Source organism: Gymnogyps californianus, chromosome 6 (genome assembly GCF_018139145.2).
Source record: "Gymnogyps californianus isolate 813 chromosome 6, ASM1813914v2, whole genome shotgun sequence".
NCBI classification, from domain to species: Eukaryota; Metazoa; Chordata; class Aves; order Accipitriformes; family Cathartidae; genus Gymnogyps; species Gymnogyps californianus.
In genome coordinates, this window is record NC_059476.1 from 31,054,251 (window position 1) to 31,176,146 (window position 121,896).

Here is a 121,896-nt window from a genome sequence, read left to right on the forward strand (position 1 = left end):
TCTGGCTCCAGTGTTGATCCTGCTTTGAGCAGGAGTTGCCCTGGATGACCTCCAAGGTTCCTTCAAACCTGACTGAAGCATCTATGATTCATACCAATTTCACGACAGAAGTCACAGCAGATCTAAGGTTAAGCATGCAATCATTATTTGGTCAACAGACAAACTCTTATTGATAGTTTTATACGGATAGCATCTATCCTAGTTTTAATTATTCTCTATTCTAAAATTTCAGGTTGTATTGCTCTGGAGAAAACAGTAGCTTAGAAGTACAGAGTGTTTTATTGGAAGACCAAGATCACTGAAGACTGCTCCTCAACTGATTCTGGCCAACAGGTTATTTTCAAGTGACTTTATTTTCCAAACATATTCCTGGGTAGAATCAAACTGCAGGAGTCCATTTGTCTGGCCACAGATCCGTTAGGGAGAGACAAGCTGGACAATAGAGCTGAATGAAAATCAGGAAAACACAACTTCTGCCTGGCTGTTTCAGAAGTCTTTCCTAATAAATTAGCCCACTACAACTACAAGGAAAAAAAGCAACTGTTGCTGTAATTATTTCTCTGATATCTCACTGTATTATCATTAAAATCTCAGAGTAAACAAAGAACTACAGCATATACGAAGCAGCGAGTCAGTAACAGAGGTAGGTTAGGGAGGAACTCTGGCATACAACATTTATTAGCGCTGCCAAATAATGAGTTCATGTTGAAATTAGCAAGAGCACTAAAATTCATTTGTCCTAGTATTTTAATGGGAAATCAGAATGTTGGCAGGAGAAACAGCAAGAAGTTTTCCCACTAACTGTGGAAGTAGATCACCACTGGCACTGCAAAAAAGCCTGCCAGCATTTGGCATGTTGACGATGAACAAAGCACTGCCAACTGCCCTTTCCTTAACCAAGAAAGAATTGAAAATACTATTTTTTCTATTTTACCAGTGCATTAGAAGAAAACTGCTAGAAAATTGTTCTCAATATATGCAGATATTTCATAAGAGAATCCTAACAAAAATAGAAAAAAAAATCTTTATTTTTGATAGCTTTCTTTTAGCTACATCTAAAACACACTGCATTTTTTTAGATTGTCCCTTTAGGTGAAAGTAAAACATCAAGGTACCCTGACTTCATCATAGTCAACTGGAAAATTATCCTCATCTCTTCTTCTATACCACTGGCTGTGTTTTCTTCAGGAGGATCTATTTTGATTTTTAATGCTATTTATCTTGATGAGGGAATGTGTAATTATCTTCCTACTTCTTTCATTTGGAAGAAAATAAATAAGGCAAGACAGTTCTCCATCAGTTAAAACTTCGGGGGTATCAGAGATTTGTAGCTCTCACCAGGAGTAGGGTTTGCTAATGAAGCTTTTGAAGCCACAGTGGCAGTGTCTGATTGTAATTGCTGAAAGGTGACTCTTGAAGAGGTTTATTTGCACTAATCAACACCATGTTGTGCCTCAAAGCTAGAGTTCCCTTAGATGCACTGTCCCTACCGAGTTATTCTGCAATAACCAAACAGGCTTTTCTGTTTACTTCTGTTCTGGCACTATATCTGTTTTTTAATGGGATCATTTGAAGCTGCTCTCCAAACCTGTTGTACAGTTAAAACTTCCTAATTTCTTTCTAACACTTTCCTCTTGCAGCTCCCAACCCCTTCTCCTCTGGTGCCTGAGCCAAAGGGACCTTCAGCAAAAGTGTTAATGTAAAATATCCAAGGGCTCAGGGGTGGGCTGTAAATATCGAATCTATTACATGCAGAGTAACAATCATTTCTTATTTTCCTGATGGTGGCCATTTGGAAACATTACATTCACAGTGCTGGACACAGCTGGACAATATTAAAGAGTGATTCTTGTTCACAGCTGAAACAGCTCTACGCTTCCCTGAATTTTTGTTGCCTGTATTTTACTGTACAATTGTTCTCCAGTAAAGTAGAAAATAGTCTGAGCGTCTCAGTTACCAAGGTGAGCTTACTGTTCATGCTTCAGGTGGACTGTCGATCCATTAGCGGCCACCATATCACTGAATAGATTTTCAGAAGAATAACGTTGGTGTTATAGGAAAAATGCAACAGCCCACCCCAAACTTACCCCCAGCATGTTGTTTTGTGGTTGTTTTATCAGCTTGGAAAAAATTGTTCTAACTTTGCTCTAAATTCCTTTCAGACTAGATTGCTGTGCAGTTCAGGCTGTCACATTACACAGGTCCTCCTATTTCACGAAGTCTTCACCCATCAATGCTGAGCTCATTGAATCGTATTAATGCTTATTAACACGAGGCAGTTGTGGTGCTCAGGACACAGCACCATAACGGTGTCCAGCTCTCTAGTCTTCTCTGCAGGCCAGTTACCAATGGATGCCTGGATGGTGCTTGTTTCACTAACGTGAAAGTAGTATTGCTACAGCTCCATTTTAAGGCATTTTGAGATGCATGAAATGCTAGTCTGATTAATCATAATATCGCCTTCAATGCACAGTACACTACATGAAGAACATCATCATTAAGTGAAAGGCAGAACCCACAGTGAGATGAGTTTTGGATTGTAATGATGCTAGGTTTGGCTTTTTAGCACTATTGCTGTGGCAGCCTAAGGCAATTACAGATGTTGCCTTAATGAACAGACCTTTCCTGCATAGACCCATTCCCCTGGATGTGCACAGTGCCTGTGGAAGGCTGTCACTGAAGCCAATTAAAGAAAAAAATTGAAAACTCCGTAAAGGTGTTTGGAAAGTGAGAAATAAATCCTACCTGTCATTTCTTACTCAATCCAGCTGGCAAATCATGATCCTCACTCGTTACCACCCTTGCACGTTACAGCAAGGGAAGGATCTAGCTGTGAAGAGCAAGGATTGCATGTCACTTTGGGGACTGTGATTAGCCCAAGTCTTAAGTAAATGAGCTTGAGGCTGACAGTTCACTCAATACTCTAAAGCCACTAAGCATAGCTGGCACACACTGTCACCACGGGCGCTCTGCGTGCGATAGAGGCTTAGCGGGAGTGAGCCGGGAGGCTGAATTACGATTCCTCTTGCAGACAGGGTGAACCTTTTGGGCCGAGGCTGAGATCATCGGCTAGACACTGCTGAGGAGCCGAGCGGCAGTGAGGCCATCAGACCAGAACAGAGATACAAAGCAAGACTTCAGTAAACAAAGAGGCTTTTGCAAGGAATTAACGCATTCTCAAGTGTGGGACAAAACACACATGGGTTTCATCCACCAGGTCTGGGTTTGTGGCACTTGTGTGTTTTACCTCGGTAAGGAAAAGGCGCTGCCTGTGTCTGCTGGACACGGACTGAGCAGGGGACCCGCACGGGTCCCTCAGCTCCTCCTGGCTCATTGTTTCCCTCGGCCCACTTCAGAGAATTTCCCCCACCTGGGGATGTTTCAAATACTCATTTTTGGAAATGCTTTAAAATACAAACTACTAAATACAACATTAGGATACTTTGGCTGCTAGTTGCTGCTTGCGTTATGTCTCAGCCCTAGAAAAATATTAAGGCGGCAGAAAATACCTGGCGTTATTTGTTGTTTCAAGATGCTGGTCGTTGTGATCCATACATTCCTGTGTGCACCATTCAATAAAACATTGGCTGAGTATTGCTAGAGATCAGAATCCGAAGATGGATTTAACTCCCTTAAGTCATAGCTCTGTCAGGTCATTGCCACATGAATTTGCAGAACAGCAAAGCCTTCCCCTGCTCATTTAAGTATATAAATGCATTATTTTGGTCATAGATTAAACATTTTTCATGGATACAATTTTACAGGGATCTGTCAGGAGCTTTTACTGGACTGTAGCAGAAACCAATCTCAAAGTAATTTATTAACATTTTGAGGCTATCTGAAGGTCACACGTAATCAAGATTTGAGGCAAAAAGAGGGGGATGCTTGTTTAAAGCAAACAGGAATTTGATTAGCCTTGAAACCCTTCAAACTACTGGGGCCAAAAGCTTTCCTAGCAGGCAAAGGAGGTTCCTGCTGTCAGTCAGGGTAACAAAACCCTTCCAAAACTGACAAGCAGAAGGTGCAGATTCATCTGAGTGTTTCCAGCTCTCATGCCAATGCCTCACAAACAATTTTAAGACTTCAAAAACTTTAAAAAAAAAAAAAAAGTCAGTCAAAGATTTAGAACCCCAGATGCTGAAATCAGATGACTTTAGGAGGTACTTAGCTGTCATTAAAAACGTCTAGTCCTCATGATTGCCTGCAATCAAATGGTCAAGTTTCAGATAGGGGAAAAAAGCTCCAGATCTGTTGCATTTTAAATTTAATCTGCTGGGCTTGGCTGCTAGTTTTTGTGTGTGTGGAGTTGGCGGAATGAGGGAGGGGTGGACTCAATCAATCAGTAGGTCTTTTTTTTTCATCATGAATGCTCAGGGAATTGTCATCACCAACAGTAAAGTCTAAATGCCACTTAGCTGAGATTTACAACGTGGAAGAATTAGAAGCCTCCTTTTCTCAAAGTTACGGTATGTTCAATCCTTGCCCAGAAGACACTGATTTTTTTTTTTTTTTACCTTTCTCCTCAAAATGCAAAAGTTTTGATTTTCCACAGAATGTAAAAATCAAACATCCCTTCATTCCTGACCCACATTTGCCGCAGGTCAAGTAATTATGAATGAAAATGCCACTTTGTTTATATGAGTTCTGTTTATGACAGAGATTAAGTTATGAAATTTGTACTTCTGGCATCTTATTAATACTGCTGTGCTGTAAAATTCCTCAGGCAACAGGCGAAATAATGACTTAAATCTGCAACAAGATAATTACCTTACAATGCAGGCATTCTGAAGATAGAGTTAGCTCTGGATTTGAAAATACAATTTTTTAGGACCTTATCCTTTATATAAAAGGGTGCGAAACACTTACAATTACCTTAATTTATTTCCATGACATTTTGGTTTAGATCCAATCAATTCCTAGTACATTAAGGAAAATCTTGTCATTATTCAATAACGGGATTTAGCTATTCAAAGCAATTTTCTTAACCTTTAATTTTGAAAAGGTAAGTCTTCAAATCTTAGCAAAATTAACTTCGTGCCGTGGTGAAACACTTTGATCTATACAATATCTTTATTGCATCTGGTGTGCCAAGACGCTTTGATGAATGAAAGAAATTAGCAAATTCAGCACTTCCCTTCAACTTCCAGCTGAAAGCCCAGCATACACGTGTAGAGGAGCGATGTCCTCGCTGATATAAGGCCGTGGAAGAAGGTTCTTCTGAAGCGTCTCTAAAGCAGATAACATAAACTATGTCTAAATCTTAAGTGGACACTCTTCAAATATAATAGATTTGATTTCGCTTCCTCCGCTTTCAAATGGAAGTAAACAAAGATGCTTTCTGCTTAGTGATAATCCACACTAATGTCATAGTTCAAGATCATGAACTTTCCCAAGTGTCCCTTTGTAGGTAACACCTGATGTGGAAATAGCACAACAGATAAATTCAAGAAATTGATTTCCTTTACGAGTGGAGCAGGTCAAACTCCTGCAACAGGAAAAGATCTTCATAGTGTGTTTCATCCTTCTCAGTCCTGCAAAGCCAATGCACGCCAGAGGGGACACCCTGCCTTCTCTACACGTGGATACAGTTTCTCACTTGCCCGGTTATTGAAGATGACAAAAGGGGACAGCGGCTACTCAGGACCTTTAACGTGGGAACATTGTTACTGATGAAGATGCACAAGCCCATGGAAATACTTCACTGAAAACCCCCTTTGTGGTGTTCCAGCTACAGAAAGCAAACCAACTTGACCTAACGAGGCAGCCTGGAGAAAGTTTTCCATTAATTTCTTATTCCCAATTCCAAAGTTGCAACATCCTGGCCATGTAAGGTGCTTATGCTTCTCATTTCCCCACTGAGCTCCCAAATGAACGCGACTTACCCGGACACGGTCAGAGCTCACATTGCCGTTTTCAGAAAAACATCACCTTTTTTTTTTTCTTCCTGTAAGCAAAGCAAGGCTACTATCAGCATCCAGTCAGGACAGTCTTTCCAAAAGAAAAACATTAATCAAACAGGCACCTAAGGAAACCTGTACAGGTATTTCTTCTTGGACACCAACATGTGGGAGATGGCAACCCAGCAAATGGGAACACAGAAACAAAACCCAATTGCCTCCCTAAAGTGTTTTCTGCCCTCTTTGCAAAGACCTGCAAACTTGGAAAGTAAAGGCTAATCGGAAAAAAACCTCCCCTATAACTGGTCTTGATAATGGCTGCTGAGAGAATCTAAGCATTATATTTGGAGAGCATGACTATAGCAGGTTCCTGCTAATCTGAAAATAATAATCTGAAAATGTTGAAGTTTACCCCTGGTTCTGTCTTTGTTTTCCTGGTTTGTTTTGTTTTTAACAGGTAGTATTAGCAATTTCTGAGAATAAAGGTAACTGTTCCCCAACAATCAAAATAATTTTCTATCTATCTCCATAAAGAGAGTGTAAAAGAAAGGTGAAAACACTGTCTTTGAGCAAGAAGATTGCAGCTTTCCCCTTTTGCCTCTTAACACACTCCTCCACCCTGAAAAGGAGATGTCAGATGCTCAATAGCCATGACAGCACATCCAGCCAGGATTTACAGAAGTTTAATTTCTCACACACTCCAGACGTTGTTCCTAATTTAAATTGCAGTTTACACAAAAGCTAGCAAACATTGTACTTCCAGGCAAAAACACCCGTAATGCCTTTAACTTTTAGCTAAGGTCAGACATATTAAAAAAAGTGACAACATAAGGATACATTAAAACAAACAGTTTGTAATTTGTCATAACAGCCTTCCTACAAAAATAGGCTTTGGAATTGAAGTTCAACATTTGTGTAGGGACAGTGATTAAATGCTAATACGTGTATGTATGTCTTGCATGCAAACTGGTACCATCTCGTGTGGCACTACATTCTGTTTCTGGGTAACTTTAAAAATGGACTTTAAAAACAAACCTGCTCCGCTGGTTTTGTGCTCCCTTCCTATTTAGCAAATGCAGTTTTTATCTGTGCAGAATCTCACTTTGATAACATTAATTGCAAAAGGAAGCAGCTATAGTAGGTATAAGAATTCCAAGCAGCTGTAGAAGGCATCTCTTCAAAGAGCAAAAAAAAGCTGTCACTGACCTGGGCCTTCCAAGCGAATATAACTGAGAACAGGGTAGACAATTTGTCTGTGGGAAGTTCCGTACAGGGTAGGTAGGTAGTTACCTGCGTGTTACGTGAATTCTCCAAGAGGAGATTTACACAAACCAACATTTACCAGTCAGGCAGAAAGAGGAGTTGGGGCTTTTCAGTAATCTTTACCTATCAGGCATGCTTTTACCATTTTACACCCAATGAAGAAATCCCCTCGTCGTGTTCCATTGCTCTGAAAACTTGAACATCAAAGTGGTCCTCCTAGATACTCAAAAAGGAAAAAAAAATGGGCAACAACTCTCCCATTTTTAATATTACCTGTTCAATTTACTGTTAAAAAACCCCAAACCAAACCAAAACACAAAAACTTGTCTTGTTGTTAGGCAGATAAGCTATGGAAAGGATTTTCAGTGCAATCCATTTTCCATTTGATCTAGAGAAGAGCTGACTGTAGAGGCTGAGGTGTGTGAGCTGCGGATACCAGCCAGCCAGCCAGCACAGTCAGGTTGTACAGATAGTGCAGTCTCCTTCTACTGTGCACAGGTTCCACTGCCCTCTGCATGGTAAATTTACAGCTGATCAACTACGTATTAATGATCCGCACTCCCTGTAGTTTGTGACAGCTTCTTTAAGCTTCTGCAATGTATGTATCAACTAGCCAGCAAGCATAGCACAGCGTATGCATAGCCGCAAACATCATAACAGTGTACCGCAGTATTACCAAGAGGACCTGGAACACACCAGCGCTTCCTTTAACTTGCGTACCAAGTGCCACTTACCAGAACCCTGTAATGTAACCCCGGCTGACAGCTCAGTTAAGCACAAATTGATGGTATTGCTGTAATGGAGTTATCAGTGACAGATACCTCCTATGCAGCTTCCAGGTCACACTTGCTTAAGCAATGATAAATGAGCATGAAACACTGTTAGCACAAAACAAGATCATAAATACTCAATTCTTAGTCAAAACCCCCCAACTTCAGACAGCTGTAGCATCTTGCAGTTTCCATGATTTTATGGATGTTCTCACTCTTGTCAAAAATGTACCACAAAATAGTGAAAGGAGACTTTTTGCAGATTTAAAAAAAAGAAAGGAAAAAACCCCCAGTCATCCATGCAGAGCAAATATTGCATCACCCTGCACTGGCTAATACACAAATACATCGGTGAACCTTACAGAGTTTGTAACAGCTTTTGGTATGCCAAGGTCTGACATCCATCTGTCTGTCCTTCTGTCATGGAAAGCTGCTTAGGCTGAGAGGATGCAGACTGTTTGGAATGTAAACGTCAAAAGTTGTGAAATTCAGTTGTCTCGGACTCCTCTGTGCAAGTACTGACATAGGCGGGAAGCCAATGGTTTGCAATGGACAAAAATGGGAAAAGTCCATGGGGGAGCGGCCCTTGCAATTGTGCTTTATCCCTAAAGAGTTATCTCCACAGGCTCCAGTTGCTTCTAAGAATTAATAAAGCATAATCCTGAGGGTGTTTGCCGATTACAGTTAGACCAGTGACAGCTTGGGGCAGGAGAGACTGGCAGCTGCTTCCCCACTGCAGCAGCAGAGAGTGTGAGCACCTTCTCCTGCTTCCCCATCACCTGGCATTTACAAGGTATGACATGAAGGGCATCAACCCTTCTCTACCCAGTCATCACGCTACCAGAAGTCTGCCATCTCCAGATTATCCAACACACAGCCAAACGCCTCCTATAGAGAACGGTATCATTTTGGCCATTTACATGAGAAGAATTAAATCTAAACCCAGGAACGACAAACCATGCTTGAGGATGAACTGAGACGTAGCATGTGGCAGCCAGCACGCTGGCAGCCAGAGCGAGCGTTGCACAGGGCACCCCTGCTCAGCCACGACCAAGCTGCTCATCCCTGCTTCGGCAGACATGCCTGCTGGTCGACGTCTTTGTTACTGTCGCTGCTGTACTACAGACTAAATCCTTTAGTATTAACACTGCAAACTTTAATAAGCTCAGCTACATCTAAAACCTTAGAAGCAATCAGAAATTATATTTCATCGTAATTTTCTGTAATGCTAAAAAAATGAGTTCCTTACTGGCTTAAAACAGGATTTTTGAAAAACAGTCCTAAATCTTTTCATTTAGGAGGATGTCAGTCCCACTTTTACAAACCATGCAAACATTTATGCAACATGTTCATTACTTATATCTTTTTAGGGTTTTATTCGCTTTTATTTAGTTATATTTCCTTCGTGAAGTTCAAAGAATAATCACTTACTTGCTTACCAAAAGCAAATTGGAAATTAACATCCAAATGTCTGCATATGGCCTTACACATGCATGAAATCTCACACTCATGCTAACACCCTTCCAAATTACAGTAGTTACTTCCTTTTTACATCGCTATGCAGGCAAGAGCAACCGCTACAGTATTGTACAGTAAGAATAAATTACTTAGCTGTATTTCATGTGTCAAAATACTTGAATTATTAAATTTACTGCTAGAACTATCTGTAGTATTGTGCCACGTGCACTGAAATGTGCTGGAATTTCTCTGTCCTGGAAAGTATATTACGAGACAAAGCACACAATATTGCTTCAGTCAGAATTTTTTAATCATATTCCTACAAAATCATGTAAACATTAGCATACAGATCCAGAAAAATCAATATAATATAATGGTGCATAAACTGCAAGTTTAGAAGAATGTCAGGAACACTTCAACAGTTTATAAATTAATATATACAGTAATGGGTACTCATCATTAGATAAGAACACCTCAAAACTGAGGAATTTAGGTGCAGGAGCTGTAAAACAACAGAAGTGCTCCGACACCAAACTTGACTATGAGGCAACATCGCAATCTACATGACTGCCTGTTGTTGTTTCATATTAAGCATTCAATTTAGCTGCTAAAAAGTATAAAACAAAAGTTTTGGTAGGAAGTTTATTTTTATTTGAAATCATATAGCAAACATCCCTAAAGTAATAAAAAAACCCAAAAAATGGAATACTCCATAAACAGTTTTCTGGAAGAGTGAAACAGAAGCTTACTAGGCTGCACAAAGAGATCACCGGCATCTCCATTCCACGCTACTTCAAACAGAGCACCAAAGGCATCTCTAGCTAAAGAAAACATTCCAGGTAGTTTATAAATGGAGAGTGGTGGGTGGAGGAAAAACAAAGAAAGATGCAGAGCACGTATTGGGCTGATGCAAAATTCCTGCTTCCACATGCAGCATTCTGGGCAGTTTAGCTCTTTATTGAATATAGAAAGTCATGGGAATGTTAACACCGTTGTCAATTTACTAACTCTAGGCTATTTTGCTCAAAAAACGCCCCCAAAACAACCAAGAAAAATATAGTCTTCAGCCTGTTTGCGATCAAAGTCATATTCAAAGTGTTCTTACAACATTGCCCTTTATGAGATCAGGGACACACAGCAGAATGCAGGATATATCACTCTTATGCAGATTATACATTAAACAGAAAAGGAGTTGCTATTTTCCTTTTCTCCTGTCCATACAACCATATTTCGGGGGGGGGGGGGGGGGGGGGGGGGGAATGTACGGTAAACATATCCTAAAGAATGACCTCAAATAAAAGGCATTCTTCCCCGTGTTAGAAAATTCTCAGACATCAGTGAAAATACAGACTGCATAAAATGACTAGGATTATCCCAGAAACACTTGACACTGCAAAAACTGGATACCCTATAATATGATCTTCAGAGAATCTTTCTGAAGTTAAATATATTTTTCTGTTTCTAGAGTTGAAGTAGAATTTTATGCCATCTCATTTTGGTACTTTTTTCATACCCCACCAATCACTTCCCCTTACAATGAAAATTAATATTGCACTAATAAAGATGTATTTATTTACAATAAAGGGGAGATCATATATAGCCACCTAAAGCTTTTTGCTATATTTTCTTCCAGTTGTTTAGGAACAAATTCTGTTCACCTTTTCTATAGGAAATCCTGAGTAGTAAGGTGAAGAAGGTTTGGCAGATAGCACCAATTTTCCATCACTTGTCTTAATTAACAGGGTACATTTATCATCGACAATGCATCTAGAAGCACTATCATAGTTGAACCTAAATGCCCAAGTTAAGAGCTTCTCGTAAAACACTGTTATTCCTATTGCCAGAATCTGAGCCAACACTGAAACACCAGGAGCAGGAGAAAAGATTTCCGCTAACTCTGAGAACACAAGTTGCAAACACAGAAAAAGGCCTGAAATTCTAGCCCAAATCTTTTCCTTATAATGGATGGGGGTTGAGAAAGCTACAGCTGGCGGGAAGAACAGGAAGAAAGCCTTAAACTGCTGTATCTGTCACCTTCCAAGCAACACGCTTCCAAGCTGCCCGCTTAGCTGTAATGCGAAGGTGCAGCACTCTGAAGGTGTTTATAAATGACCCGAACTCTTTGGTAGTGCTTCCACCAGAGCAGCTCAAGCAGCGAGTGCTTTATTGTAAGCCAGACTGCCAACAGCTTCCAGCATTTAATTACCTTGTTATGTTTCAGGCTTGGAGAGGTTTTATCTGACATTAGCCAAAAGGATTTGTTGATACTAGAGCCTTAGCTCACTACATTTCCTGCTGCGGTTTTTACTTGTATTGCTAAACTGGCAATAGCAACCATGACAGACCAGAAAAATCTAACACAGGAGAGGCTAAATTTAGCAATTTGGGCTTAAACTTAAACTGTAATAGACAAACGTTTCATTGGATCGGCCCTGTACATAGACCTGGAAAAGTTTTATCACAGATGTATCTGCAGTTTTGTGTAAACTATTAATGCACTACAGCAACACTAATTTGGTATTGACAGAGAGTGTAATAGCACAGTTTTTACACATCTTTTGCCCTCTCTTCATTGTTATTGTTCCCATGCCTAAAAAGACACAGGCGCAAACTCCTAACAAGACCTCATGTTCTTATCTGTAGCCTGCAGACTTTCCTCCCACTGATATGTGATTTCCATTTCCTCACTCACGTTATCCCATGGGGATCTGATACTTACATATATGCATGCTGCGATAAAGGAGAACTGATACGACAACATAAACACAACTAGCAGACCTTAATTCAAATGATATCGCCAGCAACAGTGAACCTTGGAGAAACTTCAAATATACTAGCATGTCTAAGACCTTGTTCAATGTTGTAACAGATAGCACCAACAAAATGGTAGTGAAGAGTTTCATGTGAAAATGTTTCCCTCTGCTTCTAACTTTGGTCACATTTCTCATTTTCCCACCCTCCCATACTTCGTTTTTTCTCTATTTCTTCATGTTAACTTTTGTGCCTGATTCGATAAAGACAATGCAGTTGTAAAATGCATTATAGCTCCTCCAGAATCTTTCAATTTTTAACCATTTATTAAAAAAAAAATACAGATTTAAACCAGGACATTTTAAGTTAAATGAATGAAAAAGTTGATAAGAACAATGAAGGTACCGTGGCAGTCTTAAGGAGGTAATCAAATTATGACAATTTTCAGCAAGAACGATCATTATGACGCTTCTCTCTCAAATCATCCCAGGAGTTACATGGCTGCCTGTACTCCAGCACTAAGCTTACATGAGAAATCTAGATAAGATCTCTGAAAAATAAAGGCAAAGGAGTACAGAGAAATCTTCTGAAGTCTTTCAGCAATCTCTTGACTGAAATACAAATGTGTTCCAAAATATCCTGCTTAACAAGGTATAATGCAAACCAGATTTACCAAAGAAATCTTTTCTGTACACACATGAACAAGGTTTTCACGTATGAAACCATCAAACAAAAAATCTCATCTCTCAAAGGTGTTTTTTTTTTTGTTTGGGTGTTATACATAACTACCAATGCAGTCAATATATATTAAGCCAATTCATACATTATACCCAGCAACTCACACAATATACCAGTGGGAGGAGATGAACAATATTCTGATCAAATACATTTATTTTAATCCTCAAAGCACAACCCTTTTTCTTCATCATCATCATCAGTAGAATCTGCATAGGACTCAATGGTGTTGTATATGAAAGAGTACAGCTTGACATCTGGTCCTGAAGTAGAACAGCTTCTGCATTCTTCATTGTAATATCTCAGTAACAGCCTATAGATGTCCCCTTAAAAATAAAGAAAAAAAAAGTAAGATCATGCCATATGAAGAATGTATGATTGCAAATGAAGACTAGAAATGCACACTCACACTGAGATAGTGGCTAGGAACGTCTCTTTAAATGAGCAGCGAAAGAGGAGGTAGACAACTGTATAAGGGGAACGTGACTGTTTCCAAGTTCGCTCAAAACATAGGGTGAGCTCCCTCAACTTTCTGCTGAGCTGTCTGCACAAGCTATCCGAACGTCAGGCTTGCATAAGTATTACTTACAAACGTATTGCCAATTACCTAGCTTTGTGTTTCTGTCCAGAACCACTACAAGACAAATCTATATCAAGAATGCATAAGCAGATTTTCTCTTTTTAAAGCATTTTGAGTTATATTAAAAACTTCTGCAAACTTTCTGTCTACCACATACATCTGTGTTTTCCAAATTCTGGAGCGTAACTCCCAAGTGAATTAGAAAAGGATTCTAGAAGTCTTCTAACAGATTAACACTGTGCAGCCGACCCTGAATCAGAAAAGTTCCCCACTCTGGAAACAGGTACAAATAAACCGAGACCCATTTGCTTGTGTTCAGGACTTGACGACAATAATTCTTATTGGACAATTTCCACTTACAGAGACGGTTAAGTCTCTTTGCTGCATGAAAACATTTCTTTATGCTTACCAATAGTTTGGCCCTTCTCACAGAGAAAAGTGTGCATGCTGTAAATATCCCGCATCAGCTCCACATCTCCAAAGGTAAAATAAACAACATCACGTCCAGCCTCAGCAGCTGCCAATATCTGTATTAAGGCTGAAACAACAAAAAAGATTACACACATGAATACAGGATAAAACAATTTGCTGAAGGGAAAAACACAGCTTAAGTTTACAGAAAATAATCATACCACCCATCTCCAGGTGAACGCTGCAAAGCAATTTGAACAATGGGTAGATGAGTACTACTTCCACTTTTAAAACAAAGCAAAGAATACTGGGCACTGCAGCTCAGAGTGCTGAAGTATTCTGCTGGAGTCACTAGTGACAACCACCCTTACTTTTCAGATAAACAATGTGCTTAAAAATCAAAGGGGTTTTTTTGGTCTGTGTCCACCCCCAAGCAGCATGCAGCCATTAATTATCCAATAAATGTGCGCAACAGCATAAGACAACAGAGCACCATTTTACATCCTGGTTTAAGCTGCTTGCATTCAGTCACAAATAGCGGGGTAAAAAGCATCCATTAGCACATCAATTTCCATTCTCTGCCACCCTTCAGAAGGAATGGAGCCAACCCTTTCACTAGGTAAGCTACACAAGGCAGGAGCTGACCCAACTTTTAGCTCCCAAGAGGAGAACTATGGTTCTGCAGCCTCTTACTGCGCAATTTAAGGTGTCCATCTTACCTATAATAGAATTATGCAGCATGGAATATGATGGCTCGTTCTGACCTATAAAAAGTGAGTGGCAATGCCAGGAATGCAATTCAGGTTATTTAGCTTCCAGCTTTATGTCAAACTCACTGGCCCAAGCTGCATCCCAAGTTCTGTCAATGGCTAACATCACAGAATAGACAGACTTTGTTCTTCTATATGGAAAAGAAAGAAGAATGCTTCCTATCTTGGAAACAGATTTTTTTGAAGATTCGTCTTGAGAAATCATCTGGGGTATTGACCAATGGTCCAGCTGAGCCAAGCTAATGACCCACTGCAACAGGAGAAAGTGGCTCTGGTCCAGCTACGTTCTCTCCCTTCTCACCCACCTCCTGACTTTTCTGCAGCTCTCAGGTGCTCATTAGACATCTCACTGAGCCAATTCCATTCACCAACTAGGCAGAACAGTTATACAACAAAAGAATAGAAGCTAATTGTTTTCTGCTAGATTAGCAGTTGAATTGGCTGAGTGAAGGGTTTGCTAAGAGCCAGAGCTGATGCAAGGGAGGGCGCCAGACCATACAGCCGAAAACAGGGAAGGGGAGAAGAAAAACCAGGACCCTTTTAGTTAGCACCAAACTATCACGAGAGCGCAGCTTTTTCACCAACCAGTACTGCGAGGCTGGAGTGTCACAGACGTATGCAATCAATCACACATTCATTTCAGGCAATGTTACAACAGCCCAAATAATGGACCCCAGCAACTACTTAATCTATTGCAGCTTGTCTTATTTCAGAGCCTATGGGTGCAGTTCTGATATTAATTCTTTCCTTTTCTACCCAGTAAGTAGAGTTAATTAAAACGTGATTAATATTGTCTTTGTAAAGATTAATTTTAAATAAAATAGCGTACGTACTGCATTACCACCTGCTAGTGGAAACTAAATAGAAAGCTGTTTATAGCTCAGCTCAAGAATCTTTCACATTTTTAAAGAGACCTAATAAAATACTGCATTCTTTAATCAAAAAAACCTCTTGTAAACCCATAGCTAAAATTATAAATTACATGATTCACATGTGAAATTAATCTCAATCTGGGAATGATATTTTAATTAAACTACTGAACCAGCTGTGGATTTGGTAAAGCTTCAGTAGTTCAGCTTTTAAAGGGTCTAATTAACTAGCTTGCATAGGGGAACAGAACCTAATGAATCTTATTATTCATTCCAAACAAACAATGCAGTTTCACTTTACAGAAGATATTAAAAATATCCTACTGTTTATTTTGAATTGTTATAAGTCTTATGAAATGAGGGTCAAAATTTCTGTCAAGAATCAGGCTTCACAATCTTCTGGGCATTAATGATATACAATACCATGTGAAATTTCCATGCTGATACAGAAAGGAGCATCACAGGAAGAGCAATAGAGCCTGTGGTACAGGGGTCTGGAGAAATTTGGGCTCTCTTACCCCCTGCACCCAGCTGATGCGATCCCATTTAACTCTTCTGGACTTGCACCTGAAGGAATGGCTGCGCTGACATATCTTCTTCTACCACCCAGCGAGATGCATATCACCCAGGTAGAAGCACAATACAAATCCCTCTGGGGACCCAACTATCCCCACAGGCCCTACGTGTTCAGTCCCTTTTATCCAGAGGAAAGGATGTCATCACCAGGGACTCCCCTACTGTGGTACCGTTGCGGCAGCGCAGTCAAAGTCCAGAGATCGGTGCGAGGGAAGTGGCACCAGAGACACAGCAGGGGCAAGCAGAGCGAACTCCGCTACTGCAGGCGCAGCAATGCCACTCTGGGTGAAACACCCAATGCTCCTTGTGTCGTTACCTATCGTGTAAGTTCAGAACTGCAGTACTATCACGGTAGCACCTCGGTATCACACGCATTTGCATGAGGCAAGATGCATGCTTTTCTCTCCTTCCACTAATCCTACAAGGGTCTTTTTAAAGCTGATGGCAGTCTTCCTATTGAACTTTATTTTCTCAGATAAATAAGAACACCAATTCAGCTAAAGAGTACTTTCTCACAATCATTAGATGTTAAATTTACGTATTTATGAGATGCCTCATCAGATCATCTCCTTTACATTTTCAATAAAACAACACTTTTCCAATCTTTAGACAGTTGCACAGAGCCCCTGCAGCTAGTAATTGTTAAATTATCCTCTGCTTTGAAAAGCAAGACAAGATCTTCCAACTTCTCCCAATTATATAAACATACTTTTTTCAGTATTGAAAGTCTTAAGTTTATACTAAAATTTTGTGGAAATATCCCTAATTTAGCTGGAATCTGGCTTGTTTACGTACTAGGTCTTTAATTTATAAAGCCAGATGATTTTTTTCCTCCCTTAAGAAGACTTCAGTTTTTGCATCATACATTTTATACACAATCATGTTCCTTTAATTCATGACTAAAAAAAACCATGATAAAATATCATAATGCATTATGGCGCTTAACCAGTTACATCCAATTACATCGAATACTTTGGTGGTTCTGAAGTCTCTGTTACAGATCCAGATACTACTTCTGAAAGGACAAGGGTGTATATTTAAGAACATTAAATGAAAAAGCAAGATTTTAAACTATTTTGTCATTGCAATACACTGTCAAGCCTGTGTAGTCAACAAAAGCTACTTATTTGGGTTCAGTGAAACTGTGATACTGTTTCTCAGAGTTTTTGTGTACTGTGATCTCAGAGTTTTCTAAAACATATTCTGAAATGAAGAATTTATGACTCCCTATGAAGTGCAAAAGATTATTCTCCAGTGTAAGAAATTTGCTTCTAATGAAGTGAAACCATTGAGAGAATTTGCAGTTCAGAATAACCCTATACAGCATTTTAGAACAAAAGGGAGAAACACCTTTAGCACTTATGACTGTGCAGGGAGTATCTGTGAACTAGAAAAGACTTCATTTGGTTATCACACATCAAATGCAACTCTACTCTGACAAAAACACACATGACAAACTACTGTACTCTTTTCGTAGCTGACAGTTTAAAAAAAAAAAAGAAGCCATCTTGTTTCTAGTCAGCATCAGCTCAGAGAAAAACGTCACATACTAAACAACTAGCTCCATATCCCATAGCACATCTCTGTCATTTAATTCTCTTTATTAAGTATTGATTTTTCAGAGTCAACTAAGAAATTAAGCTGAGTTTACAAAAAGAGTAACTTAAGTGCAAGTTAAACCAATGTCTGTCTTTGTAAGGTCTGCCAAAAGAACAGGAGAAGACTTGAGAGTACACACATACGTTTAGATGAATTTTTCGTAACAGCAGCAGTGCTGTAATTTGCTGTTAAGTGTTAATTCTCACAGACTTTGGAAAAAAAAAGGTTGATCCAAAACCAGAGGAAAAGTTACATAAATGAAAGCTCAAACTAAAATATTAAGTTAAAATAAAACCGAGAGAATGTTCAAGTCTTTACATGCTCTTGTTCTGCCCGGAGTTCATAGCCAAGTTATGAAGAACTACATCTCATGGCTTTGTCTACATCAAAGACTTTTCTTATGGGCTACCTCACCAAATGGACTCAGCTCCGTCGGTCTTTGTCAGTATGCTTCAGTTTTGAGCTCTGACCGATGGGGAGAGGAAGTAAAGCATTGCAGTGAGCAATCTCTATTCTAAAAGTCACATCCAGTGTTGAACAAATAATGGCTTAGATCAGATGAGCCATATTTTTATCAGAAAGCCATAAATTAAAAAAATACACATGGGATATTACAGTTCAGATCCAAGAGGAGGCCTTACGCAAATCAAAGCATTTATTAAACCTTCCTAACATAATCATAATCAAGTATGATCAGATCCTGCAGTAAATACTACTTCTGATATTGATGATCTGCACTTGGCAGCCCATTTTATCTAATGGAAATCAAAAAACAACTGTCAGGAAATCAATGAGCATTGAGAAAAAAATAGATGCTCAATGAATAAAATACATTAAGAAAGAAAACTAATGAAGCTGGTAGCCTGATGATTGTTTGTCTCAATGTACCTACCTACAGCTGTTCAGAAAAGCAAATTTTAAATACTCTCCAAATGTTTGAAAACAACAAAAATGTAAATTTCTACTTAGAACTACATGAATCAGGATATCAATTTAAATGTCAGGATCCATCAGTTCTTGACTTGATGGAAAAAAGTCTTAAATGAACATAGGCATGTGATATCTGCCGCATTATAAATACTCTAATTAAAAATAAAAGAACATGAGAAAGTGAGTGATATAGCAGGCAAGTCAGGAAAGAAAGAAGCATGTCTGAGTGACTGGAAACCTCTCTGGCATACAGCAATATATTAAGGACCAAACTAAACATTAAGCATTGCCAGCAAGTTTGTGAAGCCTTGCAAATTACCAGGTACTTTAAACAGCTTTGCAGAGATATGAATTTTAGGCATAATCTAAAAAGACTGCTCCAGAAAGGTCAACCGATTTATACGACTGAGAACTGCAATGAACATGTTCTTTTGTGAACTAATATCGCGTGTCTGTGCTTTTGAAGGTTTCAGCGCTACAGGTCCTTGTAAACTCAGCATTTCACCATCACATACTTACCTCAAACTTTAAACTGAGAACAGCATATAAAAGCAGCGTGCATTTTTATTGTTTAAGGCCACATTACTCACGGCCTAAAGATCAAAGCTAATGAACCAGTTCTATGGACAGTTTAATTATTATTCCAATTCTTGGCTAAAATATATTAATTCAAACATAACCAAAAAATGTACTTGAACAAAAAAAAATAAGGCCAAGAATCAAAATCTGAGTTACTTGATTCATTTGGACATTAATGAATTGCTACAATTTACCTTTTAATCGGGAGTCCCCTCCAAAGGCACCACATCCCCAGTTTCCTGTGGCTATTGCAGAGAGATGTTGAGGTGGAACATTGGGTCGAGAGAAGCCACAGTAGGCCTGCAGTCAGACAAGAGTCAGAAGATGAAGCTGACAGGCAATCTGGTGCAATATTTTCAAACAATAAGACAGTAACAATAATCAGTATTGTCTTCTAGCAATACCAAATTCAAACTACTTCAATATACCATTAGTCTTCCTTTAAATTTAAGGTCAATCACTAAAGAATTTAAAGCAAGAAGAATTTTGCCTTATTTGGATTCAAGTTAAAAATTAGATACAGGTGCTGACTCCTAGAGATTTCATCACAGCTATAGGAAACTTTTCAGGATAGCCAGAGCAGAGAATAACAGTAGATTGTATCATGTTTGTTGCTTTTTGGCCCATTTAGCATACATGACAGCTGAACTGCTGTGTCCAGTACTACTGAAATTCCTCAAAATGGAAAATAAAATACAAAATGGCATCTTAGAATACAAGTCTAATGCAATAACTGAAGGTAGGAGGAAAAAGTGTGATATTCACTGAGAAATCTTGAGTAAAGGCAGGTGCTTCCATGTATGGAAAAAAAAAGGATAAATCTCTCCGGGAAGTTCTTCAACAGTACAAAAATTTATTGAATTGGTACAATTGTCTGGTACAGATTGAAGTACCCACGGTTTCACTCCAATCTGATCTAAGCTGCAAATTCAGACTTCTGTTAGCTATAATTTAGCAGGGTACCATGATTCAGAGTTTGCATAAGGAGCACTTACACATCATCAGGTGCATGCAGCTTCTTGAGCTCTTTCAAGTCAGAGCTATTAGTGTGCTTAATGTCCAAAGCACATTTGTACGAAACTAGTGGGCCAAGCAAGCTAGTACTCTGGCTGTATGGACAATAATTCTTCAGACTCCATCCTCCTAGTGAGGGAAATGGATTGGTGTTGCAACAGGATGCCATTTGCTTTTCAGCTTTTACTTAATGGACATGTATTTCTCAACTTGCCAGGACACGGAGAACAAAAACTGTCTCATCAGACACAATAAGAAAGTCAGCAAATACTTGGAAGGACTTCAGCAGCAATGAAGAAAAATATCTAAGTGCTCTCATACGATTCTTCATAGCAAATAAAGGATAAAACTAATCACTTTTTAAAAAAGAGACAATGCACCAACATTTTAAGTAGGATTCACCTAGGAATACAGGAATATGAAAGCTTTCTCTGCAGTTTTAAAGCAGTTGTTTCCATATGGGAAGCAGAAGAGCTGTTTCTTTTGAACTACATAAATTAATCTGGTTTTAAGTTGTACACAACTTCAAATATATGGTATCTCATATTATTTAGAAGTTGTGTGATGTTTACAATTGTTTTCATGTAAAACTGTTATATATAGTTCTCACAGTTAACACCATTTGAAACATAACTGTTCTGTATACCGTAATTCTTAGGGAAGCATTTCTTGCCAAATATGAGGCTGTAGCTTTTTTTTTTTTTAATCGGTGATTATCAAAATAGGCTTAATGACATTTGAGTGGGATTGCAAGCCCAATTATACGTCAGTTGTTCCTCAGGATTTGGAAAGTGGAACTTGCAACTGGAGAAATTACTGCTAGTGAGAGTCTTTATTAGGCAATAATCTCAAGGGTCTAGCAAGGATGAAACAGTGACATCTCTTACACATATATCTACAAATCTTAATGCTGAAATCAGATACAATGATTTTTTCTTATTCTGAACAGCAGACTTCAGACAATATTAATCTTGTTTTCTGAGTATGGGTTAAACCAGAAACAAGGGACAGCCTCAGACAGCTACCTTTTGAGAAAACTAACCGACAGTGAACATCTGGTTCTTTAAGACAAATGGATCTTATAAAGGAGAAATTATATAGGCTTATAAGAAAATATAAGTTGTAAGAAGAATCACTTTAAGCTGTTTCAATCGTTTCCTAATGTCTAACAAAATAATAGACACACAAAAGAACCTCTGGATGCTGGGCTGTGTCTGCTAATACTAATACATTCGTATTTCAAAGCCTGTGTGCATATACTGTGCTTACTGAGTCCTGATTTATTAAATCATAATAGAAAGCTTATTCCATCAACTTGTTTTCACCCACAGAAAAATCTTAAGGTTAATTATTAATTTTAAATCAAACTAAAAAAACCCACCACAGTACATTCAGAAATATTTTTTTAAGTATTACAGAACCTCCAATAAACTTAATGAAATTTTTACTGTAGTAAACAGAGAATTAACTCAGGCTTAAAATACCAATCAGTCCTCATCAAACAACATCAGCCAAACTAACAAACTGCATAAAAAGTTGTATGGATCTACCATAATTCATTTTAAAAATCCAAACCCAATCAATAATATTGAAAATTGTAGGCAGATCATAAATTCACTAGAGTAGGTAATTTGAATTTTGTACTAAGATATCACTGAAGTTTACAAAATTTATTTACTGTCTTTTTCAGGGCTAATTTCATTACCAACCATGAAGAAACAAGCTGATGAATGTTCCTTTAGTCAAGATGCTAAGGTTTTACAACTAAATTAAATTAGTCCTTCAGCACTGCACATCATTTTGGGGGGGTGCAGTGGGGGGTGGGAGCAGGAAAAGATGAGCTTTCAGGTATATTCCCTTTCCAGCTGAGAATCAGGAACACACTGCCCTATGTTCCTATGTTTGAATTTACTTAAAGTGCATCCTATATTATTCTATACCCTCCTACGCTACTGAAAGTAGGAGACTTTAACAACGGTAGTATTGTGCCATTATATTTAACACCCTAGCTAAAGTAGAGGCCTGCTGTATCTATAAATGTAGAAGCACACTAAGCAGACTTTATCGTTAGCATGTTTTGAACCCAAATATAAGCACACTAATGTAGTATAACTGTATAAGCATTCTTGTACATAACTGCCCAGTAAAAATAGCATCGCCACTGCTATAACAAGCCACAGACCTTTCACTACCTATGCCTTATACTAGCCATGCAAGGCCCTCATTCTGGCCCATTAGCCTTCTTATTAACTTACGAGAATTTGCTACGTGAACTGGAGATTGATACCAGGCATCTCTTGTTAGGAGATAAAATTTATGCATGGGATAACAGCAAAGGCCTTGAAAACATTGGCACAGGTTGAAAGCTAAGGCCTCAGAACTGTAAACAGCTCACTGATGGCAATTACTAGTCATTGAAAAAGCACAACCTCAAGAGCTGGGAAAAGACTGCTTTAGCTTCAAGAAAAGAAGCAGCAGCAAAGCAAGAAGAAAAACAAGTAACATGAAAATCTCAGCCATGCAACATGATAAAGCACCTGCCATGGCTGGGCAAAGTAACCCCATGTTCCCAAAGATTATGCAGCACATAGTCCAGGGCAGAGACCGAGGACTGGGAACCATCTAGAAACTCAAATATCTTATTTAAGGACAAGATCCCAAATTAGGGAGGGCAGAGGAGAGAAAAAAAGTGCCCACCACAGTTCCAGCTTCCCTTGTCAAAGAGCTCTTCAGCCTGGCAACTTTGATGACTAAGACTATCAAGGACCATAGCCATTGGAGCAGTGCAGTTTTGTATACACACAGCTAACGTAGGGTAGGGTAAGGTCAAGGACCTACTGCTTTGAATAAGTAGTGATAATGATTAATAATGTGTAAGAACTATTAGTAGGAACTGTGCTGTTTCTGAATGTCAGTCAAAGTTTTGTTTAAAGGACTAAAACTGGCCTGATTTATCATTCTGAACACCCCCATCACTGTAAGCTCTAACTGGCATGTATATACACATATTCAGTTGCAACAGCCCTTACAGCTATTGTGCAAATAGAGATAGGAGATTTATGAACAGCTGGATCTGATCTCAAGAAGACATCAATATATGAAAAGATAAACTCCCAGGTAATATGGCAATACCCCAAGAGCAAACAAGAAAGGTGGAAGAAAAGCAAGTGGCACCGTATTTATGAACTGTCACCATGTTAAAACATGAGGCACCCCCTTCTCCACCTTGACTGCAGGGCTGAATAGGATTCAGCAGAGCCAATCATGGGAAGAGAACTTAAAAATCATAATTTAGGAGCAGGACAGGGAAGAGTTAACAAAATGTATATCCAAATTTCATTTATATTTTTGAACGTTAAATAAAATACACCTTTGAATAGCATATCAAAGGATAACAGTCATTCTATTTGACAAGCTTCTGCTTTAACATTGGACAGCAAAACCGTGAAGTACACCTTTTATGAGAGACACAACTAAGCAAGAACTTCCTTAGCTGAAGATAATAATACAAAAATATTTGAAAAGGTACTATAAACATTAGACTGTAGGCCGTTGTAAGAAGTTACTGGCCTTGTTGAGCTCTCTTCTAATTTTCTCTGGACCAAACTGATCAAGGAAACGTCTGAAGTGAAATGCATCTATAGCAACAATTTCCGTGTAGCGTCGCTGCCATTCATCCCTAAAATTGGAGGGAGGAGAAAAGTAGATGACGTTAGTTGTTTAATATTGGCCATATAATCATGATCCAAAATGAGCAATTCCCTGCAGAGTTTCTCTGTTAGAAGCAGCTAGAAAGGTGAGCTCATAACAGACAGTGGAGCACTTTTTTTTCCTTTGTGGGTCAGGAATGAAAGCAGCATCAGAAATGAGACAGGTCTCCCTATAAATTTAGAAATACTCTGGCTAGACTTTGGGCATAGAAGTGAAACAAATCTAATTACACAGAACTATTTATTAAGTAGGTAAGAACACCGCAAGGTCAAAGAAAAGCACTTTGGCTCTCTGTCTTCCTCCAACATTTAAATGGGAGTACATTGTGTGTGTTTCTATACCAAATGAATAACTTTGTGTATACGCTATGATAACATTGTTGGAGAAATAAATTCAAGAGCTCAGAGCTTTCTACTCAGATTCTTGACATTAGATCTTATTTTGCCACACATCAGCTGCACTGTGGCACCTGAGGAACCATTTTCAAACTTCTTGTGACATTACCATCCACAGTTCAGTCAGTATCTTAAAAATTTGAATTAAATGCATATAACCGTAAAAGATGTTGGTTTAAGAACTGACATATTGGCAGGTACCATTTATTAGCATTAATATCTCATTATTAATAGGAGATAACTTTCTTAGCTTGTTGGCTCTACTGAAGAGAACAGGATCACACAGTCAAATACTCTATTCAGGCAAATGGCAGGAAATACTTAAAGCACCAAGTTTTCAAATTTATAACATTTATTTATTCCTTCACTTGGAAATATTTATGTGGAACTTTACCTTGGGGTCTTATCTTCATGGCTTCTTGCCCACCGGTAAGTTTCTGCATAGCCTGTATACTCACTGTACTGCTCAGTACCTGAAACAAATGATTTTCCATATTACATACAAAGTATGTACATACTTTTTCACTTGGCAAATCTTTCATTGGAATCACTGCTTCTCTGAATGAACATACAGCTCTCAGAAGCAATGGAAAATAGAGATTCATATCTGCACCAAGAATACGAGATCTTCTTGTAACCAGTAGAAGCTTCTTTTCCACGGATGATGTGTAGCATCCACCACAGAACATTACAAGTGCAGATCTATGTATGCTGTCCGGTATATAACAAGAAGATAGTTTTCAACTTTGCCACTCCTAAGTTCAGTAGTTTCTCAATAAGCTGCCTGTCATCTTTAAAGTTTTACTGGCTAATATCTGGTTAACAAAGACTGTAAGCCTTTGCGCCACCAGCATTTTGCTTTTCTTTCTTCTTTTTTGAGGCTACTACCTGTAAACACAATGACAAAATAGTCACTCCGCTATTGAAAACATAGCGACCCTACTTCGTCACAATTGAGCAAACATCTGGGCTGACAGTTTAGGAAACAGGAGAAGAAAAATTTAGAGATGTTCAAAAGCGTATGTGGTGAGCTATATGTTTATACATTTTATTTCTCTAACAAGTTTTATTTCTCTAACAAAATTAAAATCCATAAAGCCAAAGAAAACCCCGATAGTCAGAAACGAAGTGGATTTCCAACACGCCAGTGTTACCCAGTTTGTTGCCCTACAGTCTCTTGAAGGCAACCTTACATAAGGATAGGTAGGACTGTTAAGCTTCCTAGTCTCATTGCCCAATACACCTCTTTCCCTTGTTATCGTTTTGTTTTACATTTGTTCAGCATGATTTCTGCACTATGGTTCCTGACACAAATTCTCAGGTATCACAGCAATTAATGGCACTCAATGGACCGAAAGGCCACTGCTCTCAGCTGTGGCCGTCAGTACCAAGAAGCTACTTCTGTAAAAGCTCGAGGACCCACAAAACCATGGTCTGGAACATACTTGGCTGCTCCGTGAAAAAGCCCAGCAGGGTATCTTGGCAAGCATTAAGGGCTGCAAGAAAGGAGCTCTCCAAGACCTCCAGTAATTTTAGCTATTATGCTCTGCTATGCCAACTCCTTTTCAAAGGTTTATCCCAAGACCAAGGAGAGCATTTTAACTGAGAGTAAGGATCATAACCTTTCTAAAAGGCTGCCTTTCACCTCATTTTACCAAACTTCAGGACCTTGCTTCAAAACCTGGGGATGCACAAATGCTTCAAAGAAATATTCCTAAAGTAACGCCACAGCAAAATCACAACTTTTCCCTGTTTTGAGCTCACAACAGTTGAATTTCAAAAGTAGGGGACTGAAAAGAATACCTTGTTTAGAAAATTTCAGCTCATACAGGTACAGTTTGGCACAAGTTATAAAGAATAAGAGTAAGAGAACTGTTAAGCAACCCCTTAATTACAAACAGTGACACCAGCTATTCCTATAAATATAACAGAAAAATAGGTTTTAGAAAGATGTGTAAGCTGACAGCACAAAACATCTGATTACTAAGTCAAGAGTCATGCCTAATTATTGTACAGATTGGTGATACTCTGAGAATATAAATATTTAAATTTAATCTCAAAGTTTTTCAATCTCTAAATAAAAATAAAAATTGAACAATCAGAAACATAAAACTATTCACTTTTAACCTCATCTGACAAGGGAATGTGAATGCGTGCTTTCAGTAGTCTCAAGCATAGGAAACACAAGCTGTTAAAAACTGTTTAAAATTATGCATATACTTCAAGACATTTTCCCCATTTACCCAAGTTCATTTTAACTGAAAAGACTTATCAGTGCTTCTTTAACTCATCTGCCCTATTATCCACTCACTATTTATTCAGATTTGTCTAGATGATTAACCATACTGAGGGCACACAAATACCACTCAAGGCTATTTTGAAAAGTTGCTATGCAAAATGAGAGGGATGGTAACAGATTCCTCACGAAGAATTCACTTCCTGTTACAAAATCAAAGTCCCAAAAATTCTGATGGCAGACTATGCCTATATATTCACACATGTCCATGGCCTCATACAAAGGACAACTGTGAGCAGCTTAAATATTCAGAAGTCAGCCCTCTAATCGAATTGTAGGCTATCAACCTTCAGTAAGACTTTTCCTGACATAGGTAGAATTCAGTGTTACTGATATGCTTGGAAAAAGTGTGTGAGCAAACAGTAAGGAAAGACAGACAAGGGAATTATGTGACTTTTCTGAGAGCTCTCTTTAGGGGACAACCTAGCAAACCTTCCAACTTTGAAAAAGAAGCATTTCCTTTGGTGTCTAGCATGTGGAAAGAAAAGACTAGGTTATCAAGATATTGTAAAGGGATAGATTAAATGACAGTCAAAGTATTAAGCTGACTTTTTCAAGGTTCATTGTTTTCATTAATTTTTATTGAAGTGCAGTGTCTGATGACAAAAGCACCAGGAAACAAAAAAACAAGCAAATACACATATATATTAAAAAGAAAAAATCAATAACAGAGAAACTCAAAGAAATCACATGAACTCTAAAGTCACGTCCCAGAAACTCAAAGTTAATGAAAGTTAATGAAAGTCAATGGGTTTTCATAAGTGAAGCTCTGGAAATTTGTCAGACAAAAATGGTTATTCAACTGGCAGCACTTTGGCCAAACTGCTGTTGCTGGGAGAACAGAAGCAGTATGGGATAAATTGGTGTGCTGGTTTTGGCTGGGATAGAGTTAATTTTCTTCATAGTAGCTAGTATGGGGCTATGTTTTGGATTTGTGCTGGAAACAGTGTTGATAACACAGGGATGTTTTCGCTGTTGCTGAGCAGTGCTTACACAGAGTCAAGGCCTTTGCTGCTTCTCACCCCACCCCACCAGCGAGGAGGCTGGGGGTGCACAAGAAGCTGGGAGGGGACACAGCCGGGACAGCTGACCCCAGCTGACCAAAGGGATATTCCATACCATATGATGTCATGCTCAGCATATAAAGCTGGGAAAGAAGAAGGAAGAGGGGGGACATTCGAAGTGATGGCGTTTCTCTTCCCAAGTAACCATTACACATGGTGGAGCCCTGCTTTCCTGGAGATGGCTGCACACCTGCCTGCCCATGGGAAGCGGTGAATGAATTCCTTGGTTTGCTTTGCTTGTGTGCGTGGCTTTTGCTTTACCTATTGAACTGTCTTTATCTCAACCCACGAGTTTTCTCACTCTTACTCTTCTGACTCTCTCCCCCATCCCACTGAGGGGGAGTGAGCGAGTGGCTGCGTGGTGCTTAGTTGCTGGCTGGGGTTAAACCACAACAATTGGATATGCTAATGTTTCTGGTGAATCTTTTTTCTTACCATAAAAAAAATAAAGGGGTAAAAAAAGCCAAGCCACAAATACAGCATAATAGTACAGTTCCATCAGAACTTTAAAAACAAGCTACAAAAAATAAAAAAGCCTAAAGTCAAAAGAAAGTATATACAAGTATTATTCAAAAATATATTCTTTGTGAAACTTGTAATAGTTACAGCATCAGACAAACAGTGAAATTGCCAAGTGTTAGTGCTTATGGGACCTCTTCCATCTAGAAAGAGTTGCAATTATTACTAAAAATAAATATACCTGTGTCAGACTCCATAGTCTAGCTTTTCATTTGAATATGATCTGTATGGCATTATAAAGTTCCCAGGGATTGGGAAAAACCCCACCATACTGTCCCTCTAGTATTTCTTATGAGCTAGAAATTATACCTCTGAAGAGGCAGTACCACTAGCACCAAATAAAAAGGAGTACATGTGAAAAGCGCAAGAGTATAGTTTTGTAGTCACCAATATAAACGCACATTTACTGCCAAAAGTGAGGGGAAGGTCCTTCTCTCCCTTTCAATCAGTTCTTCTGATCCTTATCTTGCACCACCATTAGTCTTCTGGCTCTCCAGACAGTGGCACGATCAGCCTGCTAAATCCAGCTGAAAAACAATTTTTCCCCTCTGAGTAAATTTTCAGCTGAACCAATTATCTGATCTCATTTACTGCACGGGTAATGTGCTTAGAAGTCTCTGAAAATGCATCGCGAAGATGCGGTCAGGACTGGCTGTTGTTCAATCTGTAGATTTAAAGCAGTCATGGAACACAGCTTCATCTGCTCTTAACGCTGCCTGAGTATACGTGAACTCAAAGGGGGGGGGGGGGGGGGGGGGGGGGGGGGGGGGGGGAGGAGAAAAAAACCTGAATGAAAAATACTGACACTTATTCATAGCTCTACCAGAAATGCAGCTGTGGGAATCTTTGGCATTGCTGCTGGCATTTCTGAAGGTAGACGTCTGTGTTGAAGAACCTGACTGTTTGCATGACCAGTTCCATATTCATTACAGCAGTGATCTTAACCAGATACTGTGCAATCACAACAAATTTAATTTCTCTCCAATTTCTCAGACTCTTCTGCAAATTTAAGCTGCCCAGTTATACCCATTAGGCCGCTGAGTCAAGATGCATCACAAATAATGTAATTTATCAAGAGGATTGTGACACGCAGTGGAGACTTGGCTAAGAACTGAGGTGGAAGAGCTCCAGGGACGAAATGAAAATGATGGAATGGCCGTTTCCATTAGAGAAGAACACCTTATCACAAATACTAATTGCAAAACACAATAAAGTACTCAAGAAAACTAAAAGAATATTGCTGCAGTGAAAAAACATCCTCACCTTTATTTGTTCATGCCAAATCACTATTTTTTGCAGCAGAATGGATGAAGGTCTTTCAAAACATTCATTTAGCGTTTTCCCCCAATCAGTTATTACACAGACTGATAGCTGCGCTCTGTTTTTACCCTCCCCAGAAGAGCCTCACCCAGAGGACAGTACTTCAATATGTTAATCTTGTTATAGTATATCCAAAATACACAACAGAAATCAGCGGTGGCCAAGAATTTTCCGATTCATTTTTTTTTAAAAGGTAATCACAAAAGCCAATTTATCAAAAAGTTTTCACAGAAAAGGCATTAATTTTGGTAGGGTGAAAAACCAAAATAAAACACCATCTTAAAAAGATGGTACCAAGTGTAAGACTGAAAACAAAAGATGCTCTGCCCAGTACAATCAATGGCTCAGGACAGAGTAAGATTTGCAAGATCTAAGCTCAAATTTCTACTGTGCATGCATGTAAGAGAAAGAAGTGCTTGGAAGGACTTTTCCAAGAAAGGTGTTCTAATACCTGTACAAATTCCTGACTGCTGAGGCAGCTCAGGTAACTAAACCCAGCATTTTTACTATAGCAGACTGAAAAATATAAAATATACATAATCTATTACAATATTTGTCCAGAGGATCTCTCCAATCAAGTATTTTTTCTTTATAGCTGTTCTTTAGAGTAAATAAAGAAATATAGCATCATTTTATTTTTCAGTCATGAAAAATGCTCACTGTGTTCCCGTGTATAGAACTGAGACACACACAGCATGACCTGGGCCTTTCCAGTTCTTAACAGTGACATTTGGTGTTTTGATGCTAACTGTTTTGATCCAATGCATAATAAAACATTCCAAGTTCTATGACAGAGGTGGTAACAAAAGGAAAAACACTTTCAGCAAAGCACTGGACAGACAGCGCATCTCCATACACAGCCCCTCAACAACATACTGGAGAAGAATTTAGTTTTTGATGTTGTAATTATGAACCCATAACTAACTTACAAGTAACACAAACACATGTTTGTAACTGAAACGATCAAAATCTGTAAGAGACATTTCCTGACTTTCTACTCTTTTTAATGGATGCTGGATTTCCTCCTCTTCCACTTCCTCCCCTTTTTGGTAACCAGAAGGCAGTTCCTCTTCTCAGAGTTTTCAATCCCACTGATCATATCAAATATTACAAATTCCAGACAGCAACAAAAAAAGCCCCCTGCTTTAACGTAACAGAAGCATTACCTGCTAATAGATGGGATCAGCTAGTAGCTGGCAATTGTGGCTTTTATCTATATTGCTCAACAGTATTCTTTAGCTAGACCTAAAGACACTGAGTTCTCAAACATGTTTATACAGGATAAAAAAAAAGTTCTGTCTGCTTGCTGTCACTTTTTATTTTTTTGTTTCCTTCACAAAACATCTATTGGAACAGCAGCCCAATGGTCCTAAGAGGTGGGCTGAAGAAGGAAGCCTGTTGTCAAATGAGTATTGACTTTTTTTTTCTTTTTTTATCCCTACAGCATTTAAACATACTAAACTTCAACTCGAAATATATTTTCTATATATAAAACCAGAATAAGATGTGAAACATTTTCTGCAAAGACTAACCTGTGATGATAAGACATTCATTGTGATCCAAAACTTCAGTGATGAGCCTCGACACAATCAGTTCTGGGTTGATTAAAAAACGAATTTCTTCTTGTACCAGTCCTGCCCCGGTCACACCACCTCCAACAAAACGGTTTGCAAAATCAACCTAGCAAAAATATATTCAGGAGAATTATGAGATAAGCAGACAGCATAAAATCCTTTCATTTACCAAGGTAAATAAAGTCCTGTACAAATTTCAATAATTCTGTTGAAATCTGCAACTATCACTTAAAAATACAAACAGCAGGACAGAGCCCAATTAACAGCACGCCTTTCTCTTTTTTCCTTTCTACTTCTCAGAAAACTTAAAACAAGACAAGTGAGATATGACACAGCAAAATAAAGTTTTGCATCTCAAATGCTCTGAATCAAGTTTTGTGGGTTTTCTTTGAAGAGCACATATTTAAGAATAAAACACATTTCAGTAAATGTGAAAGATGAAAACAGCAAATTACAGTATTCTTTTTGCATTTTATGGACATCGAAGAATTATTAAGTTGTTCTTTAATAAGCATTCTGCCCCAGCTATCCACACTGAAGCATTTTTAGATTAGCATTGCCCCTGTACCAGTTGTTCTGTACCTAAAAGAATCTCTTATGAATTCTCCTTGAAATACACTTGAACAAGGCAAGGCATTTTGATCATTAAGGTTTCTGCTTGAAATGGAGAAGCTCTGGACTCTATTTTTTGCTGCATTAATACATATTTGGCAAATTACATTTTTATATAGACAACAGTTTTAAAAGGATTTGGTTTATTCAATAAAGTGATTACTATTTATGCAAATTAACTGCCCATATAAATTTACAATTTTAAAAAGTCACTTCATCTTTCAAATGCTATTAGCTTCTCACTGATTTTTATTTAGATAGCTGATGAGAGCACATTTACAGGAGGGGAACAAAAGTTGCTGTAGATTACAAAACTGATTCAGGAGTCAGAGTCAAGCGTAAAGCACACCGAGAGCTGGCCGCTACAACAGCAAGCGTTCCTGAACTCTATCCTGGAAATACCCACACACTTCAGTTGTTTAAGATTTGCTGAACTTGACTATGATACAAAAAAGTAACATGAAAACTACCCAAGTGTTCAGTGCGTCAGGGCCCCAAACGCACTTTAACTCTGCTGAGCAGCCTCACCTTGGGCTCCCATCCTCGCCCCCAGCACACGGCCCCCATACAAACACACACCCTTGCCCTGGACCTTGCGTGAGGCACATCATGTGTGGGCCCATGCCCAGCCCTGTCCTCTGCTGATGCCCACTTGCTGACCGGGCGTCTAGGATTGACCTTGGTGACCTGACTCATCACCTCGCCTTTGTCTGATGACCACCAGCCTGGCAGCAGAAACTGTTGTCACCATCCCGACTCTGTTTGTCCCACCCAGCGACCTTGCCGCCGAGGCTGGGGTCACTGTGGACTCCTGCGTTGTCTTGCCTTGGTCATCCTGCTCCCTCCTGGAGTGAGCTCTCTTCATCTGAGCAGAGATATTTTGTTTGATAAGACTTGAAATAGCCAGGAGGAAAAATATCACATCCAAGGCAATACTCACTTTTAGAGTGCAACAGAAACAGTACATGAAAAGGCATAATTCAACCTTTTCTCACCTCTGAGGTGATAGTATAGTTGAATAGAAAGACAGCAGAAAAATGGTTATTATTAAGCAGTTGCTGAGTTCTTAATAATTTCAATACACATTTCAGTGCTCAAGTTTCATAAAGTCACGAGACATTCTAAAGTTTGAGCAAAAAGCATCACAGGAAAAAGTCCTCCTATTCTCCCTCCTCCTCTTCCTTTGCAGCACTTGTTCCTGGCCAAAGTAGTTGTAATTTTTTTTGGTAAACAAACTCTGTAAGGCAGACCTTTTTTTTTTTTTTTTTTTTTAAAAGAAAAGCGAAAAACAAACAACTAATTTGAAAACTCAAATGTGTTCCCTTCCTATAGATATGGACAGGACATCCTCCTTATGAATTTCTTTTGCTGACTGGCTCCCAGACCAAAACAGTGGTGCTGGCAGCAGCAAGAAAGTCTCCTGAACCACTGACCTGGTCACTGTCTGGGGCACAAGAATAATTTTTTAAAAATAAACTGAAACCCTTGACAACTCATCAAGATCACAGCCTGAAACTTTTACCTTGTCAATCTTTGATCCTGGTTTGAACCAAAAGACCTGAAGCTGTCCAGGGCTTGTAATTTTCTGTCAGCTCTTTCTGTAGCAGGTATATATGCAAACCTAGATGAGCTGGGGAATATTGACAGTACTAAGACTGCCCATGGAATTAATTTTGATGTTTCTTTTACACTGCATAACATCTTGTCATTTAAGTCAATTGACGATAAACAAATAACTTCGTTAAGCTGGCAGACCATAAAAGTATGACAAAAACATGACATAAAGCCACATTTACTGTTATATGCGCTTACCTGTAGCATACCTTGTCCATTGCTTTCGATGGTGCCTTCATAGGTGACATGCAATCTAGACAGTTTTTTCTGAGATCTATCATTGAGGAAAAATATTGTATGGAAAGGATGATTACAGAATCTCCACACAAAGACAGCCATTTAAAAAGAAAACCCATCCAAACCCAAACTTCTTACACACCTTAAACATAAGGTGGTTTAAAAAAAAAAACCAAACCCTGATGGGTTAAAAAAATGCATTTGCCTTTCAGAACCAATTTGTAAAGGTTTAACATAGTCAATTGTTCAGTTTCTCCACCTCTTTCACCATAAAACCTCAAATTTGAAATTGAAGTTCTATGTTTTTCACACAAGTTTGTCCCACATTAACTTGCTAACCAGCAAGAAAGCTGCAACACTTGTGTTTTCATGCTGGTTATCACCCATACTTCATCGTATTTCCTGCCATTTCTGAAATCAAGTCATCTCTCTCTTTTCTCCCCACTCAAGCAACAGCACCAAAGATGTGCTACTGTTTTAAAAATTCACTTAAGATTTGTTGGCTTCACAGGCAAACAAACGTACTGGAAAACTCAGGGTACTCAAACTGCTTGTGGCAGTTCACCCACTTCCCTCTGTACTTCTCTCTGTAACAATCCATACCAAACATTGTTTTCTGTAGTACATCCAGGCCTGAATCAATTCCATATGAATGGGATTCAGTTGTCATTGATTTAAGAAATTTCTTACATTAACAGGATGTTTGACTTACCTTTCCCAGTCTGGAAACTCCTGGAGACACTGCCTTGTAAACGTCACCAATCCCGTAGGTTCTACAGGCAAACCAATCCCAGAGGAAAATGTATTAACTGCTGGAGCTTTAGTCCTTAGATTATTTTAAGTGGTAAGCTTTTAAAATTACAACAAACACCATTCTTGGCAGAAATACAACAGCTTAACTTTCCTCAAGAGCAGCTTTGACTCTTCCTCTGACAGCCCATGCTCAAATTGAAAACAAGTAACATGAAGACCAAAATATTCACTTCTATTCTCCCTTTGGAGTTTAATTTTTTTCCCAGATCAAGGAAAAACTATTTCTTAAGTGATTTTCACTTAAACTGTAAACACTACTAGAAAGACTCGATAGTTGAAGTTAAAATGAAATGTGCTGCCACTTAGAAAAAAAGAAATTGTGAACCTTTAGAGGTGACTACTGTTCAGTGTCAACAGGCAATGCACAGAGTACTCAACCTATGGATGGATGAAGCAGCAGCTCATACTTCCAAGAAAGTCCTACTATGTCAAAGATGCAGTGTTAGTGGATTCCAAATCAAGCCGTTTTCAGCCCTGCCAGGATGCTAGTGAAATTCACTGTATTTCAACTGAGAAAACTCCTGCCCTCAAGAGAAAAAGAGGAGCCATTGCTCATTGCAGGAAGGAGGCATTATCATCTTCTCTCCTTATTTTACTCAAAAAAGTTCAGTTTTGCAACAGAAAGAAAATATCAACCTTTTACTAGGTGATGCCATCCTAATAAAAACTTCATTTGAGACTCATTTCTTTGCTCCAGTAAGTGAAAAACATTCAAAACATTATGTAAAGCACAAACATATCCTTCCAAAAGCCTTACATAATCCTATGCTGTTCTTCAAAATTATAGGGGTTTGGGGAAAAAAGGGGTTGCTTGCTTTTAAAAAAAAAGTGCACAGCTTTCAGTAATCAAGTGATTTTCCACAAGGGAACTCTGGTATCAGTGGCCATATTTTACAAATTAAGCATTCACCTTTTGAGCACAAAGGCTTCAGCTGATATAGTCTCCACTGTGTTCTTTTACAAGGAATTCAATTATCATTTACAATAAAAAGAGTTGCAAAATTATTACAGTAATTTATAGAGCTAAGTTACTTCAGTCTTACTAATTCCTTGGACAAAAAAGAACAAGAAATGGGTTCTTTTAAAGGTACGATAGGAATTTTTAATTCAAGAAAAGAGCACTCAAGAATCTCATTAAATATTATTTAGAGTTATAACATTAAGAAATCTAATACGGTAGTTTCATAAAGCATGTTCCCAACAGATTTTATATGCACAGGGGGTCAGGGACAGCTACATAAATTTAGAATTTGGTTTGCATGAAAACATTACTCAAGTATTAAAAGAAAAAAAAAAAAAAAGCTAGTACACTATATCTCTTCTCAGTCCCACACATAGATCAAAACTTACTTTCTACCTCAGAGATTTAGTTCTATTGACATTGCTGAAAGTTTGATAGCTGAAACAGGATGTAGCTGCATTTAATTTGTGGTGAATTACAATGATGAACTGAAGATGGACTGAAACAAGTAAAGGGATTTTTATATTTAATAGCTCAAAGCTGTCTTTCTTTTGAAACAAACCCTTCTGAGAGAATATGAAGCTAATAGTGAAATATAACATGTAAAGAAAAAGTTCTTTTAAAAAAATACTGTAATAAGGATATTGCTGCAGATGTGATATATGCTACTGCAGTAAAATCTCTTTCTCTCCTCAAATACAATATATAAGCTCTGATACATTTCTCACAAAAATACATCTTTTTTTGAAAGCTTATGCAGATGGTCAAGTTCACGGTAACAACAGAAGATCTCACTACACACATTAAGGAAAATATCACACTAACTTCTAAAAGAGCTGGGGATATCTCATGTCTTGCTATCACTTGTTTTATTTGAACTGGGCAAACTTCACAACAGCTTTGCTTTGGGAGAACAGAAGGGAAAAACCTGAAATATCAACACAAGCAGGGGAAAATCCCTCAGAACTACAGATGTTACAGTCAAAGGACTAAACGTGCATAATGCAGGAAATCCGAAGCTTGATTCAGAATCTTTAAGCCTGTGATTTTAATGACTACATATGGTGCTAAGCTCCCTTTACATTCTCACTCTGATGTGGTGCAGCAAGTAGTTGAATATATTACAAACATTATACATATGTATGTTTACATATACACATTTATATATGTGAGATATAATATATCTCTATATATTTTACACATTGCCCCATATATATATTTCAGAAAAAAGAAAACAGAATAAGCTCCATGCAAAAAATTTAACTGCATGCATCATCTATATGAGAAGAAGTGACATTAATATGAATATGAGTGTACTTAGCAAGCTGGCTTTTGTTACACACTTCCATCATAATGCTGCAGAGCCATTTCTAAATTTAATGGGATTAAATTTTTCATGTATCTGCTTTGTAGCTCAAAAAAAGAATAAAGGATTACTTTTTTCTGTGACTCTCCTAAAATAGCAGAAAAGGGTCTTAAGTTTCTCAGGCTTCCTTGGTGACCGTCCTTCAAACAATCTGAAAAACAAGAAATAAAAGCAATTAATTAGATTTCAGGGATATAGTGCATAGTAATTAGGCTACTTACGAATTGTGATTTGATTTTTAAACTGCTATGCACATATTTCTATTAGCCTTGCATTTAAATACTCTACTGTGGCAAGAACTCTCTAGACAGCTCCTCTGTAACACAGGTCTTTAGGATTAACAAGTTCATTCACTTCCTAAGTTTCTGATGAAGATGCTAAGTGAATGCCTATCTCACTCATACTGATTTTGTAATATCAAAAAATATAATTTCAATATGAACATCCAGGAAAGCTACTAGTTTTATTTGCAACAGACTGGCTTGGATTAAACTAAGTGACTGAGGGGTGAAAACATGTATGTGGAGTACTCCAAGATCCAAAGGTCTTACCCTACTTTCAGCTCAGCGAGTTGCAGGACAAGAATTAATGCAACCATACTGCTTTCAAGAGTTGCACTGCATCAGCAGCGTTTCTAAAGAAAAGAACCTACCCCAACAGAAACTGCTTCATCCACTGGGCTACTAGTGGCATTCTAACATTCATTTGTAAAAACCTAAGCATTAAAAAGAAGCATCCTATTTTTAATCCATTAAGTGAATGTATTCTTTTAAGGTTAGTTGAAATACTTTTACTGCATCATCTATCTTCCAGCAACCTGAACATGCATTACCTAATTTCACTTCCAACAAAGTGACAAGGCATTGTTACTGGCAACATATAATGGAATTTATCTGGAAGGAAGAATAGTGGCGACTTCAGAAATAATATCCTTTGAGTAGCAAGTTCACTAAAATACGTCTGATACAGTGAAAGCCCCGAGGGTGTAAGATTGCCCCCCCCCCCCCCCCCCCCCCCCCCCCCCCCAACAGTCTAAGCAAAGGAATGACACAACATTATTCATTTGTTTCCATGTACTGGAATGACAATGTGCCTTTAAAACCAGAACGCTGTCAGGTGAATTTAGCTTTTAGTAGTGAAGTGAACTAGATTTTTTCAGTATTTAAAAATTTTTATGAAGTACACATGCTAGAGAGATCAATTTAATCTAAAATCTGTATTAAGTCACAGAAGCTAATTTTAAAAAGTTAAAAAGGGTTTATGAAAAATTTTTTATTCTTTGAATAATCAATCGGGACTTTAAGAATGCAAACTCCAGACTTAGTCTATTTTAAAATGGGCCAACATGCAAGTTCTATCAAGGGGCTGTGCTTGCACAACTAATAAGGGGTTCATAAAAGAAAGAGTTGATATGCACGTGTGTGTGCAGGTCTTGCCTAAAGAAAGAGCTGATGTGTGTGTGTGTGCGCACGCGTGTGTATGTGCACATCTTGCCTAAATGCATAAATTATCTCTGACCTTTTATCTGGAAATCTCATTTGGTATGAATCCTTTAAACTGGTTACTTTATCTATTATCCCAATCACGCCTTTACTAGTTTTTGCCTCTTCACATCAAATTGAAATCTTGCTTATGTTGCAAACTCTTAGGAGAGAGTTCTTCATGTCACAAAGGCGATACATGATTTGGCATAACTAGCAGACTGAGCAGGAGAAGTCCAGAACTGGAAAAACCATGCCTGATGGAAGTCAGATCAAGCTAAAAGGCAACGCAAGGCAGACGAACTTGGTTTCATCCATTGCAATTACCCACAAAAATGCAGTCACTCTGTCACGTAGGGAATTTCAACCAAATATTTTTTTAAATCCAAAGTGTTCAGCATTGGCCTGTCTTTTCTCTTGTTAAAAGCTGTGATAACTACCTCTCTTCTTTATCCTCTGGGATCAAAGCTAGAGTAATGCTGATTTGCTTCTGAAAAATCTCATTTATAGGAGATAAATATTCCCCAAACACCATCTGTAACTACAATAATAAGAGATATCTGTATTTCTGTTCTAGCCCTATATGGCTGGGTAAAAACCCCAGGGCAGCACAAAATTTGAAAAGCACTGGGTTCCGGCACAGGCATCTCTTGCTGTAGAGGGATACTCCATACAGTGGGGACAGAAGAATATTGTGGCGTTCAAAATTACCTGTATTTTGACCTAGTAGCTATATGCACCCAGTAACTACATGCATCCAATCTTTTATAGCAGCCCAAGAGCTCTCATCACCCTTCTCCTCCTCACAATATTTGCTTTTCCTTGCTATGACTTAACATAAATTGTACTTTCTCTTTGAAAATCCACTGTTAACTACAGAAAAATAAATTTTAAAAAATTACTTATTTATTAAAAACAAAAGCAGGCAACAGCAGTCCTACCCACACGTTCTAGGACTGAATCCACCACAAATGATGTTTGTCCAAAACAGAACGCACTCATAAAAGGACAGCCATTTATGGCAGGTTGAAGACACCATGTCTTAGATTAATATGCTTGTATTTACTTCATATTTTCTGTGTCTAGAATTTACCTTTATTAGCAAGCTAGCGGCAAACTGAAGATGGCTATCTGCAAACATGCTTTTTATTATATATATGTTTGCAAAATACAAAACACTAGTATATTACTTGCATATTTTCCTATAACCAGACCAAGGAACTCTTGCCTTCAGCTATTTCAAGTAAGAGTGCTTTACAACATTAGGAATTTGTTTTAAAGGCCAATTAGACCAGTGGAAAAATCCCCACAGATTTCAATGGGCTACAAATTAGCCTTAAACCCTCACAGTATCGAATTAAAGTTATTGATATTCATTCAGTTGAATTTGATTGCTTCATATGTTCTTTTAAATTTCCACAGAAACCATATCACAATGACATCAATGATCCAGAAGACTTTCACCAAACTATACTAGAGGTCCGAAGAAAAGCACAAGAGAAAACCCAACACCCCTCCCCCTAATACACGCAGGCAGCCAAGCTTTCTTAAGCACAGCACAAAGTAACCAGTCATCTTTGTGAATGCAACACTAAAAGCCAGTGATATTTACAACAGTTGAAAATGGCCCAGTCCTGCCCCATGAATTTCAGTGAGGATATAACATGGCAAAGTTATGAACGTTTTAGCCTTGATCATTTCAGAAGTAAGGTTCAATTAGGCAACATTATGACAAGTTTTATTTCTGAGGCAAATATCACTATTTTGAAGAACAAAGCTAGATGAGGGCATCCATAAGATATTAAATAAAATTCTTCCTCAAGCTCCGAGACACAGATCCTACTAAAAAAATACCACCCAAAAAATGTAAGTGGAAACCACATAAAAGAACCCAAGGCCAAAACCCATTAATTCCAATTAAAAAACTCATCCAAATGAAGTACACTGTAAATCAAATGCAAAGCACTGCAAGCCCACTTTCAGTCGAAGTAATTGAAATATTACTGGCAACTGCATCTGTAAGCCGTTTTGCTTTGTACAAGATGTTCCCACTGCCATGCAGCTAACTTCCATTTAGCAGATACAGGAGCTAAGAAAGCTTGCAGGGCTGATCACCAAACACAGCTGCAAATTTATCTCTGGCTCTCCAGCTTCTAAGCCAGGGTAGTGGCAATGTTAATCAAATAAAAGACCTCTACAGAAATACACTTAAGTATTCGAGGAACCAAGGTCAGAGATTTAAAAACATAAGAAAGTAGATGAGTGAACAATTTCATAAACACAAAGTAGATTGTTAAAGGCATTGTGGCTAAATGAAAACTCTTTCCTAGCAAATATTCAGACACTTAATTCAACTGTTCTAAAGATAAATCCTATGTATGAGAAACATTAAAAATAAGAACTGATATTGGGAAAAATGTAAAAAAAAAATCTTAAAAATTACTCATCAACTGTCAGTAAACATACAGTAAAGTTACAAGGCAATGGTTTATACTATTTCAGTAATTATTACAAAAACGTGTGCATTTGTTTTGTATTAGGGTTCTAAAATTTTAGGGTGGAAAAAAGCATTTTAAAAGTGTAATCAATATCCTGGTTTTTGCAGTCTCATTGACTGCAAACTCAAAATTGTTTTATTTTCAACCAACATTTCCACCTTAGAAAGTTGGAGCCAAAAAAACTCTCAAGAATCTGCTCGTAAGTCCTTCGAGCGCTGACACAAGTGGCAAATCTGCAAGGTACTTCAAAGGATGCATTTCCAATGATGCAACATCAACACGATTTAATAAGAGCTACACAAAAGTGACCTTGGCATGCATACAGTTTACTGGGGAAAAGTTGAACCAGCTTAAGTAAACAGTTCCAAAATACATTGTTTCCGAGTAAGGTATAATTAAAATACAGTCATTTACTTGTAAAATTTAATTTCCAAGGAGCTAGATTGATCCCTTGATGTTACTTGAAGAACTGGCTCCAGTAATTTTTACAAGCAGAAGTAACCATTACAATCATGTGGTTTAACCTCCCAGTTAAATAATTTCCTATCGGTATTTCCATCCCCAACCTGCATCTTTCCATCCCCAGGCCAGGCTTCCTTTGAATGTTTCTTTTCAAAGAGTATAATCATGTCTTTACATTGAAATCAGAACCTATCATAAGACTCAGAAAGCTGTCCACACTGTAACAATATGCAAAAATTTGCAGTATGGATCATACTTCAAAGAATACTTCCCATTCATAAATCCATGGCATTTCATGTGTGCTGTTTGTAAAAGCATGGATACAGTTTTATGCTTATGGTCCCCATAATTAACTATGTGTGCTTTTTCTTAACTACCACAGGCACTAAAAAGTACCTCTTTCTTTACTACTATAGTTTAAGACACACTTGTATTGTTTCTTGTATTTTAGTGTGATCTCACTAAAGATAACATGGCATCTAAGCAAGTGCAAGACGTTTTACTAAAACCTCATTTTTCTCCTACAAATAAAAGTGGAAGAAGGATTTACAAGGCAGTAGCATGGATAGATGAATTTCACCCAGTAAAGGGACTGAGCAGGCGGAAGGATGGAAAGCTAAGGCAGAAATGAAAATACTGAATAGACGTTACCTTCAACCTCAAGAATGGAGCTAATCACTAAACAGAGCTTTAGTCTCATGTATAGGATGACAAAACACTTGGAAAAAAGAATAAACCAAGCATCTTGCTTTTTGTATCTTGTTGCATTTCAAGCCTAAGCTTATCTGATGTATACATGTAGGGGTGGAAATACTATGCTTACGTATGTTACTGTCAAACTTGTATTACTCTCCATATGACTGAGGGCTATTTTCATTAAAAGGCTGAGCATTCTCAATTGCTAGCAACCTCAACGGGAACTACTAAAATTTCATACTGATACACGGAACCCTAAAGGAAAAACTAACATACTGTTGAATGGCACAATAAACTCATCATTTTGGATTACATCGGTTGCACTGGGGAGCACACAAGAAGCATCACTTCCATCTTTCTCCTGCAATTTTTTTTTCCCCGGAAAATAAAGAAGTGGAGTTTCACGAACAGAAGAGAAAAATAAAACTCTCCCTTTTTCGAAAACAGTATCACATTTGCAATGAAGTATTTTTTTAAGCTTTGATTTGCAATCCTAAGCACAGTTGATCAAAACACTTTGTTTCAGTAAGGGTTCTGTCACAGTATTATTTGACATTTTTATTCAATTGTGCTCAAGGTAACCTTAGTCACACACATATTAAGGACCACCTATAGATACTAGTGTATCTAATGTCTAGGAAACCTGTAAGCATTAATGTGCACAGAGAGAGAACCCCATCATGTAAGAGTTGGAATGTGTATATAATTATGTGTGCTTATCACATGACTGCACAGGATAGAGAAAACACTCTTTCACTTTCTAAATATATGAAAGCAATTCAGCCTACCATAAGGAATAACTGGAATTACATTAATTACCTGTATCCTTTGCCTGAAGTATTTTCTGAGAAAGCCGTTTCAATTGATTATGTATTGGGTGCGGTTCCTCCCCATACAGAAATATTTATCTGCCTTTTAAACCAGAGTGCTACATCACTAAAGCTTTGCTTCAATGAAAAAGATGGAAAATAGTTTCAATCAGTTACTGGTCAAGGACTTTTCATGAAGAGTATTGCTGCAACAAGCATTTCATTGCTACCATTTACACTCCCCTTATCAAGAGAAATGAATTACACAATGTTTCCTTCCTGCTTACCTACCTGTATTTTGTGAATAGCAATACCCCAGACCCACTCTGGTCTTTAAAGCACCCCAGGGGGTGCGCAAGACAATACACTAGGATACAGGAAGAAAATATTTTTGTACCATTCATAAAATAAAAATATATATTTTAAATAGTTTTTATTTAATCTTTATCTCATCCTTTTTAATTTCTTTTTTTGTGCATATTTTAGAAAGTAATATATTAGTATAGCAGCACATGTATGTAATTTCTAAGTAAATAAGCACGCATATATTGGGAGTGCATGCTCAAAAGATTTTTACTGATAGGCATGTGCGATCAAAAAAGTTTGGAGACCACTGCCCTAGACAACTTTAAATACTTAAACATCAAATAACATAAGATGAGGAAACTTTAGCAAATTTAAAATGGAAAATTCTTATATCCAATATAAAATATAAACCCTTACTAGAAAGTCCTGCAGCCATTGAAAATATTTTGTGAGAACTAAAAGTAAAGCTATTTAGAATATCAAAACTTCAGTTCATGAAATTTGGACTCTATATAAATCAGAAGTAGAATAATCCAGATGAGAAATTCCTCCCAGAGAGATTAAAGGCAGACAAATTAACCAGCTCTGACAGCACAAAAGGAAACGCCACTGTCCAGATCTTGCACTTCCCGACAGGAAAATGTAGCACAACCTTACACAAGTCAGGTACAGCAACCTCAGTTCTGCTTTTCTGGTGCCTAGTGTATGTCTCTTCCAGTTAATAACATGAATTCCATCTTTCTGTATTAAAACCGCCTTCCTTTTCTCTGTTTATACAGGATGTAATTTAGAGTTTTTGAAATTCCTTGGCATCAAGTAGGAGAAAAACAATACATTCAATAATTCAACCTCATAGGCAATTTCTTATTTACTGTCATGTGTCATAGGTATGAGCTATTGTCACCTCAAAGTTATTTAAGAACATCGTACTATTCAACACCCTTATATTTAATCAGAACTTCATCTCTAGATAAATAGTGACTTTTATGATTTGTATAAACAAAAAATTGAGCAATGTAATTTTGCTGGTAATATAGATGCAAAAACTCTCTTTCCATCTCAGACACTCACATATACGCACATCTCTATTCTCTGTGCTTTTCATTTTGTACTTTTGTTTATTGTGGCAAGTAACTTGGAGCATTATAAACTTGTTTTAAGAAAAAGTTTTGGTGATTTAGGAGTCTTAAAATACTTCAGATTGATACTTGACTTTGATGGAATGACAAGATGCTAACTCCAAGTACTCAACACCACGGAACAGCAGGGTAAAATGTTTTACCCTGAGGATCTAAAACAAAAGACATCCCATAGCATGGTACAACTACGTTCTGGACTAAATTACTATATTTAGTAAGCTAACAAAAAAATATTCAGATTGAGTACTGTTTTAATCACTACAGCAAAGTAATTATGCCAGACTCGTGAAGAATAGCGACCTTTTAAAATTGTCTATTTAAAGAGTATTTAATGATTTCCAAACACAAATGTTTATTTTAAATTTTTCAGAAAGTTATACTCTACTTAAAGCATTCCATCCAAGGCTGATTAGAACATATACCTAAGGAATGCATAACAGAATCAGTTTTCTATGATCAGTCTCTGTAAACTCAGAAAACCGAGAACCACTTTTCAGAGGAGCAATGCATCTCAGTCCAAACTAACGTCTCTCAAACTTGCTAGATAATTATTCCCCAGAGAATACTCATTATTGTTGCAAAATTGATGTTGTTTATGAAGAGACAATTGCATTACTGGTAAATTAGATTTCAATTCTCCTGCATAAATGTACTATACAGTTTGCCCATTTCCTTTCATATATCATACATTCCATAAAAGACACATATATTTTAACTAGTGGGTTTTTCCCCTCATTTCCAATCACTTGAAATTACTTTAGAGGTTTGTTTGATAGAGATTAAGAAATTCAGTCCTAGTGGAATACTGGCAGTTTCAGACCAGAGCATCCACTAATATACGTGCCAAAAGATCTACCAGGCTTATGTCATTAGACATACTACCTTCAATTATGAATTCAACCTCAATTGCTTTGATGGGAGCTATTACAGATGCATAGTTTCTCCAGTTTAACTACAGTAGTTTTTTGAAAAAGGAAAACAGAGGAGTTACTGTAACTTGATACAACAACTAAGAACAGATGTGTAGCAGGTCAAAGACACAGCAAAAGCAAAGTGGGTCCTTGACAAACTCGTCTCCTTTTCAGTCATCCAGAACACTGACTCAAGATTGCAGAAGTTTTTTTCCTTATACTTTGCTTTTACATATAATCAAACTAGGTAGTTTCCTAAATTACCAAGTTCTATACTGTTAACACACAGGTCTGATAACTTGGTCAACAAGGGGGAAGAAAAACCTCCACAGCAAAGTCTTGTATGACAGTGGACAGTATCCATTTCAGCATCTTATAAAAAAATAAATGCACCATAAGAAACTACTTCAAACTGTGCAGCCAATGTCATAATTGTAGAGATGATCTCAGAAGAGTCAATGCAATTCATGCTCTACATTCAACCAGCATGCAACTTCCATGGAAAATTTATCAGTAAGAGGAATGAAATAACAAATTTAGTTATTTCTTTCTTTTGTGATGGGATAGTTTTGCATAAAGCTGCCCAATCTATTTCCATCTTATATATTATAAAAGTGTTTTTAAAAAGAAAAATTGAACTCTAAATTTAGCTTGATATTTTGAACGGAAGCAGCATTTTATGCTATTTAGTATGATCTAACGTTTGGCCACTGAACGGATGTCATTCTATCCACTAGAATTCATAAATATTAAAGCTCTGAAAGTTAAACTACGAATTCCATTTTATTAACTATATTTGAAATGAATGATGTTATTAATGACTTAAGAATCATAATAGGCCCATCCTTGCCAAGTACGAAAGGGAAGAATTCAATTAAATTACTGAGTGTTTCATTATACACAGGTGACTTTCAGTCTGTAGCACAATGAACAATCAAAACAGACAGTCGATGTCACAACATACTATTAAACTAAGTGCTTCAGTGTCAGAAGAGGAATGCTCATTTTTTTTCTCCGCTCATCTGGCAAGACCAACAGGCAGTAGAGGAGAGGTAAAGCATAGATGACATGTTAATATTAACACATAGAATGGCCTTCCTTCCAATCAGTTGCAGTTATTAGCACATGCACCAGCATTCAAACAACTTGCCATCATCACTGCAGTAACAGTGCCAAGCACTGGCGCACCAGAAAATGCTTAACAGAGGAAGAAGAAAAAAAAACCAATCCCAAAAAGCCCCCCAAAAACCCCAGAGTACATTCTCAATATCTTGCTCTGACTGTCTGTTGTTTTGTCAAACAGATTTGTACCTTGGGGGGAGTATGGGTGGAAGTCACAGTATGCTAGTTAATATCACATAAAAACCTAAAGCAGGGAGAATACTGGGAGGGAAGGGGGAACATGACAGCATTTAAATGTAGAAACCATAATTATTTTATAGTGTATAAAAAGGTACTAATGTTTAAGTCTGCATAAAGTGAATTGATAAATGACTGCTGTGTAAAATTGAAAACACAAGAAAGAAACAGCTTATACAGTTGTGTCTCTACCTTAAGGCACAAATTTTATTTTTTCAGTCTCAGAGTTGAGGGGAGGGGTGGAAGCCTTTTGTGTGAATGTAGAAAGGGCATGCATAGTGGAATTGAGGAACACCACATTTGCCAAAGAAAAAAATCCCTCAAACGCTAGCATCCGCTCAGGAATTTTGCTTCGTTAGGGAACCATGGCAGATTATTTTTTTGCACCCAAAAACCAAAGTCATTCATTCACAGTCATGTAGCAGATGAATTATGCTGAGGAAAGAACTAAGTCTGGACAAAGCTGCAGACCATAATACTGTGGGGAGAAAGGGTTGCTGTGTGGAACAATCTGTTATGCCTATCCCTAAGCAGACAGAGCAGAGCAGCAGCCTCCAAAGCCTTTATATTAAAACATTGTTATAAAGAGGAAAAAAAAGTCACAAACATTTTAACTTCAGTCATTGCCTACTGCATTTTGAGTATATCCAGCTTCACGAAAGGCTTTTTTGTAAAAGCTGAAAACAGACACTGCAATGGACCAAATCTTGTTGTCTTTACAAGTCTGAAATGATGGCTGAAAACATGACATTTTATTCTCTGTCCTTGCTACTAAAGAACTAACTTTGCAGGGTGAGAAAATACAGAGTTGACAGGAGGGAAAAGGAAATGGGATACTATCCATCCTCCTTCTCCCCCTTCATTTTAGATTTCAACTAAGTCAGGTTACATACAGTAGCACAATAGAAAACTAAATTCTTGTAGTACTCTCTCCACCACTCTCTTCAATCTCCTTTTGCTTTTATCCTGCCAGTCCCCCTCTCACTGACACATTCCTTCTTATTTTATCCACTGCCTGTCATACCTTGTATTCTACTCCACTAATCTGCTCACTATCAAATGCAGAAATACACGAGGGGCGGGATTTTGGTCCAACAAATGGTTAAGTAAAAAAAAAAGGACTGAAAAAGGAAACCAATTATATGAAAATCACATAAATTGGCAAAGACTGAGGAAGAGCCTCTTTTAATCCTCAACAACCAGAGGACATCAGCTTCCCTTCTTTTCTGCAGTTTGGCAACAATGTTCTTGCACTTACACGAATAAAAATGGCTTTCTACCCTATGTGACTAAAAGCTGAGCATTACCTCATCCATAATGCAAGAGGAAGGCCTGAAGGTTGTCTGCTGTATTACCCCCTTTTAAATAACATTGTTGGAACTTACTATAAGTGATAGCACTAGGAAGCCAAGTCAGAAAACAAAGGAGGACTCACTGGAATAGGGCAGAAAATCCTGAATAGTTAATACTTTATACTGGTCATTCTTTAAGTCAATGGCAGGAAACTATTTACCTAATAATTTGCCAAGGCTTTTTTATTTAAAAGTAGTTCAAAATATCATGCCCCAAGTTAACCACTAGTATTACATTGTACTACTGTGACTTTACATTGCTGTGCAATGCTCATAGAAAAGAATATGAATTTACTCCAGTGATTTAACAGCATTTTATTCTGTAGTTGGTAAGAATTTAACTGCTTGATTTATAACATGCTTAAGTTACAATAAAAACTAGTACCTTAAGGTCCTTTAAAAAACCCACCAAATTCACCCAGAAGTGTGTAGCTGGTACAATCAAACAGAACTCCTTCCAGAACGTTACTATCCTTTTCACTGCTCTGAACAGAAATCTTTTTTAATGCATGGATGGTACTTTTCATTTATTTGTTCTTATGAACTAATGGTGGAAAAATACACTCAATTGTATGGCACATTAATGCCCACCCACACTTCTCTTTTGTAACCCACTGCATTGCTGGAATACATTATCAAGACAGTAACCCTGCTCCCTCTTCTGAAATACACAGGATAGAGAAACCTGTGCTAGCCCTTAAAGACAGCAAGCACCAAAACCATTAGCAGCACATCAGCATGCCTGGCAATTTATTCTGGGAAGTTCTAGTCTAATATAGCTCTTATGACACACGTACCCAAGTGTGCTAGATCACAGGTAACAGTATTTTTATATTTCATCTCAGTTTTCAAAGCATATACGCTACTTATGTTAACTGTGAGGAATAAGATTATTGACCTAGAGTTTTTCTATCCAAGCTCCAGCCTAATAAACTTAAGGTTGATCTACACAGACTTGTATGGAAGTGCCCAGAAGATGACAAACTCTCATTTCTAATCTACAAGTCCATGTGAACCATAATATTCTGCAGCAGGAAATGTCTCCATCCTCTTCCTCCATTTAAAATTGAAATAACCATATTTAAAAAATAAAAGATGTAAAGAAAACTTTCTAATCAAATCTGTCTGGAAGCTAGCATTGAGGAAAAAAGACTAAGTGCTTGTTTAGAAATCAGAGTATCTTTAATTAAATTCTTATTGTGGTCTTGAAACCTTTTTAGGCTCATTTGTAGCAACAAGGACAGGTTTATTTTAACATGCAGCTCTACAACTGCCTTAAAATGATAAGAGATTGTATGGATCCTGAAGAATCAAGTCCTATTGATCTGACTTAATGTGCAGATCACCACTGCTGACAAAGGAGACAACAGAAACATGGCTAGGGAGACACTGACCTTTAAATACATATAGAACACTTGAAGCACAACTGAAATATACCATTTGCAGATGAATGGCTTACGAGGAGGTAGGGAATTGTATCAGCCTAATTATGCCAGAGCAAGAGCCTGTCTGTGCGTGTGCATGCATGAAAAGGAGAAAATTTGGAATATTAAGCATATCTTCCTGTGCACAAGATCCTTTCTTACATAGTTGTGTAGTTTTCTTGTCCCTTAGAGGTAAATAGAAAAGACAGAAAGCAAACTACCAAAATTAGTGACAGAAACATGAAAGAAACAATAAGTTTCTCCCCTAAATGACAATAATAATATTTTCATTGAAGGGTTATCAGCTTCATTTACTCTGGAGTGCCATACCTGTTGAAGTTAATGTCTGGATAACTAGAATACTCAGACTTCATCTTCGCATTGCGACGCGGAAAAGTACAGAAGAAAGCATTGGCTAGAAAACTAGCAATCTGTTCCTGTGACATTGTGATGGAGTGATTCATCTTTTGTTTCAGTAGAGGTATTGGCTACCAACAAAAGAAGTGAGGGGGAGGGAGGGGCAGGAGAGAGGGAAGGGAAGGAGAGAGAAAAATAATTAGCTTACTCGTTTTAAAAGAAAAAGCAGGAGCACAAAATTACATTTGTTAAATTAAAGCAAGAGTAATTTAGGCCATTGGTGAACCCTTTAATCAGCAGCACCATTAAAGTCAGGAATAGTTTATTCAAGACAATTCGGAAAAAGCTTGCTTGACAAACTGCAGATTTCTAATCAATAATAAAAGCAAAGACCAAGAAAACACAACTTACCAAACAAACCCATGGGGAATGGAGAGGGCCAAAAAAATAGATGGGATGTTGTAAATCCTGGGCAATCTTAAAAACTGAAGTAAAAACCCACTTTCAATAGCTGTACAGTTAAGAACCCTTAAGGAATGCTTTCAGCTACAATAACCATGCTTTATACTTTACAAAGAAACATGGAAGTCACGCCACAGATCATCACTCTAAGACTTGCTTTGAATCTTCTTCCATCCTTCTTGAAGAAATAACACTGATGATATTTGCAGAAAGTGCATGATTATCCATTATTTTATAATCAGAATGAACAAAAAGCTCAGCTTCATTTTGGTCTTCAGTTTGGAGTTTTATTTGACTCTAGTCAGGGTTTCTTGAATATAAAAAGAAACAAAGGGGCGGGGGGAACCAAAAAAACCCTGAAGTGTTATACATTTTCCATTTTATCAGGCTTTAGCCTCCTGATTTGGAATTTTCGCCCACCACGTTCACGGCTTTTTTTTTTTTTTCTTTAATTATGTGATAATACTACGGGGGGGGCGGGGGGGGGCAGGGAAAAAGTCATTCTGACTGCTAAGGAGTTCAGTAACAATTACAATAAACCTGCTTGACGGAGAAAAAGAACAGAGTTTTCACCTCTTCTTCCAATATTCTCAGCCATCTTCATTAGCCTCGCTCCAGGAGAGCTGAGCAGCTACATTTTAATCCTTTTAGTTGTGAATACAGAAATTGCTACTAATTTAGACTATTGAATACATGGCCCTGTTTACTCCACAGAACAAACAAGTTTTCCTTCATTCTTATAACTACTACATTCACATTCACTGAATCTCATTCTGTCTTCTGGCTATTTAATTAACAAGCTATATTATGATGTCTGAAGTCACACAGCTAGAGGGGGAAAAAAGCCTGAGAAGCGCTCTCTAATAAGTTCTACAAGCCCATAAAAATAGGATATTTTGGACAGTATGTTATATTGTAACAAATTTAGCTTTATGTCTAACCAAAAAATGAGTCTGACAAAGTTCTTCACAATTTACACTGCCTAACAGTACATCAACTTTATAAAAGGCTTTACTACATGAACTCGCAAGTCTTGTGCTTGACTTTATGTTTAGAAACTTCATAGCATTCTCAAAAACTTCCCCCATCAAGTGACTAGTGAAAAAATTTTGAAGAAATATTCATACTGTTTGAAATTGTATATCTACTATAGGACCCCTGCAGCATAACAAAGTAGGGCGAGATTCTCCCTGCTCCTGTCCAACAAAAGCAATTTAGAAAATTGTAACAAGTGAGCTTACAAATCAGAGTCGTTACCCTGCTAATGTGTTACCTATCATACATCCTCACTTACTTCATCAGTTCTATTCACTTTTATCAGCTCTACTACCTACAGAACTGATTCCCATAACAATAATAATTAGTTAAGGTTCGTATGTGTTTAAGTATTGTGATGGTCCAACTAGAACAAAATATGTTCCCAAGTAAATGAAGCCTTTATGAAAATACTACTTCTAGGATTAAAAAATTTCTAAAATAAAACATTAGATGCTTTAAGATTATTCAAGTATTTCAGTTTATAAGTGTGATTTTCAAACCTGAAAGGTTTCATGGTCATTTCATTTAAGAAAAGCAAGAAGCAACTCCAGCATATAGAAAGGAAAGTGTTACCTACGTTCAGGCTAAAAATATGACAGCAAGATATATTTTTCTACATTGTATTATATCATTAGAGATGTGCATTGTCCGTTCTGCTCCCCAGGCCTCAGCTACCTTCAACACAAAAACTATAGCTTTTATTAAGAACATAACATGATCCTGATGTTTTGACCTTAGCCATTAGTTACAGTTTGCAGAAAAGTGGTCTGCCACAGAGCACTTAGCTGGCTGTGTTTACTTACCTGGGTGCAGATACTAGGGAGACAGAGCGCCAGCTTGACCATATCAGGAAGAATGGACTGGAACAAATGTTGAGCCTCTGCATCTTCAAGAACCTGTTAAAAACACCGGGGGGGGGGGGGGGGGGAAGGCTTTTTACCTCAAAAATAATGATTGTACGAAAAGTTTGTGAAAACGGGATCCATCCAAAAGAAACGAGAGAAAAAAATAGGACCTATTAGCTTCATGCAAATCTGTAGCATTTTTCATGGTAGTACCTCACTGCATTTTACCTTGCAATAATCCACTAATCGAAATACAGAAACAACTCTCAAAAGTTGCAGTTGAGAAAACATGTCACCAAATGCCCTATAAAGGAACCTTGCATAAGTTATCATTTGACTCTTTCCAAAGCAATGAACTAAATTCTCAACTGATAAAAATCACTACCTAACCACAAAAGTACTGGAACGATTTACTTAACTTTCATATTCAGGTCACAGTCCAAGACAAGTGCTGGTGACATTCTCCTGTTAAAGACATACGAAACGCACTGCTGGGTCAGATCAGTGGTCCTCAGCAGCAGCAACAGGAAATGCTATGTAAGAAGAGCATGCAAGCCTGGGCACTTCCTGCTGTCCATCCCCACCACGTTCCCTCAAGAACTATAGCCGTTGGATTACATACGTTAAAGGGTGCAGCCTGCCTGGTTCCACATGCTGAAGTTGCAATCTTTTCAGTCTCTTCCTGTAAGACAGCTGATCCTATGACTATTTTAGCTGCCCCTCTCTACCTGCTCTAACATTCTTCCTGAGAAGGAGAGACCAGGATTGATAACATTCAAAAAAAATGGGCACACCAACGTTTCACAAGGCTTCTCAAAGCTTTTATACGCAAGACCAAGTCACATTAAACCCTTCTTGTCCTATTCTCAATTCCCTTCCTGACACTGTCTGGCCCACTGTTGACATGTTTGGCTGCCACAGCATATCAAGCCAATGTACTCAGAGAAAGTCCAGGATCTCTCTTCTAAGTTGCAACTGCCAGTTCTGAGCTCAACATCATGTACCTAGGGTTTAGATAAACCCATCCACACCCCACACCCCCATTCATGTATCATACACCTATTTTTAAAAGGTGCAAAAGGTCCTTTATGGCGGGCAATGCTCTTCTAAGAAAAGCTAGGATAAGCACAGGAATGGCGGGGGGGGGGGGGGGGCAACACAAAGCAGTGCAGTTGCAATACACAAAGTGGCACAAAAGCATGCCATATACTCAAAAGTCTCACATTCTGCTGTACGAATGGGCTGAAGTAAGATCAAGGAGTGAAAAGCACATTCTCCATCTTCCTGTGCAGTGGTGCAGTTTCTCCCTGATCTAGGGATCCAGGCACCAGATGTGACTGGCTGTTAGATTTGCATGCTGCGTTTAAAGCAAAAAGCAGAGAGAACACACAACTTGAATTACAGCTGGGGAACGGAAGACAAAGGTCACAGTTCAGCCTTCTGCCTCCCTCTTTCCCCTACATCCAGGGAATCTGTATTTGAGACAACTACTTTCTACCACTTTCTAGATTAAAATCACTAAAATTCTGAAACTGTGGCTTTAAAGCTATAGAAAATAAATTTCCCTCTTTCCCCTACATCCAAGGAATCTGTATTTGAGACAACTACTGTCTACCACTTTCTAGATTAAAATCATTAAAATTCTGAAACTGTGGCTTTAAAACTATAGAAAACTATTTTTCAAGTAAAACTGTTAGAAAATAATTGGATTTACTACCAATTTCACACAAAACCAATAGCAGACAGAATGGATGAAACAGCATCAAGATATTACCAACTTTAGTCTCTGCAACACTTAAAACTAATTGTGAAATCACAGAAAGTGATCTTTTTAGTCACATAATCAAAGCTTTGTAATTCGCACTTCAATGGAAAGTTTCACACAGACTTCAGAATGTAAAAAAGATACTGGCAATTTTCTTGAGAAGAGGAAAATACGATGCCTCTGATTCAAAGCATACTGTTCCCCATAAACGCCAAGCTGAAAATATTGTTTGAAGGCCAACAACTTCTGTTCTTCCAAGATAATTAATATAACTATAGAAGCATCTCTGCTGTATTCCCTCCCGTTCCAAGTGATATAAAGGGATAAGAGTGCTCAGGAAGTTAAAAAGCAAAACACAAACAAATGCTCAAAGGACAAACAACTTATGGCAGGGAAGGGGGGAAAATAAAACAATCCCAATACCTACACAGTTACTTTCCATGCATTATGTATGCTGCTCGTGGAGGCATACAAACAAGGTTCTAATTTAAAGTTTTAAATTGAAACAAGAACTTACAAAGAACAGCAAGCCTAGGAAACATGAAAATCATTTAATAGAGGAGGAATCCAAGTAACATACAAATTATTACTGAAAGACAACTTTTTTTTTTAAGGTTAAGAAATGAACAAAATGCATCTCTCTCTCCTGTTGTTGGCTGCGTATGCACCTACATATTTACACAGTATAAGTCAGATATTGAAAATTATGACCTAACCTTTAGCATCATCTGGTCTAGCAGGAAACTTTGCTCTGTTCTTAGGCACAATGTTTTTCAGTGCCATAAAGTAACAAAATGAGCATTTAAAGGCTGGAATTTCAGATCTCAATACATAAAATGAATATGTAAGTTAAATCTATTCAAAAGATGACATTTAACCTCAGATGTCTACCAGGCTGTCAAATTCTGATATTCTCTCCCCTTTGGGTAACACTTCCTCTCTTTTAAAGTTGACATATAAATAGTGGCTGCTATGCTTTGCTGACTGCCACAGACTATACAGTATCACTTATCTAGTGACACATTATGGCACTGGACTTTGTCATAGCTGTCAAGACTTCAACCTTTTCTTTATGCTCCTTTGAAAAGAATATAATAATAGTATGAGACAATTTCTTCCTAAAACAGAAGCAGGGCCAGCAGTTGCACAGCTCAGCTCTGATACAAAATGCATCACTACAAAGTTCACTTCTTAAACTCTGAAATTCTACTTTTCCTTCTCCTTACCTTCCTAACGTTGTACCAGAACATGCTCTCCTCTCTACGTTATTCCTATGCATGACTTTTACTAGACCTCCACTAACGAAAACCTCAAAATGTGGAGCTGTTAATGCCCCAAAGCAGTCTCACTGGACTTCAGACAGACTATTTTTACATTTAAATGACAAATAAGGTGGTGGGGGGTTGTGAAAAAGTGTTGGGTGCCATGAAAACCTTACTACATTTTCACAAGGTAAGTCACTTAAAGGACCCCACAACTTTAAAGAGACGATCATTGTGAGTGCTAAGTTCACAGATCTCGCCAAGAAACTCCTAACTCTGCATCGTTCTCTAATCAAACCACCAAGTAGCCTAAGCATCCCTGTTTTGAATACTACCCTATTTAGGCAAAGGTCTCCTAAATATGGCAGGGAAGTATATCAATAGTTTTCAAGCTCAAACATAGTTTGTTTCTTCCCAGAAATGTTATAACTTCACAAAATAGCTGCTGCAGTGAGTAATCCAAGAATTCTGTTGTTCAACTGCAGGTGCTGGTTTCTTTTAAAAAAAACAACCAAAAAAACCAAACAAAAAAACCTTTTTCCCCTAATAAACTTTTTCCCTAAAAACAACTCCTTGGGGAACTATTCAGTCCTGTGCTTCCCATTTATATCTTGAGGCTATAACCCATTATTGAATGGTGGCAGTAAGCCAGAAATATGTATACTTCCTTGCTTTAAGTTTCTAAAAAAACTAAGTAACTTGAGTCATGGCCACATCCATGTAATCATAACTTCCCCTCTCTGCCCATGGACTCTTCCTGTACAGGTAACATTCCTATGAGGTTTCTATGAAAAAGAACACCCGCAAACCCCTGGCTTTTTGGCCCTCATCCTCTTTTGACCACTAAACCAGCATGCCACCACAGTTGCAGCTTTGTAGACCAACCACTGTCACTGCATATTCTCAGCTATGCTCAGTGCAGCACAGAGCCTGGTTTTATCTGTGACAGTCTTTTCAGACTTTGAAAGCAGCAAAAAAGAACACTCAATCATGGAAAGTAAAAGGATTCCAGGATGTGGAGTGCTGACACCACAGCTACATCTGACAGACATCTCACGATGCAAATGCCAACCTGGGAGAACCTAGCAACAGCACAGAGAATACCTGGTCACAGAACTGAATGAAGACTTATTTAGAAGGAAACTCTCTTCAGGAAGCAGTGACTTGTACTGATGTAAAATCCAGCATATTTAGAGTCACATTACATCTTCTACTTATTTGTTGCTGCTGAAAGAGGGATGTGTCGTTCTATCTCCCCAAACACACCCACCTACCCACCATGTTTCACCAGTTCCCATGTTCATCTGATAATTTCTTGAGAACCTTCAGCTTGCTAACACTAGAGGAAAATAATTGGGGGGGGGGGGGGGGGGCGGGGGAGTAGTCTTCCTCTGCATTAATAAGTTGAATCAGCCTACCAAAAAGTCATGCATTATTAGATGTTGTGCAGGGTGGGTGGTAGGTGAAACAGAACCACTCACACCCCTTATCAATGAACTACAAAGGTAGATACCAGTTGCAACTCTTATCACTGAAAAAGCAGTAATATTCTAGTTAGTATGAAGCTGTTACAACAAGCACCTCACTTAGAATTAAATCTCCTAGTACAGGAACATCTGTATTGATTCAGTAATGTGCTTTTAACTGTGTACAATCTTTTTCAAGGCCACAACTATGCAAAGATTAAGAGAAAGGACTGGATTTCCATTGTTAAAAAAATGAATTTGTTTTATAACTTAAGGAATTCTAAAATATGAAATGGTTGTCAATAATTTTTGATAAAGGAAAATACATTAAGTATCATAGCAATTTTGTTTTTAAACAATTGATCGGTTTCTCCTTTCCTTAGTATGCATACATGTCACTTGCAGCTTCCTGCAGGATTTGAAATAAAAACAAAAATATATTGTTGACTTTATTCATAGTCCTCCAATCATGCAAAAAATTATTTAGGAATGAAATAAAAGCAGGGGTTATACCCCGAGGGAAAAGTATATGGAATCAGAGTTGCAAAGCATGACTTGCCTTTTACCAAAAAAAAAAAAAAAAAAAAAAAAAATCACTTGGCGATTTCATCAGTATTTGCACTGGAGTGACTGATTAAATGAACATGACTTAGGGCTCCAATCCATAAGATGCAAATGGTTCAGCAAGCCGTAGCAGAGGTAAGAGCTCTTGGCCAAACTTGCATCACAATTTTGCAAAACGAACATTTATACAGCAGCAAAGAGGCCTGACTAAATGCCACCATAAGTAATGGCCTCTTGTCACTATAAACCAGTCCTCCAAAACATAATGAACGAGTATGCCTGACAGTCCTAATAAGAAGGATCTGAGGTAGCATGGGGTGATAGTGATGGTAGAGAATTTAAAACTAAATCTGACAGCTCATCAAACCAAACAAACTGCACATACAGAACACAAATTTGGACAGCTCTATCTATCACATGGGAAGGTAGAGTCATCACACCAACAGGCAACCAGCATGCTAAGACAGCAATGGCTTAATGCTTTCAATTTGTTTGGTTTTATTTCCCCATATTAACTTCTGTGGCAGTACAAGGAGCAACTAAACCACTTTCTTAAGGATGAAGGGGAAATCCAGAGTGCTTCCTTCAGACTTTGTGTCTTTTATTTCCTAATTCTAATGGATTTTGACCTTCTGACTTTTTCCTTCCCAGGTGCCATAATGCCTCACACACTTTGTTTCAGTTTGTGTTTGTAAGTGCTCTGTACCATCAGTTACCATACGGAACTGTCTTTCCAGTAACAGCTTTCCTAATTATTTTAATGTAAGATATCATATGGTTAGAGGTGGTAACAGCCTCCTAACTAATTAGACAAACTGCATAACTTCTATGTACTCTATTCACAGAAAGTTCATTCTCCTAATCTCAGGAATAATTTTTTTCTTTTTCTTTCTTTACTATCTTCAATTTGTCTCAAATAAAAAAAATATCTCTGTATATTTTTACAGGGCATTAAGATCCACATGATGAATACTTCAATCTGAAAAACTTGGTTGCAAATAGAAGTGTAGCAAATAAGGGCATATATAGCCTACCTAGACATAACATCATTATTAAACCTCCTTCAAGTCTTCAATTCAAAGAAAATAACAGAGAAAGATATGTGAACAAAGCAACGCTATTCACATTCTCACAAAGAGAAAAAATTTGCCCAGTGCCGCATGCAAGGAATATGCAGGTGGAACATGCCACGAAGTGTAAGACAACTCGGAATGGTCTCCTGAAAAACATTTCATCAACTTCTGTAACTTTGCAATTTTGGTGAGGATAACAGGGAAGGCAAAAAATTGAAAAAAAGTAAAAAAATATATTTGGGGAACAAGAACAATAGGAACTTGTGTTTGAAGGCTTAATTTCTTTTTAAGACTGTTAACAGTCTTGTTCTACCCGCAAGCATTTAAAATGCTGCTTTTTTTTCATTCAACGCATAGACTGTACCTCCCTTCCAAAGGCTCCCATTTCACTGTCAGATGAGATGTAAGAGTTCAATTGTGCTCTTGCACTATTCTGCAAGATATTGGTTCTTGTGCACTTTTGGATAATGTTAACAATTTTGATTTCCCACCTTTTTTTTTTTTTTTTTTTTAAAAGTGTATTCCACAGAAGAACCTCTCAGGCATCCTGAAGCGTCTCCCTCACTATTCCCCTCCAGCTAAGACTTTCCTTTGAGATGACACTTATACAAAAACTTGAGCATACTTAAGCAATTACAATATGTGTCTGCTCCTTTATTGCACTAAGCAATGTTGTCTTCATTTTCTCTTCCTTCCAGAGCAGCCTGTACTTATTTACTTGTTCTCCTGTCTCATACAGAAGTCGCATGCTTTTTGTATGCTGTTTGTGTATCACTTAAACGTGGTAGAGTCTAGATCCATAACTAGAACTCCTCGGTGCCAATAAAACAACCAAGCCACTGTCTCTGACATTTAAGTCTTTCACCTGAAAGTAAACCAACCTCAGACTGCCAACCTATACTCCTTTTCTTCCCCTAATCCTTGTCATAAGTGCTTTTAAACATTATAGAATCCTAAAAGCAGACTTTCTCAATCTGTTATTTGGAACAGCTTGGGGGGGGACGGGGACACACACGACACAAACAGATGACACACCAAACAAAAAAACCTAAACAAGTTCTTATTGGCTGACTTCGAAAACCAATATATTTAAGTTAATACACCCCCAAAAAATCAAAACAAGTTTCACTAAGTCATACTCTCTACAAAGCCTTTTCCTCTGGACAGGGAAGAGAAGAATTCTACTTAAATACATTGTGCCACAACTATCAGTGTATCTGATACCTAGACAGAGACACTAGGCTGCAGCCCACCAACTTGTATGCCTATGTAAAACAGACTCTTTGTCATAATGTCAAATATTATACATATAAACAAGACTGAAACCTGGAAGAAAGTGGGGGGGGGGGGGGGGGGAAGGGAGTGGCACAGATTTTAGTTCCCATCTTATTAAGTTAATGAACTTCCAAAACTGCAGGAAAGAATACTCTCATTTGCCTCCTTTAGTTCCCTTACAAAACTAATTCAGTAGGAAATACACTTAGCTGTCAAATCCATCCCATTTCTTAAGCACTTGTCTGATTAGAAACCAAAGAAAGGACAAAGTAATCTTTGGAGGGAAGAGGGGAAAAAAACTGTAACAGTGGATTATATGGAGAAGAATCTTATTTGAGAAGAATGCTTCTGACATTTATCAAAACCACAAACTGACACTTCAAAAGGAAAAAAGAAGACAGCTTACAAGGCAGAGGTTAATTCATTTTTGTTTAATTTTTTTTCCCCCTGAAGGCTCATTCACGTCTTCTGCCAATCCAACCCTGGAATGATCTCTCAGGTGTATCATCCCTAACAACTGCAGCTTTGTTCTCAAAGCTTTTCAACATTCTAAATAAAATCTGAGAGAAAAATGTATATTTATTTTTCCATCTCCTCTTAATGGTTTTAGAAGCCCAGTTTATACTTCCAAGGTACTGGAAATCTAACCTCGATCATTTTCATTACCAATGAGCGAAATCTCAGTCCCGATTCTCTACAGGCCACCAACAGACTCTACCTGTAAGGTCTTGCAAAGTGATTCTATCATGAGTAGAAGCATCACAACCATTTCCAAAGCAGTGGCAGAGTCCTGGGAAGAAAAGTCAAATACTGCTTTCTAAATACTTTCGAGTTACTCTTGGGAAGTACAAAGTAGTAGAAAGGACAATGAACCTTTTTTCTACAGCAGGGCTGTTAACATGGGAGGGGGGGGGGGGAATCTTTCATCTGACTGACACAAGGTAAGGGTGAAAACGATCTGTTACCAGGTTCATTCAAAACTTTTACCTCTCTAAACACAGTACTTGGGGGGGGGGGGGGGAATGTTTAATACTGCTATGATTTTAAAAACATCTGCTAAGAACCTTCAGTGTAGAAGCATTCAAAAGCCATCAGATATTTATAATTTTTTTCAACCACTTTTGAAACCGATAAGCTTGGCACTAAAAGCTTCATGAGACAGCATAGCTATTGACCTTATGAAAACTGTATTTACTTTAACATTACAAAAAAAAAAAAAAAAAAAAGTCAAGCACAGGCAGAAGGGGAAGAAGGCTCAGTTAAAGATAACACAATAGCATTGCAGATTTCAACAAATTTATAGACTATTTTTTGCTCGATTGTCAGTACTATAGACTCAAAATAACCAGTATCTTGAGAAAAATATCCCGTAATTAAGATTATATTGGCCAAGTAAGACCCTCACACCATCTCCAGGGTACACACTCTGCCACCTTTGCAAACCTGCTCTTTAAAGAATGCATGGCAACTAGTAACAAACTCCACAAGGAAGCAATATAATCAAATTCAGTTTATCAGATGAAAAAACAGAACAAAAATTGGGAATATAGTTACAATACACTTCATTTACGCCTTCACAGTCATCCTAACAATGGCAATGGCTCTTTATCACTTCCCTACTTCCACATACACTTTTTCAGAGTGTTTCTCTTGAAAGCTTTGACCATCAGGTTTTTTTATTCTAACTGCTCCAGACATTAAAAAAAATTTCTAAAGGCACAAAGCAGCTAAGGAAAGCCACCACAAGCAAAAGCAGCTTCTCTTACTCATTTGGGATAGACAGGTGAGCACGGATAAATGATGATTTACACATAATCCAATGGAAGCAAAGAAATCTGTTCATCAGCCCCTTGCCCCCAAAACAAAACAAAAAAGCAAATATCAGAAGATAGCTTTATAAACCAGAACATTTACATTTACTAGGTTCTTCCTTTTCTTTTTTAAACAGGAATGTTCTCAATACAGTGAAAAACTATGGAAGAGATCCTCAGGATGTATCTTTACATTGTCTCAAAGCATTAAGTATCCACAAATACTGAAGACACAATATAATTAAAACTCTACACCTGGTATGTGTAGATAACCCTTCCCTGGTAATTCTGAGTCAACAGTCTGATGCAATAGTCATTGCGATGGTGCTTACAAAACACCACTTAAAAGATACTCGACTGTTTTGCCGAGAAAGTACAGAAAACTAAGAATAAGCCTGTAATTCAGTACTCAATGCTATTTCTCCTCTACAATGCTTCGCTTCTAGTGTTTTGAATGTGTACAAGATGCATATTGCCCCTACCTCACAAAACTGACATTTTGTTCAATACGGGGATAAATTCCTTTCTGCTACTGTGAAAAGAAAACCCTTCACGGCACACTCAAAAGACCTTTTCAGTTTAGATTTTAAAAAGGTAATCTGATGTAATGAAATTGTTTGAAAACATCTGGACTAAAATGAAATCCAGCAAGGAGCAATGGGTAGGCTATTTTCAGCCTTGGGACATTTTGTTTCTTGCTTAAAAGCCTACATTTGTAGTGCTGACATCTCTGTACAATGCTCACTTCTGTTAGTACTGTCCAGACAATTATAAAAATGATTTATCAAAAACCCAGTCACCAGAACAATTTGGTACTTTAAAATTCCTTCTATTCCAGTATCACTGATTACAGCAATCATTTTTTCAAGCAGGTCATTCAAACAACAAAACATACAGGAAAGACTGACATGGTTCTTAAGACCTGCTAGGAGACAAGAGTGGGGTAAAGCCTTATTAGAACATAAAAATCTCCCAAGATATGCACGTACTTAACAGTAGCGGGTGTTCTTCAACAGTTTTGTCTTTTTCAAATCACTGAAATCATTGTCCAGGTAATTTCCAAAATTTCTTAAGGTTAAGTTTAAGGTTACTAAATTAAGGTTATTAAGGTTAAGATCACACACACTTAAAGGCTGTGTGGTTCTGTGGCTGTTTGAAATTTTGCAATTGAAGTAGAGTATTTCTTTGACAAGACAGTTCTTAATTTCATTCAAATCAGCTCAGTGATCTCAAAACGCAACCAATTCTTCTTAGAGAGGAAGCAGACATACTGCCAATATTTGCACATCCGATTTTTCTGCTCAGTTCTCAAACATTTAATATGCTCCGTCTTAGCTCAATTATTTGCATCTGACACATTTTCTGAAAGTATCAAGTTCAAGCCAAATGTGCTAGTATACCACATAGCAACATACATTCAAATGAGGAACTATAATTTGCAAAAAAAATGCACTAAGCACATTCTGTAGACATTATCCCAGGTTTTACTAGGTTTACGCTACAATTCAGCAATTCAGTAACACACGTGTTAGGTTTTTCAGTGAAATGTAAGAGTTTTCTTCTATTTATTTCAATTATTCCTAACTGCAAAGCATTGACTAACAGAAACAAGACTCATTGTAATATGCTCCACCACTCCTCACTTTAAGAATATTCTCCTATATACTGGAATCTGCACAGAACACCTTCAGTAGAAAAAAGTGGTATCTTAGAAATTGTGTGCACATATCCATATGAATATTGCTAGGCCAAAATTCTAACAGTAAGGATTTGTGCAAATGAAAAATAATTTCTAGTACAATAATTAACTTCAATTTTTCAAGAAAAAGAAACCAGACTTTTGGAAGAGCAAAACATCTGTAATATGGATGTGTGATATTTATTTATCTTGCATATTATATATTAATAAGTTTATGTATTTGTAAATGACACCTATAGAAAATTTGAAAAAGGTATTAAGTGAGGTTCTAGAAATTTACAGGTAGACACTTGCACGTAAAAGCAGACAGTAACGAAGCCTCACATCCTCACTGTTCCGGACTTCTAAAAGGATCTAGCATCCAGAAGTATGATCGCCATGCACGTTTTAATGGAAAGAAGCAGGGAGAAATGGGACTCCTTTTCTAATCCCGTTTCAAAACTAATTACAGCTGTAATTGTAAGACAAACATTTTTAATAGCCCATATTCTATATAATGTAAAAGCATAACTAAAGGGTGAAGAAAAATAGCAATATATTCCTTCAGCTTGACAACTGACCTTGTTTTCTTGCTACATAGCTTTTGATCAGATTTTAGGATAAGCTGAGATGTGTGCCATAAAAAAAAACCTGCCAACAGCCAGTTTTGAGGCTAAAACCAGTGCATGCTTGACTGGAAAAGAAGAAAAAGGAGCACAGATAAAGTGGTCTGATACATTCTTCCTTTTCCTTCATGCTGAAGGTTCTTCTCTGCAATTAAGTATAGACAGGAGAAGAGACTGGTCTTTTTAAAGAGCGTTATCATGTTTCTTTCAACCTCATAGAAAAATCCAAATGTAAAAGTTACAGAGCTTCTTTCATAATAGAAAAGGATTTCCTGACCGCTGAATTTATATGGGAATCAACAGCAAATATGCAGATCCTGGTCATTAAACAGATCGATTGGCTTCAAACAGCTTTCCCAAAAGACAAAAAGACCACAAGACATCCATAAACAGGCACTGCAGACACACACAGGCTTTTTCCTACACTAAAAGCCAAATCTAACAGTTGGAAACTGAGTATTATACAGTTGAGAATGAGAGTGTTTTTGTAAAGATATTGATAGCGTATCCCCTTTAGGTCTTCCTACTTGTATCAAGTAGGCACCAAGGGTTTAAAGTTTTGCAGAGAGCCTGGAAAAACAAATTTTAAAAGGCATAAGTGCCTTCAAGTGAGGCTCACTGACATTTTAAATGTCAATTATCTTTATTATTTTGTCCTCCTAAAAGCGGCTAGTGTATAGATCCCCATGCTTTTCTGTCAGCAACATCTCATATTGGTACTATGCCACGATGGGACCCACATGACAAGGCCACTTCTACCTCTCAACTTCAATCCAGCAAAGTCATAAGAATGTAAAAATGGACAAACGCTCATGAAAGCCCATCAACAAGATGCCTAGAGAAGTCTAACAGCAAGAAAAGCAAGTAACCAGCAGCACTTCCTCACAACGCTCTTTACTTGTAGTAATCAGTTTCAGAAATTTCCAGAGTCCATCACAGTATCTGTGTAGATGTCAATGGGATCCTTCTACCACCAATTTCTCCAAATCCCTTCAAAACCTGATGTAAAGCCATAGCATCCTCTACATCCCCTGACAAGGAGTTCCACAGCCTTTTATTCAGTATCTAAATAAGTAATTACTTTTGTCTGGTTTTGAAACCCTTACCTGCTAGGAACACTCATCTGGTGTCCCTTAACTGTTGTACTAGAAGAATGAACATTCATTTTGGATGCCACTGTTATACCAATTCCTCACTTCTCTCTTAACTAAGATGAAAAGATTAAACAGTCCTAGCTTATTTAGATGTTCCTCATATGGGAACTATTACATACCTTTACACCATTCCTGACTCCTCTCATTGTATCTCCTCCATTTCACAGACACAAACTTTCCACCAAGATGACCAAGCTCAAAGAGTCCAGACAAACATAAAAATATTTATGGATACAATGTGAACATCTGCAAGATGTATCGTGATCCATTTTTCAGATGACTCACAGAAGCTCAGAGACAATCACTGTCTATGCCACACAAATTTACCTAAACTCCAATCTTTGGTCTGTGCTTCCTAAGAGATCAATCAAACTTATGTCTAAACTATTTGCAATTTCCAATACATGAGCAATCACCAGATATTACAGCTTGTCTTTTAATGACATACCTAAGTACTGTATTTAATCCTTTTCAGCACTGAATAGCATACAGACTATTTCATACAGTAACTTTTTAAACACAAATATTTGGGGAACCCTAAAGGCTAACAGTCCTGCACGCATGAGTCCCTCTCTTTCTGCTTTGCATATACAAAAAAGCAGCAAGAGTAGCTAAAAAACAGATGACTAGATCTGATTCTTTCCTTTTACTGAAGCATATCAGGAAAGCCTATAACTTAGATAACTTGCAAGTAAGAATTGAAAAGCATATGAGCATTATTCCTTTGTTTTCTGACGCTGAAATCATGTAAATGCTATAGTTCTTCTCCAGGTTTCAAAGGAGTTTAGAAGACTGAAATTAAACCACGTGAGCATAAAAGCACCCATTGTTGTTTCATTGCCTGCAGAGTTCCTTTTTGTCACTTTAAGTCTCTCTCTTACATATTTTTTCAGTAGATTTGTTAACTTAAGTATTGCTGCTAAATCTCAAAAGTTTTAGATGGGACCAAACAACTCTGTTTGATAAAGCTCTACCGCAAAAGGACAAAAACAAGTTGTGAGACTGCTCACCAACTGGTTCACCTCAAAAGAGCTCAGATTTTAATGACAGAGGTTCTATACCATGAAGGTTCCTGAAGCTTCACAACATAAATCCTGCTGACTTAAGTTCTTGTATACTATGCAACTAAGACTGAATTTAAAAGAAGGATCACCTTTAAAGATGCACCTTATCCACTGCTTATACAATGTCATGTCATTTTCAGATTTAAACACTCCTCTGTTCCTGAAAGAACAGTACAGATGCAAGCAATAAGAGGAAGAGTTCATGAAACAACATTAACAAGAATTATGCTTAAGCTCTAAGAGACTTTAAAGCAATACAATAAAAACAAAGCATGTCCAGAACAAGCAGGCCCAAGCTAAAGCAGCAGACCATGTGACTGTCTTAAATGATAAAGCCCTACTTTTCCCTTTAAATAAAGTTGCGGCTGAGATTAGTCTAAGACATAAGCCTTGAATGATCTCACTAGACTTTATTTCATGCATTTGAGAAAAAGCAAAATAATTTGGCCTTGCCTGGAAGTGGAAAGGCAAATCTACAAGAAAGAAAAATAAAAACTACCACAGTATGTAGCACTGTTGATCAAAAGCATGTAATAAATTCCCAACCCAACATCATTCACGTAAATAAAGCTCATCTACAACACATTGTGAGTCCTGAGACAGCTCCATCCACAGCGGTTTCCTCACGTTTCCTTTTCTGCTTGTTGTTTACTCTTTCCTGTCTGTCTTCTAGGTAAAGTTCTGGGAAAACAGATGCAAGGATGACTTCCAAGTGACAAGAATCTTGCAAGTAAGAAGAAAAATGTTGGTCCTAAGAATTTTTGTCCACTAAGTAATAACTTGAACAAATCCTAAGCCTGTTTGCCAATATTAACAAACAGATGGCAAAACAAATCAATACAACAGTGTGGAAATTCCATAGAGGACAACAAAACTGTCAGATGTCTGAAGCAAATAAGCTACCAAGAGCTTTACGTACATTACTGATGGTGCTATGAACTTTTTAAAAGAAAACAAAAAACCCCCAAGCTCCCAAATTTACTTCACTGTACAAATAGGAATTTTACTTCCACGCATTAACTGGCATCCAAAAGAATCTTTTGGAAATAGTGTGAGGGCTCCCTCTTCTGACAATGCTTTGGACAAACTGTAAAACTGGTCAGCCTGTACATGTCAGGGTGTGTTGTTTTGGAAAAAAATCCTGACTCACATACATGATATTTATTTCCCATTAGTTAAGAAAGCTGAAAGTGTATTAATCTTAAAGGAAAATAAATTTAAGTCCAAGAAACTTGTGATTATTGTTATTACAAGGAAATCGACTTGAATCTTACAAGTAGGATTTAAAAATAATGCATATTTTGACTGTGTAACTTGGAAGGAAACTACCTATAATAGGAAACAAAATGTAACACTGATATGAAAGCTTTTAACAGATTAATAGATAAGGTGAGCTGTGTCCAGAATCAGAAGATAATATAACAGATGCTACTTCATAATTTACCAAGCACAGACCTATTGAAGTAATATCTGAATACAGGGGCCTTAAATGAATCACTAAAATAGACACTATTAGATTTGTGGACCCAGCTCCCTTCTAAATCAGACCACAGAATTCTTGGTTAAGAATGTATTGGTAGTCAATAGTGCCCAAGAATATAAAGAGATATTTGAGGATCATACACTCTGTTTTAATCTTTTTCTTTTAATATATATTTGTGACTATTTCTCCCTCTGTTGAGCTGCTGCCCCTCCCTTTGGGCTGATTACTCAAGCCAGCTTTCCTTTCAATCAACCCTCTCAACTTCTGCTGAGCAAACGTCACCTGAAACAGTTCCCCTGTTCCCTCAAAACCATAAGATAAACAAGAAAATACACAAGCCAATGGTAAGCCCTTATTCATTAACTCCCAAATACAGTAACTTCAAAAGCTACACTTCACTACAGCTAGTATATTTAGGTCATTGCCACAAAGGATCTCAACTTTTCACTCAATAGCTGCTCACTTAAGCAGACTGCAAACAGTCTTGAAAGCAGATACCTTGTTAGTTTACAGAACTTGAAGAGTTCACACATTGCTTAATAACAGAAAATATTAAACATCTCTCTGCAAGATGTATCCCCTCCACATGTTCTGTTCGCTAAATTCAATAAACAAAGCCAGGGTAAGATTTTGCTCCTGTGGTCTACAAGGAGCCACTGTCTTATAGTGCTTCATGGTTCCTTATTTAATATACTGCTGCACACTCTTCGCCATGGTCTAAAATCCATGTTTTGAAACAGCTCTCCTCCCTTCATCTGGGAACCTCACAAATAAATCATCACTCAGGTGACAGAAATTGCCTTTTCACCCCCAGTGAAAGATTGATGCCTGATACATAGTTTATTTCCCTATTGTGCCTCTCTTCTCTGGAGACAGCTGATATTACCTACTCTCCCTGGCTGGTGATCTCTGAATCTAATCATCCATAGTTTCTGAACGCCCAGATGCACGATGTGAACACATCAGGACAAGCTCAGTTGCATTTGTAGCAATATGATGCAAATCTGGTACATTCCCGAGTCAGACTTTTAAATAGCTTGCTTGTATTTTAAAGCATTCTAATAATTTGAATATGTATTCTTTAATAACACAAGACTGAACAGTTGAACAGGCCAAGTTAATTTCAGTACAAGAGTCAATAGGAGCAAAGAGGCCAAGTGTCCACAGCCTCTACCATCCAGCCATGGCAGCCTGAAAGAGAGACACCCCACAGATGAGAGGAGGGAGTACTAAACTGGCAAGATGGGCGAACACAGTAGCTCTCACGGCTAGCAAATATGATACCACCGGTATTTTTATAGGTACCTTCTGTCAGTAATAACAATATTATGTTGCATGCAAAACAAAACTCATTCTGTAAAATAGTAGTCCCTGTACGCGATGGAAACAGGCAATAGAAAGAATAGTTCCTGTGATCATATGAATTAAGCAGACATCTATTTTAAATATACGTAACTAATAAAATGAACTTCAAATCAAATTTAATTTCCACTGAACCTTAATACAGCTTAGCAAGCCCCTCCCAAGAAAACAAGCACACATGTTTTAAAAGCACTTCTGAGTTGGTGGAAGAAAAATACAACAATTTCTATTGCATCTCATTTAATCTCCCATACTGCTTTAATTAGCATAGTTTCTGAACGTCAGTCAGGGTGTACATTAATAATAGTCCAACTTGCATTTGCCACCTACTTTTCACTTTTCTTTTCCATGCTCTTCCAGGAAGGTAACATGAAGTCATAAAAAACACCCCAATCTTTCAAAGGGTCTACAGATTAAATTCATCATCTCAGCATATAGCAAAATTTTACTGCTAGACCAGCAAAGCACAGTCTATACAAGCATCACTGTAATGTAACATTAAAGTTGTTTAAAAAAAGGAAAAAAGAACAACATTTTTTAAAACAAGAAACCATTACATTGGAAATATTAATACAATTTACTAATAAATCTGGTTATCATAAAACAGAGAAAAGGCATTTATCACCTTACCTTCAGTAACCTTAGTTGTTACTGAAGCACGCAAATAACCTGCTTAAGATGTAAAATGAATCCAGTTTATAAAGTATAATTATCATTTCAACTGAAGTTACCAGCCAAATAAATGTCCACATAGATGATTGCAAAACCTTTACTCTTGAAAAGGGAAATAAAGCCAAAAGCATTGAGACATACAGACGAAGTAGTCACTTATATTTTACTTTTCTTCCTATTTTAAATCAATTTGGTTTACCTTCTCACAGAAGTCAGTAAGAGCAGTGAAGTCCCATTTCTTGGAATAAGCAACGTTGTATCTCAGTATAGCCTCCTAGGGAAAGAGCACAACAAAATAAAGCTCAGAGATAGTTATTAACAGATGAAAAATTATTTTATGAAATTTCCATTTTGAAGGAACAGTACCATCTAGTGGCTAAAACCTGTCACAGAGCCTACCAAAATCCATAAAACTGTATTAATATGGTGTGACTCCATGATACTGAATCCTGTATTTTAGGTTTAGCATTGAATAAGCTTTAGTCCACAGGTTTTTCCTCCTAGCACAAAACAAGATAAGGTATGCTTGGATCTGCCTACAACAAACAACATAAACATTCCCCACCCCATGCTTGCTCTCTTTAAAAATACCTAAAAAAAAGTGACCCTCAGCAGTATAGCAGAAGTTTTACCAGTTTACAAACTAAAAGAATCAGAACCACAACAAAATTAAATAGGCCCTTTACAACAACAACCACCTTTAAAAAATTCTCAAGAAAAAATACCAAATAAAACAGTATTATCAAGGGAAGTTCCATTTGTTGCCGGGGGAGCGCTACTTATTCGTTTAAAGTTTAATCTGCAGCTTTTGCATCCTCCTCCTCCCTGCCTTTCAGGTATAATCTAAATTACATTATTCTTGACAAAAAAAACATAATAGCAATTCTAAGCTGCTCCAAATCACAACTCATTAAAAGCCAACAAGAACTGTAAGAGTTATCAACAGAGCATTAGTCTCCAAAATTTACAGATTTTGGTCAGCAGCTTGAATTGTTGCAATTTTAGTGGAGTATACTGGTGTGAACAGTTACTGTTTCAAACTCTCACCTGTGCATCACCCTACCATCTGGTTATAGAAAAAGCTTACATGCTACATTTACCACAAACTAGTAGATACCGCTGGACAAACACAGTTTTGTGTAGACTTATAAAAGACAATTCATTTTAATAATACCTAATAAATTCAGTGGTAACACTTAAGACTCAATTAATTAAGACCCTTAATTCATCAGGGAATCCCTTCAACAGCATAGATTTTTTTTTAAATTTATTAAGTGATTAAACAAATAGGACTGAGCCAGAACCACTAACAGTACACAGAGAGCCTAAATGTACTTACATGTATATAGACTTGATTTCAAATTGACAAGCTTACCTTCAAATCATGTGAGCAAGTAAATTTGTTAAGTAAGGCTGTTTGGATTAGTTCCCATCGACTTCCAGCAGTTCTATCTCCATTCTTTAAAACAAAAGCCAAAACAAAGTCAGATTAAGTTATTCAAAACAGAAAGACATATTTACCAATAATTGTCTTCCTTGTCACTTTTTTTTTAAATAAAGTTTGTTTTATTTGTGAAGTTCTTTAAAAACAAACCACATATTTTGAGTAACTGTAAAGTACTTCTGCAAATTCTAGTCCACTGCATTTTACTTCCTTAAGAGTTCCTTTTTAATTGAAGCATTCATAAAATTCATAAAGAGCTCTTTTTCACATATGCAGCACTCTTCCTCATGCCATCTCAAGAAGGACAAATAATGTTCAGTACATTCCTTGTGAAGAAAGTGGATTTTGCAGATAAAACATGACCACAGTTTATAAAATCTGCAACCCAAAAATATAAAAAGTGAACCAACTTTATAAAAATGTAATATTAAGAACAATAAGGGCGCAGATTATAAAAGCATATTGCTGTGGCTGACTCTTGGACCAACCCAAATTTAAGACATCGTGTGATATTCTTCCTCAACAGAAAGTCTTATTGCCCATTGCAAGCAATAATGATATTTCTTATGAGACTATCACAAGGGCAGAGACAACTCATCTTGCTCAACTGGCAACAAAGATCTTATCAACACTTTATCTCTGAAACATCAATTAAATTCATTTTATACTGTATCTGTAAAATTGATAAATGAAAAGACTGAGAGTATTTCCTAGAGGCTGTAAAAATTCTCTGTTCCAGATTCAAGTATCCATAATCATTATACAGTCTTCACTACAGGACTCACTTGCTCATTTTATTCACCACAGTCTAAAGTATTTCACTGGGTATGTTTAAGTAAGTCTCGAGCAGTGACAAGAGATACCAGATCAACAAACGATGCAGGGCCAGCTCTAACCTCTCCGCCATTGTTTTAGTGGAACAGTAGACAGATATACCTTAATCTATCAGCAATACCTAACAGAATATTATCATCAGAACGTGGTTACAAATTCATTCACATCTGTTGGCATCTCAAATTGCTTCACCCCCCCAACATATATGTAAGTATATAAATATATAACTTATATGGAGTCTAAGCTTATATTTCCTATGAGTACAGAAATATATACACTATCAAATCAATGGCTAGGTAAAATAATTACTAGGGGGAAAAAAAAAAATCTTCTGCTCTGCCTGAAGCATCACGACCCAGAATCCAGCTTTTCAGAGCAGGTATGTTCATCTATTTCATTTTCTAATACCATACATACAGTTTGCTAACTGAGCAAATGCAGCAAACTGAAAACTCATCTATATGTAAACAAACTGATTATACAACTGTAAATACTTTATCTTACCTCATCCTCTACAGGGTATAAATTTTGTTCTGAGCAGGGCATTTTAACGTGTTTGTTGTCCCACAAATCTTTGTAGTGAGTTGGAAAAGGTTTAGGCACCTCTCCTTCCCTCAGAAGATCGACCTGCAACACAGAAGGAGGGGGAAAAAAGCTCAGACTCTACTTTCAAGTTTTTAAATGGAAGAAATAAAAAGTAAGCAAAGACATATTTAAAAAAAGGCTCTCATCTACAGCCATCCTTTTTGGAAAGGGGAAAGCTACCAACCAGCCATGTGATGGATATTCAGTTAGAAAAAAAAAAAATCCATCTGTTAGTCTTATATCATACTTGGTGAAAAGAACACCACCTTATCATTTGACCTCTTGAAACACACTGAAATAAAGGTAATACATGCAATTACCTTGTGTCCAATCATCAGCTAAATACTTCCTCATTTATGAATTTAGCGTATCTACATAGTTTCATCCAAATATTTTCAAAATGTAGTTTCAAATCTAACCATAGTCATGTGCAGAAATAACATTTTTTAACCTAACACTGAAGAGGATGAGAAATCATTATAGATATAGCAATATTTCAAGTTTACTCCACAGAATATCAGAAATGTAAAAATAAATAATGCGATGTTCTTAAAGACTTAATCTGCTATATGGCCTTCTGGCAGCACTGATTCTCTCAGAACTTGCATTTAAACGTAATGTGCCTTTCTTTTGTTTGCAATTTATCCATGACCCTACAGGTTTCTGGTCACATGTTTTATTTCAACAATAATTTGACTGCATACTACTCCAAAGGATTAAAGGCAAATATATCAGATTTGATAAAAAATGCAGTGGTAAAATTGCTAGAAACTCTTAATTCTTTGTCTTTTTCATATCTTGAATATCTTGAGCCTCTTGTATATCTTGAACCCAAAACAGAATCATATTAAAATGAAAATATAACATGAAAATGTTGAAATACAAATTTTACTTGTAGATATATTTAAATTCCCACAGTTTACAACTCAGACAAGGAAGTACACACACACCTATGCAAAAGAAAAATACTTGTCCCTAACAAGCCAGAGGCAGTAAAACCATAATTACATTTCTTCTGGATCTTAATATCCTAATTCTGCGCATCAGAAAAGTCAATTTTCAGGAAAATCAGTTGCCCCAGTCTGCTCGCAAGGAACGGCAAAGAAAGATTTCCACAACCTGCTAATACTATAAGACGAACATTTGCCATTTCATATTATTGAACAATTCAGTAAGAAATTTGATTTCAGGTAATACACTGAATTATCGTACTCTGACGGTTACTGTATGATTGGCTGAGGGTCGCAGATGAGGAAGACGGGCCCCACACATAGGCATTCTTCTCATCTCTTCAATTGGTGTCCCAAACCATTTCTTATTAGTTGGAAGAGGTGGTGGCACATATTTAGGAATCTTCCTTCCTGGCCTCTGCGGTTTGAATTCACACTTTTCTCTTCTGCTGTTAAAATAAAATACGTTGAAATATTTTATTTCCACTGAAAAACCTGGTAGGCAAATACACGAACTTCCACTCCAGGGTTACGTTTATAACAGAATCAGTTTATTTGCTCGCCTTTGCTGTGGCCCCAGGCCAAAGCTTTATTTGGGGAAATCCCTTGCCACCAACAACCTCCTCCTCGCCAACACATGCAAGTATGCGATGTCTACCAAAACACTCTTCTCTACAGGCTTACAAACACCTTCACAGAACTGCAATATGTTAGCAAGGCAGGGTTCTCCTCTGCAGTCATGCTCTTTCCCAACAGGATCTGTTTATCCAGGGACAGGAGACAGACTCATTGGTCTGCATTTGTCAGGATACCCTCTACAGCCCCTTCTCAACTACGAGAAAACCAACACGTGTGCATGCAGAGACGCACATATTCCTTCTTCAAACTAAAAAAACCCCAAACTTCTTAGCCACTCTTTCTCACTAGGGCTGTGTTCTTCATGCCAGGCACACAATACTTGCAATGGAAGTAGAAATTTAAAAGTAATCCTAAACACATTTGCAAAATTCATATATATGCAAAGCAGATGAACTAATCCTCTTTAATGATCAAAGGTATTTGCACGGATCAGATATTTTGGGGAAGAAAAACCTGAACTTGCTGTATGTTTGATGTAACATACCAGATGTTTCTCATGCAAAAGAAAGTTCTCAGAATAAAATGCAAAACAAGTTAAAAGCCTATACTTTAAGGTACTGTTTAGACCTCTAAATCCCCCTTAGCGAACTTACTCCACCCTTGGGACAAAAATGTTGTCCAACCCGTTCACTGCGTCTATGCATATGCCAGTATCTTCAGGTGCAGACAATGCCTCCAACCTGGCCCATCACATGCAAATGGTGTAGCCACATCGGCATGACACTGGGTACCCACAGGCCCACTGTGCTCATCTGAGAGCCAAAGGATAATTCTGGCATAGCATTACTGATGACTGAAACCTATTTGACACACTACTGCTTCTTTCTATGCAAGTTAAGATCCAAGCCACTCTATTATCTGCTGTAGACCTGGTCTAACAAAAACCAGGAGGAATGCTTTAAGATTTTCTAATTACCCTCTTAAGCACTATAGGTAAAATACCACTATTTTGCCTGGCGTTGAGGTTTATAACCTTCACACCATCTTGTTTAGGCCCCAAAAAGAAAAAATAATCTCTCTACAGCCTCATACTCTACCTTACTAATTATTCTGTAAAGCACTGCTAGGATTCCCCATCTATCCACACAGCAAAACTTTTGCATGAGTTTCCCTTCTTAGACATGGATTTATTGTAACACACAATGCTCTAGCACTGACAAATGCAAGCCTCAACCTCTGCTGCTTTGCTACAACAGCAATTCATTTAAATTAGTGAAAAGAGTACTCCCTAAACCCATCATTTTAAACTTTATGACCCCCTTTTCCATACTTTTTTAGCAAATTCTTCATCCATCCATTTTTCCTAAGAACTACCTTTTTTTTGTTTTCCAAATCCACTCTCAGCCTACTCTTCTCTTAAGATTTCTCAAATATAAGCTCCCGCTGCTAGTTAGCCACCCTCCGTCACCCTCTTCTTCACTTCCTTGAAAAGTATGGTTTGCGCTGCTCCTCACATCCAGAAATGACCTCCCAGTAAAGATGTGCACAACTTTCTTGCCCTACTTTAAGGGCTTGAGTCTACTGAGATAATTGCTTATTACACCAACATACACAGTCCTCTTGTTTCTGCTTACTCCTTTGCTGTTGATTCACCTTCTCAGCTCCCACTGAAATCTAAGCTCTTCAGAGCAGAGATTATCCTTTTGTCCTTACACAACACCTAGCATGCGGAGTCCTGGATCATGCTCAGGGCTTCTATTTCCATTGCTGTAGTGTGCAATCACCAGTCCTCCTCTCTCCCAAATTTCGAATAAAGTAAAAAAAAAAACCCTGAAAAACACTCACATCTCTGCAACTGCTTTCAAAAGTGAAATTTTTCCTATTTCAATCAAAGCATCAGTAGCACTGATGCTTCAACAAAATATTCAGTATTTTTGACAGATGAAACAAAAAAAACCCCAAAACAAAAACCCACCAGTTTCCTCAAGTATTCTGAATGAAATAATGAATGCTAGAGCTGCACTCCATAAAGCACTCCTGTACCACCATTCATTTTCAAGCATTAAAAAATCCCATGGTCTTAAATCACTTCTTTGATAAAGAAAATCAACTTCCTACAATGTCTTTAATTCCCAATTTTAACAGATCTCCAATGATTTAAAAAATTGCACTGGACAAACATATCCTTTAAAAAAACCCACAAGTAGTACCATTAAAAATAAGTTACTGCAAGCTTACATCAAAGTTGTCTTTGTGTCTTAACATACATATTGCAAAACTCTTTATACAATCCAGCCTCCAAAGTGCTATCACCAGAGGAAATTTTTGAGCATGAAAAAAACAGATGAAGAGGCAGACAGAACGCTACCTTTTCTCCTCAACTTTAGGTATCCTCATGAAGTGAGAGGTGATTTTGGAGTCTCTCTTCACACTCTGTTTTGCACCTTTGCATTCTGATGATGGAGCAGGAGAAATCCCAGGTGACTTTGTATGCAGACTGTCCTCTTTAACAGAATTATCTATTTCCTCAAAGCTTTCACAGCCCTTGGCAGAAAAACGTGACTTTCTTGACTCCAGTTCAGCATCCCCATATTGAATTCTAAAAGATTTGTTTATGGATTTTGACATATTAATCTCCTCTCGCTCATCAAGAAACGGACTCGTTTCTTCATCAGCCTCTGACCCATGACAGCTATTTTTAGAATTATCTACATCCATTGGTGACTCCGGTTCACTTTCTTTCTCATAAGCAGGTGAATCCCCTGAACTGCTCTGACATTTGCCCAGTTTCCCAGGACCTCCAAGATCAGATATACAAGCATCACAACCAGCATCTGAAAGTGGACTTTCTGGAACTACATCCCCCGCTTCTTGTTCACCCATTAAACAGACAGAATTACAACTCTTCAGCTTCTGTGAATTGCATGAAGCCACTTGTCCATCTGTCTCGGTGTCTTTTGAAGGAAGTTTTGTATTTCCCATTTTCAAAGACCGACCTGATGATAGTTTCCTCTGAGTCCAATTGTCACTGCTTTCTTCACAGCCCCTCTGAGCCTGTTTGCCAGTTTTGTGCATCTGATCAATGTTGGCATTTTTAAAGAGGTCTCCAGACTGCGTCCCCTTCATAGGCTCTGTGTCTAAGACTGGATCTTTGTCCTCAGCCTCCCAGTTACACATGCTGCCTGTCTGAGGCAAATTTACATGCTTTGCACTAACTTCCACAGATATTTTTGAATAATTTTGCTGACAAATATTCTCTAGCTTTTTCACATCATGCTCACAAAAGTTCTCTTTTTTAATGGAAGTCATCTTGGGATTTGCTTCAGTATTGTTATTAATTTTGCTGTGTAAGCTGTGGAAGAGAAGTAAGGGAATTTAATGTCTTATCTCCAAATGAAATTTGTGTGTGTATATTTTTTTAAAGGAATTATTATAAACATACAATAGAAACTACATAATTTTATCCATTATACTCTGTAAGTGAGCACTACCAGGATCAACAAGTTTTACTGCACTGGGGAACGCAGCTCAGTAACAACCTATTTTCATTTAAAGCCTCCAAAGGATGATGAATCAGTTGCTTACCTTAGAAATCTATTCCAGTGATTCATTATCCTTATTTTCAAATCTAAACAGTATTAAGCTATTATTTAGTTATTTTCTCCAGATGAAAAAATTTAGAAGTCATGATAAAGTCCTCCTTAACTTTCATTTTAATGAGTTAAATACAGTAAGCAAGGAAATCAATGGTTTTGTAGCCATTCCCTCAGAGCTACAAATTCATCTTTCAGAAGAGCAGGACACAGTAGTCCATAGTCTCAAAAACATCCTCTTACTTCCTTACCTTTATAAGCAGCCCACGACTCTTCAAAAAAAAAAAAAATCACAATACAAAAGCATAAGAGTAAAATATATTTAGAACTGATAATAAAAAGACACATTAAATTAATTCTTATTTTTAAAGGAAAAAATAACCTAATTTGTCCTGCGCTGTCTTACACAAAGAACGGAAAGAAATGTGTCCTAATGCTTACACAGGGAAATGAAGCAAGTTTTGTATGAGCAGATGAAACTTTTCAAGAAGACACTGGAAAGTCACTTCACACTTACGTACTAATTTTTGTGTCAGTGTATTGATAAAGAAAAACACTTAGACACCATATGAATATTTAAAAAAACCTGACTAGTCTTGGTGAATATATCACTCAGAACAGTATCTTCTCCTAAATGTATTGTTACAGCATTGTATATAACCAATACAAACTAAGCATGCTAAACTCTGTATGTCTGGTTATTGCCCAGTTTCCCATCTACACTAAATCGGAAAATATGCAATTATCACACAATCCTAAATTCAGCAACTGAACATCTTAATAGATTCCTAAAGGCATTAATTCTCCCCATGAATGATAACAGATCCTCTTCTAAAAGAGCACTCTGCATAAAGAGAAAGCATTCACATCTTTACCACTACAGAATAAAAAGGGAAAAAAAAAAAAGGGGGGGGGGGGGCTTGGAGCAACAGATGATAGCTTGGAACTTCACCCATAGGAAGATTATTTGAAAACAAAAGGATTTGAGAGGGTTTTGTGTTATGATAATTTAACTCCTCGTCTATGCATTTGTTCCTGCACTGAAAATTTTGATGAACAAAAACAAATGTTACTGCTGCCATCTCAATAAATGACTGTTTAAAGGTATTGACAACATCTGTTGTCAACTTAAGATGAGAAATCAAATCTAACACAAAGACAGTGTTCAAATTCAAATAAATTAAAATTGTGATGTTAACTGCAATAGAAAGGCATATGAAGTGTTTACACGACTAACCTGCTGCTTGAAACTGACTAAGCTGTTTTCTGTCAGCAAGGCTGACGGAAGGCATATAAAAGCAATACTCTAAAGGGAATCTTAAAAAATAGTAATTCCCTTCTTAAGCATCCTTTTAACATCTTTGCTTTACTGCAACTTGTGAGCCTGTAACTGAGCCCTGTGTACTTCTGTATTAATCATTATCACAAGTTTTCCTGCACCAGACAGTTAAACTCTTAGGACATTAATTTTAATGCTGCCTTCCAAACATTGCTCCTGACAGACTACATTAGCAGAAAATATCAAACTTTACCTGGTGCCATTCAGCAGCAAAATTTTTATACCATCTTTCACAAAATAACCTGAATGCACATTTGAGCACCAGTAAATTGTGGTCCAAACTAAATCAAGTTGCACACGCTTATACTACAATCACGGTCTCATGAGATGAGCCAAAACAGACTTTTGTCTGTAAATGAACAACAGAACTGTGAGTTGAATGCAGGACCATCAGCCAAAATCTGTAACTGTTATTACCCTATGTTAAACAAAAATAAAAACAGAGTTGTTGACTAAGGACATAGTGTGATATTAAGTCAGCAAAAAAGTTTGGTTTTGGGGAATTAGAGGGGAGGGGTGGGGGACCAGTTAGTTTTTTGTAGTGAAAGTCTGCCAGTTAGTTATACTCAAGAGGATGCGCCAAGGTAAGGAAAGCAGCAGAAATGGGCTTGCCTTTTTTCCAGTAACTAGCTGTGCTGGCAACCTGCACTTTGAGTTCCCCACAGGCCCACTCAAAGAACACAACTTTTGAATAGGTATGCTGTACATTTTACCTTTTGGACTCAGTTGTCTTGGGTCCTTTATTCTCCAACCAAGTGGTAATTGTCCGTTGTTTACAAACTGAAAAACCACAGTTCACTACATTATTACATGAAACATGATGAAACTGCAACATGATTGCATATGAATAAGACAACTTGTACTGGATGAAGATAAAAACACCTCAATTAAGTCCTCATTATCATCTCTACTATAGGGAGCATCCAGACACTAACACTATTAAAACCACATGTGATGCAATATTTAATTTATATCAGTCAGCAGCTGCAGCTTCTGTAATAACCTTTATAAATGCCAGGCTTGGTCTGTGGTGGTTTTTTTTAATCCAACATTTTTTTTAATGTGGTTAAAAACATACAGTGAATATCTACATTAAAAAAAAAAACCCACAACCAAAAAACATGCAACTTGAACTTCCCAGCTCTCATTATCACCTTTAATTACCATCAACACAGTGAGCCCTGAAAGACTTCTGCTGAATTTTGGAATCAAGAGGCAACATGACATAGCTTAAAACAAACAAACAAAAGACTAACAACTAGGCATCTTAGAAGACCCAGATGAGAACCTTATTTGTATGTAGCATACTGTGAAACGTTAGGCTTAATATAAAGATTATACACATTAGCAGTGACAAGCGCTGAGAAAAGGACTTTTTCTTTTCCCCTCCATTCACAAACAATTTGTAAAGCCTACCAATGCTTACTCCCCTAAACAGCAACAGTATGTGAAGGACACAATTTTTTTCAAGTTTACTACCAACGATACAGCTCCACTGAATGTGATCAGTCTTATCTCTGTGATGTTGCAGTTCAGACAAGCTTTTAATAGAACAGCAGCACATGAACTAATTATGTAAAGACTTGGGGGCGGGGGGAGGGGAATAGGGAGAAAAAACTCAAGGCAGTTATGTCACAACTGGAAAGTAACCTTCATTAGCATAAGAAGGGGTTTTTTAGTTTAGGTTTGTTGTTGTTAAAGGTAATTCTGAAAATCTGGCAACTAACTTCAGTTCCCTTTCTTTCCATTTGCCAAGAGAAGTTATCTACCTGCCACTGCTGACTGTGCAAGGTGTTACTCAGTGCTTTCAGCTGGGTAAGTAAAATTTGTAGTTCCCCTATTGCAACAGTAGTTTTGCAGAACTTAAAAACCAGTACAGCAGATCTGGCCATTCTGATTAACAGTCACTATGGAAAGACTCAGCATTTTACTGCAAATGGAGGTTGTGTAACTTGTAGTAAGGGTAGCTTAGGCCATAGGTAACTTAAGAGACATTGTTTCATAAATGCTTTCCCTGACATTCGAGGTCTTGAACACTTTTCCACAGCTGGTTATCAAATATCCTCATAAAAAGTACAGAACTTCTAGAATGAAAAAGTAATCTCCAGAAAATGTTTAAATCATTTTAAGTTCTTCTGAAACAGCACAAACAATAGTGCAAAATTGCCACCATATGACCAGGTCACCATGGAGTAATGCCAAGCTGTATGTAGATTACAAGCACAGGGATACCTGTGCCGTACTCAGCCATTCAATTTTTCAACAAACACTCAGCTTCACTGAGACAGAAATAACAGCTTGATGGATTTCATGAACTAAAAGATGTTTATTTCTGAAGATTCACTGAAACTGAAGTCTATTAGTCATTCTGTTTACCAAATTTCACCTTCTTATATTTGAAGCATTAACCCAAATTGCCTACAGGAAAGGGGAAAGCAGCCAGAAAAAAAAACCTGAAGAGACACGTTAAAACATGGGACGAATAAACCTCTTCAAAGGCAGCTGACTACCTCTTGAGGTATAAACTTGCACTGAGGAAGGAATACTTACTCATTAGCATAATAAATAGGAATTATAGCAGCAGCATCAGAACAGAACGGCTTTGGTCTGAACTTTCACATCTGACTAGCCATTTAAGCCCTATAACCAACATAACACACATCATTTTTCTTTAATACTACTAACATCTCTTTTTGGTACAGACAGATAAGGTGGTAAAAACATAAGAGGCAACAAAAGACAACATATGCTTACATTCAGTGTAAACAATAAAACCAGACTTTGGCATAATTTTTTTTTTAAAGTGGTCTCTAAATTTCTATTCAAGATTCTCCAAATCATTCCCATAAAACAAACCATTCCTCAGAATCTACCACTGAGGAAAACAACTGAATTTTTAGAAGATTCTTATTTATCACTCTGTAGGAGTGCGTACATATAACTTCAAACTATTATCTACTCAAAGTTGCCTCTTAGTTACTGGTTACTGAGGTTTAACTCATCAACCAAAGACCACAGCAAATCTCTTTGTTTTTTCCTTCCCTGCATTCCTTTCTATTCCTGAAACAGGTACTTCATTGTGCATTAAAATTTTACTTTCACAGCATTAGCTCCAAATAAAAATAACCTAAGGAAGCCACGTGGGAACTTTTTCTACGCAGCTTTGTTACACAGCAGGAGGAGCACCCCATGCGACCAGCAGTGCTCTAGGCCTGCAGCCACATGCCCATGTGGGTTCCTGTCATTACCCTCAGCTCTCCCTGCCGTGATAGCCTGGCACAACACCCTGCTGAACGTCATTTCTCTTGCAGCAAGTATCTGTCCTCTCGCATATGAAACACGCTACCTTTAGCGGCTCACATCTCACTTGGATGGTTACTGAAAGTTTGTAAAGAATCAGGCACAAAGTCAGGATAACTATCCTGTACCCAAAGCCGTCTCCAAAGGGAAGCAACACGCAGTGCCCCACACCACCGGGCTCGGGTACACGGGACACGCTGGCTCCGGGAAGCTAAGAGACGATTCGAGCCCGACACTGAAGGCCAGCTCCGGGGAGGCTACGTGCACCGGCACAAGCGGCCTCTCGCCATTTAACGCTGCCCTCCCTTCAGCGTATCACGCGAACAGAAGCACAGCAGAGATGCAATAAGCACCAGAGGGGGACACCGCAACTCGGCGGAGACCCTGGCCCGGCCGCCTCCCGCCAAGCCCCAGGCGCGGCCGCGGCTCCCGCGGGCCCAGCGGCGGCCGCGGGGGCGGGACGGGGCGGCGGTGGCCGCCGAGCAGCGCTCGGCCCGGCTTGGGCGAGTTCAGCGCTGCCCAGGCTTTGCAGGCAGAGCCGTCCCGTCCCCCGGCACCTCGAAACCGCCCAAGCCGACGGGGGGGGGGGGGGGGGGGGGGGGGATGAATCCCCAGCGAGCCCCCTTCCGCGCCCAGCCCCGGCGCTCGCCTGGCCGCTCCCCCTGCCCCCGGGAGGACGCAGCCCCGGCCGGTACAAACCTTTGTTCCCCACGGCTGTGGCGGCGCTGCCGCCGCCGGAGCTGCCGCCTCCGGGCCCCTCCTGGCGGGGACCGAGCGGCGACGGCGGCCGCTCTCCCTGGGAGCCGCCGCCGAGGCTGGCGGTGCTCGGCCGGGCTCTCTTCCGAGGGGGGTCCCGCCCGCAGCCCGCACTCATCCTCGGCGGGCCCGCCTCCGCCCGCCTCAGCCGCGCGGGCCCGCCAGCGGCCGCCGGGGCCAGGCGGCAGCCGCCCCCCGGGGACGGCGCGACGATGCGGCGGCGGCTCTGCCGGCGGCTCTGCCCCTCCGCATCCTCCGGCCCGCAGCGCCGGGCTCGTCCCGCCGGCCGCCCCCTCGGCGGGAGGCGCGGAAAGAGCGGCGGGGCCGGGGCCGAGCCGCGTCCAGCGAGGGGGGCCGGGGGCCACCGCCGCTCACAGCAAAATGGCTCCCCGCCCGCCTCACCCCTCTCACCATGGCGACCGCGCTCCTCCCCCGCCGGCGGCGGGCACGCGGGCCGGAAAGCAGCGCGGCGCGCTTTACGGCGGCGCGCGGAGGTCGTTGCTGCGGCGGGCGGCGGGCGCGGGGCCCGGCGGCGCCATGGAGGGCGGCGGCAACTCCAAGGGCACGGGCCTCGGCGGCCTCTTCGGCGCCGGCGGGGTAGGGTACTCCCACGCCGACCTGGCCGGGGTGCCACGTGAGTACCGGCGCGCAGGGGCGACCGGCGGGACCTGCGGCGGCGCCCGCCCTCGTCCCGGGTGGCGGGGCTGGGGGGGGGGACACAAAACAGTATCCGCTTCCCGTCAGCGGGGCGGGGCAGGGCCGGGCCGGGCCGCCGATCCCTGCGGGCCCGGGGGTGGCGGCGCCGCTCTCGGAAATCAACATGGCGCGGCCTGGGCAAAGGGCCGGTCCGACCGAGCGCGGCCCCTCAGCCCCTCAGGGGCCGCGCCGCCGGCGGGCTGGGGCTCTGCCGGCCGCCTCGCCCGCGGGAAGCCGAGCCACAGCGCTTCCTCCGGCTGCCCCTGGCGGGGGGGGTTGGGGGGGGCGGGAGACAGCTTCCGCTACAGCCGGTCCCTCGGCGGTGGCAGCGTGTTGCGACGGGCGCTGGTAACAGCGGCGTCGTGTCCGTCCCATCCGTGCTGCTCCTGTAGCGCTTCCCGGAAACGGGGGGTTGTCAGTCGGTGCCGTATTTTAATCAGTTGTGCAACTTAACGGCAGAATTTTCACTGCTTCCACGCACGAGGTCTGCCCTCTTTTAACTTACTGGGTGTGAAATTGTTACTAGGGAAATTGGTGTTACAGTGTTCTGTTTTTTTCCTTTCAGTAACTGGAATGAGTCCTTTGTCCCCGTATTTAAACTTGGACCCGAGGTATCTAGTACAGGTGAGAAGGCAGCTTGTTTTTGTTGCGTTGAACTCGATTCCATTGTTTGTATGGTCATATGTGAAGACCTCGGAAATCCTGCTGTGCTGTGCAGTGTGTACTGAAGTATTGAACTGATGAACAGTTGAAAGGAACGATTTTTTCAGTATTGTTCCTAATAAAGTTTGCAGTGCCATGGCATCTGGGAGAAGAAAACCAGTTTTAATATAGAGGACAAGTAAGACTGTTGGGTCAATATAAGCCTGCCGCTATTGAAAAGAGGAGGTCTCCCTCCCTACTCTGAGGCATACAGCCCCAGCACACCCTTGCACAAGTTCTGGCATTTGTCACATCCTCCACTGAGCCCCTTCAATCAGTAAGAGCAGCCAGAAACTCTCCACTCTTTTGATGGATTAGCTTTCTGTGCTGTGGTGAGTTCAGTCAGTTTACAGAGGTGTTCAGCCAAACCCCAGATCTGATACAGGCTTTGTCATCATATGTGCTGTCATCACAGCAGCAGCAAATTGCATGCCACTTTCCTTATGTCATTTCCCAGCTGAAGGGAGACCATGATGAAGTAGAGCTTTCCATTTTATTCTACAGAATAATGTAGCTATCATACTTACACAGCTTGATGTTAGTTATCATAACATGATGGCCCGTAGGCCACCATAAGGAAAATAAAATAATTTAAAATTAAAATGTTTTCCTTTCTCAGCAATATTAACTATAGCTGAAAACGTTTAAGTTAATCCAATAAGGATGCCTGTCTTAATGATTTTATTTAGTTAATATTTTCTATATGTTTATATATATATCGCTTATATTATCTGAGAACATGAAATTTTACAGAAGTAGCACTGAAGGTCAACAGTTGTATAGTATCTGCTAATCTATGTGCCTTTTGTTTCATGGTACACTGGGTCACTGCTTCTTTTGTAAGTGGAAAGCTCTGAATGCTGTGCTGGGGGCTATTTTTTATATTTCTCTTTCACTATAAGGTGTTGTAGTCAAGATTATAATGTAACATTCCCTTAATGGTAGAAAACAGGGGATATGCCTCTGTTTGAAGTAGATTCACTAGCATGATTATCTTACCTGCTGTTGTTGAGTAGTTAAAAAAATGCCAAGTGATTATTTAGACCTCTTCCAAAAATGCCCTCTAAAGTTGTCTTGTTTCGTTAGTACGGTATATCTGGGAACATGTTGGTGTTAAAAATGGTATAACAGAGTTTTTGGAACAAGTGTGTGTATTCTAACAGATTTAAAAAAAAAACCCACAAAGCTTGCTTTAAAAGAAAAGAAGGTATTGGCATTAGTGTCATGAGTAACTTGTAAAACAGTTCTAAAAATATCTGTTGATGTAACACTGGAGGCTACAGTTTGTGTTGTAACACTTCACTGCTCTTTATGTCTAGCACTAGCAAGTACATTGAAATAAAAGGGAATTCCATTTAAATGTGAGAAAAATTTTTTTTACTTGAACAAGTTGCCCAGACAAGCTGTGGGGTCTCCGTCCGTGGAGATGCACAAAACCTGGGTATGGCCCTGAGCGACCAGCACTAGCTGACCCTGCTTTGAGGAGGGGGGTTGCACTAAACAGTCTCTGCAGGTCCCTTGCAACCTTAACCATTCTGTGATTCTAAAAATGCAAGGAAAAAGATGTAGCTAATATTTTAAAACACAAGAACTTAAATTATCAGCCTTTAAAATTGGTTTGTCTGTGAAGGTGTGCGTGGAGGGGTGAGGGTCTCCTGTATTTAAAGACCATCCATTTGCTTTCAGAATGCAGAGAGAAAGTCAGCCTTATTGTTGAGAATCTTACATTTTGATCCTGGCCTTCACATGATAATGAACGCTACAGTGGTACTCATGACTTCAAAGCGCACTTTGTTTGTTAGTCCATTAATGCAGGCACAAAACAATGTGTTTTCTGCAATGCTTTTGTTACCTTCAGCAGGTATCCATTATAAAATAGCGTGCCAGCCTTTGTCACAAACCTAGAGAATGGGCTTCCTAGGTTGTTATCGCTACAGAAACATAGAGGTTACGTACAGTAATTGCTTCATCTTGACTTTTTGGACAATAGTGAAAACTGTAAGAAACTGCTAACTAGTGTATGCACTGAATTCCTCCAAATATCCAGTTACAGGGAAGATAGAAATGTTATAGGTTCAGTTTATTGATAAAGTATTCACAATTTTAGAAGTTGTATATTTTTTTATGTATGGCTGTCCACGTTTAGTGCCAAGTATGGACTAAGAAAATCCCTTAGAATGCAATTACTTGAGCCTGCAGTTGTTGCGATCATGTATATCAGTTAGTTAAATAGGGGGTGAATAATACTATGACTGGAAAGCACAGAAGCATAAAAAGAGATCCTACTGCTTTAGCACCTTATCAACGTGTACATCTTGTCAATGTCTCATATTGAAAAACTGCTTTGGCCCACCTTATCACTACACATATGCTAGTTATCAGCCCATTTCTCTAGCTTTTTAGACCAATCTGATTTACAAGAACACAAGCCTGTCCCTGTGGGAGAAAGATGCGCAAGTAAAGAACTACCAACCTTGCATATTTCATGCCTGATCATCACTGGTTTTGAATGTATTCCTTGCTTTTTTCATGTCTTCAAAATAGGTCACTTATTTCAGTGCAAGGAAATACTTATTTCGGTACAAAGGCAGTTTTTCTGAGTGTCACAGTAGTGGGAAACACTAATGCATTACTGCATCAGTATAGGTTGCTTAGTGAGGAAACTGCTGCATAATCAGACAACAGGAAGGTTTTTAGAGGGCAGTGAGTCTTGTATTGCCTGCTGCAAAATGTAATAAATAAGCAAAGTCATTTTAAAAAAAACCAAAAACCAACAACCCACACAATATGAGTTCCTTGGCTGCCTGATGTAATTTATAGAAAGTTAGGACCGCTAGGGAAAAAAAAAGCTCTCTGTCAGTTTATCTTTTCAAAGTCTTTTTCATTCTTAGTAGAGTATACACATAGTATATTCCATCTCTGTGCTAGTGTAGATAACAGTTTTCCAGAAGCACTAGTTGTACGTGTCTTTTCTTTAGTTCATTGTATGGATTAAAGAAAAAAAATTATTATGGCCTACATTTTGAAGCAGGTACACTTGGAAAATACAAAAGCGTCTGTTTGTTTTGTTTTGTTTTCCCCCAGGATACAGATGAGTTTATCTTGCCCACAGGAGCCAACAAAACTCGAGGCAGATTCGAGCTGGCCTTTTTTACCATTGGAGGATGTTGTATGACAGGTAGGTGGTTGTGTTTTTCACTTTTCCCAGCTGTCCAGGTAACACCTATGTACTGCAGTAATTGACGAGATTGTAAATGTCTTGTTCTGCAATCCAGTCTTACATAAACAGCTATTTGACTTCAGTCTATACCACTGAAGTCTATTCTCAGTATTTGCTTCTAGTATTGTTCTTTTTGTTCCTTTTTCTTCTTAAAATGTGGTAACTGATGTTATGCTAACTAGGGGCAGCATTTGGTGCACTGAATGGTTTGCGACTTGGCTTGAAGGAGACGCAGAATATGGCGTGGTCAAAACCTAGAAATGTACAGTAAGTATTGAATCTCAAAAAAAAAGTACACCTTAGTGACAGAGTTGTTTCTGCCAGCTTGTACAAGGTTAGATTTGAATATACTGCAAAAATAAATGTATTTTTCTGTCTTTAGCGGAGACAAATGAGAGTCAGTTTATCTTCATCAAGTTATTGAATGTTTTTAGTTATAATGATGTTCAGTTCAAGCTTTGTGTTTTTCATTTAGTGACAATTGGTATGTCCTCTGACTTACCTTAAATACTTGAGAATAAATTACTACTTTGATATTTACTAGAAATCTACTTCAAAGTCAAAACAGTGTTTTTATATGTTGAAATATTCCCAGAAGCAGCACAGTTTGCTTTGAGCTATATTTTGCTGTCGCTTATCTGAGAGCGAGTTCTCTCTTCTTTCCCAAATTTTTCAAAACCAGGAAAGATTAAAATGCAGAAGCTGGGCCTGCCTGGATTTGCATTAGGGATGACATTGGTGCGTGCTGCTGAGCAAGTATTACATGGTGGAAGTTGTTCTGGATTACAGCGTCCACGTACATGCATGGCATTCCCATGTTTTCACCTTATCTGATTGTTTGAAAGCATGCAGTAGAGATAGGAACACATTTTTTCTGGCAGTATGCTGCTTCTAGAATTACTGGTAGTTTAGACATAACTATAAGAGAACTTAAGTGCCTGTGAAGGAGACATAGGAAACTAGAGGAGTGAAATAACTGGGGGAAACCATTTTCACTCCCACAATACTTTGGAAAAAGGGAATTTTTAGAGGAGGAATTTAGTATTTCCTAGTACAGTTTCTACTGGCTCTGCTACTTTTTAAATTCTGTTTCTGTATTCTTCATCCCCTTCTTTACCATCTCTAGAGTTAGAGCCAAAATATTCCCCACTATAATTATGATTCTTCCATAATGTTGTAGATGAACAGAATTGTATTTTATGTATTCGTAATGAACTGAGTCAGCAAAAACATGTTGGTAAGTGCAAACTTAGATGGGTCGAGCCCAGCAGGCGGCAGTCAGTGCACATGCTGCTGTTAGTCCTTGCCCTTCAAGGGAAGAGGCCTGTTGAAGGTCATCAGCTTGAAACAGTGTATTAACTTCCATGTTTTCCTAATCAGATGCAGGGAGGAGACTTGCCTAGCTAGATTTCCTTCAGAGTTATCCTTAATGTACACTTTTTTTTTTTTTTTAATGAATTTGAATTTTGCTGTTAATCCCCTGTCATCAAATATCTCACGGTATGTCATGGTTATTAAAATTATGAATTTTCTCATCCATTCAGATTTGATGTAATGTTAACAAAATGGGGGTAGGAGTTGTAATTAGGGGGAGATTGTCAATACCCTAGGCTCTTGGATTTTTTCTCTTGTTTCAGAATGAAGTTTTCCATTATTGTTTAGTTCATTACCTAACCATATTCAGTAATGGCCCTGTGTCTCCTAATGAAAATTATTAAAAAGGAAAAATAGCGGAAAATGAACTCAAATCAGAAGGAACATAATGTGTGACACTTTCATTGCTTTAAAGGATAAACTAAGTTCCAGTGGTAGTCAGCTGTCCAGAGCAGTACTGTGCCTGTGATAGTGTTACACTGCTGGGAGATAAAGATCAGTCATTTCTTCTGGCTGCTGTTGTCACCGTTCTGGAGACAGCTGATGCCAAAAAGAAGTGGCATTGTGCTTCCCTGAGAGTGCGCTAAAGATTTGCTTTCCCTCTTTAGTGCTAGTCTGGAAGCATACATACAGAAATATTTAGGGTACTTTACCTTTTGTAGGGCGCTAGGTTTGACATATGGAAGTGCAAAAGATGGCCTCATTTCTTCCTGACTTGCTTTAGTTCAGGCTTGCTTTTAATACCCATGCCATTTGTTCAGGCATCACCATGCTCCCTGACACATGGTCCCTGTATTGCTTGCACCTTCTAGAAGAGCACTCTAGTTTTCTTGGATATCTTTTACCCAGTTAAGTCAGCATAAGTGTATCATCAGTCATTCTCAGTAGCTATGTGTAGTCACCACGTAAGGAACATTTATCAACCAGGGTTAGAAAGTAATTTGAAGGGAAGAGGTTGGATTCTTGGTAAGGGGCAAGTTTGACTTGAAAAGAGAGAAAGATTTTCTTAAGACCTGACAGGACTAAATATTTGCCTTCAGTATTGCCTGCATTACTATTTGTAGCGTGCGTGATAGAGAAGGTTATGTATTGCCAAGCTGTGTGCTTTTCCTTACTGTTTTGTTTTGAAGGGCTTTTGGTTCATTATTCCAGTTTTATTAATCAAATGTATAGTGTAAATACATTACACCTACTATTGTAAACACTGCCTCAATGTAAACACAGAGAGCTAAAGGTTTTAATACCTTTTTAACTCCTTTATAGAATTCTGAATATGGTGACAAGGCAAGGAGCGTTATGGGCTAACACTCTGGGATCTCTGGGTAAGTAAACTCATCATTTTGTAGGGAAAACGATTTAAAGATGTAACTGTTTGATGGGAAAGTGTATTCTCTAAATTTTCATTATGAAATCCATCAGGAAAATGGGACATGAGGGCATTTCAGTAGACATTGAAAAGGAAATTAAAGGCTAAAATAGGATTTGAAGCATAAGTAGCCAAAAGCCTGTAATTAAAACCCAAAATGTTTAATATATTACAAACAAGAACCCTAGCTATGGAATAGCAGGAATAACTGAAAATTATAGATAATGCTTATTTGTTAAAAATTCTAGTTAATTCACAACTTAAGGCAAAAAGTATAATTGAATACTTCTGAGAGAACTTTAATAACCTAAGAAGAGACTCAGTGGTCATGTGCGCAACTGCCTGATGTCTGTTTCCAGTTAGAGTCAACAAAATGTTTATCTGTAGAAGAAATGTGATAGTGACTACAAAGATTTATCCTTTTATGATGGTAGCTTAGCTAGAAAAATCACATATGATACTGCCCACTTTAAATCTAAATGTTGCTTATAACTAATACAGTTAGAAAAAAGAGAAAACAAAACGATCAAAAACCTGATGTATGAGAAAGAAACTTCTGTGAACTGAGGTTTGGGTGGGGAGGGGGGCAGGGAATAAAATCACATCAGTTGCCTTAGAAAAACTACTTCAGGTGATTTCATAGAAGTCAGTGGAATAACTAATGCCCTAGAGAATATAAGCTCTTTGGCTTCTCCCCCCCGCCTCCCATTTTAAAAGACCAAAGGGTGCTCAGTTACTTTGAAAGGAGAAATCTGAAGCCGATGAAATTACTTTGAAGATTAGTGATGGAACTCATTGCCCCACAAAGTGGTAATAGAAGAGAAATTAGCAATATTTAAAATGGAGATTACATCATGTTATAACCCAGTCTACATATATTTGAATTTTGAAAAATGCATCAAAGCATAGGCTAAGTTGCATTTATTACATTTTGTTTCAGTCTTATTTCTAAAGAGTAAATTAGCCTGCCATTTAACTCAGACATCAGCTTTTAAGGCACAATATAGAGGCCATGGTTAGAGATGGGATTCTGAACTACCGTGAGAATGGCACTTTTCATAAGAGATGCATATTGCCTAGTGAGTTTTATGGTGGGATTTTTTTTTGTTTGTTTCATTTTGGTTTTCGTATTTTCTACTCCAAATCTAACCAAAACATGTCTGAAAACTGAGATGCAGGCACACTGCAGTTCAAGGTTCCAGGTTAAGTGACACATTAACAGGTTTTTTCAGCTGTGTTTGAAGAAAGATTACTCAAGAAAATGTTTGTGCATTCCAGTAACAAATTGTTGTTTTTCTTATAAAATATGGCCTCCCAAGTCACAGAGTTAAGCAGAACTTGATATTTTGGGATTTGGTATAGCTCTGCCTTGTCCTAGCTACCAGAGAAGTTCCTTTCAAGGAGGTGAAGTATTTTTGCATCTTATTTTGCTTGTGCAGCATTTCTGTACCTCAAACATTCCGTTTGTTACTACTGACAATTTTTGTCATTCTGTTCCTGAACAGAGGTAGCAACGTCTGTGTTAAAGTGTTTTAAAAAATGTTGTTGAATTCAGCTTTTCCTTCCCCTCATTGTTACTACTACATGCTACTAAGACAAGGTAAAGTACCATTGCCTGTGCCGAGTGGAGAAAGATGCTACTGTTCAACTCATCGACATTAATATGGTTGCTTATGAAGGATTTACATGCTTTTTAGCAGAAGTAAAGATTTCAAATTCTTGGAGGACAAGGGATGAATTAAAGTGGCATGGTGTCTTTATCGCTTTAAAATGATGACATACTCTTCTATTCTTTGTCATCATGAAATATGATTATATCATGAGGGGTGAGGATGGGGGTGCCTTCTCCTGTCATCAAAATGCATAGATTATATATGCATCCATACTAAAAGCCTGTGCATTTCCCTTTCTAATCCTTTCCAGGACAGTCCCCAAAGTTGTCCCAAAGCAAAAGGCCCTTCGGGGACAAAGTTTTCATATGCAGGCAGAGGTGAAGCAGCTGTGAATGTCAAATCCCAAGCAATCTAATAGTCATTTATAAGGGAAATGTAGCCCATTGTACTCCAGCCCTTGATAACATGATCTGCATGCTGCACTTAACTTTCATTTCATCTCGATCACATGTGGGCAACAATTTTCTCTGCTACCTAGAAAGTGTTGAGTTTAGTTTCATGCCATCCACAGAAGACAGCATAAAGCCTGCCAGTACAAAGTTAAACCCTCAGAAGTTTTTTAAACAAATTTGAACTAGCAAAATGGGCTTAAACTTCAGTCAGTGCTTTATATCACATATTTATCATGTCTTGAGACGGTACTAGATGTCATGAAGAATGCTACTTTATAACCAAACTATAGCTAGAGAAAGAAAAATTATCTGTAAAATAGAAATAGGTCTGGAAGAAAACACCAAAGATGGGATTTTGCAGAGGATTCCCCTCCTTTAAACAAACAGAAAATCTGTGCTTCAGAAGCGTAGTCTATATAGTTACACTGAGCCTGGATTCTAAGCCTTGTGTCTCAGAAAATGGGAGTTTTAACTTGAATTTTTTAATATGTTATTCTTTCCCAGCTCTACTTTACAGTGCGTTCGGAGTCATCATTGAAAAAACACGAGGTGCAGAAGATGACCTGAACACCATAGCTGCTGGAACCTTGACAGGAATGCTATACAAAAGCACTGGTAGAGTAGCAAAATGTTTCTAGTTTTCCTCTTCTTGTGCTTTATCCTAGTTATTAGGATTCTCATTACTTTTACTAAATACTGCCCTGCTCTGAAAATTGGCAGTGTAAAAATGGTACACGAGGAACTAAGACCTATTAGTTCAATATCCCCTAACCCACACGTTGTTTGTCACACAGATAAGACTACTTAAGGAAAACTTGCACTTAAAAAAAAAAATTCCAGCTGAATTAAATTGGGTTCTTTCCAACTTGCACAGGACTAACAATAATCATGAGAGCCAAATTATGTCTGTTCTACATATATACTGAATAAACACTCAAATATTTACTCATAGTGAGATTGTATAAAATACGTACCCAGCTCATTCTTAGCCATGTTTTCCAGGTATAGCAGGAATAAAACCAATAGTTTCTCAAGTCCATGAGTGGATGCAGGCAAATGGGAGCTACCTTTTAAGGTGAAAGGGGACAGGGGAGGGGAGGAATACACAGAACACAGCTTGACTGCATCAAGATGGGACTTATTACAAGTGATTCATGAGATAGTACCTGGAGCTGCAAAAAACTACACACATAGAGAAACTGATATATTTATAAAGTTATTACTTAGCTGTTTGTGAAACTGTTGTCTTGTGGTAGGACTCTAGTCTTTGCATAGTGGTCAAAACTAACAAACTATGCTATTTGATAACAGCACGGATTTAAGGTTAGTTTGCTGATGCATACTGAATTGTTTGCAGAAGAGAGGGTCTGAGCTTCATCAGTAAAATGCCTGTTAACACATATTCCAAGCTTCACAATTGGAGGGATCGCCTTTTTGAGAGGACTACTGGGTACCACAGATTGACATTACCACAGGAAAAAAGTATAAGTTTTAAGTACCTCGATAAAGGTTTGGCTATATGATTCACCTGTATTTAATGAGGAGATAATTCTAGAATTAACCTATGTACTTTTACATACCTAACTGAGCCTCAGTGTCTTAAAAGTGTTTCTGAAGGCCAACTTTATATATGGGGCAAAACAGTTTGAGAAGTCTTATTTTCCTGTTGGCCTAGACTAATTGAAACCAAAAATAGTTGACTTGAGCAGCCTTCATAAATACTAGCTTGTGCACTTAACCTTGCAAGAGCACATAGCTCTCTTGTAATCAATTCCTTATTTGGGATTTCATGAGTGATGTGACAGATTACCAACAACAGCTGGATAGGGTAGCAGTATAGAAGTCTAACGTTTTCTGTAGGAAGTTACTAAGAAGGAGAACTGCCATCTTACACTCCAGCAGAAGCTTCCTCCTTACCTTTCAGAAGTGCAGAGCTGGCATTATGTGTAATTTTTTTTTGGCGCAGTGCAACTATGGATAACTGCTCCAGTCACATGCACAGTCATCTGACACAACAAAAATTTTTCTGACCAGAGCACAGTGCGACTTCTGTTTTGTAACATAAGATCTACTAAGCTAATAGTAGCACTGATAAAGGTAAATGTAGTCAATAAGTCTGTATTCATTACAGTATTGTATTTCAAGTATGTGTCATGCATATGAACTGTAGTGCACAGAAACTCAAAAGAAATACATGTTTCACCATATGCAGGAGATTTGAGTGGCACAGGAGACCTTAAAGGTCAAGGATTAATTCTGGAAGTGAAAAAGATGATACTCACATCTGTTTGAAGAATTGAATTCCAATCTTATTTTCATGCTCTGTCCCTCTTGCTGCTTCTCCCATGCTTCCTCTCCTGTCACCTTATGCCAGAATGCCCTTCCTAAGTCTGTATGGTAAAGCTTCACTCTAAGTTATGCCTTTACCCAGCATCAATATATATTTATTGAAAAAACCTTGAATATTTAAACCATATGCAAATGATCAGTTCACATCTGTGACGTATATCAAGATTGTAATAATTTCCTGTGTTACACAGAATGCCGTGTTGTGTTGGCATTAAAAAAGGAAAATTTGAAAGCCATCAGGGACATTTCTGTTATAAATCCCCATATTTTGGTGTCGGCTGGAAACTCCCACAAACATGCCATTTCAAATCAAGGCTGTTCTGTAATCCACAAAGGGTGGATACAGAGTTGGAGGCAGTGCTGTTCAAACACTCGGATTTCCCACTTCCATCATTCCTGTTTTGTAAAGAGATCAGGAACATATTTAAGAAGAAACTGTATAAAGTATGGCAGGTTTTTTATTATGACTTTCTGGTTCATGTTTAAACATAGCACTGATGGAAGAATCACATCAGCAACCCTAGTGCACTGAAAAATACTCTTGTGTACACTACAAAGCCTAGATCGAATTTCTGAAACAAATGATTAAGCCTTCGCTGAGGGGGATGAGCAGACAGGAAAAAAAATAGCAGGAAGACTTTTTGAAGGCTGAGATTTGTTGCCCCAAACTGGTCCCAGTTTTCACAATTTGTCCTTGTAGAGGCATTAATCATTACCAAAATGCCAGCAGTCAAACAAAAAAGGCTTTCCAAAATAAGCATGTTCTAAAGCCATTAGATTGTGAGCAGTTTTGTGCAAGGCTACTTAACACACAGCTTGTGTGTGAGAAGATAAAAGAGCATTAAAAAGTCTGCAGGTGAGGACTGTGGAAGTTCAGCCCTGCTGCATTCACTGGAAGTGGCATTAGTCAAAGTTCCCCATTGCAAGTGACTAAAGCAGTTAAGTCCCCAAGGCTTCTGATGGTCCTCCTTGGAGTGAGTCAGACACTGTTAACTTGCCATTATAAATCAAGTGTTAGCTGGAATCCGTCTCAGCATACTGTATGACTTAGGTTAACAGATGTTGAAATGAGTTTGCAAGTAAAACTGATTTGAGGAGCTTTGAAGCAGCATACTAGTTGATCCCTTTGACCAAAGTGATCTCGAGCTTTCACATTTATTTGAAATGAAACTTGATACCAAGATTACTAGATTTTAGCCCAAATGTAGCAACATGAGTACAGTATTAACTTATGACACTAGACTTGCAACTTTATGGGAGCTGCGTTTTGAGCTCACAACTTAAACTGAATGTTCTGGGTAGAAGTTGAGTGGTGGATGAAAGAAAACCCTTTGTGTTCCTTTACCAGTGGCGTACGTAATAGAAATGTTGTGGCAACTTAGTCAATCCTGTTTGAGTTTTGCTAAAAGGGAGTCTGATATCCTAAGTCCACGAGGATGGCCTTTCCATTTAATAAGATTTTATTCTTTATTCTTCAATTTCAAGCAAAGGCAGAAATTAAGATCTGTTGTGCCAAGTTTCTTCTGATAAATGTTATGAAGCACAAATACTAACGTATTAAAACAAATGTTTAGCCCTCTTGCATGTGTTTTCAACCTCTTTTCTAAATCAAACATCTGTTTTGTTTTCTCATAATTGTATTAGTCTCTGAAAGTAGCAAAAATCAAAAAGATGATTGTCACTGTGCACTATGTCATTATTATTTCCTCCCACCATGAAAATGCACGTGGTTCCAGTCATCATGTCGCAAAGGTACAGCTGGCTGAGGATCTGACAGTCCTCCTCAAGCATGCAGGATTGATCACTCAGGAAAAAGATACTGAGCTAGGTGGGACTTTGGTCTGACGCAGTGTGACAGCCATTAATTTCTCATTGAAATTCCCAACAGAGACTTCAGTAAGCAAAAAAGTTAAATAACCTTTACCTTTTATCAGAGGGTTACACTGGTCGTAGATGTTCTTTTTCTTAGATAATTTTTTTTTCCTCTTGAGGTTAGGAAAAATAGGGACAAAAATAATGTTTTGGACAAACTAAATTGTTTACTGTACTTCTGTGCAGTTGGAACCTAATACTAGATAGAGCATCTCACGCCTTTTGCACAATAGACGTTACATAATTTGGTATAAAATGGTGTGCATCTGAAAAGAAAGGAATTGTATGCTAGCAATAGCTGAAGGGAGTAGTTGTCATTTTAAGACCTCAGAACACAACCCTGAAAAGTCAATACATTATGAATTAATTAAGAAGGGCTAAATGCTTTATTGCTAGCAGTATAGTCTGGCCAGAGCTAAAGATCAGTTTTGTGACATTCAATGGGTAGGAGTTCAGGGCAGTTGTGTTAGCTAACTACTTCTTGAGCTATAAAAGCTTCTTCCCTTTGGGCTCAATCTGTGTTTTCCTTTGGGCCAGACAGGGTTTTTTCTTGTTTCTGTTTGGTGGGGAGGGGGAAGAGGAGCTTTTTGCAGACTGCTGCAGGTATGGCCCCAGGATATCTTATTTTTCTGCATTATTTGGAGAAAAGCAAGTAAAGGATTTGCTTCTCAACTTTGAAGTTCAGGGCTGTCAGGCATTTTAGAAATTAAGAACCTCTGTCAAAACCTGCTTTTAACATAACAAGTCTGTAGGACTATTAATCAAATGGTGTTTAGTGAAAAGATTTTTGTTTCGGGTCTGAAATAAGAAAGAGATAAGGGCAAAGTACAAGCAGGTGCTACAGGTAATAGCTTTTTGAGGCTTTCTTTGTTACTTGAGGGCTATTGTCTAAGAATACATGTGGCCCCTGAGAGCAGTACTGCCTTCTGCCCAGCTCTGCTAAGCAGAAACAGTGAAGCAGGTTCTCCGTGCTGCAGGGATTTGCAGGGTTCTTGCTGCCATTTACAGTAGCAGAAGTAGTCTTCTGTCAGTCAGGTGCTGCTGCTTTCACTCAGTAAGAAGACAGGGAATTTTAATAATGTTTGCAAAGTAATTTCAACAGCTTTAATACCTCTAAACTTGTAAATTAAGTTGTAAATTCTTACTGTTTTTCTAATTTAGCCTTCACATCACAGTAACTACAGGAAATGTTCCCTGTTTCAAGCTTTGTTGTTTTTGTGTTTTAACCACAATACTGTGTTAGCTGCAGCAGTATGAAAGTGGAACATGCTTTTCTGGAGTGTATCTTGTTTCCAGAAAGAAGTTTATCAGTTTCCTCAGTAATTTCTGTACCCACAGACTTTGCCCACGCTTACAAGATTTCATAAAATGACCCCCGTGGAGCAGCAGGAGGAGACTGTTCGAATTTTCTACTGACATAGGGACCACCCACAGATGTTCAAACAAACATCTGCCCGCTGGTTCAGAGGGTCTGGTTATCTACCACTGTGCTTGAATTTGGAGCAAAACTGAGGTTGCCTTGTACATTTGAAAAGTCAAGCCCTTTAAACCATTTAAAAATATTTTTGTTCCTGGGAGCCCTAAAGGAAGAGAAACTGTTTGTATTCTGAATATCTGAGAGATTGGAAGACAGAAAACTAATCGCAACTTAACTATTACACTTCTTTTGTTTGGCATAAATATGTGGGTCCAGGTTTTTAGTTAAGGTATTTCTAATGTTTGCTGTTGGATGTTTCTTGCTTTAAACATCCCAGGAACTATCCCAGGATAGCAGAGTAACACATTCTGAAATAGAGACAGTAAGGTCCTAAATGGAAGATTTTGCCCTCATGTTAAGCAATATAGATAATGGTTTTACCTACTATACGAGTCAAATTCAGTGTTAGGAGTGGATCATACCATGAAGAAATGCAAAGCTGCACTACTGGAATGCTGTGTGTCATTGCATAGTGTACTCTGAAACCTATTTTAAATGCATAGAAGAGGAACAATACTCTATGGTGAAAGGGTGCAACAGCTAAAGCCAGAGAACTTAATTCTCGTTTAGAGAGTGTCAGATAATCTTTGGAAACCCACAGCAGTTCTCAACTATTGTGCAAGTTGCCTGATCTCAAAATACCTGCTTTCAGAAATGTCTGTCAGCTGGAACTTTAAGTTATCTTATTCAGACATGCAAGATTAGAGGCTTATGACCATGTTTCCAGCAGGGTTTGTCAAGGCAGACTTGGTATCAGAGGCTTGCAGAGAGTGATTGCAGAGGAGGGGTGAGAATGTGTTCTATCATGCAAACACAGCTGGGATGGGAGTGGAGAATTTATTTTATTTTTTTTCAACAAGGTAATCTTCTCAGAGGGCTTAACATTTCCTGCCCAGCAACTGGGCTGCATTCTACAGTGCATTACTATTTGAAGTCTGCCACAGACCTGGAGGAATTTACTCAAATGCAAATCTAACCAGTTAGGGAAAGGAAAGTTTCTTCTTTCCCTTTTTTTGTAATTACTGTGGATAGTTCAGAAACCAGGTGCAACTGCTACAAAACACATTACTGGTAAAATTTTGTAGCAGAAGCATAGGGAGCCTGGTAAGTAACATTTCTTGCATATTTTCTTCTTGGATTTTTTCTAACTCAGTAATGCACCTACCAACTGCACAAGTTCAGTTCCTGTTCATGAAACAGACTTCCATTGAAACATTTTCTTCAGCAAAGTCCCTAAGTTGTCTGCAAGACCTACAGACTGCTTTAGGCCCAGTGGTTGACACTTTGTAAGTGGATTCAGAGCTGCCATCCTCACCTGGATGACCTCAGCACATGAAAATACTAACAACATTTTTTTGTGTTAGGAGCAGTATGTCTTAGCAGCACTGTGTCAAAGTCTGCATGGATGCTAGACAGTGGCTCAGCTATCCAAATTGAAGATAACCACCTCTTTTTTTTTTTTTTTTTTTTTTTTTTTTACAATCCTGACTTCACAGAATCTGGAACCAGGCTCGATCAGTCTTCAACCTACCTTTCTTCCATAGGAAGAATAGGATTTTAAGGGGAAAGGAGAGGAATTGAACCTGGGGGCTGAGGGAAGAGTCTACGGGAATAGTCATAGCTCTCTATTGCAACTGCGTTGTGTTCTATGAGGGTGTTCCACATTTCGTACATTTCCCTGTACACCGTAATGGTTAGGAGCCCTCTTTGGGGGTTTCTTCTGTGAGCAATTGCTTCCTAATATGAACAGCAGAAAATCAGGCTCTCTAATGTTTTATTCATTTTTCCCCAAAAGTAACGAGGAGTTAGTATTTTTACAGATTATCTCAAATATTTGTTTTGCACAAAGTGTCCTTTAAATTTCACCTGTGGCTTTTTGCCAGAAGCTGCTTGCACATGGTTAGTTCTGTGTACCCAGCTGCAAGCCCTTCATGTGAAAAGCTTTTTGTGCAACAAATTCAGGACAAATCAAAAATAGAAGTCTACGTTTGTGTTCCTAAATCCTGATTTAGGCATGTAGGTGCATAAACAGTATGGCTTTCCTTAGAGCTGTTGAGTTCTCAACAGTTAGGGCAGTGAACTCAGTGAGCCTTATGTCCCAAAAAACTCTCAAATCGTCACAGCTAGCCTGGCAATGAAATTTCTAGAAGCTATGGCTAGACACGATCTCTAGTACCAAGTCCAACTTCTGCTATCACTTCTGCAGCTTCTTGGTTTCATTACATGCCTGGGCAACGTGAGTAGGTTTAACAACTCCAATGAAATCCATTTAATATTGCAGCACAGGTAATGCAGTCTCAATCTAGCTGACGCCAACAGCTTCTTGCCCCACTACAAGCCTAAATGCAATTCTGCGGGACAGCTTTATGACCCATAATGGAAAAAAATAAAAATTACTGCTTACTGAGATGCATTTCTTTTCAAGTTTGAGGAACCTAAATTCCACTGTCAGTTTTACCAATAAAGCAGGCAGGTTTTATCTAGCTGTAAGCAGAAACTAGCCTTGTTCTATATACTGTACACATTACCTAACTTGCTTCGGCTGGGATTGATAAATATTGCAGAATCCAACTCAGTGAAGTTTTCCTAGTGTTGAGGGTCATACTCGCAGGTGTTCCTGTGCATTTATAGTGCATTCTGGGAGCTTTACCAAGGCACTTTCTACTACAGAGGAATAGAAACATTTTTCTGTTTAGTAAAAGCAACAGAAGTCTCTACTTCTGCCCCTGTAGACCACAACCCTCGCATGGGTGGAATGGAGTTGTGATGCCATCTGACTCCCAGCTCCAGCCAGGTGCGCTGGCTGCCGGTAGTAGCCAGACTTGCCCTGTATTTTTACGTTCACAGCTTGCAGAAGCTTCAAGTCTTGAGTGATCAGTAAAAATGAAAAAAACAAAGGCTTTTTTTTATTTTAAATCACCTGTGTGACCCAATTTTTGCCATTGCAAGATAATTTTGAATATTAATAATAGTAAGAATAAAGAAAGTTGTTCAATGTATGCCTTAGTAAATTCTTGCCAGTTGATCCCTTTCATCTACTTTTTTTTTCAAAAGGTTTTAAAATTCCAAAGACACAAAAGCAGTGATAAGTTCTGTGTGATGGCCCTCATGAATCTCTGGAGCCCAAGGTCACATCCACATCAGCTGCTGTTGTGTTCCCTTACTTCCCTCCTGCCCTTTCTCCTTCCCCCCAAACCGAGTTACTGTAACTGACAAACATTATTATTATCCCTCATCTGAAATCCTAAATGGAGGACTTCTTAAAGCAGGAAGAGATCATATCTATCTGTAAACACCTGTGTTGAGGACAGATGGAATAGATAAAGTAGGACTTGGGAAAAGCCATCTTTGCTTCGAGTGTTCGGTAGTGGTTCACTCAGGCAGCAGTGCTAACGTAGTTTGAGAGGAAGTCATACCAGCAGAATTAGTGTCAGGATCAGGACTGACCTTTCTTGAGCCTGGCAGCAGGTTTGAGGGGAGGGTAGAATTAGCACAGGTACCCTTTCTGGAAAGTTCTTCAAAAAAGAAAAACTGTGTTTCATTAAGGTGCCTCTGGATTTGAACAGCTTCTTGGAAGCTGCTGTAGCTGACCACTTCATCAGATGTAACTTTAATGGGTTTTAATCTGTTTTTGTTTTTCAGGTGGAGTGCGTGGGATAGCACGAGGTGGTATTGCCGGTCTGACGCTTACTGGCCTCTACGCTCTCTATAACAACTGGGAGCACATGAAGGGCTCCATAGCCCGGCAGTCCCTCTGAGCAGGGCAACCAGCGCTGGACAGAGGACACGCTTGCATAGTCACCAATCAAATCAGTTGCAAGATCTGTCTGGTGCCCCTTCCTATTTTATTTACAATTAGTGTGAAACTGAAGGAAGCTATGCTGGGAGGAACCTCTTGACACCATGTAGCTGGACTGGCCCTTTCCTTCCTGCCAGCCAGTCGCTGGAGAGGCAGCAGTATTTGTTGGACCTGCAAGTGAGCAGAGTGGCCACCGAGATAGTCTCCCTGACACGCTCACCAGCTAGCCCTGGGCCAGAGCTACGAGGCATGCTCAAGTCCCATAGCTGTACCTGCTGCGCTACCAGGTTTGTTCGGTTGCGTGTACTACAACACTAGCGCTCCGTAATAAAGTCTGTGTCCATAGAGCTATTCACTGCAGTCTTTCAGCGTGCATCGCCCAGCCAGCCAGCGCCCGGGCAGCTGGAGCCAGCGGCAGCCTTAAGTAGCAACTGGCACAAGGCACGGCTTGTTATTCTGACAGCACAGGGTAAGCTGTAAAAAGGGACATCATCATTAATAAAAAGGGTGGTACTTACACAATACCAGTTCTATGCTTTGTTGTTCCTGCTACTGATAAGACAAAAATGTGCTGCATCTAGTGACTTTTATTTACAGTTTTGTTTTGAAGGACCGATGTGATAAAATCCCGGGGGAGTGAGTGGGTGAGGGGAAGTGAACTAACAGGCTGATTGTCTCCTGATGTGAGGTGACAGTGAGGCATAGCAGGGCTTGACTCCACTCCCTTCTTTGCCCTAATAAATAAGGAACTGGTTGTTTGTGGGTGAGGTACAGTTGCTGTTGCAGAACAGCTGCCAGTGGATTATCAGCAGCCAGTGGATTACCAGCTTGCCAGTGGAGCACTTAAGTGCTCCAGGATCTCAGAACTCGTTTAGCCAACAGTTAGAAACCAAGCAGTATAAATACTCCTCTCATTGCCTATTACAGGATTTTTAATTAATGACAAGCTTTTTCCCCTGCATAATGTTTGTAGGTTATTGGCAGAATGAAGACATGATGAACCTACACCTTCTCCAGTGTTAAAATTAAACCACATACCAAGCATCGTTTGCAGATAAATTAAACAGTAAGTTGTGAATTAGTTCAGTAATTAGAGTTGTTGTATAACAGCTCATTCCTTCATCTTTTAAATAATTAAACAGGTAAATAATTAAACAGGTCTGAGACAGTGTGAAGGCAGGCAAGGGAAAAACAAGAAACTTACTGCTCAGTAGACAACTTAATGCAAAATGAGAGTTCACTTTGAGTTCTCCCTATGGAAACAGCTCTTGATAACTACATTGCACCCAACAAAATGAAAACAACAAAAAAAAGCAGTACCTTACCTTCCTCTGAGAAGAAATGTAGCTTTGCTAAGAAGCCTCTTGGGGAGGAGAAGGAGATAACTACTGAGACTAGCTTTTTATAGAGCAAGTGCTCGAGCTAACGAGCCTTCACAGTTGAACTCAGTTAGCTTTGCCTGGATACCAGGTCAAAGCAGATGCTTTATGCCAGCACTTAACTAGATGTAGCATAAAGGAAAGAAAACAGGCCTTTTCTCACCCGCTTTGTAAATGCTGTTTCTTGTTAAGCCTTATGTTCCGCTATCTTTTAGTGGGCTGTGTATTACTGCTGTGGTGTTAGAGCTGGACCTTCCAGCATGCATTGTTCGAGGGCTGTACCACCAAAGAAACTGTCCCCTACTCGGAGGCTGCAGACAGGTGACGCAGGCACCAGCTGCGCAGCGCTGTGACGTGGGACATCAGGAAAACGCGTGCACATTCTTCCTGGGCTTTGGTTCATAACGTGTTTGTATATGGAGTGATCCATAGCTTGAGCTATGAAATACAACATGCACGGAGGCAGCAGTGAGGGAGGTGAATGGTCAGTATGGAATACAGAGAACATCTGTACGATGTTCTATGTCAAGACTTACCGTGTTCACAATTTAAATGGCAAACAATCAGTATAAAGTTGCCACTTAAGGCTGTGACCAAAAGTATGTCCGAGTTCAGTAGGGATAAAAGGAAGTAAAACCGAGTTGCAAACAGGATTTGGCAAGCAAGTTATAGCCCTCCCATGCAGTATTACATAAATGTGAGCATGGGAGACCTTGGCCATCTCAAAGAGCCATGTTTTATCCTCTTGCAGTGCCAGCCATGGCATCTAGTTTTGCTAATAGGTCTGAGACAGCTTTCCATGCTGTGGCAGCAAGTGAGGGAGTCCGAGACAACAGGTATAGTGAAAGCTTTTTGAATCTTGTAAAGCTGCTTTTGTGTAGTCTTTGGAACAGAGAAAGGCAAACCACTGTCACTATTCCCTGTCAGCAGGTGACTTCTCTTATAGTTGGGGGAAATTTGCTGAAAAATCACTAGTCATGTGGTAGGCATCTCCAGCTTCCTCCATGAAGCAGAAGCTGCTTCTGAAAACAGGAGAGAAATGTATGTTAGGGCAGAAAAATGATCCAGTGTTCACAGCCTGTGTTTCCTCTGACCTAATCTGGGACTGAAAAAGGAGGGGAAAAATCCTTTTTTACGCTTTAACAGAAGGTTACCCCTGCCTATGCTTAATAAATTCTAGATAGGAAATTGGTGTGTTTTAAGTGGAGCTTTGTGTACTCTGTGAGTCTTGGCCTGTGCTGTTGAATGCCAGGCACTGCAGGGACACCAAGGGGTGCTGCAGCCTTTTGTGGTACTTTCACAGCAGCATTAATACCGGCCTTGTGTTCCCCTCGGGTGTCTCTTCCCCCTCTGTCGGACACCCTCTCCCCCTGTCCTGTCAGCGCCGCTGCCAGACTGGCACCGCAGCAGGTTTGAGTCCGAGTCGTCGAGCGGTCTGGTGCCCCAGGAGCCCTGCGAGCAGCCCTGCACCAGGGAGGTGCTGGAGAGGGAAGGACGCCTCTGCTGCCACTCGCGCCCTCCTGCTCCTTTGTTTATGAGGCTCTGCAGCAGTATCCAACTCACGTCTTTCTAAAGGATTTCCCCAGGCTCCATGTGTGTCCAATACAGGAAAGGGCAGTTTGCTTTCTTGACTCGCCTAGTCTGTACGGCAGCCTGCACTGCTGCCCTGAGTAACTGCCTGTCAAGCGCTGGCCTTTCCTGCTCTCTTCCACTGGCTGAAGTCTGGGGCACCTTCCCTTGCTGCCCGCAGCAGCTCTCAGGGGCAGGGACGTAACAGGCCTTCCCCAGGCATGCTCTCAGCTTGTAAAGAGTCTCCCACCTGAAATTAGCCATACAGCTCCGTACTTTCACCAATACCTGCATTATGTGACCACAAAGGATTTTGGTTATTTTGCACAGAGGCAAGTTAGGAGGATTCATTTGGTACAGAAACTCAGCTGAGGGAGGAGTGGGAGGTAGCTGCTCCAGCTCCACCAGGAGGGAGAGAAGTAGAATTGAGCATTTCAGAGAGGACCCCATTCCTCAGTACAATCCGATAATCTCAGATTGCTCAAAAAAAGGTCTCCAAATGCTATCCAGAGATGCCAGGAATAGCATTCTCTGCTCCGGCTACTCTATCTTCCTTGCCTTTGGAAGACCTGAAGTATTTTTTCCCCTGTCTTTGAAAGCTATACTCAGGATACGTGTGCAGGAGTTCTGCACGTGGCTGCGTCTAACAAAGAACCTCTAGTCCATTTAGAAAAACTGTGCGTATGCACACCCACACATGAAAGTCAAGGTATCGTGGTTGAAAGGCTGCCAGGCCCAGCTGCCTGCTGTCTCACGAGAATGTTCTCTTAATGGTACGATGCAGCCTGGAGTTTAAAGGAATGGAAAATCCTCAAAGGAGGAGCAAAACATGCAGGGAGTCTGACGTTCAAAACCAGAGGAGCAGAAGAGCCAGAGAGGAACTAACTTCCAGTTGCGCAGCCAGAGCAGAGATGTTCTACAGCCATGGGAGAAGAGGACTGAAGGCCACTAAAATCCATAAATCCTCCTCAAGTATTCAAGAGTGATGAGAGACAAACACGTCAGTTTGTCTCAACCTGTATTTCTTAAGCAGCTGAGTAAAGGCGGGGTGATGCAGACGTACCCGCCGTGTGCCCAGGGGCTGATGCTGCAGTGTAGTAACTGACCGGCGTTACCCATTGGTGTGTACCCGCTGCCAGGGTTTCCTGGCCTGGACAGCGGGGCTCCGCGCAGCTGCAGGGAGTGTGACATAAAGAACTACAACAGGTGAATCCAGTACGGGGATGGAAGCGCAGCTGCGGCGGCATCCAAACACAAGTTGACTAGGCAATGTGCCCCAGCATTTTTTGTTAACCATCTTGCAAAGGAGACGTACCACACCCTTTGGTTGCAATTATTTTTTAATGGAAAAGACTAATCAATGTTTTACATAAATACCAATTAGTGATAACAAGTTGGTTGAGTAAGTAAAGGAATACATACCCCAAAGTTTTAAAGGCTCATAATGAACTGACAAAGTAGCACACAATGACAACTACAAGGAATTATAAGAGGTGGGCTGCACGTCAATCACCTTCATTAAGTTCAACTGCTAATGAAATTAGGCTATTAATGGAGTTAGTCACAGTGCAGTCGTCCCGTGCAGCAACACGGACACGTTCAAAGGGGAAAGTGAACTTCAAAACCATCTTTCTGCTTCCAGCAGAAAGCCCTGACTGAAGTATGGAAGCCTCAAGCGGTCCACTGATGTTAAGCCCTTCCAGGGTCTGGTTTCAGATGTGCAGTGTCCCCTCCTCTCAGACTGAAAACTTACTTTTAACCAAAGGCACAGGTTCTGTCAGACAGGAATGTGTTCGCACTGCAAAGTGACACCAAGGTTGGATCTTGCTAATAATTTCTTTTCTACAAGGTTGTGAAGAACTGACATCACTTTTATTCCCAGGCAGGCTGCAGGGATGGCAGGAGGGGAAGCTATTTTTTATAGCCATTAAGAGCAATTTGTTAAGTGAGTAGAAGCTGCACCAGAAACTATGTAACTTCACAGTTTTTCATCCAAGCTGACAGGTGTGATCCACATTTCCATCTAACATCTCCACACTCCTTCCTACAGGCTCAAAATGCTAAATACCTAAAGAGGTATTGCTCATATTATGTCCACAGCTATAGGGATCAGAGTTACTCGACCCCACTTCCATATGCATAACAACATGGAAATCCACAGCTTAAATATCTTTAAAATGGATCAGTGGGAGCCACACAGTTTGCCAAGTTAGTGTTTCCCAATTAAACAGCCTGACATCAACCTGATGAGAAGGCATCAAATTCCCCAAATATCACCTTTCAATATTACGTGGCTAAGATGCCTGCTCTCCAGTGGTTTAGTCAATAAGAGTTCATTATGAATTATCTAGAACTAGCAGAAACGCACACATTTCGCCTTACAGCTTTTTCAGTGAAATTCAAATGGTTATTAAATGCTGGGGACACGGCAGGATCTGATCTACTGATGCATGAAAATTTACCCCCTACCCTGTTCTCTGAATGGCTCAAAAATTTGCAAGAAAAGTTGTCATTCAAAACTAAGTTACTGTCACATGTCAGGTCCCATAAATTCATGTCTTTTTCAAAATCTGGACTACACATACTCAGCCAGGAGACACCCCAATAGAAGGTGCAATTGAAACCTTTAACGTTAGCAACTGCTCAATAAAAGAAATTGCTTCCAAACACAGCCTAAGCTATCCCGCAATCCCAGTAAGCTGGAACCCAACTCATGACAAAGCTGTAGCAGCTGAAAGGAACGGCAACGCTTCTGAAGTCACCGCCAAAGGTGGACGTTTCACAGCACCAGAGAGATTTTGCTTTACACTTGCATTGGCTTCAACATACTTCAAGTGACAACCCATTAAAGAAGATTCACGTAGTCCCATAACAGATACGAATTTACTAACACCTCTATAGTATCAGATTGCTTATGCTCAGTGGGTTTACATTTCAGAATTAATCATAACAAAAAGGCATCTTCTGCACTGTAACTCTGTTATATGAGTAATCTTTCTTTTTGTTATAATTTTAGAAGAAAAAGCAGACGGCCAAACACAAACACAAGAATTCAGCTGGCTGCAGTCACTCAGCATGATGTGTGATTGATCAGCAGGAAGGGGATGATTTCAACACTTCCAGTTCTTCACATCTAAACAAATTGAAAATTGGGTTACTCTCTTTGATAAACAGAAAGCAACACTTTTGGGAAAAAAACATGTATAAGACAACCTGGGGAGGGAAAAAAAAATCATACTAAAATACTTCCTAGAACTGAGTATCTTGCCTTTCAGGGTTTGACGTACACCTGCTAAGAAGGACTTTTTTCATGAATTTCAAAAACAATGATAAACAGTTATCTTGGCAGAGAGGAGAAACATGACGTCAGCTGTAACTACACTACCGAGATAAGAAAGCAGCAGCCGGGTAATTTAGACATTAATTGCACATTCTAGTTACAATAGAAGTTACTAAGATTTTACCAAGCGTCAATCAGTTGAAGAGTGATTTACTCAAGAACATAAGTAATTCCCTCCCTGGCTTGCAATCAAGAGAGGAGGAATAATGAAAAAATAGAATGGTCCAAGCTGTTAAAAAGGTCTATGGGGAGAAAAATCACAATGCTGTTAAACATTACGTATAGAGAACTCTGAAGATGTCAGTTAGCTGCAATCGTCTGTATTCTGTACCCCCGAGTTATGTTTAGGCTCGGCTGTTGTAATACATTCTGTGCATCCTACCTGTAAAGGAGTCCGATACAGCCATTTTTCTTTATCTCCATTGAGTTTCATACAGGCAAAAAGGTCGCAAACTGTAGGAAGGCCAAAGTCCTGAAAGAGAAGTCACCTTAATTACTGATTTCCAAACATAAATACATTCTGATGCATCTTCAAATTCTGTCAAGTGTTCACAAAGAAAATAAAACTGACTTCTGAGTCTTGGAGGTGAATACTTTCTTCTTTTAGTAACACTAGCTATACTTCAAGATTAACTTGTTTTGTGCTAAACGCTGGCCTCATCTACTTAAGTAACTAAGTAATAATCACTGAAAACATTAAAAGAGCTAAGAAACCTACAGACTGTCAGTCAGTATTATCCAGAAGAGCTATGAATTTGGAAAAGGCGGCAGGCATTAAATTCAGTAAAACAATAAACCCGGCACACATTGGCTTAAGACACAGCAGTAACAAAAACTTATGCTCACTTGTGCTTTCTTGCGTAGAAGCCATTTATCTTCCGCTGGAGGTGGGTTAGCATTTTCTAGGTTGTTTGAAGTCAACACCCAACTGTTTACGTTCAAGGGCAGGTGGAATGGAGCCAAGAGGTCTAGGAAAGGACCCTTGAAACTATTATCTGCTTTTTCCCTACTCGCCTTTTCTTCTGCACTTTCTGCTTTGTGCTCAGACTTGGCTAGCCAGCTTGTCAGAGGCCTTTCGAGCAACACTTTCAAGGGTTCTGCGATCTCTGCTGAATAATCTGCTTTCTCTGCACTAACGGGTTCCCCTGTGAGCTGCTGTGCGGGGTTAAGCCAGGTATTGGCAGCAGACTTGGTCTTCTCGTGCTCCGGGTTCGGTACATCTTTCTGGCTGACTGGAACTCCATTTTTATCCTTCCCTTCTTTCTTCAGAAGCCATTTACACAGAGCCTCTTTTCCACAGTTTTCATCACACACGCATTCTGAAAAGCTGGCACACAGCTCGTTAGCTTTGCACACATCTTCCACTTTAAATGGGGCCTGGGGATGCTGAAGCAGCCAAGCATTTACAGCAGATGCAGTGGGTGATTTCTTTCCATCAAGATGCTCATTCAGGCACTTCAGATTGCCCAGGTTCTCAATTTCCACACTTTTGATCTGGCTGCCACGACAACCGGTACATGTTTCAGCTTTGAGGAGCCAATCATTCAAATTAAATTCTTCCCTAAAAGGTTTAAATTCATACTTCCATTTCTCATCTGAAGCACTAATTCCATTTTCTGTGTCAGGAGTAAGCAGCCAGTCAGAAAGGTCCATCTCTTCTTGTCCAAGGGATTCCAATTCCTCCACCTTTTCAATAGTGGAAAAAGATGAGTTGAAAGTAGAGGTGGAGTCCTTGCGGCCAGGGGAGTCTGTCTGCCCAGCAACATCCCGCTGTTGATTGTGCAGGAGCCAGTTTTCCAAATCTTTCAGATTTCCCCAGGCTTGCTCAAAATAACAGACTTTGGAAGAATTTAAATCCTAGTAAAGACACATTGAAACGCATCTATTAACACTAAAAGACAATGTTCAGTAACTGTTTGCACAGTTACAGCTTGGAGCATTCTGATAGTAAGTGCAAAAGTATTAGTTGAACACGAGGCAGAGCGAAGAGAATTACAGAAGGTTTAACTCCCACCATATTCCGCCTGCAATCAGATACTGTGTTTTCCCCTTTATTAAGAACTAGGTTAGTGCACAAAAGGCTTACCTGGCTGGGCTCTGACACACATTTTTGCGTAACCCATTCTTCAAGATTGGTGCTGGGAACATACGGAGTCTGGCAAACACCCACAGGTCTGCTTCCAAGTAACCAGTCAGCAAGCGAGGCACTCACTGTGCCACACAATGTTTTCTGTTGAGAAAGAATGTTCTTGGTCATGAGAAAGTCTAATCACTGAGGCAATCTATGGTGAACATCAAAACAGGCATTCAACATACATCAGTATTTCTGAACCAAAAGAAAAACCAGTCCCTTCTAATTAAGAAAAAAGTCTTCAATCGCCTGTATGACTTCAAGCTGCTGCACTGATAGATTGTTTTGTGATCCCAGTTCCTTCAGAGAGCAAATGACAAAAAGGGAAGTGACAGCTTCTACAATGCACAGTTCTGATGCGTGTAACCCAGCCATAACCCTCCTTCTGACCACAATTCCCGTTACTAATTTGCTACCCTCCTTCACTGACACTGTTTCTGTGCAGAGCCCAACATAAGATTTCCCATGAATTTCTGCATTAAAAGGAATCGGATAGTTCCAAGTCCTGGCTTGACAACATCAAGGCACATTCAGTTAAAAAATTCTGACTGACAGTCACACTCCAAATCCACTTTCATACTATGTTCTTGCACGTCTGTTCCTGGAGCAGCCAGAACATCAGATCACTAATGCTCACCACAGCGACTGTTACTGGCTACTCAAACATCTTAACAAACAAACAGAAGTCATTACTCAAGCAAGCTAACATACTGAGCTTGAGTCCTCCTTCTCCCTTTAATACAATTAAACATTCACAGATACAAGTCTTAATCTTACCTGCTCACAGTTCATTAGGGCATACGTCTGCCCTGGGAACCAGGGAGAAGTATTCTCTCTCTCTGAGGTTTGCTGTAAGGAAAGAAAAGTAAAAGTTAATTTAAATCTCAATTTTGTCCAGTTTCTAGGATGAATTCTACAATAAAGCAGAAGTAAAGCGCAGTTACAACTGGTCAGTTCTTTGTGGCTAACAATTTTCTCAACATTTAAAAACAGAATGGAGAAAGATTTACTATAAAAATACTACCTTCAGTCCACTTCCTTTAAGAGCATTATCTCCAATAATACAGGAAATACGCTGCTTACGTAAGAATCCCAAAGTATTTATAGCACAGAAAGCCATCTACGATGTATAACTATTAATATCTAAAGAAAATGGTAACATTAATTTTCAGTTGCTGGAATAGAGTAAGAATACAATCATCATTCCCTCAGTCTCTGCCAAAATATATTAAAATAACGTGTACATACCTAGACCTAAGCTCAGTCAAAATCAGAACTACGTGCAATAGTTAATAAACCACTGCGTATATATTATACAGCTAAAACTATATGACTCGTACAAAAGATCCATTCAAGCTATAACTAAAAGTAGAAACATCACTTGGAATATATTGCACTACTGCCTCAAAAAAAGATTTTTTTTTCCCAAGTATTCCAACCCAGGAAAGTCTTGGTGCTTACCATCGTTTTAATTGAACCAAATGAGGTAATAGCCTGGCGAAGGTAAGATGTGTCAGCCTCAAAATTCAGGATGGAAGACTCCTCTGGTTTAAGAGTGAGACCTTCCAGTCTGAAAGAGTAAGACGATAGTTACGGAAAGAGAAACAAAAAAAATGACAACCTTCTTCATCTGCCATGTTTTGGGAATCAGTCTATTATTTCATAAAAAGGCTTCCAAGCTGACTTGGCACTAATGAGGTAACAAAAAGACTTTTAATACTTGCATAAAAATAAAGAGATGCCTATCCACAAACCAAGGACAGAATAAATAGCTGGCAAAACACAAGTTTCTCCTTCTTACTTCAATTGCCATCAACAACTAATATTTGAAATAATCTGCACAAATGAGTACCTCCCCTGCTCGTTATAGTCTTGTTTGTTCAATCTAAGATAAAAAAGATGAGAGGAATCGTATCTCAGACTGCTTTAAAGATCTTATTTCTAGGAACCATTAAAAATGTAGAAACAGTGAGTTAGATGTATTACTAGTTCTATTAGAATAAAAAATCAGATTAGATTCGTAAGTCAAAATAACTACCAATTGTGTTAACTTGCATAATAAAATATATTTACCTCTCCAGGCAAACTGAAATCTGGTTTGCTAGTTCGTTACTATAGGAGCGTTCCAGCTGATGAATAAGGCAATTGAATTGTCCCAAATACTGCATAGAAGACAAAACACATGTTACTGTTTTGGTTTCTAAGATTAAAATTGAGAAAATACTTGCAAGGACAAAGTTTACTTAAAAATGCCAGTGCAACAATTTACAACCAAATCTTACCCAATAGAGCTGCTGCGCCTGCTGCTGCAACGCCTCCTCTTTCAGCTGCTGAATGAGATCTACCTGCTCAAACAGCCAAACTTCACGACTGCGCAGGCATTCCAGGTGGCGGCTTATGTGGCTGTGAATCTTCGCTTTTACCTGTAAGGTAACATGTACCATTTCTAGGACATCTCTCAAACAGTATGAGCAAGCATACGCTGCGCTGATTACAAAATAATATTTGTCACAGATAAGTGGTATTTTTGGAGCAATTTATTTTTCAAAAACTAACCACAGTCACCCACAGCACCACATGACTCAAGTTAGTAGAAGTTCCAAGGCTACCTTTAAAGAACTATCAAAGAACAATGTTATTTGCAATGTCTCTCTATTCTGATGTTTCAACCAACAGCTTTATGAAATTCTGCGTGCCTAAACTAGTAATACAGGAATACCTTTCTCAAGAGCACGACCAAATTACACAGCAAGATGCCTGCAAGTCTCTAGGAAAATTTCAGACCACCATCATAATAGAAAGTACTCTGGAATAATAAAAACTGTCATTAAAGTCATGTTAGTTATTAAAATATTTTTTAAAAACAATTTGAAATTACCTCCCGCCAGTTCTCTTTAATCTGTTGTTCAGCTTTGACAATTCCAGATATAGCTGTTTCCAAGTCCTTCTTTGCTTGAAAGCACTTTGCCAGAGGCTCACTGCTGCAGGAGTTTCTAATTCTGTCTTGTGGTGGACTCATTCTTGAAGTGTTCCTAAAACATAATGAAAAAAAATTTCTTAATAGTTTCTATTCCTCTAACGGAAGAGGAAGGGCATCATATGAAGAACCATCTGCTCTACTTCACCATAAAGGTGAACAAAAAAACCCCTACGACCCTACATCGATGCAAGTTTTCTAAACATAGATAAAGCTTTCTCCAGGAGCAACAACGGTCTCTCAAACGCCTCAGCCCATGGAATTTGCGCAATCGCAGGAAAACCAACAGATATTTGACAACAGCTTCAACCGCAGGAGCTTAGGCAATCCTCCCCTGCCATTCACCTTCCTCTGGCTTTTATGTCTAGCCAGCAAACTCCAGCAGCTGAGGGCTGATTCAGGCAAGGTTCAGCAGCTCTACCGGAGCTGGGGGAGAATGGCCCGGCAAGGGGCAGGAACTGTTTCAGTCACCCTTTTTTGAGCTGCAGGCAAATGAACTGGCTCCCATAAATGAGAAAATTCTAATACAGTTTGATCAACTGAAAAACCAAGTGTTGATTCACAGATCACTCTTTACTAAGCTGCAAAGGCCAACATTTATAGCAGCTGCCCATTTCTTTTGTCATAGTCACAGCCACGGTAACTTACTCAGCTTCAGCCTATCCTCAAGTAAAAAGAGCTCAGATACAAAATTTCTACAGAAGTTACACTGGTAAGGATTCTGCAAGTAAGGGAAAAAAGCTAAATATGGATTTTTAGTAAAAATGGGAAGCATCAATACGAGCATTTTTTCTAAACGGTGGGTATTTTGCTACCAAGGAGTTTCAATTCTCCTGTTAGTTTCATGGGATTCCTGAAGCACTAACTAAAGATTCATAGTAAACATTCTATTTAAAACAAGTCTTCAGCAATGACAGCTATGGAAATTGCCAGCAGAATTAATTAAAGCGTACACATGGGCCAATCTAAATATTTCATAGATTTTACCACTCCTCTGGAAGTAACTGAAAAGAGTATTTTGAATATGACAAGACGACCATGGAGCTTGTGTTACTGAGCAGCTATTTAGTCTGCAATTTCCAAGCCCCACGACCGCATGAACTGCAACCCAAAAATCTTTCTACAGCCAAGACCCATCAGATACGTATAAGTCGTGTATTCCAGAGAGCAGAGGGCTAAGAGTGGTTCGCAAGTGGGAGCTGACAGAAAAAGCAAGGTTCGCTGTGCGGCAGAGGCTGCATCTCCCTTCGTTTCCTCCACACCATGGGCTTCTCGTCTCCCAGGTACCCCCAGCCATGAGACACGGAGCAGGCACAGAAGCCACCCCAAGCCCCTGCACGCAACTTAATCCCATCCTCGCCATAACATCTCATCTTCTAGGAAGCGCAGAGCACAACTACAAGAGAGGTGAACTTGCATTTATTTTTTAAGCTTATGTTAATTCTACACCAAATTAGACAGGGTGCAGAAGTCCAAAATACACCATTCTCCATTCTGTGCTATGAATGCCAGTTTTGTCCGTGTATTTGCATACTATAATTCATTCACAGGTTCAATTCTGTAAGGTTTCATGATCTTCACCTCACGTGATGTTCAATAAAAGGTAAGCTTTCTCTTCACAACACCTCTTAGATTTTATCTTGCTTGTCAACTCTCTTCTGTACAACCTACAGGAAAACCTAAGTGGGAGCCCTAGCTCTCCGGTGTAATCTAAAAGTATTAACACAAAGGCAGAGATATACCCAGCCAAGAAAACAAGGACGTAATAGATATATTAAAAGCTGTCATACACTCAAAAGTAAACAACAAAAAAAATCATATTGTTCTTTATTATTTCATTCATCAGACGCTTAGGCAACAACCGAGTCAAAGTCTGAAAAGCTAAATGTAATTGCCATGTTTGCTCACATAGTAGATAATATACTTAACATAATTTTCACAAAACTCTTTTAAGCTGCATGTCTACAAATGCCAAGTCCAAAGTATGCTGCATTGCCATTTATATGTTTTCTGAATTTATGCCACTAGGGAATTGGGCTCAATGCCTGAAGAAACGCTACTTTTTCACACTTTGCATTAGCAATTTCATACTGGCACAGTCAAATTTAAGAAACTTACACGTGCTCCTCTAACAATCTATGAAAATACTTGCGTTTATTGCTGTTCTGGTTTTTCATTTGATTGCAAGAGTCTCTCTCCAAAAATGTATATAGAGAGAATGAATGCTGCTTTCCTCCAGCCAGCCAGCTCTTGTAAAATGGCTGTTCTTATGCTTTGTCAAAAATTAGCCAATAAAACTAACATCACAGTTGAGGGTGACAGTCAGTTCATCCTTCTTTTCAATTTCTGCAAGCCTCTAACAAAAACAAGTGAGGGTAACCACCTATTTCCTTGCTTCCCAATTACCACCACATAGCACTAGGAGTTTAAGACATTTTCAGGTCCCATGCTCTGAAATACCCGCGATCATACACTTAGGTTCAACAGTAACAAAATACTATTACTTCTGCAACGGGATACATGGTTGCAATACAGAGTCACCACTTTTGGCAATTTCCATGTCATCGAACTGTTTCCAACCACACGGCGGTATCCCACCGTGGGTATATTGCGTCACGGGATGCACACCCCCCCCCCCACCACCCCCCCATCAGCTGAACTTGCACTTACTTTCCGAGCAAAAGAAGCAATTCAGCCGTGTCCTGCTTATAAAGCTGTTCCCATTTCCAACCTTCTATCCTGCAGAAGCACGGACTCCAAAATGCTTTTCGATAGTCACGTGCAACCGTTCTCAGCTCCCGCTGCAAATTCCGCTCCAAGCACTCGCTCGCTGAGGCGGACGCGATCCGACCCCGCTCAAGGCAGGGGGAAAAGCCGGCGGGCGGCCGCGGGCGGTGCGCGGCCGCAGGCGGTGTGCGCAGGGGCCGCCCGCCCCGGCTCCCTCCGGCGCCCCCCGCGTTATCGGGGCGGCCAGCCCGCGCCCCGCCCCGCGGCCACGGCGCCCGGCCGCGCCCGCACGTCGGCAGCGGCCGAGGGAGGCGCCGGCACCGCCCCGGGGGCGCCCGGCGGGGCCCCGCGCTGCAGCGAGCCCGCCCGCGGGCGCCGACCGCGCTGGCCTGGACCACAAGGCTTTCTGCAGGGCGGGGACCGGGCCAAGGCACAGCCGTTTCACCCCTGCCCGGCCAGGAGGCGGCGGCGGAGCCCCAGCCGTGCTCCCCTCCCCCGTCCTCTCATCTAAAATACCAAGTGCCTCCGAGCATCCCGCTGGCAGTTTAAACCGCAAAACCAGAACGTTTTGCAACAAAACCACTACTTCTTGCAACTTCAGAAGTGTGGCAATGCGCCGTTGTCATATAATAAACGCAACAAAGCACACCCGAGCGCTAAGGCATGCCGCACGTGTTTCTTCTGCAGCAGCAAGGGCTAAAAGGGCTGCGAGCCCACACAGCTGCCAAATTAAACCTTCCGTCCCCGGCCACACACAAACCCCAGCGCCGAGAGGCTCCCCAGTCCAGCACTGTGCCTCTGAAGTTCCAGAAATCCTCCTGATAATAAACCGCTCAGATGCAGTTAACTCCTGAAGTGACACTTACACACACAATTCTTACCGCATCTACTCTTGCTTCCACAATTTCACACGCAGATGAGGAAAGCACACGTATGTGTCTGCATGTAATCAGTAAAAATGTTATAGCTATGAAACCGAAAGAACTGCCCGAATGAGGCAGGAAGATAATATTACTGTTCCTAATCGCAAAATAACTACCAGTCTTTACAGAAAGATTTTTGGCTGTTTCTGTTAACACCCAAAAGCCTCACGGGAGACTTGTCACTGCAAAGACCCCGCGGCCAAAACTGGTCACATTATTGCTTCTCCTAGCACTCTGTACAATCTCCAGTCCTCAAACAGGCTGCCTGCCCTCCAGCCCTGAGGTGTTACTACCCATATTTGTCTTCTTTTGCTTTTATTTGTAGATCAGAAACTGGTGGACAAAAATCTTTTTTTTTTTCAGATTTTAATTAAATATCACGTGGCTGGGGAGCAGAGGAGGAGGAGGGGACAACCCTTCCTCGCCGACGCAGTCTGCTAACAGGCCAGCAGAAAACTGGTTTTACCAGCTTTTCGCTTTCAGCACAACCACCCCCGCTGCTGCTTGGGAAGATCATTGTTTTCCATTTCAAACGGGTGTTGAATAACCTCAAAAAGATGGCCGTGCCGAGGCTTTGCTGGGGAACAGCTTCTGAAGGGAATAAAATCTCACGTCAAACAGGCTCTATTTATAAATGTGGAGCGATTTCTTTCAGTTGGCAGGACAAGGCTGTCCCAAAGGTCTCTCCGACCTGACTTCATGCAGTTTTAAACCAGCTGGCTCGTTTGAACTGAAATCCCTCTTCGTTTCCATTTTACCCCACCAAAAACAGTAGTTCCTCTTAAGTAACTGTCCCAAATTAGGTACGTGGGAGTTGTGGTCAGGGAGTGAAGTACTGCAACTACACGAGCTGAATCTCAGAAATTTCCGTTTACATCCAAACATAACAAGCATTTTACACAGTACAGCACCAACATCACGAGCCAGTATCTGTGCGGAGCTTCTGCCGAGGGGATTATTTTACTCCAAAACAAGTATGTACCACCGTATTTTGTAAGTCACAAGCCACATGCAGAAAAAATGACCTCTAACAGTTCCGAGTAAGAGAGAAGGTGAAATTAACACCTTAAGGAATAACAATAAAAAAAGTTTCAGGTAATACATTTTCTACAATTCCGGTAGTTTTTACCTGCCTGCACCGTACTGGATCTGTGCCACAGACCTGAACACACGCAACTGCCTTTTCAGCCTATTTTAGCCCTGGAAGAGCCCGGTCAGCACACAAAGTACATGTACTGAGACATCTTCACAAGGGCTGGGTTCTGAACAGTCGCAAGTCACCAGTGCAGCTGAGGCAAGAAGTCTGATCATCATTTTATTCCATCAGTCGTAAATATATTAAGTACAGCACAGCAGGCACATAAGTAAAATCACAAAATATCTGAATATGAAGGCCTGAAATCACTATGCCATAATTACATACAATACCAAAGTAGATAACCCAGAGTGGAAAAGACACCCTGTTATCTTAACACAGATTTTACATTACAACACAACTATCTTTCAGACGTTTGCATTTAAAATCCTTTGGAAAACAACTGACAAATCCCTTGCTCTGCTTGAAGCATATGGCCCCAGAGATAGCATTGCCACACTCTTTGTATATCCATCAATACCACGTTATGCACTTGCAGAGTTATGAACGGTATTTTTTACGTGACTGTCAGCTTTTTTCCCCTCCCGTGACTGCACACCCTACCTAAAACCCCAGCAGAAGACACTCTTGTTCCTCTGTCAGCTTTTCCCTTTAATCCCAGCCACAAATACTGAGTTTAAAGCTGAAAGAATGCCTAGCAAAATCCCTGAAACCTCTGGCTCAAACCACTTACCAATGACCTAACAACATAATAACATTCCAAACCTGCAGTAAACACGGTGCACGACAGCTCCTGATCGTTTCTAACCCAGATTGTTATTGCTTATGCAACCTTTGAAAACCGCAGCTGCTGACAAAAGATTTTGAGTTTTCAATTAAGGAGTGAGATGACTTTAGGAGTGCCAGCAGCTTAATTTCTCACGGGCATAAAAAGAAAGCGGATCGGTAAAAAAGCCCCATGTCTTCGTATCCGATCAATGCGAGCCCTCCACCACAGACTCTCAATGTCCTGACTGACCCGGCCGGTCATGCCCGACCCAAGCCAGGCCGCCTGAGCGACTTCCAGCTGATTCCTCCTGGGTCGCATCCAAAGAGGGATGCCGGGCTCGCCCGGACTGCAGGACACCTCACCTCACCTCCCGCCGAACAGCGGCTCTGCCCGGCCCCCGCAGCGGCGGCTGAAGCCCAGCATTACCCGGCAGGCCGGGCCCAGCAGCGCGCTCCGCCGGCTTTGCGCGCCCGCCCGCACTCCCTGCGCGGAAACCCGGCCTCGCTGCGCCACGACACGCGGGGGTGCAGCCACCACCTCCTAAATAACAGGGGCGCGCATTTCTCGTAAGTCGGCCTCGAGCAGGCGGCGGCGACGCCGGGGATTGCCGAGAGAAAACCCTCACAGAAATTAAAGGCACCACCCGCCCGCGGCAAGGTAACGCGTGCCCGTCCCCGCCGCGCGCAACCGCCGCCAGCCCGGCCCGCAGGGGACCGCGGCCCTGTCACCGCACCCCCTCTCCCCCGCACACCCCCCGCGGCCGCAGCGCCCGGCTGTCCCCGGTGAGGTCACGCTTACCGGCGTCCGGCGCGGTGCTCTCCCCTCAAGCCCAGCGCCGCCGCAGCTGCCCGGCGACCAACGAGCCGCTCTCGCGAGAGCACCGCCCCCGCGCCGCCCCGCCCGCCCCCTGGCGGCGCGGCGGAGCGGCTGCCGGGCCGCGCGGCCGGTGGCGCCGCCGTGGCGGCGGGGGAGGCGGGTGAGGGAGCGGAGGCATGGAGCGGGGCGGGCTGCGGGGGGGCGGTGAAACCCGGCGGCACGAAAGCAGAGCGGGGGAGAGAAGCGGAGGGGACGCCGTTCCACACACCGACCAAAAAACCGTGAATCACAACAAACCCAGCACAGCAAATCCCCGCCGGCAGCAGCGCGGCGGCTGTCGCCCGTGGTCGCCGAGAGGCCGGCTGGCCGCCCCGTGGGCTTCCCAGCGCCGGCGTGGCCTGCGGCAGGCCCGCGGCCCACCCGAGTCACCCTGCCAGAGACGGGCGTCAGCGGCCCTCGCCCCATGTAAAGCCGGCGGCCCTGCCCCGCCAGGGCCTGTCCCCCAGGACGAGGCCTTGCAGCTCATGGTCTGTGGCATCGCCCCCCGTCCTCCCCTCTGCCATTTTCCCTGTCGTGGTGGGAGAGCTGCTCGGCAGCCGGGGTACCTGGCAGGCGGCAGCGGGAGGGCTGCCCGGCTCCCTCAGCCCCGCACAGATCGTGGACCACCGAACTGCGCTGCCCCAGAACGCCTTGAGGCGCCACGTGTTGAAGTCCACCACCGACGGCCTGGCCTGCTTCAAAACCTCAGAGACCACCAGGTCGCCCTCCCCGTGCGCGACAAAACAAAGCAGAGGAAGATGAAGTACAGAACATGTCAGGGGATGCGTCAAGCCACCAGTTTTGGTCTTTCTCGTGCCCACTGGAAAATTCCTGGTGTGCATTGCTTGGTTTGGCCTTACACAGTACTTTTTTTTGGTTTTGTCTTTCCCCAAGTGTGAAGCACAGCAGAACACTTCCTAATACCTGCCATCACAGTTTTCAGCTGGGAAAAGGATCCAGTTACTGTTCTGGAGGGTAGTAAGAGCCGGTTGCACTGCTGCTGCCCATGCTTTTAGCTGTTCAAGGCTAGGAGATCTCAGCCTTTCCAGGACCACCCAGCCAGCACCTCCGAGAGTGCATGTTTGTGAAGCACTGCCTTTCATAGGTGTTTGCACAGTACTTAAAACACACATTAACAGAGAAAAAGGGCTCCAAATGGAAACCTAAGTAGCTGTGCAGCTCTGTATACATGTTGTAGCTGAGTCACCATTTCCTACACACAGGAGCTCCTCTGGGCATGGACCAAGGAGCCGTTCTTTTGAACAGGATCTTACTCATGGCTAGGGCTCATGGCTGCAGCCAGAGTACAAATAATTCAGCGCTGACATAAGAGAAAGTCGAAGTCAGCCACCTAATCCCAGATGTGCTGTTACCCTAGGAACTTGCATTTCAGGTATTTGGCTTCCTTGTCTAAACACGTTGGAGACACAGGATGTGTTATATTATCCTTTTCTGTGTATTTGGATTTAAGAGAAAAAATAATACCAACTCTGTCTGATCTTGAAAACCAGCAGTACTCATATACCTGTTGTGTTCCCCCCATCCAGTTACCCAGCAGGACTGTCCCGGGTAGAGAGCAGCCTCTCTTGGGCAGGCAGGCATAGCGGACAAAGCGGTTTGCTCTTATGTCTTCCATAGGCTTGACCAAGGCAATAGCATAATCCAGATGGTTTGAGTGGTTTTCGTGGAGCCACTCATGCTGGTAGATTTGCTTCACGCAGTACACTCTCTGTGTGGATTCACTGTGGCTAAGGTTATGCTTTCCCAGGAGGATTCGCCAGCTGGATGCATCTTCCATCTCACCCCTTAAAGGAATTTCAGCGTAAGGAACCATATGCATATTTTTAATGGGCTCTTTCCTCCCATCACTGATGGCAGTACATGCCGCTCCTCCCTCGCCATACCCTTAGCGACACCAGATGTGCCTTTTTACCCAAACCTACATAGCGGATCAAAAAATGAAAATTAAAAAGGCATTAGCCTAAGCAAAGGAGAAATTGGTAGTCTTCTAAAATAGGGGCAAAAGGTTGGGTAAAGATGTGATTTTATGGAAAAAGAAACAAGATCTCCTCATGCTCAAACAGTAGCAAAGATGGAGACTTACGTACTGTGTTGTTCCTCAGTGCTTGATAAAACTGTGTATCAGTATTGACAGTAAGCCTCCAACCAGAGTATGAAGAGAAGCATTTTGGATGCATAAAAGGGATCTACATACACATCAAAAATAGTTAACGAGGGTAGACACATGCAACTTTTCCCTTGGGAATTGTATGACACCGCATAATGCGCTCCTGTACCCAAAATACAGTACTATTTCTTGCCGAATGGGAATCACGCATGTAGTCCTGCAGCGTAAAGCCCATCCTTCCCGACAAGCCACCACTTGGCTTTGCCTTGATTTGGCAAAAGTGCTTAATGACCCTCTTCGTACACTCAAAGACGTTCTTCCTTGCTCGGTGGCAGTGTGAGAATAAGGGGCAGGGTGGGATTCATCCCTCCACACCCCTTTGAAACAGGAGCCTCAATGCAGAAGTGGCAGCTTTTCCTGCAGTTCTTCGGTAGTGGCCTGCCAAACTATACTACTCTGCACCACCCAAAACACAAAGAACTTGAAGAATGCTCTCTGCTGCAACAATTTTATAGCAAATTTTGTGAGGTTTATACACATGTTCTTAAAGAATGTTTCTGGTTCCTGTTTAGACCGTTCCTCTTTCAATAACTGCAATAATTTAGTTGAAGAGAATCAGTTGTG

The 121,896-nt window shown here is 39.7% G+C and overlaps 3 protein-coding genes and 1 non-coding gene across 5 annotated transcripts; 2 read left to right on the plus strand and 2 right to left on the minus strand.

Annotated features, from left to right (window-relative positions):
- Positions 1 to 10,658: 10,658 nt before the first annotated feature.
- On the minus strand, positions 10,659 to 82,979 carry PARG (poly(ADP-ribose) glycohydrolase). 2 transcript variants are annotated; one of them, XM_050898568.1, is made up of 18 exons: positions 82,870 to 82,979; positions 79,116 to 79,182; positions 75,839 to 76,822; positions 73,154 to 73,340; positions 71,861 to 71,983; positions 70,454 to 70,537; positions 69,278 to 69,352; positions 51,782 to 51,874; positions 49,452 to 49,609; positions 36,756 to 36,835; positions 34,257 to 34,317; positions 33,506 to 33,581; positions 31,040 to 31,187; positions 24,703 to 24,781; positions 23,773 to 23,881; positions 19,383 to 19,488; positions 13,864 to 13,992; positions 10,659 to 13,200 (listed from the first exon to the last, which is right to left on the minus strand). In XM_050898568.1, the coding sequence occupies exons 3-18, from the start codon at positions 76,777 to 76,779 to the stop codon at positions 13,034 to 13,036; spliced, it is 2,616 nt and encodes an 871-aa protein (XP_050754525.1). In that variant the 5' UTR covers positions 76,780 to 76,822; positions 79,116 to 79,182; positions 82,870 to 82,979; the 3' UTR covers positions 10,659 to 13,033. The 2 variants fall into 2 exon arrangements, with proteins under 2 accessions (XP_050754525.1, XP_050754524.1); XM_050898567.1 differs by lacking the exon at positions 82,870 to 82,979 and adding an exon at positions 82,402 to 82,743.
- Positions 82,980 to 82,981: 2 nt separating this feature from the next.
- Positions 82,982 to 101,895, plus strand: TIMM23B (translocase of inner mitochondrial membrane 23 homolog B). Its single transcript, XM_050898570.1, has 7 exons — positions 82,982 to 83,092; positions 83,720 to 83,778; positions 86,941 to 87,034; positions 87,259 to 87,343; positions 89,714 to 89,772; positions 92,386 to 92,496; positions 101,222 to 101,895. The coding sequence occupies exons 1-7, from the start codon at positions 82,996 to 82,998 to the stop codon at positions 101,335 to 101,337; spliced, it is 621 nt and encodes a 206-aa protein (XP_050754527.1). The 5' UTR covers positions 82,982 to 82,995; the 3' UTR covers positions 101,338 to 101,895.
- On the plus strand, positions 88,878 to 89,080 carry LOC127018110 (small nucleolar RNA SNORA74). Its single transcript, XR_007766717.1, has one exon. It is a non-coding gene; the product is annotated as a small nucleolar RNA SNORA74 (small nucleolar RNA).
- Positions 101,896 to 105,654: 3,759 nt separating the features above from the next.
- NCOA4 (nuclear receptor coactivator 4) lies at positions 105,655 to 119,112 on the minus strand. Its single transcript, XM_050898672.1, has 10 exons — positions 119,088 to 119,112; positions 112,676 to 112,829; positions 112,080 to 112,220; positions 111,871 to 111,959; positions 111,259 to 111,367; positions 110,575 to 110,646; positions 109,753 to 109,896; positions 108,513 to 109,523; positions 108,049 to 108,138; positions 105,655 to 107,459 (listed from the first exon to the last, which is right to left on the minus strand). The coding sequence occupies exons 2-10, from the start codon at positions 112,814 to 112,816 to the stop codon at positions 107,454 to 107,456; spliced, it is 1,803 nt and encodes a 600-aa protein (XP_050754629.1). The 5' UTR covers positions 112,817 to 112,829; positions 119,088 to 119,112; the 3' UTR covers positions 105,655 to 107,453.
- Positions 119,113 to 121,896: the final 2,784 nt, after the last annotated feature.

Coding starts and splice junctions, on each gene's coding strand:
- PARG (XM_050898567.1), bottom strand. CDS start 82,576: ATGAGTGCGGGCTGCGGGCGGGACCCCCCTCGGAAGAGAGCCCGGCCG. Junction 71,984..73,153: donor ATCATACAGTAACCGTCAGA/GTACGATAATTC, acceptor TCTGTGTTGCAG/GTCGATCTTCTGAGGGAAGG. Junction 34,318..36,755: donor TAGGAGAGTCACAGAAAAAA/GTAATCCTTTAT, acceptor GTTTGCCTGTAG/AACCTACGGGATTGGTGACG.
- TIMM23B (XM_050898570.1), top strand. CDS start 82,996: ATGGAGGGCGGCGGCAACTCCAAGGGCACGGGCCTCGGCGGCCTCTTC. Junction 83,779..86,940: donor ACCCGAGGTATCTAGTACAG/GTGAGAAGGCAG, acceptor GTTTTCCCCCAG/GATACAGATGAGTTTATCTT. Junction 89,773..92,385: donor TAACACTCTGGGATCTCTGG/GTAAGTAAACTC, acceptor ATTCTTTCCCAG/CTCTACTTTACAGTGCGTTC.
- NCOA4 (XM_050898672.1), bottom strand. CDS start 112,816: ATGAGTCCACCACAAGACAGAATTAGAAACTCCTGCAGCAGTGAGCCT. Junction 111,368..111,870: donor ATTTCAGTTTGCCTGGAGAG/GTAAATATATTT, acceptor TTACTCTTTCAG/ACTGGAAGGTCTCACTCTTA. Junction 109,897..110,574: donor CCCTAATGAACTGTGAGCAG/GTAAGATTAAGA, acceptor CTTTCTCAACAG/AAAACATTGTGTGGCACAGT.